General features: G+C 40.2%; 2 protein-coding genes across 3 annotated transcripts; one reads left to right on the top strand and one right to left on the bottom strand.

Moving 5' to 3' along the window:
- The first annotated feature begins 20,176 nt into the window (after positions 1-20,176).
- Positions 20,177-31,310, top strand: PRSS35 (serine protease 35). Of its 2 annotated transcripts, none has more exons than XM_059469146.1 (2): positions 20,177-20,270; positions 25,437-31,310. In XM_059469146.1, the coding sequence occupies exon 2, from the start codon at positions 25,453-25,455 to the stop codon at positions 26,692-26,694; it is 1,242 nt and encodes a 413-aa protein (XP_059325129.1). In that variant the 5' UTR covers positions 20,177-20,270; positions 25,437-25,452; the 3' UTR covers positions 26,695-31,310. The 2 variants fall into 2 exon arrangements, with proteins under 2 accessions (XP_059325129.1, XP_059325128.1); XM_059469145.1 differs by lacking the exon at positions 20,177-20,270 and adding an exon at positions 20,638-20,870.
- A 13,034-nt stretch (positions 31,311-44,344) lies between these two features.
- SNAP91 (synaptosome associated protein 91) lies at positions 44,345-107,514 on the bottom strand. Its single transcript, XM_059467564.1, has 30 exons — positions 107,405-107,514; positions 106,661-106,820; positions 88,353-88,495; positions 87,221-87,296; positions 85,342-85,444; positions 83,640-83,733; positions 82,366-82,477; positions 80,939-81,045; positions 79,716-79,757; positions 76,493-76,563; positions 75,095-75,122; positions 73,201-73,310; positions 72,401-72,528; positions 68,542-68,556; positions 68,230-68,400; positions 62,093-62,200; positions 61,306-61,566; positions 61,021-61,098; positions 60,844-60,915; positions 60,288-60,371; positions 59,390-59,473; positions 55,837-55,974; positions 54,400-54,549; positions 53,038-53,068; positions 51,738-51,849; positions 50,840-50,863; positions 48,702-48,785; positions 48,528-48,632; positions 46,995-47,095; positions 44,345-45,773 (listed from the first exon to the last, which is right to left on the bottom strand). Exons 2-29 carry the CDS (start codon positions 106,788-106,790, stop codon positions 47,003-47,005), a joined length of 2,754 nt encoding a protein of 917 aa, XP_059323547.1. The 5' UTR covers positions 106,791-106,820; positions 107,405-107,514; the 3' UTR covers positions 44,345-45,773; positions 46,995-47,002.
- Positions 107,515-144,179: the final 36,665 nt, after the last annotated feature.

The raw sequence follows: 144,179 nt of genomic DNA, 5'->3' as shown, positions 1-144,179 counted from the left end.
TGTTTGTGGAGGCAACACAGTAAGCAGATCAGCAGCTCGATTTAATTAAAATGAACTATTTTCCACTGGATTTTTGCTAACTGAAGTAATTATCTGCACTCTGTATGATGCACTCAGAGCTATATATCAGCATGTAGAAGTGATGCAAAAAGGCTGGAGGGGTGGAATGCCAGCAATAACTTCACTTGGTAGTGGCACCATATATTTGTCCCCGAGGTAACAGTCAAAACCTGAAAATTTGTTCTCAGTGTAAACGGAAAACAAGTGTTAAAAGACCCATTCTAGGTAGATAAAAGAGGTTTGTAGTTGGCTCTGAAAAGAACTTGACCTTCTGTCAGAGACCCTGCCAGTGGACTTGAGGAATCTTGCAATTACTACTGGCTGTTCCACTTGTCAGCAAATACATTGTTGTAGAGAAGGTTGCAAAGATATGTTTCTTCAGGCTCTGAAGTGGTTGCCTGAGAAAAGCCAGGTGGGCAAGAAGGGCTATAATGGAAAGCAAAAACACTCAAAAAACATTGTTATGTATATAATTTTGTTTCTTAGGAAGCAACTTGCAGGGATTTGCAAAAACTATCTACTAAATATGCTGCAGTAGTTACCCTTGTCCTCCAGCTAACTAATTTCACTGTTCAGTTTCAGTTTGCATGTGATTTCACATTTCCCAGGTGCTGGAGCAGAGAATCCCCTGCAGCCTGTGGTGCAGATCATGGTGAGGCAGCTGCCCCTCAGTGGAGGTCCATGGTGGAGCAAATATCCACACTGGAAACCGGGATCCCATGGAGCAGAGGGATGCCTGAAGGAGGCTGTGAGCCCGTGGGAAGCCTGTGCTGGAGCAGGCTCCTGGCAGGACCTGTGGCCTCATGGAACAAGGAACCCACCCTGAAAGAGGTTTTCTGGCCCCATAAGTGGACCCACTCTGGGACAGTGTGTCCCTTAAGGGCTGAACCCTGTGGAAGGGACCCACACTGAGCACTTAATGAAGAACTGCAGCCTGTGGGGAGGATCTACATTGGAGAAGTTCATGCAGGACTGTCTCCTGTGGGAGGGACCCTGTGCTGGAGCAGGGACCCTGTGCAGGAGTCGTCCCCTGAGGAGGAAGGACTGGCAGAAAAATGTGGGGAAACTGTCTGAACCCCCATTCCCTGTCCCCTTGTTCTGCTGGAGGTGAGCAGGTGGGGAATTCACAAATGAAGATGAGCCTGGGATGACGTAGACGTGGAGGCAAGGTGGATTTTAGATTTGTTCTTTTTTCTCATTATACTACACTGATTTGATTGACAGTAAACTAAATTAATGTCCCTAGGTTGAACCTGTTTTGCTCATGAGAGTAATTGCTGAGTGATCTCCCTTGTCCTCATCTTTACCCAGAAGCCTTTAGTTGTATTTTCTGTCCAATGTCAGGTGAGGAGGGGAAAGATAGAAAGACTTTTGTGGACGCGTGGTGTCCAGCTAGGCTCAACCCACCTCTGTCAGTAAAAAGACATTTTGTAAGTCCAGTCTTTGGACATGTGACAAGACGGCCTTTGTAATGTTATCCAGATAATCTGTAGTGATTTAAAATCCTATCGCTAGTTTTATTATTTGATTAAAATCCAGCAGAGCATTAAGGATTAAATTTGTCTGAGGATGAATGATTTACAATTAGTTAGAAAAAATGAAGGTATTAAAGAATATGCCAGGTTAATTTATTTGACAAATGAGTGTAAAGCTACTTACACAAACATTTCAGAACACAGCAGCACCTGGTAGGTAATAAATTTTGTAGAAGAAATGAAAAATATAATTAGTTGAGGACTGTAAAAACAATGCCAGGTGGTATAACTAAGCTCTATCTCACTAAGAATGCAGGGATTGACTTCCTCTGCCCCCCACAGCTGTGCTGGGTCCCTCCAGTAGGTGACAGCCTGTGGGCCAAGGGATCCACGGGTAGGGAAGGTATGCTATACTTGGCAGTTAGGACACGGTCTGGTGGTATCCAGCCTGGGATTTTTACAATTAATTTGTACCACAATATCTGCTAATGCCAAGCTTTTAGTATTTTCCATTTTAATGTCAATAATACTACAGTAATGTTGACATCTAGCTTTCTTAAACACTACATGTTCTCAATTTGTTTATGTTGGCGACATTTGTTGTTTTACAGTAGTGTAGGACACACCTAGTGGTGACTGATTTAAGCCACTTGTTGTCTGTTTGAATTCGGCCATGATTTTGCTGTAACAACAGGATCAACAGCCTCATTTGCAGCACTACAAATGTAAAGAAACAAACTGTTCCAAAAAGTCTATGTGCACATTTATATCTGTGGGTATTATTACCTTAGGTTGTTGCATTCAATTATTGTGAAGCGTTCATATGTTCCATATCCATTACTTCACACAGATATTAATTGTGTTCCATATATTTTGACAACTGTTTAGCCATGAGGTGGTATTTTCATAGAAGCATCTCTTTATATGGCATGATTTCAGGCCATAATAGTAATTATCTACTCTAGGTATACCACTGTATATGTTAAGCTGAAATTGTTTCTTCTCACACATATAACTTTATGGTAATCTCTACTCAATTTTATCTGCCATTTTATTACCTGGACACTCAGTGAGTATCAATCACATACTACTCGCCTTGTATTTTTGCAGCTCTTCACATTGGCCACCATTTTTAATTTACCTCAGTCGTAAGTATACCTGCAAATTTTGTCTGTGGTACCTACTTTGTCCTGGAAGGCCTTTCTTGGACTTAGCTTATTTAGTATGAGTTTGAGAGGTGAAAGTGTACTGAGACAAGAAATATTCAAGAAATTCGTGCTCATGGGAGGAAAATGTTTCCCTTCCTTCTCCTTCCATGCTGGGCCGTAGCTACTTTTAGGAACAGAAGATCTCACAAGGCTCAAAGGAGGATGTCCAGGTACTAATGGTACCTTTCTCATGTCTTGCCTACATAATTGGATGTTTTCTGCAGTTAGAGAGACCTAATACATCAGCTTCCACATGTCATCTCCATGAGCTCAATTGCCAGGAAAGTTTATTATCTATCTTCAGAAAAATTCCCTAAGAAAAATCCCTAGGAAATAAGGGAATTTGCCATTCTGCTTGAGAATGCAGATGCTATATTGACAGTAGGTAGCAAAAGCTAAAGGCTAAGGTTATATGTTAATACCTGCTGTCAGTAAATTAAAAGTGAATTTGACTGTTTCCTTGAATGAATGAAGAAAGGCAGTGGTTAGAGTTGGGAATGATGCCCTCTCCCAAGCAGGAACAAGGATGTGGAGTGCTCTCTTCCTCATGCAGCATGCAGGTTCTCTGATTCCTTACTTATTCTTTGCACCAGCCTTCTCAGTCCTCTTCCCTTCTCACAAAGAATTAATGCTGACCTTGTACAGAAAAGCTGATTTCTCATTCATCTTCTTCCCTTATCCATCAACAACTAACCCTAAACACTTTGCCAAAGATTTCTAGTACTACAGGTCCTCTTTCCTTTGGGGGCAGGAGTCCAGGGGGATTTTCCTGGCTCTTCATCTCAAGCAGGCATGGGTTCTTGTTTACTAAACCTGTCCATGTCCTCAGGCACATATTCCCAGACTCATGAGTTTTCTCTGACTCTGACTCCCTTCTGCCAAGCCTGCTGCATTCAATGATTGATCTTGTATCTAATTTCACTAGTCACAATTTTCCTTGGCAGAACTCTAAAGGGTCTTAATTTGCTGATGTCGTTTGTCTAGTTAATTATTGAGTTTGGGTTTTCTTTCATGTGATTGATATCTCTGCCAGAATTGCAGTAGCTATTAACAGAATTGTGGTTATTTCATTAAAATACAGAATGCTGAAATACATTATGATATTCTGCTTTTGCCCCTAATTACTAAAATATTTTATATTTTAGTGTAATTTATTTATACTTTCATATAATTTATTATTATGAAAAAGAGTTTGACAGCCAGATACAGTAAATATAGGAAGGTATTCCAAAGTCATATCAAAACCTAATGCTGTTTTAATTAGAAACCTGAAATTACATGTCTAAGTTTGACAAGAAATACTTACTCACACACCCAGCTGTAGGAACAGTGTAAAGCACTTATAGGATTATACCAGCTCATGAAATTCCCTGTACTTATTAATTTTGTGTCTTGTTTTCAGCTATATGTGTTATAGCACAAAGACTTGACAAGATGTGAGCAAGTCTTAGTGTTGATGACTGTTAAAAGAAAAAGACTTTTGCATGGCTAGAATCTGAAATAGGATGTATTGGAGATTTCTTTATCACACTGTTCATTTATGTAAGAGTAGGTCAAACATGAATGACATTTATGTGGATTTTTTGCATTCTCCAAAATCATGAAGTGACAGGATAGGCCTATAAACTAAAGATTGCTGCTTAATTGTCTTTCTTTTAGCAGCTGGAGATTATTACAATTCTGAAGTTTATGTAGACCTGTCACAATTTTTGTGCATAGGATTGTCTTGTACTGGAATTCCAGTTCAATGGAAAACAAGGAAGCAAAAGAAATATAAACCTATCCTGAGAAATACTGGATAAATAGAGGGAAAGAAAAGAAAAGAAAAGAAAAGAAAAGAAAAGAAAAGAAAAGAAAAGAAAAGAAAAGAAAAGAAAAGAAAAGAAAAGAAAAGAAAAGAAAAGAAAAGAAAAGAAAAGAAAAGAAAAGAAAGATCTGCGATTTCTGCTAACCTAGCAAATATATCAGCTCAAAAGTCAATGTTCTTGCAACTAATTTGGATGTATGGTTTGCTAAGGAGTATGACAGTATAGAACACAATCTTCTTTGTAATTGATATTGTAGAGAAAGGAATTTGTGTAAACAGCCACCCCACAAGTACCAGAATTTTTCTCCTCTTAATCTGTTTTTTCTTGCAGAGAAGTGTAAAGCAGTGGCATGGGAAAACAGAATGATAAAATTTTAAGTGTATTTATTGTGAGATATTTAGTTTCAAGACACAATCTCTGATACATATTTTGAAAATGATAAAACAGTGTGGATCCATCTTCTCATAAAAGATAAACTCTGGAAACAGATTCCACTTTAAATAAAGATTTGGATTACCATCCCCATTTACAAAAATTTTCATTATTATAGTATCCTAAAAAAATTACAAAGGAAGCATTAGGACCACAAAACACAAGCTTTCAGACTTTATTCTAAAAATCTTTGGACTTAAATCCTTTAATTCAAGACTCATAGTTATTTCCCCATAAGAACACAAGTATTACTTGGAGGATATATAGTCTAAAAAATTCTTGTTACCTTGCTGTTTGGGTTGATTTTTTTCTTTCAATTGATCAAAATAATTTATTCTTTATTGTATCTTCTAGTCCTAAAATGTTGATAGGTTTTTTTTTAAGAAATTACACTTCAAAATTATCTTTAATTATACTTACAACCCAAATCCAGAAAAAAAAATTATTCTTCTCTAATTTTCATCATAGGAGTCAGTTGCAATAAAGTAGCTCATGATTAATTGCACCACAGTCAGAGTGGGATTTACCTCCTCTAAATTTAGCCCCCTGAGAGTTTGGCAAGTGTGAAGTATTCCAAAAAGGTAACTTTAGCCATTCAAGCTAATCTTTCAGGGCTCCCTCTATAGCTTTCAATAGATTCAGAGCCAAAAATCCTAACTGCTCTGCACTGAGCCTTGAAAGCCTAAGTAAATGCTCCTCCTTTGTCTGACATGCCTTACTAGCTCTCCTTGTCTTCACTCTAGTCATAAAATTTCCTTTGATAGCTCCTAGAAACAAAAAGCATCTCATCTTAAAACAGATGGAGTAGACAAAGCTACAGAATATTGTGAGCTTGTAGACTAAGTTGCTTTTTTTTTTTCCTCCATTGCCAAATACAGTTCCTGGAGAAAAAACAGAAATAAAATTAACTTAGTAAAAGATACAGACATTTTGAGTCAAAGGTAGTGAAAGCTTTGAAGTAACTTACATCTAAGTCTCTCAGAAAGAAATCCAAATTGGATACCTGGAACACACAGAAGAAAATAATTTGCAATTACTTTTCCCCTGGTCCTGTCTCAGCTGAAATCAATAAACAAATGGACATGTATCAGGTTAAAGGTTGGTCTGAAGGTTTAGTTTAACTGAAATAGTTGACTTAGAACAATGACTAGAATGAATAACCACAGTGAAGCATCTCATTCTTAGCACTTATTCTATTACACTGATATTGATACACTGAATGCATTAAAGTGTTATGAAAACAGCCAACAAAATGAGGCAAGATAGGTCATTAATTTTTAAATAAATGCTGCTTCACTTAATTATTTATTTTATTCTTTTTTAAGAACTCCATACGGTAGTATTGGATCAGTTATTTTAATATTTTTATGCAGACTGCAATTTATGACATACTAGCTTTATAAATTTGTGGGCTCATACTCTACATTGCTAATACTATCATGATGCCAATCTGTGAGAATTTAATTTTTAAATAATCTACTGGAAAAAACTGACAGCTATGATAACAATGGGCTGTGAGACAAATAGCTCAAATGGCAATTTTTCCTTGGCATATGTTTTAATGAGTTTATATTGTGTGGAGCTTAGGTCAATTAAATGTAAAAGCAGATTCTTGCTATTAGTTCTTTCTTATTGATTTGGTATAAACAATACCATGTAAAAATTAACAATGCTTCATATATTCTCCCTTAGCAACTGTGCCTGGTGCTATGATAGGGCTACCGGTTGTGGGTTTGTTCAGCTGATTTCCAGCATGTTCAGGGAACACAAGATACTTTGGGCTGAATGGAAGTCTTAACAATGAGGCTTGCAGCTGTTTCTGTGAGCTTGTGAATGCCCAAATCGGGAAATAATACCCAGAATAGAGCATATGTCTATCACCTATTTATTTAAAATAGACATCCTTTTTTTTCTGTAAAGACAGCCCTAGACTCTGTTTTTCACCTTTTCTACCATATGACAGCAGTTGCGACATTTGCACAAAAATCATCCTCTACAAGACTTTCCCTAACTACTTTCCTAACTTCAGGAGAAATTAAAATCTCTGTTTTATCTTTATGAAATTATTCTGCCCATAGATAAGGACCTGATCACTCTCTTTATCAATCAGCAATTCCTGAAACCTGCTGACTTTTCATCAAACACAGTAAGAGATTCATCAATTAAAATACTTTAAAGAGGAGCCAGTGATGAGGGATTTTGAAAGCCCAGTGGGCTCTGTTGTGGGGTCTCCTTCCTGTGAGATGGATTGCATTGACTGCACAATTACAAAGCACAAAGATTAATTTTGCAATTGTGTAATAGCACTGCATATGAAATCCAGGAAGCTATTTAAGAATAGCTAAATTGATTTTAGGGCTTTAGCTAATAACTTTAACTAGGGACTAAAATCAACATGGGTAGAAAGGTCTCTGCCAACTGCTTCACTGTTGTGTGCTAGGAATGAAAGAAAAATAAGACGGTTTGGACTAAACCAAATTAATTTTCTATTAACAGGGTTAATAAATACATCTTTGTTGTTTTAACTGCTGTGATTTGATTACCATATTTTTGAATTATGACTAAACCATGTAGTATTTTTAGGCCACTGAAGTTTTGAATCAAAATTAGTTAAAACCTTGATTTTTAAAATTATCTTAATTTCCACATAGACAACTGACATTTTTAGAACTTCAAGTCTAAGCAATAATTTCAGTTTTGTAATGTTTGCTTCTTGCAAAACAATGGAATTTGGCTTCTGCAAATATTAGCAGAACTGATTTGTTCTTTGGATAGGAGAATTGAAAAATAAAAACTACATAAATTAACAGAGGTACATAAGCTTGGCCCACTCTACAAATTAAAACCCTTTCCAGTAGTATTTCACACTTCTAGTAATTTACAATCCTAATTAATAATTATATCTTTTAATATTTATGTCTTAGAAATATTAGAAGTGAAAAAAATCTTTTGTTGAAGGAAAATATGAATATTTCATATAAGGAGAAATTTTCCTGTAGTCATCTCAAAAAAGACTCATTTTAGAATTAATAAATGAAACCCATCAGTTGTGATTCTGTATGTTTTACAGAAAAGAGCTGATTCAGTGGAACTGAGTGCAGTGTTTCCAATTCTTTCTGGCAAGTGGAAGAATAAAGAAGAATGAAGTCAGGATCACACCATGGGAATACCATCATATTTTTCTAATTAACTCCATTCAAGAAAACCTTAATTGAATATTTTAGAGTTAAGATAATAATGCTGCTAAGCAGCAATGCAATTTGCTGAAGTCAACAAAGCATGACCATGATAATGTAAAGAAAAATTCAAAGAGAGTGAATTTTCCCATTATTCATATCTTATTCCCTTAGGATTTATTTTCTGTGCTCTAGTTTTTAACCTCAGACTCATATTCATGTGTTATTAAATCACTAACAACTGTTGTTTAAAAATCTTGGCTTCCTGAGCCCAGTTAATAATGCAGATGAGCAGTCTACCTCCCTAGGGGAATTTTCCTCTGTGGAAGCTGGTATGACTTCCACTCAATAAGTTTGCACACGGAATTATATTTTTGATGGGCTCTGCTTGTACACATAATTTGAAAATAATTTGTAGTGAATTTTGTCTGGAAATTTGACCCATTACTTTTGCTTCTTTACTTTTACATTACCCATTTTAGTAAGTAAATAATACATTTTTTTGCCATGGGTACTCAAATAAATCAAATAGCTAGTAAGTTATGCACTTGGCATCCTTGCAGACAGTATATGCTTGCATTATTTGGCAAAAGGCAAAAGTACACATGTGTGTTGTGAGCAGCACTTCATATCTATGAACAGTTAAGCTGGGAGAACAGTGGTTATGCTGTTCTAGGCCTGTGTAACCACACATTTTGGAATCTCTGAATAAATTGCTGAATGAACTTCAGTGGCTATTACATTTATGAGGTTTACAGAGGGCAGATGCCCCCTTTCTAATTATTGGTAGCTGCCACATCCCCATTTGGACCTTCAGCAGCTTCCAGAAAGCAATGCGAGTTAGTCCTTAAGTAAACAGTATTGATTCGCTGAAAATTTTGACGTCTTGAAATCTTTGGTCATGAGCAAAATCCCAAGCCAGCCCAACTGGGCCTTTCCTTTTTAATTCCTCCCCTGCAGTTTGACAGATCTTGTAGGAAAAGTGCAGAAGAATTGATGAAGTCACTGACAATTCTGTAACTTTGCTCAGCCATTCTGAGGTTCAAACAGTCCACCACGGGCTGGAGTAAATGTCTTCACATTGTAAAATCTTCCTGGGTTTGAGAAAAAGGGGCAAATAACTGGAACAAGGAATTACAAATGAGAATGAAGAGGTTCTAAGCAACTTGGGACCTTCATTCTCTGGAAGAGTTTTACATTATTCTAGAGAACTCCCTTTTATTGTGCTGTTAGCAACTGGGAAGCCTTTCTGCTGGCTGGATGCTTATTTAACTTGGAAGGCAAAGCCATTTGTTCTGTAGTAAGTGTTTAAATTAGGCATATATTCTTCAGCATCTATTTCCAGAAGAAATCAAGGGACCAGCTATTTCCATATATTTCTGGCATGCTACAGTTAATTTTCTAATCCAGGTGACTACAAATAGTGGTTTCCTACTTTTACTCAGCACTGACTGTCAAAGTATAAGGAAGTACAAAGCTGATACACTGTAAATGAACTATCTTTTTTTAAAGCTCAGAGATAATTGAAATACAGAACAATATCATCACAGTTCTGAACATGGAAAAATAGAATGCTTTCTGGATCAAAGGTATCTTTTGTGCTCTGAGATAAAGCTGCTGAACTACCTAAATATGCTTAAACAGAAACTGAAGACTGTAGCTTGAATGCTAGTTTTCAAATGAGGATTTATTTTTAGATGCAGCTCATGAATTGCTAAACCCAGAATTTTCAAGTGGAAGTGCAGAGCTGTTGCTGCAACCGTGTGCTAACAGAAATTGTGATTAAACCAGAACAGGTAATGGCACAAGCAGAGCAACTACATATATTTAGATTTCTTCCATAACCTGTATTGTGACAACAGAAGTAATACATGTACACATGTATTTCATCCTATGCTGCAAAAATTAATTTACTATTTGTCTTATAATTGCTTATGTAGTCTCCATCTTAAACCAGGACTCTGCAGTCATCTGCTGATGTATATTGTAAATGGCATATAGACAGAATAGAGATTACAAAGAGATAATAAAACAATGATGGTCTGCATGCTTGGTTTTGCTTGGTTTCTGCTCATCAACAGCCTAAATGTGATAAGTATTCTTTGTGTGTCACAGAAAGGAAGGGCTTTAAGGAAGCATTTGAAGGGGCCTTATGAAATAAAAGAGAAACTCCTTTTGAAGTGAAATGGAGAGAGCCAACAGCAGAAGCAGGTGAACCCTGATGGTCTTCACTCCAACACAATGTGTGGAAAGCACTGGATGCTGTTACAGGCAGTGAGGAGAGTTGGCATCATAATATCAAGCAGCACCTTAATGAATAGAAAATGGGGAACCATAAGCCACAGGTGAAGACACTTAGCTTGTGGTGGGGAAGGATTGTACACTGAGCAGTGCCATGATTTCTGGTAATAATCTGAATGTATACGTATGTCTGCCTCTGCTGCAAGCAAGGTGAGGTTTGTAGAAATACAAGATGCAGGCAAACCCCTTCTTAGGAAGTTTTGACAAAACATACAGCTAAGGAGGATTTGGTAACTGAGTCACATGTAGTTTTTACTTTAAAAATCTTGGCTGAGCAAAAGTATGTGGATGGGTGATAATTCTAAAGAGTATCAGTTTTCCATTACAAGTTGGAGCTATAACTTTCCATTTATTTTAACTTGCATGAAATTCATTCTAAAGTCAATCTTCTCACATCTGTTTTGTTTTAGTGTTGTTACACTCTGCAAGGAGACTGTGGTTTAGAGAGTTAATCAGAAGAAAAAATTGTAATGGGTAGAGGAGGAGAATCTATGTCGTTATTGAATCTCCACCATTGTTTTTCTCTCTTGAGACCTGATACAAAGTGAAGTGAAAAAGAACCCCTTTCACTATCTTACTTTGAGCTTTGGGTTTGTCTCCCTTACCTTATTAGTTGTACCAGCAAGAAGACCAAATAAATTAACAAGGATGAATATGATATTGGTATCAAACCATCTGTAGAATTGTTGATGACACTGAAGATGCACTCTCCAGTACATTTAATTCAGAGATATTCAAAATAAGAAGTGCAGGTATTCTGGGATAATAAATAAACCAATATGCTACTTTTGATTTGCTGACCCCTCTGAAAGTATTGGTCTGATTCAATCTACTTCCAGGTGCTAGAGGTGTCCTGCTCTGCACTGCTTGCATTGCATGCTCTACTGTGTTATAGCTGAAGCAATCTACTAGAGAATTGTGAGGCAGGAATGAACAGAAGCAGAACTTTTTCCCAAAAAGCTTCAGCTTGTATCATGGTTAATTCGGCTCTTTTTGTTCCAATTACCCTCCAGACTTATGCCCAGATTTACAGTTTTCCCAAGCAATATCAGAAAAATAAAATGATAATGTATTTCCTAATTTCTGTCATCTTTTTTTTTTTTTAATTTTTCAAAGACGTTAACATTTTTTTTTAATTTGCCTACCACAGGGGAAAAATATGTATGCTGTATCTTTCTTCTTCTGCCTTTCCTTTGTCAAAGCACTGCTCTTCTGGGAGAGACCCCTGTCTTTTTGTGACTGCAGGCAGATGCATCTTTCCTGAACCTGGATGTGTCATGAATGACATTGAAAGGTTGCTAGATAGTCTTAGGACATGTCTTTGCTAAGATAAAATTCAAATTTAGGTCAGACTTTATAAAGAAAAAAAAAGGCAATGTTCTTCCCTCAATAGATATTCCTGTTTATCTATAGGTTGCCTTTGAAGGTACTTCTGCCTGTAACCTCTTGATCTCCAGAAGTCCTTAGGGCACTGGCACAGTTGGAATAACAGTCATGAGATGTGATTCTCTACAAATGGTACTGCAGAAATCCATACTGAGAAAGTGTGAAGGGGTGTCTGATGAGGGTGAGGCATTTCTGCTTTCCCTCTCCCTGTTGAACTATTTCCTGGGTTGTTAGCATGTGGAAATGATTGCAGCAGCAAACTGAAAACCTACAGACAGCTTTAAAACTATCTGAAATATGCAGAGGCTTTGTGATCCAAGAGGGATGGTTATGAGTGATCACTTCCATCTCCTGTATCACCCACAAGAAAGATCCCCCATTTCTTTAGCTGCAGCTGTTCTTCCCCAGTGCTACCAACGTGACCCACTCCTGCCTAACACAGGGGTGGTCACAGGTGAGAATTCATGAATGACAGCTACATGAGGTGCAAAACAGAAGATGGGAGACTGCATTAAAAACATGTCCTGGGTGCTGTTTGGTTTTAGTTTTCCATGCCAGCTTCAGAGGCACAAAGGTAATGTGCACTTATCTGGGTGGCAACAAGGAATACCTAGCAACCCTGATGCCATATTCACCATGGGTTTTGGCAATCAATATGATGTTGTTTTCCTACCAGTAATTATGGCTCTGAGAAGTATAAAATGCCTGTGTTCATTCCAGTGGAAGATTAAGTTTGAAGTCCAAAGTGAAACCTTAAAATTTCCACCATTATTAGTTATTACGCTGTTAATAATTTTAGCAGAAATATGCAGGTATTTCAAGCTTGTTAATGGAATTTTTAAACAGTGTCACCAGGTTTTCTTCTGATTTGACTTGATACCTACATTTTACTAAGAATTTAAAATTAAAAAGTTTACCTTGTGATGGAATAACGTTCTGGAATATAGTTTAGTAAATGGTCCTTTTAAAATGTGTTTTTTCCTCTCAGGTTTGTAATAATTTAAAATTAATGCATCTACAGCTGAAAAATAAGTGTTGTACTATCCTGGGCATGTTTATAATGGTAGCAAATGGTTTATGGTCAACTTCAGTTAAGACTGACAATAAAGACTCTATTCCATAATACCCATGAATTAAAGCCAATATCCCCTTTTAAATTTTTTTAATGCAATTTCTGTTACTCCATGTTTCCCTACTTTGTCCATACTTCTAGAGGAATACTGCTTCCATATTCTGTTTGGAAGTAGAATACTCTGTTTGGAACTCAGTTTTATGCTGAATGTCACGTTTTTTCCAGTAACATATTGCTGTTAATTCCTCTGATTTCTCAGACTTTTAAAGATGTGCATTTCACTGCCACTCACCCTCTGCTGCTTTAAATGGTGAGATTAGGTGCAATGTCCCTTGCCAGTTCATCTTTCCCTGGATTCTCTTTCCCCTCTCTTGGGTCAATCATGCTGAAGGTAGCTAAAATCTACTTTTATCTAACATGTCAATGTCACTCTATTAACTTTCCTCTGTGGTATGCTGTTTCCATTATAGGAGTTTAGAGGCTTGGGAAAAGGATGAATTTCCAGCGTTAGCCAGGCAAAATTGGGGTTTCTTCCAAAGCTTCTCCGAGTCTTTGTTCATGCATTTCTTTTCTCCTCACACCAATATGTCATTTATCCATATCATGTATGCTGCATTAGCATCTGTAATTCACTGATTTTCCAGCAAAGCTGCTGATGGGCTGTGCAATGGAAATGCCAGTCAGAGGAAACTATTTCCTTCAAAGTAGTATGCTCACAAAAATGGCGTGGGTTGGATTTTTTTTCCTTAACAGTACCTGCTTGCAACCTGCCAACACATCGCATGCATAAAAATATTTGCCAACTGACACATCTCCAGAAGTACCTCTTCTTGTGGAAATTTTCCTTGAGGAAAATGTTCACTTTACATATGTGTGTGTGTGTGTGTGTGTGTGTGTGTATTTGTATGCAAAGTGAACATTACATATATATAGATGTAAAGTGAGCATTGTATATACATGTAAATAATTTCCAGGATGATACACATCAGGTAAGATGTGTGTAAGATTGTTTGTTTAGTGATGATGAGTGGGTAATCGACTCTGCTTTCCTACTAAATGCACAAATGTTAGAACAGTGAGCCCGTCCAGCTTCATTTTCAACTGCTGCTCTAGAGGGACATAAAAATGTGCTAAAAGTCAGGAGCTGGGTGGTGACTGGGCTATTAACTACCTTACTTTCTGCACTGTTAGAAGAGCTTCTCTCCTGTGGGTCATATACTGAGGCAGAACCACATTTATTTTTCCTTGCTGTCTCACTGAAGAAAAAAAATATAAAATCATAAAACAGCCTATGTTGGAAGGGACCTTAAAAATGATCTTGTTCCACCCTCACTGCTGTGGACAGGGACACCTTTCACTGGAGCAGGTTGCTCAGAGCTCCATGCATCTGCTTGATTTGATCACAAACTTGACACTGTTTTAACTCAGAAATGAGATTTAGATTTCATCTGTTTGCGCTACTACAAAGTGAGGCTTTTTTCATGTCTATTACTTACCCAATATATCTAGCTCCTAAACCCATATTGTGAAAATCAGGTCACAATTAGACCCCTCCACTTTCACATCCCTCCTTTTTGTCATCTGTAAGTTCCTGTGTTGATGACAGTGCACTCATTGCTAACCTCCATGTGTCTGGCACCACAGTACTTTGTACACCCAATCCTCAGTGGATACCTCGCTGTGCTGCAATAGTCCATTGGTCTGTGCAGCATTCTCCTGAATTCTAGCATTTCAGGAGAGCCAGCAATGCTGTTTGTCATCCTCTGTCCCCATTGTGTGCACCGCTAAACAATTACGCCATGTATTGCGGTTTTTGCGTCTTTTTCAAGTTCTCAAAGGCAGGGTCGTTAACAGAGGCCTGTTTCATTCAGGGTTTCAGTCTAACCGGTCAGCACTGTGTCACAGGCACCTCTGAACAGCACAATAACCAACCCCACTGGTCCACAAAACAAAAGGGCCTCTGTGGCAACAGGCTGCCACAGCAGAGACACTACCATGGAGACTATTCGTGATCCTGTAAGAAATATCCATTGTATTTCACATCCCTTTGTTCTGAAAGCAGTAGGAAATATCTCACGTCCATTCATCACGAGCCAATGGGTTATCCCAAGTTTAGAGTTTGGGAATTGGAAAAGTGTTAAAACTCACCAAAAATAGTCTGGGACCAAAAATCTGCCTGGGATGAGAAAAGTGGAAAGGAAGGGAAACATCTTTCAGCTGAGCTGGAAGAGTACCCACAAGTACTCAAGCTTCAACTTGAGAATTAAAGTATGAAGAAAAGGGAGTTACCTGCACTATCCAAGTAATTATTAGTTTTGGAATAAAGCACGTGGGTGCATGTATACACAAGTACAAGAAGAACTGAAGAGAAAAAGGGAAGAGATTAAAGCCGACTTCTTGTGGGTAATACCACAACTTTTAATTTGATTATAGGCATTTGCATTCTTTTTTTACATCCGTGAACCTTGTTTCAGTTTTCCTGAGTTGCACTGCCTGTCTTCCCTGAATTCACATGTGAAGTAATATTTTGTGGGTAGGTGCAGTACAAGGAGGTTGCAGACAAGACATGTTGTTGCTGTGATCAAACATTTTTTGGATGTGTGCAAGGCCCACGTGTTCATCCAGCACCGCAGGGCCAAATGACATTCCAGGAGCAGCTGCCCAGCCACGACATCCACGCTCAGTGCACCTTCCCCGCAGGGAAAGCTGAAGCTCTTATCTCAGATTTCTACCTGAACAAAAAAAAAAATCTGAGACAATCTTACTTGAAAACATTTTGTAACCCATTCTGTACATTATTTACTCCAAGATAAGAATACAGAAGTTCTGTGAATTCACTCAAACCCAGGCTACAAATCTGATGGTAAAAACTTGGGGGTTTTACTTTATATTCTTTGTAGATATAGAAAGCTAGTGCATTCTTGATGTTAATGAAGATTTGGTTTTATTTTTTTCTCCGACTTTTTTTTTTTTTTTAATTTAGGTATCATTCTTTCAAAGTTGCAAGTGAACATCTCAGTCAGTATATGATCTCAAACTTATTTTTGGAACACGTAAAAATACCAAAAGGGTTCTCTAATCTTTTGATGAGATAAAATTACTTCTGAAGGATAAAATTAGCATGCTGTAAATTTTCCAACAATTATATTTTTACAGCCCTAGCATGTATATTATACAGTGTATTTTTAAAGTATCAGTACTCTGAAATATACATTAGGTACATCTTCTGCAAACTGTGTTTTGAATAAAATTTTAATGTGATAATTATTTTTTAGATCTCATTATTTATGAAGAATGATTCATATTGTATAATCTTGTTATTACAAGAAATAAAATATTAATGAAACAGGCATCCTGGTTTTGGCTAGGATAGAGATAATTTTCTTCCTAGTAGCTGGTTCAGTGCTGTGTTTTGGATTTAGTATGAGAACAATGTTGGTAACACACTGATGTTTTATTTGTGGCTCAGCAGTGCTTACCCTGAGTCAAGGACTTTTCAGTGTCTCCTGCTCTGCCAGTGAGGAGGGGCACAAGAAGTCAGGAGGGAGCACGGCCAGGACAGCTGAGCTGAACTGGCCAGAGGGATATGCCATACCATGGAATGTCATGCCCTGTGTGCAAACTGGGGGGAGTTGGCCTGGAGGCACAGATCACAGCTCAGGGCTGGCTGGGCTTCAGCCAGTGGGTGGTGAACAATTGTATTGTGCATCACTTGTCTTTCTGGAGGTTTAGTCCTCTTTTATTTTTGTTTTATTTTGTTTTTTTTTGCTACTTCCAGTTTGGTTTTTTTACTATGAATATTTTTATGGTTATTGTTCCCATAGTGTCCTGCTTTATTTCAATTATTAAAATGTTGTTATTTCAATCTATGGGTTTTAACTTTTTCTGATTCTCTTCCCTATCCCACTGTGGTGGGGAGAGTGAGTGAGTGAGAATCTGTGAGGAGGTTAGGTACTGGCTGGGGCTAAACCATGACACAGAATTAAAGAAAAAATGGTTTAAAGTAATTTAAATTTGAAATTTAGATTCCAAAATCAGGAGGGAGGGGACTGATGGATCGAAAGCACACTGATCTCACCACCCAGAGTTCAACAAACAGAAATGAACATGTGCCATCTGTGTTTTCTGAAAAACAGGAAAGAAAATACAGGATAAGGGGAACCAGCTTTTCAAGGGATCATAGGTTACCAATAAAAATCTGCTTTGTGCTACACTAATCAGCATATTCATAAATGGTCTAGAAAAGAGATGAGCAGTCAGTGACAAAGCCTGATGAGGCTATTATTTTGGTTAATAAAGATGAGACAACCTTGATTATGTGCAGGAAAGTTTAAGGGAGTGACTGACTGATAAAATTGCAGCGGAGGTCAGTGTAGATGCAATGTCCTGCACAAGAGGAAAAGGGCCCTTACTTCAGGTATGAAATGGCAGGATCTGATCTGGTCATTTCTTCTCAGGAAAGATCCTGGAGTTATGAAAACGGCCCTATGGGAACATCTGCCTGGTCATCACCAGATGAAAAATTAAAATAAATTAAAAAATACTAGTAAGTAGTAAGAAATCAGCCAAGAACAAAACAAATAATATCTTTTTGCTGCCACAAAAATCCATATTTTGCTTGCATCTTCTGTATAGGTAAAGAACCATAGAAATATTGGTTGAGAGGGACCTCTGCAGGTCACCCAGCTCAACCTTTCCCCTGCAACAGGACTACTGCCAACACCAGATCAGATCAGCTGTGGCTTTGTTTATCTGAGTGTTGGAAACCACCAAGGATGGTGATTCCACAACCTGCCTGGGTCATTTGTTCCAGTGTTGCATATTCCTTTTGCTGAGGAAATTTTTCCCCATGACCAGTTTGAACCTCCCTAGCTGCAGTTGTAGCTCACAACACAGCTGCCCAATCCAAGTAAACTCCTTGTTTTCTACTTGCCACTGCCAAGAAGTGTTTGGCTGCATCTTCCTTCAGATGCTTTTCTGGTCCCTGAACATCAGCAATAGGATGGAAAACAGGAATATTTTTGATGTAAAGCTTGGCTAACTTAAATAGAATTCTTCAGAGTGGGAGAGGAGTTACAGAGTATGTGATAGAGAACTGGTGAGCATCAAATGAAGATAGCAGTTGCCAGGTTGGAAAGACACTAAAAGAGGCAAGATTTTGCACAAAGATATGTTTGACCTGGAGAACTTGTTACCAGAGCAAGTCGTAGATACTACAGATCAATGCAGGTTAAAGGGAAGATGGGCAGGAACCCAACAGAGAAATCTAGTGAAGGTTGCTAAGATCATAGAAACTGCACCTGCCTCATAAAATCTCTGAGTCTGAAATGTTGGTGGCAGTGAAATGCTGGAGGGAACTACTGCCTTCAGTAATGCAACCTGATATTGGTCTAGCAAACCCCTTGGTCTCACCCACTGTGGAAGCTTTATGTTCAATATATTGTTTGTAAAACTTCACCACTTTGCCTGCATTTCTCTCTTGCCTTGTTACTTACATCAGTAATTCTTTAGGTCACTTTCTCTGGCATATGAAATGTTATTATATTATTACTATTTTGCTTTGTTTTTGAGTTGTGTGCACAAACAACAGCAAACTCAGAAGTGCAAATGAAATCTAAATTTTGAAGAAATAAGCCTCAGTCTTCAAAATGAAACTGCAACCTGCAGTTTGCTGGTTAAAGCCTTATTTCCAACCTGTTTACAAATTTGGTTCCACTAAGTTTTTGAAGTTAAGACTTTTAGAGGAAGGATATGCCTATGATTAAAAACACAATGCAGCACTCTGGAGATCTCATTCTGATCTCCAGCAATGCCACAAATTTCCTGCTGGTTTTGGCAAATCAATGGGCCTTCATTTAGCATGAAATGAGTTTTCAGCAGATGAATTCAATGGAAGTGCTTGTGTTAAGCACTAGCAGAACTGCTCAGTGAGGGGACTTTTCACCTTGTCTGTCTGTGTGGCAGTGGGCAGCTTTGGGGAGGGCCCTGTTGTAGTGCCAGGGGGTGATCCAAGGAGGAGAGACCTCCACACGAAACTTTCTGCCCTGGGAGGAGAAACCATAGGAACACCGAGGGAAAGGAGGACGGCAAAGAAGAACAAAGAGTGATGAGGAAAGGAGGAAGGTGCTTCTCACCTGGCCTCAGAGGCCCAGAGGAGCGGGAATGGTGCAGAGGAGAGGGCAGGGAGGGTCCCTGAGGAGCAAGGCGCTCCAGAGGAGCGGGGCTGAGGGCACGGGGAGCGGACAGGCCACGGTCTGTGGGATCGCCATGCCCGTTCCTCGCCTTGCTCAAGAGTGCCCCGGCGGGACAGGGGGAGCGGGCAGGCCACGGTCTGTGGGAGCGCCATTCCCGCTCCTCGCCCTGCCCAGGACCGCTCCGGGGGGACAGGGGGAGCGGGCAGGCCACGGTCTGTGGGAGCGCCATTCCCGCTCCTCGCCCTGCCCAGGACCGCTCCGGGGGGACAGGGGGAGCGGGCAGGCCACGGTCTGTGGGAGCGCCATTCCCGCTCCTCGCCTTGCCCAGGAGCGCCCCGGCGGGACAGGGGGAGCGGGCAGGCCACGGTCCATGGGAACGCCATTCCCGCTCCTCGCCTTGCCCAGGAGCGCCCCGGCGGGACAGGGGGAGCGGGCAGGCCACGGTCCATAGGAGGGAGCGCCATTCCCGCTCCTCGCCTTGCCCAGGAGCGCCCCGGCGGGACAGGGGGAGCGGGCAGGCCACGGTCCATGGGAACGCCATTCCCGCTCCTCGCCTTGCCCAGGACGAGCGGCCCTCCCCGCTGCGGCCGCCCGCACAGGTGGAGCGGTGCGAACGGTGCGAGCCCCGCTGCCTTCTCTTGGGACGGAGTCCCTCCACCTCCCCGCTTGTCCCCGCCTCGCCCCCCGGCCTGCAGCCTCTCCCAGCCTGTCCCCGGGCGGGTCACCCCGGCACAGAGAAGCCGCCGCCGGGGCGATGCGCCTTCCCGCTCCGCAGGCAGAGCCCCTTCTTCTCTTCACTTCCCATCCCATCCCATCCCATCCCATCCCATCCCATCCCATCCCATCCCATCCCATCCCATCCCATCCCATCCCATCCCATCCCAGGAGACACCGGGATCTGCCTCCGCTCCCCTCGGCCCTCCCCCTCGGCTTCCTCCCTCTCGCCTTCTTTTTCTTTTTTTCTTTCTTTCTTTTTTTTTTTTTTTTTTCCCTTTTTCCATCCCCTCCCCCGCCTGGGAAGACCTGGCCGCTCCCCCCGCCCCGCGCTCAGTAGCCGCGGGCGCTGGGCGGCGGACGAGCGGCGCGGAGCGGAGAGCCGGGAGCCGGAGCCCCGGGGCTGCGGCCGCCCTCGCCTCCGTCCGTCCTGCGGGCTGCCAGGTACGACCAGCACCCTTCCCGGCGCCGGCCTCTGGGCAAGAGGCAGCCCCCCAGAGACCCGGGTGGGCAGGAGCGGAGCTGGGGACGGGGGCTGAGGGGCGCCGGGCACTGCGAGCTAGCCAGCGTCTCTAATGTGATAGTTTTCTTGCGATGTCATTCTTCCTACGTGGGTCGTTTTTAAAAAATTATGGGGCTGAGCGATGTCAGTACCTTGAGCTTGGCAGCTGAGATGTTTTGTATTAAGTCCCTGCCTCTTTAGCCTGATGCATATATTTTTGATAGGACTAAAACGCCACGCGTTTATCTGGTCCTTGTTTTTTCATATTTGAAGCCAGTTTCACAAGACGGTTTAACAGGACTGAGGCAAGGGGAATATTTATTGGGTTTTCGGGGATTTGTCTCTGTGCTGTGCCTTCTGCGGGGAGCAGACCGGGAGCCTCTTCACCCTTCAAAACAAACTCCTTTAATTCTGATTCATCCCCTCAGTATTAGCGCTACCATCTCCGCGCTCCTCTGGAATTGACACTAATTTCATCCAGATTCGTCACTGCTGGAAACAGATTTATCTTGGAATAGCAAAAATAAAAGGGCCGTGCCAAGGTATTTAATTTTCAGGCTTTGTAGAGGGGGGAAACTCCTTCGGATCGGCGCGGAGAGGCAGAGCCTCCTGCGGAAAGCAGAACCAGGGAATGCCTAAGGAGAGATAAAGGCTTACTCCCAAATCCTCCTCTTCTTCCAGGACAGCCCTGTGCTTTCACACACAGGAGCGGCCGGCAACAGCGGAGAGGGCAGGGGGAAGGCGGCCATCCCGGCAAAGCCCTCCTGTCCCCGCCGTTCCTCCGCCCGGCTCCCAGTCCGTGCCCACCCGCTGCCGTCCCGGGGACGCCGCCCGGCTGGCAGGGCTGGATCCCGGAGCCGCTCAGCAGCCGAGCAGTGGCCGGGGCGCGACCTCCTCGCTCTCCGCCCGCTCCCGGCGCGGCGGAGCCGGAGAGGATCCCGGCCGGGGAGCGTCGGGAGCGGCCGGAGGGAGCGGGGCCGGAGAGGATCCCGGCCGGGGAGCGTCGGGAGGGACGGCGGGAGCGGGGCCGGAGAGGATCCCGGCCGGGGAGCGTCGGGAGCGGCCGGAGGGAGCGGGGTCGGAGAGGATCCCGGCCGGGGAGCGTCGGGAGCGGCCGGAGGGAGCGGGGCCGGAGAGGATCCCGGCCGGGGAGCGTCGGGAGCGGCCGGAGGGAGCGGGGCCGGGGCCGGGCGCGGAGCCGCTACCGGCGCTGCGGGAGCGCCGCCCCGCGGCCGCGGCGGGCACTGCGCCGCTCACTGGCGGTCCTTCATTTCCCCGCCCGTGGGATTTCAGAAATGAGCTGTCACGCCCGCCGTGTAAAATTAGTTCTTCCGATGAGTACTGAAGCTGCCTAAATTTTTGCAAGAGACAGGAGCCGCAGTGGTTTGGGTTTTTTGGTTTTTTTGGTTTTTTTTCCGCAAATCAGAGAGGAGGACAACATCCATACACCACTGTACAGAGTGAGTGCATCTGGAGGAGATCAGGGGGAGCAGTGGTGGATAAGATTAGGGCAATGATTTCTTCCCAGGAGTGTGAGATAGCAAAAATTTGTTCTCTACTTTGCTTTGTCAGAGTAGAACTTTGAATTCCAACTTCCAGGTCATTTCAAGAATAAAACCAAAATCAGCTAAAGGAGATGGCTACTATTGCAGCCTCTGTTATTTTAGGGCCTAGAAATTGGATTTTAAATTGTGTAAGCCGAGTTTGAAATGTGCTGACTTTCCTATAAGAATAAGGAAATCTTACGGTAGAGGATGCACTGAACAGACCAAGATAAAACACTGTCAGGAAGCTGGACTGAATTTTTCTTCTGTCTGAGCTACCCTGGCATGTAAATTTCTTCCGTGATAGCCTGAAGAGAAACCTATTCTAGTTTGGCTTGACTATAAGCCTTTTCCTGAGCATCTGACATGTATTCAGCTGGAGTAAGGTAGGACAAAATATTTGAAGGATATCCTCAAAAATTAGGTAGTTTTTGTTCTGTGGCTGCAGAAACATTTAATGTTGGAAGCAAGAAATGAGAAGAGCTAAAAATAGTTTTACTTGTATGGATATGCCTGGCAGCTGGAATGCCACCAAAGTTATCAGCTGAGTTTAAAACTGGAGGAAGAATTTCAACATTTTCATATAGCTGGAGATCTCTCTCTTTCTGGTTTCCATCTTGTCTTCTCTCAAGTAATTCATCATACCTTAAAGAGCTGACTCAAGAATTCCAATTACTGTAAGCCAACCCAAAATCTGTATGGGAAAGGAGTGAAGGAAAGGAGAGGGCAGAGCACCTTGGGGTGTGGAGGAAGAGTGGAGAATGGGTAATTGAGGGTTTTTTCCTTGCAATCAACTTGAAGCCTTCTCAGGACAATCCTCCTTTCCCTGGAGGCTGTATTCTCTCTCCCTTTCTCCCCCCCTGCAAAGTTATCTTTGCACCCATCTACACATTTCCATCTCATCATCTGGCAAGAGGAGCCCTATGTTTCCCTTTTGCCTGCAGCCTGTGCTGTGCCATGGCAACTGCTGACATTGCCCTTGCTTGGAGCTGGCCTCCTCTAAACAGCAGGGATGGGGTTAGTAAAGAGGTCTTAAATGCATGGCTGGAAATGACAAAGCTGCCTAGCAGAACCACTGCTCTAGTCTGTAATGAGAATTACTGTGTTTATCGAGTTCCTTGAACTTCTTCCAGTTATCCTGAAGTGTAGTTAGTTCATTCTCAGTGACAAGTGGTTCATTATAAATGAAGAAAATCTTGGCTTCCAAGACTGCCTTTGTAAGTAGTGAGCACTTGAGTGTCGTGTTTCAAATGGAGGGCTCCAAGGCATCGATGGAAGGTTCTGTGCTTTGACTCTTTTTTTCTTTCTAAAGAGTGGCAGAAGGGAGCCATAGTACTCCACCCATTTGCTTGCAGAAAGTCTCTCTATAAAGCAGAGAGAAAAAAATGGACTTCTTTGTAAACCTAATTATGAGATCAGCTGGGAAGACATCAGCCATCACAGTGGAATGACATCAACCCAGACTTTCTATGTGAATAAGCAGTTAGTGACTGAACTTTCCTTAGGGCTCACAAAGTTCAGCTACAGAGGAATACCAAATATCCAGACCCTTATGAAAAGCTGAAAAGGGGAGGAGTATTCTCAGGAAAAATAGAAAAAAATAATTCTCAAGCCTGGTATTAGAACTGTCTTGTTCAGCAATAACTGAACCAACACTTTGAAGGTAACTTACTATATCAAAGTTTATGTTTAAATGTGTACATTTCTGCTATACCAATAAGCTAGACTGGTGTGAACAACTGGTGTCCCTCTACAAAACCTTTTGTCTGGGATGGTTCCCCAGCTCTGCTTTCAAAACTTTCAGATATCTTTTCATATGACCACATACACCCCAGATCTCAGACCTGTGAGTAACTGTAATCTCCAGATGTCTTAGGAAAGTCCTTACATCTTCTCCAATACCTGAGTTAGCCACTTTAAAGCCAGGGAGGGTTTCCTTGTATTGTGAAATGTGGTGTATATATATATATATATATGTCCTAGTAAGTAGACTCCAGCTCAAAGTCGGTGTTCCATTCTGGCAAAGGTGAAAAGTGTAAAGCTATGCTAAAACAAATCCAGCCTCTTCTTGGCATCAGAAGCCACAAGCTGTGGTTGAACTGTAGTGCTTACTTAACAATAAAAAAAATTATTATAGACAACAAATATGACTATAGGGTAAAGGTGCCTCAAAAATCATAGGAGTCACCAGTCCATTACACAGCTTTGAAAGCGATGTTCCCCACTTCTTTTTCCATATAGTGGCTGTTTCAGTGGAGAGCACCACTTCTACTATTCTAAACTAAAATTAAGGAAAGTGGTTGTGTTTGCCCTGGCCTACACTGCCATTGCAATATAAACCAGAGAGCTTAACCACATACAAATCCTTGAATTACTTGGCTTTTAAAGTTTAATCATAGACCCTTTCTTTCTTCACTGCTGAGATTTCCATGTAATTGGAATGAAGGATGTTGGAACTGAGCACAGGTTTCCCAGTGGCAGCTGCCAATAGTTGGATAATACCACTAACATCAATGCTGCCAAAAAAGAAAAATGGTCTTTTCAGTAATGTTTTGAGTTCAGAATCAAGAATTCTGGGTTCAGTTTCTGGCTCTGCCTCAGACTTCTAACAATGTGACATTTCTCCTGCATGTTCTCAACTAGAGATGGGAATAATACTGCTTTTTGTCTTTCCCATTTGAAGCATTCACTGCTGGTATGGTGGATCACCCCATCTAGGTGGGGCATTCCACGTGACCATAAGGCACACACAGCACAGTTCCTACAGCCTTTGTGGGATCCTGAAAATGTTACTCATGCGATGAGTAACTAGAATTAACCCTCCTACTCAGCTGAGCTTTGCTGCATGTAATAAAACCAGGAGGCTCCTCTCCACCAGCAAAATTCTGCTTTCCTCATTTGTCTGTCTGTCCTAAAAGACCTTGGTTCCTTGGGATAGCAGTTAGCAAAGTGGCATTTTTCATACAGGCAGATTCATAGCTCTCCTCTGTGCGGTGAGTGGAGAACCATTGGTGACTTTTTAAGTAAGCTAAAGCCACGTTTTGGCCACTGCATGAAAGAGCACAATTGGTCTGGTTTCCCAAGGGTTCCTAAGTCTCATGAGTGTAGTCTGTATATCCATCTCTGCTTGGATCCCAACTTTTGAATGCACTGAGTGTTTCCAAGCATGTTCTACCTTCTACTGTATAGCTATAGGAAAGAGAAGCAGAAACCTAATATGTAACTGCATACCTTAGGCATGAATAAAACCAGGATGTTCTACCAAGTGGAATGACTCAGGCTGCTGTTCACAGAGGGAAAAACAGGTAAAACTCAGCTGATTTCATCTTCCAGTAGGTAGCTCTGCATGGATGCTGGCTGAATTATCTGCATCCATCTTGCTAGAAACGACTGGAAGAGTTAGAGGCAAAACAGGGAATATCTGAGGCATTTCTATTTTGAGCAGATTGTAGAATTCTATTCCACTGATGTCAGTTCTAAAACTGCTTGATTATACTTAGAAGATATTAAGATAACTGTATGTATTTCCAAAGTGTATTTTCAAATCTCTCTTTCTTGTTTTAGAAAAAAATAAAATAAAATGGAGCACATGTTACTGCTACTCATAATTTTCATACCTATATTGGGTCTCAGTAATGGAACAGAAACTGAACAAGATTTTACTTGGCACTTAAAGAAGATTCCCCAGATTGTGAGAGAAAGAACTTTCTCCCTTGACAGCCCTAAATTTGAAGCAAAAACCAAATTAGAGCTGAACAGTGTATGTGGAATTGAATGTCAAAGGAAACTGCCAGTGCCAAGCTTGTCTGACTTGAAGAGCCTCTTATCCTATGAGACTGTTTTTGAAAACGGCACACGGACCCTGACTGAAGTGAGTGTCCTCGGAGCAGTGCCTGACCCAGCTGCAAACACAACCACACGAAGGCCTTTGAGGAGGAAGAGGCAGATATATGGGACAGACAGTAGGTTCAGCATCTATGACAAGAGGTTTATGACCAACTTTCCGTTCAACACAGCTGTGAAGATCTCCACGGGCTGCAGTGGCATTCTCGTTTCCCCCAAGCACGTGCTCACAGCAGCCCACTGCCTGCACAATGGCAAGGATTATGTCAAGGGCAGCAAAAGACTGAGGGTGGGCCTGATGAAGACAAAATCCAGAGGCAACGGCAGGAAACGCAAAGGCGCTAAAAGAAGTAGGAGAGAAATTTCGGCGGCCAAAGAGGATCCCAAAGCCACCACAGAATTAAGGCGACCATCCAAAGGCGATGAGAGAAAGCAGAGGGGATCTGGGAGGAAGCAAGGGACCTCAGATGGCATGCCCTCCTTCCAGTGGACCCGGGTGAAGAGCACACATATCCCAAAAGGCTGGTTTAAGGGTGTCTCTGGGGATATTGCCCTGGATTATGATTATGCTGTTCTTGAGCTCAAGCGTCCCCACAAAAGGAAATACATGGAGCTGGGAATCAGCCCAACAATCAAAATGATGCCTGGGAGTATGATCCACTTCTCAGGTTTTGACAATGACCGGTCTGGGCAGCTGGTCTATAGATTTTGTAGCATTTCTGATGAGTCCAATGATCTGTTTTATCAGTACTGTGATGCTGAGCCTGGCTCCACAGGATCTGGCATCTATCTCCGTCTGAAGGAGCCAAACAAAAAGAAGTGGAAACGCAAGATCATCGCTGTTTACTCAGGCCACCAGTGGGTGGACATCAATGGTGAACAGCAGGATTACAATGTAGCAGTACGAATTACTCCTCTCAAATATGCCCAGATTTGCTTCTGGATACATGGGAATGATGAGAATTGCACACAAGGCTGAAGAGAGCCGAGCCTCAGTTCTGCTTAGCACCCTCACTGCCATAGAGTGAAAGGCGACAGTGACTGGGAGAGCATCACTCCACGCCAGAACGTTCTTGAACTCAAAGCTCGCAAGAAGTGCTATGGTGTGACTTAAGGGATGCTGAATTTCTAGGGGAGGGGTAGAATTGTCAGACAAAGTATTTCTAACTGTAGTCAACCTAGATACACACTTAAAATCCCAAACTATATTTATGTTTGCAATTGTGATAAATTCAAGTCATTTGTGAGGAAAAAAATGGCTGCACCTGTTTGTCATTTTTTTCCCCAGAGGAAGGGTTGAAACATCTCAAACTGGTGTTATTAAGCAATATCTATTTTTTTCCAATGGATTTACTTTTCTCAGGGTTCTGTTCCAATTCTTCAAATGCAAGTTGTGCATATAGCATGTTCCTGTATGTGCAGAATGAACTGCATGAGAGCAAGACATTATTCTGGCATTCTCTAAAGACAACAGGTCCATGTTGAGAAGCAGCACTATAGTTGATGATGGTTAGTTTGGAAAGCTTCCTCTTCTGGTTGCTGCAGGAACACTCCCATGGAAATTCCAAATTTATGTAGCTGAGGGTTACACCTTAAAGAAAAATTCACTCCATTGCTCAGTAAAAACAGCAAAAGAGAAACTAACAAAAAAAAGTTTCTGTGTTTGGAAGAAGACACATTTAGACATATTTAATGCCTTTAAATGTTCTTAGAGAAGCTATAGAAATCTTAAACACATACATTTGCCTTCCAATTAATATTTGGAGAGGTGTAGGTTTAGTTTCTAGTCAAATGTTTAGCTTTACCATTGGGAGAGGTCACTGACTCCCGAAGTGGCTACTTGACAATCACTTGGAGCTTCACAGATTATGTATTTTCTGGGTGCTAAACATTTCTTCAGTTTTTATAAATTACTTTTATACAAGTTCAGCTTCATAGATAGGATAGTATGTGTTAGACTGGGAGTTGGAAATCAATATTTTAGTTTGGCTTTATACAGTTTTGCAAAGTGTGTGGTTTTAATCATGTTATATTCAGATTCCACCTCAACATGATTCAAACGGTTAACTAAAAATTTCATCCAACTAAATTATAGCACCTTCTGAATGGTAGAACTATCCTGTGCTTTATAAAAGGTATCTTGTTAGATAGCAGCAGTAGTTAGAAATAATTTGGTTAAATATGCTTGCAGAACCATGTATTTAATGAAGACACCAACTGAGCTTGACTTTTATACACCTTTAAACACAAACCACCTTCTTAAAAACTGTTGTTGATTGCTATATAAGTCTATATCTTTTATTTTATGTCAAGATTTTGAAGTACACAGAATTCTTATGGTGCTACATTAATCTAATAACATAAAAAGATACTGTGCCTTTCTGATCATATCCTTTGGGTTTCAATACTTTTCATAGTATTCACCACTGTATTATTTAATTTTTTTACCATAAATTTATGCTGACCAAAATACATTTTCTTCCTGTGCAGGAGAAAAAATACAAGATTTTAAAATTTTTTTTGAATCTTTAAAACATGCTTTTGATGACATAACATGGTTTTAAATAACCCTTTTTTTTGGTATATGGTTGAAAGTGTATGACCTGACACACTGAATGTGCAGGCAACTTTGACCTATTATTGCCAAAGCACAAAAATGTAAGACTTGCTTCCATATAATAACCTAACAATATTTCATTCATTGGAAGAGATCTCACTTTAAAGGAAACTATTTCTTTTAATGCCAACCTTTCCAGCAAACACTCAGCTTTCCTTCCTTTATTATGTTTTAATTTTATTTTGTGTGATTGTTTGCAGAAAACCAATAATAATTTTTAAAGTTTAGAAATAAATCTCTAAGATTTTAGGGTTAATTATTTTTTATTGTTGTTAACATCTCTATTAACATATGTGGCTTTGCTGACAGTAATTTTAAATCACCTCAGTCCAGTATTTAATACTGGACTCTATGCAACAGATTTATACTATCCTTTAGTCAGTCTGCAACGTTTTTCTTAAGTGCCTTTTTCCATAGTTACTGTGACAAATAAGGTACCACATCATTAATCTAATACAAGACAACCCAGATCCATGGATTTTTTTTACTATTATTGTCATTGTTGATTTGGGTCCAAAACTGATCAAGATAAAGGGGTCTTAGTAAATTCCTTGTTTTGTTGAGTCTCATTTAGGTGTACTTCTTCTCAGAAGAAATAAAATCTGTATCTTTATCACTTTGGGAATTGGGAGCAAGGTAAGAATGAAAAATGTGTGATGTCAGCTTCCAAATAGTCTTGTTATAATAATCATCTGTTGTAAATATCTCAGCTGCAACCTGAGGTTTCCATACCAGGTTGACAAAAACTTTCTTTTCAGAGAATAAGTACTAGATGCTCATTCTGTAGTACTAAAAGATTAAAGAGGTTGGCCTGAGCAACATAAAAATTAATTTCAATCAAACAAACAAACCTCTGTGTCCCAGTGCCCATGCACAAACACATGCAAATACACAGGCTTGGAGACCATGGATGTTTTGACTGAGTTTTGTGTTGTCAGCACCTTCAGGCCAGGAATGCAGGTAGAAGAAGACACAGACAAAATGCTTTTCCTGTTGCCTCAGCATGCTAGGCAACATTTTTGTCTCCCACTTGGCCTAATAGAGAAATAAATGCTTTATATAGACATTGTGACTCCCTATACAGGGAGTTCACTTCGTAAATCAAGTACTTACACACAATCACAGGAATTCAACATCCTGCATAGAGCTCTTGGTACCTACCACTGCAAATGGGACAAAAATTGTTGAGCCATCTCAGATTTTCTTTAAAACATGCAGTTACTATCTAGTTACCAATGAGAAAATATGAGGAGGAAAATATGATCCCAGTAGATTAGATCCTGCTGTTGTCTAGGACATCAGCAGGAAGGCTGGGTTTCCAGCCTGTCTGATGTTTCCCTAAATGATATTTCCTCTCTCAGGTACCAGGCTGTACACCACTTTTTTAATCAGTACCAATTCTTTTCCATAAGTGTTTGTATAGTAGATCTTTTTATTTAACTGTATTCCTGGCTTTAGGAAAAAACAACTTCAGTCAAATCTCTTTTCTCCTAGAGGGCTACTGGAATTTATAAAGTCAACAAGTAAGTTTTTTTCAGGGCCAAAGATAAACCTCATATGCAAGCCATTAACACACCCAGACCAGCTTCTACAAGGTATTTGTGCATGTGTTTAATCTGAGGCTCTGAGACACAGAGGGGTTATCTGCAGTGTGAAAAATTAAGTCAAAGTTTGTATTAACAAAAGAAAAGCACAACATTATGTAGGGAAATAATTTCTGTTATATGAGGTATAGAGTACCCAATGTTTAAATAATTGCTTAAAGAAACTCCTTGACTCCTGAAGATTTACTATCTTAATTTTGCAGATTTATGTGTCTATATGGAGTATGAATCAGCATGAATATGTCTTAAATAAAAAAAAAAAAAAAAACCTTCATCCACACGTGGAGGAGAGAAGCAGCTGGGGAATTCTTTCTATTCTGCTGATAAGGGATGACCTGGCAGCAAATAGCAAAAAAAAAGAGAAAGAAAGAATGAGTAGATGGTATGAAAGGGCAGGAAGATGGAGATGGTATGCAAGGGATAAAGAAAGTGTGCAAAGTAGCAGATGAAATGGCTGCAAGGTAGCAGAGGCACCTATTGTGAGAAAGAGTAGGCAGATGGTGGACACTTAATAGTATTAATTAAGATGTGAAATTCACAAGTTTCGTGACAATTTTTCACTGTTGAAGATAAGGCATTTCTTCCCAGCCAACAGCAACAAGGAAAGGGCTTTGAGAGGACTCAGGCTATGGCAGGGCCTGCTAGTAGGCAGGGGTTTTAATCCTGACCTATAATCCATGCCTGAATTTGCAGGGATTATGCTTCTGTTCATTCAGGGTCCTTGGAAAGCAGCAATCTGTGTTCTGACCAAAAGGCTTGGCAGTATGAGCCTCCCAGTACACTGGATCACCAAAAATGTAGTGAGTAAAGGGAGTTTCTCAAACCTGACCTTTTTTTTGAGATTCCTGTAAAGGCTGTTCTCCATTGGGAAAAAAAATGAAGCAAAAAAATCTCAGACTTAAGGCATTAAAATGTTGGGTCAATTTTTTTGCATGCATCTAGAAATTCTAGGCAATAGATTTTTTTTTTTCAAGTGTCTTCTCTTTGTGTTTGGCATCCATAGAAATTTAATCAACTGCTTCCAATTTTAAAGCACAGATTATTGCAGATAGTTCCATCTACAAATTCCTGGATTAAAGAATGACTGGAGGAAAAAAAAAAAGAATGTTATTAAATTGAAAGCTTAAAATTTCACTCTAATCTCAAAGGATTTGGAGGTATATTTTGGTCCCCTTTGCACCAGTCTTTTGCTCCAAGTGTCAGAGCATTTAGATTAAAAACATCCAGAAGTAGCTTTGAGGACTCTTTCAGGTTCTTTGCTTTTTTAAGACTGACAGAAAACTTTAGAATATTTTTAACTGTGCAAAATGTCAAGCCATTTGAGATAATAAATGCACACCTTTGCTCTGCTAAGATATTATATGATGCACTTATTCTGTCAATAAATATTTTCTGATGTTTTTCTTTTCCTCTGTCATGATGTAGTTTGTTAGCCATGGTTGTGTTACACAAACTTCATTCTCTAAGTGCCTGTAATGATTTTTTAGTGAATCATCTGGGACTTGGTCTTACAAGATATTAATGTCTCTTTAAACTTGTTCTGGGAACAAGAAAAAAAAACCTCCCTGTCTTCAAGATAATTACTCCATGAGCAAATTTGATGAGTAAAAAAATTTAGTTCAGCAAGGAAATGACTCATAGTCTACGCCGCAAGTTATTAATTCTAAAATAAGTAATTAGTTCTGTTTCTGCTATTTGCTATAGTTGCACTTTCTGCCTTGGAGAGCTGTTGAACAAAGCCAAATAAGAAGTATGTAAAATATTATCATCTTGGTTCTTAGGATTATCTTAACTCTGTGCCCTCAAAACTGGTGCTGATTTTATCTCTGAGGGTAAAAAGAGAGATTTTTGGCAAGCTGCTGGAAATATTTAATGGAAAGTTAAGAAATTATTGCACCTGTAATTACCAGTGTGTCTAATACAAGCAATATTTACCAGGGGTCTGGCAAGGGCTTACCCACTAGCTCTTATATGGGGAGAAGTAAGTGCCACAGGGAAATAAATAGGATTGAAAGCTTTTTGACCTGAAAAAAAAAGTCCTTTTGGGGCTGCTAACAGGATCTAAATCTTTTCATTGCTGAAATCTACTTTTTGCCATGATCTGGGCAAATGCCTTGGTGCCTGAGAAATGTCTCTCAGCCTCCATTTAGGGAACACAAGCAGAGACCCAGGGGTGACAGCTGTGTCCCCTGCAGGCCATTCCCAAGCCACTGGCACGGATGTGGTTTCTTTGGTGGAAGATCCATTCCAACATATGTTGTGGATCACACAATCTCTTGGGCTTTGGGGAGCTTGAACTGGAATCTTATCCAAATCTCTGTTCAGCCCTAAAATGTTCCCATACAAGCCAGGTCCTTGTGCAGGTATTTTCCAGTCATACTCCCATTTCCCATAGTGTTTAACAAATGTTCAAAACGCCTTCCCCAAATAACAGACATGCAAATCATCCAAAGAAGTAGCGCCTTATGCTGTTTATTATGCAGGTATTCCTGATGAATCATTCATTCCCTCTGTTTCAAATATGTCTTTAGATCTTGATAATGGCTAATCCTTCACTTATTATTGCTTAGAAAAGAAATCAGATATACTGGAAAAGCCACATAAATATTTACTTGTGCCTCTTGGTAATTATGTACACACCATACTTTTTGCAGTTGCTATGGCTCTACTTCTTTTTCATGTGAAAGAGATTGAAAACTTTGGATGAAACCATATTGGGCTGGTTTTCAGATAAATTACTCAGCCGCCCTTTGGCTGCAGTTGCAGCATTCTCCCACCCCTCTGCTCCAGTTTAATTTCCAAATTTATGGATAAAATGCTGTTTAAAGCTTTGCTTTATCAAGGATGAAAGCAGCCAGGAGACAGCACACAGCAGTGGAGCCTTTGTGGCTGTATCTCACTGTGGACGTTTTGAAGCAGAGAGAAGAAGTGGACAAGAGAAGGCAAAGGTGAAGCCCATGAACAGCAGTGAAAAACTCAGTGCCTTGCTGAATGGGAGAAAATGTGATTTCTGTTTTTTCTTTTCCAAAGGTAACACTAGTTTTTGTATTCACAATTATTTCGTGTTTTCTTGAATGATTCATCAGTTAAATATTTTTGGCTCTGTACAGGAATGAACCAACGGTAGTGGGGATACAACATAGCCTTGAACGCCAGCAGGGGCTTCCCCTCCCCAAAACACACACACTAAAAAGAATGCTAAATTACCCCTAAGGGAATTACTAGTAATACAAAGAGGGAGCAAAAGCCACCTCTAAGAAAAGTACCAATTAAATATTTGGGAAAAAAAGTTTATGCATAAAGGCAATGGAGGCTTTATAGCTATGTGTGGTATATGGGTTTTTCTGCACATGTCTGTGCAGGACATTGATGCATTCCAGAGCTGTGCTGAGTCACATGGGGAAAGAAAATCCACCTGCTGGTTGTCTATTCCACCACCAACCCTCAGCAACTGGGACCTACTGTGCTACCAAACTCTCTCTGCTTATTGTGAGTTTGGGCCCAGACCTGGCCTTCATAAAGAGTGGATGTGAACAGAGCCCTCCAAGGGTGTGGCCACTGGCATTTTAGGTTTTATACATTTTGCTTTACATCTACATGGAGGATGTATGAACCCATTTTTAATAACAGTGAGTTGAAACAGTAAGCTCTTGCAAAACAAATGCTGCATCACATTCTCCTCTCATTTACAATGCGTAGTCTTGAAGGAAAATTTGACCCATCACATAGTGTATATATTTACTTGTAGAACATACACTAGCCATTTGTGACCCATACATTTATTTTTCTGAAAGAAATAAAAAGGAAACCAATACTCAAAAGGGAAAGTAGCTTTGTCAGTGTTCAATTTACTGCTCAATTTTCTTCCTTGCTTGCCAATTAACCTGGTACAACAGTGATCTGTGATCCAATAATGCTGCTCATTCAATTGATATGCTTCAGTCCTTCACTTCTTGAAACTGATTTTTCCTTACCAGTTCAGACTAGACAAAATCAGGCATCTGTGAGAAAACAGTGTTCAAAAACTTTAAAAAACCCACAAAACCAGCTGCTACTAATTGTATTTCATTATTTCAAATCAGTTTCCAACTTCATTTCATTCTTTCCTGTGTAATTTGGATTCTTTCTAAGTGAAAGAATTCTACTTTTAAATTTTTTTAACTGTGCCCATTTTGGATTTTTCACCTAATTTTCTACTCTAGCACCAAACACCTGGAATTAAATTAAATAATGCCCCAGCATTGCTGTATAACAAGGAGATTGGGTTGCTGTTTAAGAGAAGCCACTTCAAGTTGCTATTAAGGTAACAGCTGCAAACAGAGAATGAAAGACAAAATCACTGAAGGAAAATCAGTGTTCACAGCTCTAAGACAACACATCAAATCTGGAGCTGGCCTTGGGAAATGCTTTTGTAAGCTTTGAGTCGACATAAACACAGGCTGCCAGCTGAAGGAACAATCTTGTGACATCCTTACAAAACAACTCTGGGAAGCCCTGACAGCTCCTTCTGCCACAGATGCTGATGGAGGGAGAAGCCACTGGCTCTGGACCCCAGCAGCAAGGAAAGGGTTTTATCTCCTAGGCACATCCTGCTCTCCAGAGGAAACTGATTTAATTTCACTGGTTTAAATGACTGCAAAAATAGCAATGATTTGATGCTATTAATCAAGTTATACTAACTGGGCTGCAAATGGCTCCTATCACAAGATCCACTGTAATGACAGTTTCAGATAAAAAGCAAACAAGTCCTGACATGGAGATCTGCCTGTGTGGGATCCACATGTGCTCAGAAATTTGGCAGAAACTTGGTTGGTAGCTGGCTGTGGGTGAGGTTTATTACACCAGTTATTTGAGCCTATTGCTAAGGTAATGCCTTGTTGCGGCAGCACAGGCTCCTAGGGCTAGTCCAAGGGCAAAGCCTGGAAAAGGGCAGTTACAGATGTTTCAGAAAGGTCTTGCAGCATTTCTTTATGTACCATTTGTGAAAGAGAACATCACAGCTCTACAGAAAGTGCAGAATCTCCATACTCTGGTACGTACAAGCCACGCTGGCCCTCATGTGCTCCTCTCTTGCCACAGCTGTCAGAGCCCACATCCACAGCCAAAATTACACACTCCTGGGACAGAGGCAGGCAGCCACCTACTTTTCAAGGCCACAATGTAATTTCCTTTTTTTAAGAAAAGGCTAGGCTTCCAGGTAAGTATTTTTAAGCACATAAGAAGTCACATTTCTAGATACAGAAGCCAAGTCCCTCTTCCTAATTTGAAAGCAAAATTTTTGTGTATTTTTAGGCTTGTCTGGCAACATTACTGTGGAACCAGCTCCTGGTAGAAACACGATTGTGACGGTGTTCACAAGGGTCTCAGATTGAGGGAAGAGATGACGATTTGACTCCATGTTTCAGAAGGCTTGATTTATTATTTTATTATATACATTACATTAAAACTATACTAAAAGAATAGAAGAAAGGATTTCCTCAGAAGGCTAGCTAAGAATAGAATAAGAAGGAATGATAACAAAGGTTTATGGCTCGGACTCTCTGTCCGAGCCAGCTGGGCTGTGATTTGCCATTAATTACAAACAACCAACAAAGGCCAATCACAGATCCACCTGTTGCATTCCACAGCAGCAGATAATCAATGTTTACATTTTGTTCCTGAGGTTTCTCAGCTTCTCAGGAGGAAAAATCCTAAGGAAAGGATTTTTCATAAAAGATGTCTGAGACACATGATAAAGACAGAACTCAGAGGTACAAGACTGGTGGGAAAAAAAGTTACCTATGCAGCAGATAATTGCTAAAATAATGGTAAAAAAAAAACGCAAAAAAAACCCCAATGCAACAAAATAAAATAACAGCCATTCTTAAAAAGATTTTACAAGACTTTTTCCTACTACCTATTGGCTATGTGCATAAAAAATGTTTTTCTTTGTTTTGTATTGTTTTTATTTTAGTGAGATTCTAATGTCATCTCTTAGCAGAGGGCTTTTTAGGCAGCTCCATCAATTACAGTATTAGGATTTCAGCAGACAGTGTTACATGCCCTGGGGCAACTCAAAGGCAGTAGAGATGATGATGATAATTAACCTACTGATGAGATTGGTTTTTTGAAAAACAAACAAACAAACAAAACCCAATCCAGATATTATGGCCATTAATACCCACAAAACTTGCCATGAGAGCAGAGCAGTTCGGACCTATGTCCTGCCTCTCACTATTGTCCCTTCCATATTCACAGCTGTGGTGGTCTGAAATAGCTTGGGTTTGGTGAGGATGGTTCTTTTCCTTGCACAGGTTTCTTTCCCCGGCTACCTGTGTCACATACACGTGTGTCATGAATGAGTGCAACTAGCAAGGAAAAGAAACCTGTGCTCTCAACCTGTTAATGCTACCACCATCCTTATCCGAGAGACATCTGAACATGCTGTGTCCTGTCTCTTCCCTCACCTCTCCCATCACCCTCCAGAGACCTGCAGCTGCTTCTTATTTCTGTCTCTCCTGCCAGGGGCATGAGCAAGCCACATGCAGGAGAAACAGAGTTTGAGATCCTGCAGTTGAGGGTCTGAGGAGGATGCACAGTCCCATCTCCTCCAGAGCCCCTCTGATCTGCCATCCTTGCAGTGTGCTGAATTCTCCCAGGACAGTTCCTGATGCACAAGGAATACAAACACATGAAAAGCAGGATGTGGAGAGACATTCAGACAGCTTCCCTCTTCCTTCCAAATTTATTCTTATTTTATAAAGATTTAGCAGTGCGCCGAGTCTCATTAATGTCACAAAGAGTCCAACAGGAATGCTCTATACTGATATTATTTAAACAGACAAATTTCTCCCTTTTAAAGCTTTTTAAAATGACTGACTTTTAGAATTTTTTATTTCTGTACTTCTTTTCTCTTTTTCTTTTCATTTTTTTTTCCAAAATGGTTACACTCTATGAACCTAGGTATCCTGAAGGGCAATTGCTTAAACTACAGTTCTTCAGGAAGCTCTCTAAGAGCACAGAGGAGCATAGGCTGCCCAACAGTGCAATCCTGCCAGGGAAGGCACAGGAAGGCACAGTGCAGTCCTGCCAAGGTGCCACAGTTCAACAGAGTGCAGAGAATAACAAGACTGATATCTAGAAAACTTGATTGGCAAGGGAATTTTGAAGACAAAGGGCATAAGCCAGAAGTGTGACCATGATAACTGTCCAAATACCATCGCTGCTACTGCAAAGAGCAAAGAGGGTATCCCGGTGCACAGAGGAAATAACAGTTCAAGGTGCAGCAAGGAATGGTCAGGTAGTACAGCAAAAAACCTCAGCAACTCTTTCAGGGTGAAGGAGTGACGTTCTTCAGTAGTGTTTGGAAAGGCTTTGGAATGATGGAGGTCTTCTAGGAAAAATCTGCTTTGCATTATCCAGTTTTGGTTTTAGAGCAGGGAACTAGAGTAGATAAATGAGATTTCTATCTTATCACCCTGCCTAGCAGTCTTAAAGTAGAACTTTCATGTGCTCTGACTGCATTGCCTTTGCAGTGGAATGCAGAAAGACAATTTCTGTGTTGGTCTTGTTTATCTGTAGCAGAAAGCCAAATTTTAAATGAAACAGTATGCATAGTTATGGTGATCTTTTATATTTGCAATAAAATGCTTTGGCTAAGAGAAAAATATTGTATTTCACATGAGAGACTGTCCCAGGAAAGCATAGATTGGATCAGCTTAGCTCTTTAGTTTGGCTAGGGAAAAATTATTTCATTTCAGTTGCATCTCTCCTCCATCTCTGACAGATCTATCAAAACACTGGATTTACCAGTTCAAGTTTCCAGCCACTGTAGATTCAGTTTCAAATGGAAAAGTGTGGCTGGCATGCAGAACTCTGCTACTAGAAAAAAAAATATTCTCAAAGCCTGCCAGCTATTTTAAAGGTCATTACACGACAGAAGCACATCCATGGCAGGCTCTTCATGCAAACTGCTGAACTGGGTTATAATCCATACATGAGACCAGTTACTTCATTTTAAGATTTCCAGAGCAACCACTTGCAATACTGGAGTGGTTACTAAAGTTAAACTGGTTAAAATGTGAGTTAGGACAATTCCTATGTTAGCCTCAAAGGGGTAACGGTACAGCAAAGACAGCACTGCTGGTTTGAGATGATTTTCCTTGCTAATGACAGAAGCAGCTCATGGGATACAGCCTGGCTTAGGTGTTACTGCTTCCAGGGCTTGCAATTCTTTTGCAGTTCTCTGTTTCTCCAAAATACGCAGTTGAATGGAATGTAGCTGGTTTGCCCATTTCTCAGTACACACTCCTCATCTAAAGAGACATGGAGGTTGTTAGTGATATGTTTGCAAATTCTTGGAGGTATTTCTAAAAGCTGTTAAAAGAAGCAACCCATCCAGATCCAGACTTCAACATCTGTTTGGGGAGGAAAAAAAAGGAGCTGTCTGAAAAATCCACAAGCCAGGCTAAATGACACAGTAGGATTAGAGTCAATCTTGATCAGTCATGAAGGCAAATGTCTAAAGAAAATATTTTAACAGATACATAAGCCACTTTATTGCAATAAATAATTTCCAGGATTCTAAAATTGCAGGGAAATCAATCCTAGACACAAAGTACTATAATTTGGGTGGACAGAACAGTGTAACCCTTCTAAAAATTACATTTTTCTTCACTGAATGTATATGTGCAAGACATATCTATCAAGACATAATACTGCCTCTTAGTAATCATCAAGAATGTAATCTGTCAAGTTGTTTTAGAACAGAAAACAACTCCCTTGGGAGCCACAAGATGCACTTTTTTGAGATAACTGAAAATCCTGGAGAAACCAGGTAGGCTTAAGTGTACATGGACACAAGTATTACCTGTCCTCCAGCAACATGGTTAAAGAGTTGCTCATGAGAAATAGGTTTTCTTGGTATGTCAGACTAAAGAGTGTGCAGAGTATTAGAGAATTATACACACACACATATTAGTTTTGCAATTGTTACTTACAATCCTAAAAAATAGCTGAGCATTTAAATAGAAAAATCTGTTTACTGTCACTATGTAATCTTCGTATGTTATTTTGAAAAAAAACCAGTATTTTTTTGTATGGTCTCTGTTAATCAATGGGAATCAACTCTCTTGTCTGTACAAGGACTATGGTAACAAGGTGTTTTCATCTGCATGTTTTAGATTTTAAAATATAAAGTTCAAAAGAGAAAAAAAATTATCCAAATAAGTAGCCTCACATAATTTCACATAAGTTTAGGAATATGCTTAAAAACTGTCCATGCACGAGCCCAGATGCACTGCTGGGTGATGTGTATACAAGTGGAATTGATGGACCTTTTGTGTCAATTCAAAAATAGGTTGAGTGTGTTGAATGCTGCCTTGCCTCTCTCCCTGCCTGGGCCTCGATCACGCCTTAGAGAATAAAACATTTCAGCCATCCTGCAGGGATCACAGGCAGTCAAACGTTTTGAGAGAGAAGCACATTTCAGTACAATTTGCCTTGGAGCCAGAGGTTCTTTAGGCAAATTCTACCACTCAAATCTTGAAGTAAACTAAAAGAGGCAAGCAGCTGGATTGCTATCAAGACCATTTCTGAAATGAGAGTGATGGTAAAATAATTCAGGCACAACAGTGCAAACTTTCACAAAGAGATCTGCAATACCTGGGACCCAGGCAGCAAGGAAGAGTCACCAGCTACCTGCAATCTGAAATGTATTTAAGTATCTATACTTATTTGTATATTTAAATAAATAAATAAATAAATAAATAAATTTTTATATTCAAAATCAGGAGGGCTCACATGCCACAAAACACAGAGCTGGGAAAGCTCAGTGTGTCTGCTCACCCCTGAGCAGCAGGGATGATAGATAGGTGCTGTCATGATGGGATGGAGGAGAGCTGGGAAGTGGGGATTTCCATGCACTGCTGGAAACCTCTCTTTTCAAGCACAAAGAGGAAGATGTGCTCCATCTCCCAAAGGCATGTCCACAGAAACAGATCCTAAACCAAAATCTCAAAGTGGCTGTGAACTTTTGTGCAAAGGCAGATTCAAAGATGCTCTATTACCTAAGCCAGAATTTGTAAAGTAAAACAATCTTATTTATGCAGTATGCTGATCTCAGTGTTACTATTGCCCCCCTTCCCCTTCTTCCTTTGTTAAAAACTTAGGTTTTCCATGTTTCAAAGAGAATGTATCTATTTTCTGTCTTGATGCTTTTCAAAACAAATTCAATCCTTCTCTTTTAGTTGGCTGGAGAAAGCATGGGATTACTATAGAAAGGAAGAATCACTAAAAACCCCCTTGACTGATCAACTCAGACTGACAGGGTGTAATTACAGACACATTGTAGACACATAAGGCATAATCTTAAAATTAACTTCAGAATTTAACCTGTCCTACGCTTGCATCTCAGTAACATTTTAAAAAATCCTTTTTATTTATATGCTGACACACTCAGAGTATGAAAGTTGCCTTTTAAAGCTTGGAGCCATATATTGTTCTTGCATACAAAATCTTTTTGCTGACATTTAACACCCACACTGCAGGCCTGCAGCAGCTTACAAGGCTGAGGGCACAGAGCTGCCCCCTCCCTGGGGATCACTCTATACCCACAATATTTCAGTGCCCACCCCCTTCCTTAGAGACAGCCTGCAGCCCCAAGAGCAAGAACACACCATTTATCCCCCACACCATTCCCTGATGCATCCGTCTTCTCCTTCCCCTCCTTAATGCAATACTACCCCTCTCCCACACAGCCTCTCTCCAGACTTGGAAAGGCAAAAGTACAGACAAGGACTATGGCAAGGTGATGTTCTTGGGAGGGCAGGGGAGGATCCTACCCTATGTCACCAGATCCTACCAGTCCCTGTACTTTCCTGGAAAACAACTTACCTGTCTCCAGCTACCACTTAAACTCTGAAAGATCGGCTCAAATTGCGCAGGATGTGCCCTCATTGGTGCACTTAGTGGCAGGAAATCTCTGCTTCCAACAGAGTGGGATAGTGCTTTGGCAGGACCTGCAGGACCTCTTAAAAGGATGATTACTTTATAATTTTATTATATTGAGGTAAATGGAGAAATCTCTTCTGTCATTGCAATGGGCCACAACTGGGTAATAACTGACATAGACTCTCAAGGCATTTACAGAAGGCTGATCATTTTCATTAAGAAACCCATACTTTTATACCCTAGTTTGCTACAGGTGGACCTAACTGGTCCTCCAATCAAAACACCATCACCATTGGCTAATTAAGAAACCAAACCACCCTTTGGTAAACAAATCTCCATAACACATTCCACATGTTCCCTATACCAGGTGCAGCAAGTTAAGAATTGTTTCTCATTCTTTTCTCTGATCTTCTCACAGCCTTTCCCAGAATGATGCCTGGGAAAGCTGTCTGTTTCTCTCTGTGGCCAGAGAGCTGCTGCCACACTCTTCCATCATAATAAACTATATTATGAAAATATGGCTCAAACTTGGCCACGTTTCCACCATGAGCATTTTAATGCAGGTGCTTTACAGTGCTGTGCAGAGCGGGCACTCACCAACCCTTCCAGGTTCTCCAACACCATCAGACTACAGGTTTGCTCTCTTTAGTCCTTGCAGTGGATGGCACTTTTCCTCACTTGTTTCTGTTTCTGGTCTACTGCCTTTGCTAACTCTCAAAGGCTATTCTTACAGCTCTAATTGCATGTCTTGGCCAATGAAGCAAGCATTGGAATTCTGCTGCCCATATCACTTGCAGAGTTTAATTAAGGGAAGGGAAGAGGTGGTGAAGCTTTAGAATCCAAGATCTGGAGCAGAAAAAACAGCAGTGCTGTCTGCTTTTAAGTATGTATAGCCTCTCTCCTTCTGTAGTCCCATCTCTGAAATTCTTATTTCAACCCTTCATTACCACTCTAGTGTCTGCCACTTCCCACACTGCTCACAGCACTAGCAGTATATAACACATGGAAAAAAGATTTTCTATTTTAATAAAATTTCTGATATATTTCAGGTCCTGGAAGGTCTGAATCACTAACTCAGTGTATTATCTTTATGTCACTGACACTACTCCTACCACAACAAGTTTCAAGGCATTAAGAATTATTGGGATGTTTTTCCTTCCCCATGCAGAGGAGGTTATCTGAGCGTGCAGCTCTTATTCTGGGATGAGAGATGGGGAAGGAGGGGCAGGAGCAAATGTTCATGTCACAAAGACAAAATAATGTCAGCCACGGCCACCAGACATTTCATGAACTAGGTACTGTCTGCCCCCAGTAAGTAGTACCCCATAATATCAAAGCAAATCGGAAGCAAATCTTCCTTTCCCTCTCTTTTACCCCCACCCCAGAACAGCTTTTGCTCTTGACTTCCCTGCTTGTTTTTAGGGCAAGTCACTAGCCTTTGCAGCTGCCTTACTAAATCTTAAGAATGGAAGTTCAGGTAGCAGCCTGACTGTGCAACCAGCATGAAAGGCTAAGGTGGCCCCCAGGATCTTAGAAGACAACTTAGAGGTTTAGTTCTCACCATCCAAGCTTTCATCCATGGAAACACCAGCATCAATCCAGAAGCCATCAACTCAAGCTAGAGTATATTTACAGCTAAAATTTTCAAATAAAGACAATTAAAATTAATGAAAAAATGAACAAAGGAGTGGAGTAGGAGGCAATGCTAACTCCAAACATTAAAAAAAAAAAAAAAAAAAAGTCCATTCTCCAGAATGAGTTGGATTTTTTTCAAACCTCTGCAATAAGCTGAATTCAGGTTCTCCAGGTGTTTACCACTCCTTAAGGCACTCACAGCTTAAGGAGGAGCTACAAAAGCCACATGTGGCCAGAGGTGCCAGCTTTTCAAGAAGTCAGCACACAGGTCAATAAGAACTTGGATAAGGGACATATCAGCTGTCTGAAATCTGTCCTCCTCTCATGAAAAATGCAGGGGAAGGAGACAGTTTCTTCTTTCTGCAGATGGGAGCACTCCTTTCCACCCACTCTTCCCTACAGCTTGTATTGAAAAGTGGTTAGTCATAGCAGGACACAGACACGTTCGTGCCTGGATGAGGAAACTCAGATGATAACAAGAACATATTCTTGTCTGCAGGCCAGAGGACAACCACGTGGTTGCCTTGCAAGCCAGATTTTATAATTCCTTTGTGCTAGGGAGAGCAAGTCACTTGTTTAGCCTTAGTCAGCATCTGGGGAAATACACTGGTTTTACTTCCCAGAGTGAACAAACTTGTGCATGCTTTTCCCCCAAGCTTCCTTTTTGTCCAGACTTCTATTTACTCACACGATAACAAATCACACACACATACAGAGCTGTTGGCCATGACATCTACAGAAAACTAATCAAAATCAGGACAAGGGGTGTGGGCATGGATGAAGCTAATGCAGAAAGCCAATTATTCTCTGGTAGGAGCATGTACCTGGCAAGGAGAAAACCCTCACCCTGAGGTCTGGCTCCTTGAAACATGGGATGTTGTAAACTTTCATTTGCAATTCAGTGAGTAGCAGCTCATCATCTCAATTTCAGTAAGACACTAATGAGCTGGTCTAAATATATTTACTTGTTTGGTTATGATTCTCCTCTGAAAATGCTGTCCTTGAGAAGACATGCAAAACACAGTGGTAAGAAGTCAAGCACTCTCTGCATTTGGCAAGACACAGCACACAGGCAGGGTAGGAAAAACCATGGTGAGCCTTTCTGGGGGTGCAGTTACTGACCCTGTCCAGGTCCTCATGCTCAAATAGAGAGGAAACACAGCAATTTGCTGAGCCTTACCCATTTTTAATCCAGAAATTTGGGATGCAACTGAGAGCTCATCATAAGGGTGAGATATAAAATTGATGCCCCCTTTATCCTGCCCTGGGGCATTGCAAATCCTGCAGTGCCAGGTGATGGCACTGTGACAAGAGGGTTCTGGGCTCCCCCAAGTGCAACCCTGTCCCCCACCCACCCTTCCACCCAAAACCCTTCCAAGGAAGGCCTTTATGGTCCTGGGGCAGTCTCTGAGCCCAGGAGACTCAGGGGGCTGCTCCCACCCATGGCTGCCATACACTGGGCACAGCTGAAAACAGCTGGGAATGGTAAAGAGATGAAATTACTGATGGGGTCTGTTCAGATACATAAAAGAAACTATTAAAAAAATCCTCTAGCACACCCTTGGTATTTAATTGGTTACAAAACTGGCACAATGAGGGCAGAAAGCTGTGAATGTGGCACTTAGGGACATGGATGGGCAGTGGGGGTGGCAGTGTTAGGTCAAAAGTTGGACTCTATGATCTTAGATGTCTTTTCCAATCTAAATCATTCTATGATTCTATAAAAATCATTCCCATAAGCAGCAGACTCATCAGTCAGTGTCAGGACCCGAACACATTTTTCCCCTCTCAGACAATATTATTGTGCTCAACGTCTTAATGAGTATGAAACTGGCAACAAGATATTTACTTTGATCAAGGTGTTTATTGCATCTCAGAGGGCACACATGCACTGGGGTTTTTTGTTTTTGGGGTTTTTTTTTGTTTGGGATTTTTTTTAAACTGAAATACAAAGAAAAGCCATTTTGAAATTAACTTTTTATAGAACTTTCCCATTACAGTGTATGTTACCCCCACAGCAAATTCAGATACAACCACTTTTAATGGTACCATACATTGATTAAATAGTTCATTTGAAAGACTTTAGGTGAATATCTTTCCAACCCAATATGCTTTTACAGAGAACTGCCAAGCCACTTGTAACACTGATCAACAGTGACCTCATTGAAGAGTCAAGATCTTACACCAAGCCATCAGCAGAAACAGTATGAGAACAAATAAAAATCAAAGGAACACAGTATGTACAGTAAAGGGCATGGATCTCCGGATCAGAATTAAATCTAATCACCAATAGTACAAAAGCTACTCACAGCGCATTCGGGGCAATGAGAAAACACTATCCTAAGGCATACACAGGTAAGCACTAAATTAAGAGATGTACAGAAGAACTGAACAGAGATGAGTAACATCACTTGTAATGTTTTGACTACAGATATACCAAAAAAGTGCTCTCGTATTTGAAATCCCTTACTGCCAGCACAACTAGGGTTTTTCCCAACTACATGGAGAGAAACTGACCCTTTACTTATTTTCAGTAGGTTTAGCAAGAACTGATAAATATGCCAATTATAAATGCAAAAACTTAAAGAATTAAAATAGATTTAAAATTAAAAACAGCAATAAATATGGTATTCTTTCAGATATGGTTTTTTAATTCTTGGTAAATCATTGAAAAAGTATTTGTTATGGAAGTTTTCCTTTATATTACTTTAAATTATTTTAACATATACAGTGCCACAAAAATAAAACATTTTTTTCACGACAATTGAGATTCCTGTGACTGGAAAAAAAAAGGTATTTTGCACAATTTTGTAAGTATTTTCTTTAATATCTGATATTATCACACTATGTTTTTTAACAGATATAGGAGAAATTGAGTCCTAGGGAAACTTTGGGTGTCCTCAAAAAGTTATATACATTGAAACCTTCAAAAACCACAGACATTGCTCCAAATGGCTCACCAAACAACAGCTGCATAATCTGCCCCTGTGGGATAGGTTCAGAAAAGCACTAGAAGGCATCAGAAACATACATCCATTGTTTAAATTGTAAAACACAAATAACCCAAGTACACAAATTTCGAGAGAGTAGGGATAACAGCTAAGGTAGTACACATTCCTAATGTTCACTTTCACAGCTGTGCTACACGTTTCAGGAGGAAGAGAAAGTCTGAGTAAGCACTGGGTTTGGTACTGGTGGCTCACTGAGAAACTCTGAGCATCCATTTGTAGTCTCCAAACTCACGTTTTTAGCATCCAGTCAGAAAAAACGCAGCTGTGAATATAGAAAAGCATTAGATGAAAACTGATATAATGAGTTAGTAAAGCATGTTCTACAAAGAGCATGAAATCTGCTCATCTCTCCACATCTCAAAGGATTTACCATCAGAAGCAGCAGTCTTCCCACAGCCAGTTATGAATCTCCCTATTATAAATACAAGCTGAAAGCAGTGAGTCCCAGCAGTGGTGTATCTCCACCCCTGGCTGTCTCTGCCAAGTGCCAGGTACACCTCTCTGGGGCTGGAATTTGGAGAAGGGTGAAGTGGAACTGGGAGATGCCTGCTAAGAGCAGCCTGAATCACTGCTGCCAGCTCCAGTACAGAGTGGGCTCAGAACAAATTTTAGAATTAAGCTCTAGGAAGGAAGAGAAGTGACTCATGAAGAAGGCTTTAAAGTTATGTAATGATTGTCCTCTCCTCACCTTATTCTAGACACATTATTCTAGACTTAATTAGAAAATGCATACCTTATTTCTACATTATTATTTTTTAATTGGCTTAAGCCTTAATTCAATTTTATATTCCTACTTGGCCCTCCAGAACCATCAGAATAATGTTTTGGCCTTTATTTCATTCCATTATGCAGTACTGTTTTTTGCTTCTCCTTCATTTTTCTTTGCATTTACTCTGTTCCTCCCCATTACTGCTCCACACAGCACTGCTCAGGACCTCACAGCCTTACCATTCAGAAAAGCCTTGAAAAATTGTATGGCAGGATAGGACATTAGCTGGCAGCAGTGAAGAGCTGCAAACAACTTCCCCTTGATGACAAGAATATGTAAGTTTTTCCCCTTTTGACACCTTCACACCTATGATACCAAATCTGTTTCAACACCCACAAGAGTGGAAAAAGCCTCTTCCACACCATCTGCCCCTCAGTATTTGTACACTGCTATCATTCTATGTGTTTCAGTAATAACTTCAAGAAAATACCCAAACATGAATGCTCAGACTGAATGGAAACAAGGAAAAAATGGAAGTTATGCATTGAAGATACTTTTTTTTTTTTTTGCCAAAAGCAACTGTAAGAAAAAGTTTATCTGTGAGTCAAGATTTCAGGCTAAAGTAAGAGTGTGGACAGAGAATTTGGTTTTCCATACAGTGCATGTTTCTAGCTCTGCAGCTGCAATTTTATCTGTCACATTCAACCTAAACATCATCTGTGTGCCAGACATGTACCAGAGAGTGACATGCTGGAGCAGGCAGCCACAGAATACCTTATCGTTTACAAGAAATCCTTGATGTTAAGATCCGCTAATGGGTCCTTTGTTGGAGGTTTCTTGGGGCTCTGAGTAGCAGGAGTTGGGCTTGGAGAAAGCTGACAGACGCCAGCCAGGAAGGCAGGAGAAAAACAAAGCAGACAAGAATACACAAGCGTTAGATAGACACAGGCAGTTCTCACACCTGCACACTGCAAGCATAAAAAGTTCTCATTTGTCTGCAAGTCCAGCCGTTTTGCTCAAGCATTGCTTGGATTCCATCCTCACTACAGGGTTAACAATGTTTGGCAGGTTTAGTGGCTAGGGCTATAAATACTGCAGATTCTAATTAGCATAGCTTGAGATCTCTCCCTCCCTGTAAAACACGGAGGCGTTAGAACCTTCCACCCAGACAGAAGAGACAATTGTTAGATGTTAAAAACCAAGGTTCAGAGCAAGCAGAGTGCATCCTCCAGGGTACTGAAATTCCCTGTTACTGGCAGTTAAGTACAAATTATTTGACATTGGTAATGTAAATAAGAGTCCAAATCAAACTGGAAATATGACTAGATCATACTGGGTTCCTCATTTGGCAGGTATAAAAATGGTCATGCAATAGAAAACATCAGTTTTGAAGTTCCATGCAAAACTTCTGATTATGGTGGTCAAATGATTCTCCCACTCTGTCCTTACTCCTCCCCACTCCTACCTCAACTCAGGGCACAAGAGGTATTTTGTATGTAGCCCTGGCACCTTGATGATCCCTTTTTCAGAAAAAAAATTCTGTTTCCCATCATGGTATTCTTGATAAGCACAGAGATAGTTTAAAGTGGGAGGAAAAGCAAGACTAACTATATTCTTACTTACAGCAGTTTCAAGTTCTTTCTGTTTTTTCTATTTTTACATAGAAAACCTTGACAAGCTTCATTGGGAATGTAGTTCCCTACATAAAAATGGTGGTTTGCTATATGTTGATTGCTTAGTATTTGCTAAACAAGGGCAGCCTGGTTTCCAGGGTTACCAATGAGATTTTACAGCTGCAGCATCAACTTCCATCTCCCTCCTTACTTGAAAGGCAAGATGGACTTCTGACTCACAAAAAGAAAAATACTACAGCTAAATAATTTCCTGCATCGACTCTGGAAAGGTTTTTTTCTCTTCAGTATTATTACAAACCAAACTCTATTTGAAGTAATAGTCTGGGACAGGGTTACAGCTTATGCTGCATCACCTGCTGAGTGTAGCTCTAGTAAATTTTGGTAGGCTGTGAACAGAATAGCAGTGCCTGAGAGTTCCACTTGCAGCTTTATTCAAATATCCTCCAAAACCAGATCTTGGATGCAGTTATCTGTAGGAGACTTTTCAAACCTGTTCCATTGGTCTCACACAAGGCAACTGCAAATAAATTCCAGGTGGTTCATGTGATTTGCTGCAAGGCAGGCAGCTGATCCTTGGCCCAGAGCTAGGGCTGAGCTGAGCTAATGCACACACACACGAGCTGCTTTCTAGAGGCATGGAGAGCATGAAGCATTGGTGTAGAGCGATGCTCACCTGTACACCAGGGCCAGCGGCGGCTCCAAACGGGGGCCTCATCATGGGCTGCCCGTACATCACCGGCTGCTGGGGCATCATGGGCACCCCTGCACCTGCTGGGGGCTGCAAACCAACACCGAGTCAGCAGGGGCTGGGCGAGGGAGGGACAGCGGGGTAGCAAAAGAGACTCACCATCCCAAATGCTGCTCCTGGCTGTGGGACAGGTGGAGTACCTCCTGCTGCAGGAACAGCACTTGCTGGAGGCACAGCTCCCGCCTAAAAAATAATAAAAAAAAAAGGGCAAAAAAGCACAAAAATCTAACAGCAACCATCTGGAAATCACACAGAGTCTCCAGCATTCTCAAAGCTGCTCTGGAAAGTAGGACTGTTATGCAGCACATATGCAGCCTCAAAACCACAATGCTTCAAGGAATGAGAGAGCTGAATGAGTCCTTATGCTCAGCTTCTTCCTTCATGAGAAAGCAATGGTGACAGACTCCATTCTCTTCATGAACAGAGCTCATTGACTGACTACAACTCAAAATAGGCCCAAGAAAACACAGTTTCCTTCTCCTTATAGTGTAAGAAAGCACCCCAATTTCATAACAGGTAACACACTATGACATTTACTGTAGCAGTATATTTTAGTAAAAGCTTAAGCAGACTGTAAAGCTAAAGGAAATAGCTGCTATAATTAGTTTACAGTGAAGAAAAAATAATTATGCACCAAGATTCATTGAAGTTAAAGCATATGTTCACACACTTAAACCACAATCAGAACCATTACTAAGGACAGTTTAGTTTGTCTTGCTATGATTTTCATTCAAATAATAAAAGACAAAAACAAAGGTTATCTTCCACTACAATTCAGGGAGAACTGTTAGTTTAGTAGTCTGACTGGATATACAGCACAAGAGCACCTTTAAAGAGGCCACCCCACCTCACTTATTTAGCACAGCCTACACATCATCCCTTTTGGCTGCCTTCTGTGTAACTCCCATGCAGTGTCTCCTTATAGCCTTGAAGGCATCTAAACCTTTCCTTTTCACAGATATATACAATCCAAATTATTAACAGCTCTGAGGAGAGGCAGAAAGTATTCAAGGAAGGGACGAAAAAAGGGCAGTAGGATTTCATTACTGCTCTTGTATGGCCTAAGCACACTGACACCATTTCTGAGGCTGTTACAGGAGCTGTATGGTCGTGTCTGTGCCTCCACATCCTTACCACACACCTCGAGTCAGTAACATCCCACAGCACTTGGAGAGCAGCTAGCACACTTACAGTTCAAAGGAGAGTGTGTCTCTGGAGATATGCTGGAACTGTCCAGTCCACTTCTGAGAATGCTGCATTTTAGTCCCCTTGGTTGATCCTTGCCTCCAGACTAAAACATGCCAGTTTCTTAAGAAGCTGGAGACAAGTCAAGATAATCTGTCCCAGACTTATTTATCCAAACTACTACATTTTCTAAGAATTTATGAACTCTATTCTAGTCTGAAAGTTTCAGGGGAGCATTTCAGTTAAAAATTGTACTGTGCTAGCAGAGTCTCCAAACTAAAACCAATATCTGGACAGTCAGGTATGTAAAGCAAGACACTAAACCACACAGGTTAATGATATCAGATGCAGTTGGATCACTTTTACAGGAACACACTGTAGCTCAAGATCCAGTCAGGCAGATGCCAAGAAAATGGCTATACAAACTGAATCGGCTCCTGCCTCTAAGCACAAGGTCACTTGAGGGGATGGGGTTTGATGTAATTCTGCTGATTTTAATCCTGGAATTGAAAGTTCACAAGAAAGGGAAGAAGTGACCAAAACTTAAGTGGTTCAATAGTGACACGAATAAAAGCTTCATTTTTTCATTCATATTTATTTTGCCTGCAGACCCGGGTTTCTTTGCTTTCAAAAAGTACCTAAGTGCATGATTCTGAAGAAATATATACAACACAAATGTTTCATGAAATGCTACCAAAACTACCCAGCTTCCCAGAAAGACCAATTACTTCTCAGATGGTAAAATCACTACAAGATCAGACTAATGCTGCAGAAGCTCGAAATTTCAGGCAGTACAAGTCATCAGGTAGTTCACATCAAAGTAAAGCAGTAAAGAGATCATTTTCAAGCTTACAGCACAGAAATGGTTAATCACTACTGCCATATTCATCCCACTGGCTGAGAATTGTCTCTGGGACAGACAGCCCAAGAGGAGCCGTGTTAGAAGCTTCTAGCTAGTTTTAAGCCAGCAGTAGTAACTGCAGTGCAGGTGAGTGCTGTTAGTATCTTCATGTTTAGTAAGTGCAGTAAGAGGTCAAAAAAAATTCACTTACACTGTACAGTATTGCCCAGCCTTTCTATCAAGAAAAAAAGTTGGTGTTACAACTAACACATTAAGTGAAGTACAGAGAATTCTTGTGTCTTCCATAACATTATGGAATGTACTCAGAGTCATGTCAACACCTGGCTTTGGCAGCAAGGAACTGAACTGGTCATGGTCGCCATTCAGAGTTCTTCTTTCCTTTGCCAACCCAACCTTGTTCAAATGGAGGCTGTTTTAAGCCTTGTGAGACATTTGATGAGGTTGATGAGATGAGATATTACTCCTCTTCAGAATACTTTTGTAGCTCACTCATTATCAAGCTGCTCTTGTTCCAAGTTTATATTTTTAGCTCAATTTGACCCTCTTCTCTCAAAATTAGTGCCTTCTGATACTTTTTACAGGGTAACCTTACCTTTTCCAACTGTTTTACTCTGCTAAATAAGCTACCCACTCCTGATCTAACATCAGGCACTTGATCAGTATGAATACTGTATAGTCTTTTGATCTACTTCATCCAGTAAAACTCGAGGAAAACTTAGGTACTTTCTCTCCTTATAGTACATCAGCTTTGGATCAATAGTGTTTTATTTTGGGCACTTGACCCGGGCCTGATCCTGGCCAGATCTACATGGCTAATCACACACTTGGAAATGCCCACAGGTATTAAATGTACAGGTAGAGCAATACCTTGATCCACAAGCTAGTGTATTTTTCATTTACTACTCAATGGTTTATTTATACCCACTGTAAATGGGTTCTTAAAAATGTGACTTGAAATACTCATATAATTTACACAGAGGCAAACTCTTTAGCCTCAGTAAGTGGAGCAGTCCCTACAGGTATGCTTGCACAGCCTCATCAAATATTGGAAGCCCAAAACCAGTGCTGTCTATGAATTAACCACCTACCAAAGGACCACCTGGGACACCACCAGTTGACCATGTTGCAGGTGCTACTTTTGGCTGCCAGTTGGCTCCTCCTGTTAACTTTTTCTCTCCAGCATTCCACTGCAGGTCTCCCCTAACAGAGAGGGAGAGAGGCAGGCTATTATTTGCACACTTCCACAGTGAAAATGAAAAGCAGTTACAGCATACATTAGCATTAGACGTGCAGCTACATTAGCTTATGGTGTATGCAGTTATTAACAGAAAGATTTACTTTTAGTGACACTCGGTTTCAAGGGTTGTTAGCAGTAGACACCAGAACACTCTAAGCTGAAGTCAGTTACATGGTTATGGCCTTCGTGGTGAGAATTAAAGAGAAGTTTTACTTAGTATTGACTGAAGGTAACATATCACATATACCCTTGCAAAGTAGGAAGAGGGACTGCTACTGCCTATTCTACTGGGGCCAGGCAGGAGAGCTGCCTGCTAGATGTCTTTGAAAGGTCATTTCAGTGCTGGAAATCTTGTTCAGACAGCTGAAGAAGGAAAGCATTCAGTTCTGCAAAAAGTTGATAGATACAAGAGAAACAAATCATTCATAGAATAAAAGGGGTCGAAAAAACAGGTTTTGTTACAGGCTGCCCTAACAGAATAAAATACACCATTTGAACAAAGTAGATTGAAGGAAGCTGCATTTTGAGGCTAAACCTCATGATAAGTTTGTGCACATTGCTCCTGTCATCTCCACAGAGACACAAAACATTTTAAAGTCTTGCATACAGAGGAAGGCTCAGGGCACAAGCAAGCAGTTAGATTAGGAAGATAAAAACATAAACACAATGCTGTAAGTATTTCTTTTTGCAAAAAGAAAGTTATCACTGCATGGAATGAACCTCTTTTCTATTTTGGAAGTATTTCAATGCCTACACAATAAGTACATCCAGCATCTGTAAAAATATAACACAACTATTTCATATTAGCATAGATTACTGAGGGGAGCTATAAAAATATATATTATCTAGACTATTTGTTCATTATAAGCTGTTTGGAAATCAGCTATCCAACATGAAAACAGTAATTTACAGGAAAAAATATTTCTAACACTCAGATTCAAGACAGCAGTTTTATAAACTATATCAGGAACACTGAACCTTAATTATTCAGTGAACCTGTACAGAATAGAATACTTTCTTCAGAATTTCTCTGGAGTGGGAGGTCAGAGCATATAACCAATTCATTGCTACTTAATAAACACTGAAATAGATGTAGTGCTTTACACCAGAGTAGAAATCTTCCTTTTATCTTTAAGCAAAGTTGAACTTACTTTTTAGAAGTAGAACCAGAAATTCCAAGATCTGAAAATTGTAAGGAAAAAAGGAAATAAAAAAGAAACCACACATTTAGAAAACTGGAGCCTGTCAAAGCAACAGCTTACATTTCATTGCATTGGGGCCTACCAAGAGCAAAAAAGTTTTGGCTGTCTTCATTTAGACAGCATCAGAGGACTGGCCACATCTATCTATTCTTCAGGACAAACATCTGAGAAACCCTGCAGATGTCTTGCACTTGAGAAAGTAATTTTTGCTTCAACAGCAAATAAAAGTAACTATATTTAGGCCCACAAAATGCCAAGTTATTTGAGAGCACCGAACTATTTACCATGAATGGTAACACTAGTTTCTGTTCCTCATTACACATTCAGAAATAAAAAGCTGTATTCTACATACACTAAATGTGGACATTGCCTATAAGTTTTCCCCTGCTTTATCTGCTTGGTCACACATGGGAACTCCAAATAGTTTCTTTAATTACCCTTTGGAAGAAGTCTTAAGTTAAATTTTAAAGAGTTCTCTTCTAGCCGGACCATTATAACTCCTGTAATTCATAAACTGCTGTTTGATTTTCTCCTCCAAATTTGGATATAGCAGGTGATTTGCAGAAGACATTTCAAGGGATTACGAGTCTTGCTGACTTCCACGCACAGTATTTTCCTCCACACCTAACAGCCATGTCTGCATCATAAGATCAGTTATACCTTTGCTGTGGTGTGTTTACATATACTAAGGGAGTATTAATTTTATACAACTTCAGCAGGATTACACCTCAGCCTGGTGGGCTTCTGATAGGTTTTTTGGAGGGGTTGCAGCTACTGATCTCTAATTACAAAGGGTCTAGCCCTTTTTCCTACTACAGGAAAGTACATATTTAAGTTCAGCATTTTAAGAACATATTTGTAAGTTCTCTGCCCCTGCCTTCTCGAGGGCACTCATCACCCCACTGCTACTCTTTGTCTCATTTAACATGAAGTCAGCTATTTGTTTCCACCAGCTTTGCTGCTTAAACTGCCATCAGACACTTTGGACAATTTTCACCTTTCCATCTATTACAGAGGGGCACATCCATTAAGAGTCTGAGTGGCCTCTGAAATGTAGCTGGGATGATCAGACATTATAAATCACACCCACCAAACAAATGCCAGTATTTGACTCGGATCCTGGGCTCCAAGAAGGATAAACCCAGACTAAGTGAATCAGCTATCTGAACCAAGCCTTATTCCTGCTGATAGCTTCCCCAGTTTCCACAGCAGAACAGGAGGATACTGAAGTAAGCTAAAATAGACAGGTATTTACTCCATGGAAAAGCAACATGCATGCCACACCACTCAAAACTAAAATTTGTCACTTACTGCCGACTAAGTTTGCGAGAGACGAATCAAGATCGCTCCCGAGGCCTTTGCTTGCTGCTGCAGCAGGGACTGTTGCTGTGGCTGCAGGTGCTACAGGCTGACCAGAAGGAACCATAGTTGGCATAAGAAGATCACCTAAGCCATCAAACACTGGAAGTGAAAGGAAAGTGAGTTAGAACAGCAGCTGTGATCAAAAATGCACTGCCTGCCACTCTGCTGTTGCTCAACGAACACAGCACAGACGACCACACCACAGATCTTACCCAAACACCATTTGACATTGAAAGTAATGCCAACAAGGGCATGCATGTCATTTTACCAGACACTGAATGTACAGTAATCCTCAAAAAACTATACCAATGAAAACTAACATGAGAAGACATGCCTAAAAAAGGGATTTAATTGGAGCATTGAATCTACATAGATACAGCACTTCCACATGACACTATTTTTCTTACAACCATCCTTACAGAGATGTCAGATGCACACACATTTGTCAGGAGATATTCATTTAAAGGTTTTTAAAATGAACATCTTGCTGCAAACACCAGTCAGAATTACTGTGGCAAAGGCAGTCTTATACCTTGACATCTCACAGCAACAGGATTGGCAGTCTCAAAATGTTACTATTCACTTGCAAGCAGCAGGGAATCGGGAAAACCCACTAACATCTTATGAGATCAGAAGGAACCAGAACCATCCACACAGACAGTGCTATTCTCCTTAGTCCAGTCGTCTAACTCAGAAGTTCATTTTTTACATCCCTTGAAGTCAAACTGCTTGGTACATCTCATGCCTGAGTTCTATCTTCTGATCTGTATTTGAGGTACATGCTAATGTTAAGTCAACAGGGAGGGGTAGCATGTGCACTGGCAAGCAACCAAATAACCAAGCAGCAGTATTATTTCCATCTTTTTTTCTTGTATGGTTGTAGAACTCACCAATTTTAAGTTTGTAGCAAGGACCCAGCATGAAAAATATAGAATGGAAGAGATGCAAACAAAATGATAGCAGTGATAAAAGTTTAAGCTTATAGTCAGGCAAAGAACTCTAGGGCAGTTTCTGTTGTGTGTACCCTTGTGTGTGCCATGCAGGCTCCTGAGCACCATCAGAAGCTGTGGCAACAGGACTTGCCTCTACACTTGATTTACAGAGTAGAGTTTTCCTTGTTTGTGTAATTCCTGATTCATGCTATCAAGCACATGCAAGGATGACGTATACACTAGTTTGTCTTTTACTGACATGGTAGAATAAAAAATGAGTTCAGAGAGCTCTTGGGCACACACCAGCCTTATCACCACCCTGAGTTTCTTCCAGTAAGAAAGAAAAAGGAGGTCACTGATATTGCTTGTACTCAGAGCCTAAATATGGTGTCATTAACTCATCTACTACACAAAATGTATTAGAAAATTCACAGGAAGAAACCCTGTAGCTCACCTGATGCATCAAATGAACTGCCAGCTGTTGGAGCTGTTGTCCCAAAAGCTGCATCAAAGTTGGGCTGTAGTAATCCAGTTTGAGCTGGAGTGACTGGGGATGGTGATGGAGAGGGAGCAATAAAGGAACCTCCAAAGCCTTTAAAAAACACATAAGAGAGGTGAGGACGTTAGAGCCAGCCTTGTCAGACTGTTTACCAACTCCTCAGTCTATAAAGGGTGGAAAGACAAAGACAATTCTTACTAGGCCATTTTAAAATAAAGAACATTTCAGCAGCCTATGTGAGCTTCCCTATGTTTATTAGGCTTACTTCAGTATAATGGAACCAAGAGGCCCTCATAATCCAAATCCTAGCCCACAGCAAGTGTCATGCTCACAGTAGCTAACCCTGAATATGGAAGAACGCACGGGCATCAGAGATCTGCCCTCATCTCTTCACAGTCTGTTCTTGACATGAGTTTGTCATGGAATAATGTAGGTTGGAAGGGATCTCTGGAAGTCAGCCAGCCACACATCTTGTTTAAAGAGTCTAACCAAATCAAGTTGCCCACACATTTGCCTTAGCACCTTCAAGAGGAGCTCTTACTGACTCTCTGGGTGGCCTGTTGTCATAGCAGACCATTACAGTATTTAATGAGTTTCCCACACACATTTCCTTTTTTTACTATCTTTGTGCACCTCCAAGAAGAACCTCCTCTGCATGCTCCTGTGAGTTTTGACACCTATAAGCATCTTCTTAAGGCTGAATGAGCCTAGGTCAGTCTCTCTGCATATGTCATAAGCACAAGTCATCATCTCTGTGGCTCTCCCCTGAACTCACTCTGGTATGCTCCACATTAAGAGATTCTCCAATGCATTCCACACTACCCATGCCCAGCTGCATTCCCTATCTCCCTTCCAGCACGTGCTATGGTGGTTCCAGCTGCCCTAGTGCCAAAGCTTGTATTAGTGATGCTTTCTCAGGCTGCCTGAAAGAGGCTTCCTCTATGTGCCTCTTCTTGAGGAGAGGGTCTGCAGCAGATACCAGCTAAAACACTAGATCATCACCTGCCCAAGGCAAAGCTCAGGGCATTAAAGTATCTGCACAAAAGCACAGATCTCCACAGAACCAGACCAGAAGCAGGTTGACCAAATCCAGGGATGACAAAGGCAGTTCACTGCAGCAATTCCTAAAGCACAGGAGCCACCTAAAGAGCCTGTCTTTCCACTTCCTGAGGGAGAACAAGGAACCTGGCAGAAAGTTATGAGCCAATATCCATTAATAAGGTTCTGTTTAGAAAGTTCTGTGAGCTTCTGCAAAGTCCATAAAGTGTCTATTTTTCCAGCTACAGAACAGAGGACTCCCCAGCTTCTGGTGATGACTTGTATGATGACTGGTCTTAATTTGATGGCTTTTCACCTTACACAATTTAAGAGGAATACCAGGCCCAGAAGCAATAAAATTCTTTAATGAATCAATTTCCTAGCTGTCAAGAAATTGCACAAGACCCCAGGAAAGACTGCAGAAACAGCAGCAACCAAGTTAGATGTGTTGTGTGGACATCCCCAACTGCCTGATTTTGAGGTTGCTTTTACACAGTCAAGTAAGATTTCATATAGGAACATGTTATTTGTATACATACTAGGACATACAATCACACAGTTTAATTGAATAGAAAGATCTAGAAGGGAAAATGGCTAGACTGTTTTATTTATCAGCAAAGTTCTGGTTTTGTCTGCTGAAAGGCTTAGAGTAGGAAAACATTTCTTTCAAAATTCCTAAGCAAGCCAAGAAGGGGCAGGAACTCATTTGACAGCAGAACACATAAAGCAATTATGAATAGTAAGTATACTCATAACATTATGCATATAAACACTAAGTGCAACCAAACACTCATAAACCATGAAGGACATGCCTTCAGCCACGATATGAACTCACAGACACTCTTAAATTTAAAACTGGATTACACTGCAGGCTATACATCTGCCATTATCTAGAGTGAACAAATGCTTAGCAATATGCTGCAATGTTTATAGACTCCCTCTGTCTGCCAAAAAAATAAAATCAAATCTACTTGGAGCCCTTTGGAATGTATATTCAAAACATAAATAAAATAAATTTTAAAATATCATCAATTCATCACAACTGTTTCAGGTCTGCTTGAGCATTTAGACTTAGAACATCCCTTTTATAATTTAGGTTTTGATTTATTGCAACTCATCAGATTCAGAGTGCACATTGTTGAAGTTTTAAGCCATCTGGAGCACAATTCCTACTTGCATTTAAGGTTAGCTATAGATAATGACATAAAATATTTTGTACTGTAATGTTTGCATAAGCGGAATTAGAATTCTGTCCAACAACCAGTCTCTTGATAGCACATGTAACTGCAAAAGATTTTTCATGTTCCAGAATCTATTAGTTAAAATTTGATCTATGGCCTTAAGCCATCTATAAACTACTACAAAAATCTATCAAAGAAATATGAAAAAAAGAGTAGTCTTCCACCCTAAAATCTGAAGCTGTCTGTCCTAAAGATTTAGCATTCATTTACACATTATGTCCCAATTTAAGAATTTGGCTTGCTGATTGAGAATGGATGCCTTATTATTATCTAGACAACTTCCTTCATTCCTGTAGCACAACTAGACAATGTCCACATTTTGAGAAGATACTTGAAAATGTAGTGATAACCAACACATCAATTCTACAAATTGTGCTGGTTTTGGCTGGGGTAGCAATTATTTAAATCATGACACAAATTCCCCTTTCAGAAACATGGGAGAATTTAAGACAAGTCTTCAAACCAGAAGTGCATGTGTTGGGATTTTGCTCTTTACAAACTTCAAATTGGGATGGGGAGGAGTCACAGCTGTTCAGCTCAGCCACTACAATACATGGTACAGCACGAGTTTTGGAGAGTAGTACACAAAGAATTCAGCTGAAGCTGCTTATCTGTAGGTTGCAGACTAAAATAATACAGTTATCCAAACTTTGATATAGGGTGTGACAGTGGTGAGAGACCTCATCTCACCCAGTGTAAGGAGAGGGTCTCTATCACTTCTCTGTCCTTGTGCTCAGAAAACCATCCTCACATCAACCCACTCTCCTTGGCTAAATGCAAGACTGCTACCAAGTCAGTCATTCAAGCTACTAACATTTAAGTGCTCAACCAAATTAAAGAAAACCAAATTGAATGAACTCAAAGTTTAATTAGCAGTAAGGAACAAGAAGCATAGCCTGAAATCTTGCTTAACTTTAGTACTGCTACAGACTGCCAAATAAACTTCATGGAGACACTCATACTCAGTGAACAGAACAGAAAAATAAGGCTGTGTGGGAGGTAGGAAAACAAAGAACATGGAAAGAAGATTATCTAGGAAGTTAGCTTGTACTTCAGTATATTGCCTCCATTATAAGTCACTCTAGTTTTAATTAAAATATCTGAAGTACTAAGAAATCTTGTGCATAAGTATTTTATTTCACTATCTACACCCAAAGAACATAAAAGATTTCAAACACCATTTCTTAGTATTGCTCTAAAGTAACAAGTTTTTAGAAGTTCTTTATTACCAGCAAGTAGGTCTGCAGAAGCTGAGGAACTAGAAGCAGCCTGGGTAGTGGGCTGGGGCTCAGAAGCACTACTTCCAAAAGCATCTAAAGGGAATTCCAGAAAGCATCAAGAAAAAGTGAGACATTCAATATTAAATACATCAATTCATCACTTATCAAAAGATGACAAAAGAAAGTCACTTCATACATCAGAAGAAGAAAATTAAACTGCTTGGCCATCCTTATTGCAGAGCAGTACCATGGATGCAAAGTTCAGGTGGAAAAAGGGATGTACAACAAACCAGCATCTGAAAGAAATCTCTTCTTTATTTGGACCTCTTCTCAGATACAAATCACAGCATTCAGGACAACAGGACTTTGGAGATTAATGTACTGGCTGAAAGTTTGGAGTCATTGCAGCCAGAGGCCACTAGCTCACATGAAATCTTCTTAGAGGAATGTTTGGAATTCACTGCTTCTAAGCACCACTTCTGGTCTTCAACATGCCTAGAGTTGGTTGTGTCCATCCTAATTTCCACCTTGTCAAAATCCATGATTCAGATATACCCAGTTTGAGACAAAAGTTCAGCTGCTTTGAGAAACGGAACTGAGAGGAAACAGCATGACCATGGAGATTAACAAAGAAGAAAAAAGACAGAGCAGAATTTCACTGGACATCTGAGGAAGAGCCACACATGCACTGACTGGGGACAGAATGGCAAGTGTCATGACAACAGGACAACCAGACAGCTTATTTGCAGTTCGTTATGGTGCAAGTTTAAGAACCAGACGTGCCAGACTCAGCCCTAAGGCCACACAGAAAAGTTGAGAAGGGGAAACTCGCAGCTTTAGCAAAGCGCAAAGGTAATCAAAATGAAGTGATTCAACTCTGAAGTGGTGAGGAAACAAAAATACCCACCACCAAATAGGTCAATCACACCTGAAGAATCCACCTTTGCTGGAGAGGCAGCGGGTAGAGGAGAGGGGGCTGCAAATGCATCCACTGCAGTAAGCATAGGATAAATCATATTTAGTATCAGCAAGGCAACAGTGATAGCTAAATATTTCAAAGCCACATGGGCTCCAACAGTTAGTACCAGAGGTTTGGTAAATTCGGGTAATAGTCTCCAGAACTGCAAACAGAAAGTGTTACATTTCTCACACAGCAACTGAAAAACCACAGTACTTTAAAGAAAACATTGTTTATTAAGCATTTCCTTATGCTTAGAGGAGGATTTGCTCTCCCAACAACCATATCACTTACTTACTGAACTTCAGTGTCAGCCACTTCATGATTTGCATCTTCAGCAAGTGCACATCTTGAGACCAAAGCAGCAAACCCAAAACTTAATGTGTCTTGATACTTCAGTTTAAAGATGTAAATTGGCAGTAAGTTGATTTTTTTTTAAAAACTTTTGGAAAAAAAATCCAAACCCAGGAAGTCTGTGGAATGGCCTGTGAAAACAAGCACTCACCAGATAAGAGATCACCAGTGAGAGAACTCTCAGGCACAGGAGAAGCTCCAGGTTGTGGAGATGAAAATGTATCTTCCAGGAAGGAAAGAAAGAACAAGAAGTAAGTATCACTCAAATCAAGTTTACACCATTACACAGGCTCAAAGCAGCAGAGTATCAGAAGAATTCTCTCTTTACCTGTACCAAAGAGATCTATGCTAGGAGTAGCATCAGGTTTAGGTGCTGCAGGCGCATCAGGAGCAGACTCAAATAAATCTAAGGCCAAGAACACAACACATCTTTAACTCATTTTTGAAAGGCAGGACTGAAAACAGAAGTTTCCAATTTTGCACATCATATTTGAAATTAACAGGCTCTCTGCTTTGAAAGCCTAGCACACAACACGCATGCAACAACGAATTGTTCATTTGGTACTCCTGACAGATCAATCCACCAGAATCAAAGAGTTAAAAACAAAATTACCACCAAATATATCTAGAGCAGGAGGAGCGGAGGTGGTGGCGGTAGCAGAAGTGGTGGCAGTAGTGGTGGTAGTGGCAGTAGCTGTAGTAGCAGTAGCAGCAGCAGCAACAGCAGCAGCTGGAGAAGGAGTTGTTGCAGGAACTGGAGTGGCTGCACTAGTTGTAGGGGTAACTACAGGAACAGCAGTCTCTGTTGGCTTCATAGCAAAGAGGTCCAGCTCAGGAGCAGCCTCTGCACTACCTTCGGATGGGGCAAAGGGGTCTTGTAAAAAGGAGAGGGGAAATATATGTGTATGCATACTTAGGATCAGTGAGGGAGGAAGTCAAGAACAAAGCAACTATAGGCAATGCACATACTGCAAATACACGCACGCACACAGAGGAGGCTGCTCTAACATCTAGCTTACTTATCCAGACATGTTACTTAAGTTTTTCTAAAATAAAGACTGTCTAAAAGGCTGAGCAGCCTAGTTACTAGAGGAGAGAAGTTTCAAAGGTTCTTTGATGAGGCCAAAAAACCAAATATGACAAAAGACTATCCAGGCTACTGTTAAAATTCAGCACTGACAGAACTGTTCAGTAGCACTACCAAATAAATACAAAGTCACTGGGACTTGGAAATAGGCAAATTTGTTAAGCATGCTCTTCAGTCTAAGGTTTGTTTTTACCAATTGCAAACAGTATGAAATTTTCAGAAAAACACACTGCCATGTAGTTTAAACAAAAAAAAAAAAAAAACAAACCAAAAATCAGCAAAACAAGAGACTATCTAATGACATAAAACCCACCATTTCCTGAACATGCATCAAGAGCTGCTGCTACAGGGGTTGGGGTAGCTGGTGCTGCTGCCCCTTCAGCTGCTGCAGGGGCTTCCCCAGGAGAAGCTGCAAAGGCATCTTGGGTGCAGTTTAAAAACAGAAATTAAAAAAACAAAAAGGAATAAAGAGAAGAAAAATATAGTAAAAGAACCAAGTTAAATTGCACAGGTAGATCCCCTTATACAACATGAATGTAATTACTCCAACAGCAAGACAACTCATGCAGCGCAAAATGCTTTGTCTCTCCCCCAACCCCACACAAGCAGGTTCTAGACAGGGTTTGCAGAGGGAGCTTCTTGGGTTGCCCACAATAAGCACAGTGAGTGCAAAAGAAGGCATTATTCTCATTGTATAAGGGTTCAGAGCAGCATGCTCATGTACTACCCAAAATCAGCTAATTAACAAAATTAACTAAAGAGGCTATTAACAACTTGCATGCTCAAAGCCTGTATTACATGTGATTAATCTGCAACTGTGAGTTTACTAGCATAGTGCCTTGCACTGTTACAAATAACAATCCAATTACTCTGGTAGATATCTGCAACTACCATTTCTAGTCTTTGAGCCAAGTCAGTCATGCAACATCTAAAAGATTGAACTTACTTGTTTCTTAACAGTATTCCAACTGGATCTTTCTGAAGCCATAACGTGATGCATAGGTTATATTTACTCAGCTTGCTTCAAACAGATCAAGATTGTTCATCTTAACCAATGGCTGGCCAGCCATAACCTGTCTGTCCTTTTAGGATCACTTCTAGGCCAACCAGCCAAGTTAGAGAAAGCGACTAGTTTGGGGTTTTGGAATGACTTGCTCATTAGGATTTTGAAGGTTTTTTTGGTTTGCCACTTGCTCTTCGACTCTTTTTTTTTTCTTTTTGTTTGCCAGTTCCTAAATGGCATGCTTAAATTTCAAGCTATGAACAGCATTATTTCTAGGCTTAAACCAGCATTTGTGCTCTTAATTCTATGAAATAGTCCTAATGGACAGTGCCATTTGGACTATCCTCATAGGCAAGCATTTTCTCCACAAAAAAGGACTGCACAATGAGGATTAAAGACTTCAAGATGTTTGTAAAGGATATTTTTCTACTGCTACAAAAATTAGCAAGTTAAAATAATCTTTTGGGGAATACTACAAGTGCACTGTCAAATTAGCACAGGAAAAAGCTTAACATGCTTTAACTTGAATGTCAATTTTAAAATGAAAACAACCATTTTAAAAACAAATTCGTGCCAGGTAATCTAAAAAGCTCAAAAGAACATGCATCGAAACTTCAACAGAAGAGAAGAAAGCCCACTAGTCTTGTACAATAGAATTAAAATGAATTAGTAGCAAAAAATGCCTGCTAATAAGCCATTTCAAATATAATTCTATTTTTCAAGTAACAGGGTTGTTCAACAACAAAACTGGATGGCAGTTGTCCAAGTAAAAACATCAGAATGAGTCAAGCATCCCAGTGCTGTGTGTGTACCAGACACTGGCATGCTCTGTGTGGAAGGAATTCAGCACAGAGCTGAACTGAAGGGTTTTGCATCATCCTGCTTGAGAAGGTGTTTTGCGTAACATCATGTGTGATCAGTTTTGCACACAGGGCCAGCTTTCAGATGAAGGGGCACCCTGGGCTCTTGCAAAGAAATGTTATTTGTGCCCACACAAGCTTGTAGGCCAACAGCACAGACATTGGTCAACCCTACTTACAATTACCTCCCAGAATGAAAGGATAGACTCCAGATAACATTTAAGGCAGAAATTCAGAATGTAGAGAGCTAGCCACTAGTTCTGTGTTGGGATCACTTCAGCCTCAGAGAGATACCTATTCCTGTCCAGATTTAGGCTATTGAAGTTCCACATATAACAGATAATAATATAATAGATATTAAGGTGGGCACAAGTTCCTTCCAGCCCACAGATGCAAGGAAACAGTTTGGCACCAGCTTTATTTCTTTATTTTTTATTGACACTTCTGTTTAAGGTTCTTGTCAAGCGCTGTAGTTTTTTTAGCATCAGACTTGGGTTAAATGGCAGGTGGGATAAAAACTTCAGTTCGTACTGGAATCTAAATGAAAAATATCATTGTAAAATCTCCTAATATTAGTTACTCTGATTAGTTCAAGAAACCTATACAAATATAGAGACACACCAACCTTAACAGGTGACCCTACAACTCACAGCCTAAACCAAGGGTTTGCCATTGGGTTTAAGGTAGTGCTTAAGTTCTTTTCAAAAGGCTCTGCTGCTCCTGCACAATTTCCCTCTGCTAAAATATAGCCTAACATGCAAAAATGGATACAATTACATCTGCATATTTTATTACTAATAAAGACAGTTTATTTTCTTTTTTGTTCCTTCATATTGTTGTAGTAACGCTACATTTGCACATTCAGCAGCTCAAGAGATTTTATCCCTTTAAAGCAGTCACTGTATTCTTTATATTTTTGCAACTCCTGTCTAAAAAATGAATTTAGCTTTTGACTTCTAGAATCAAGTAACATATGGTCCTCACTTGATTTTCTTGACATCCTGAAAACTTAACAAGATGTTGCTGAAACCTCTGCAAGTTCACACTGCATGGAACACCTGCCAGGAGTGACAGGTATGTATTATGTACTGCATTACACTTTAATTCATAAATATAGTTCTTACTGAAATAACGTGCAACAAGGGGCTTTCAAAGTTGTTAAACACTGAAGTAGTGCTTCAATACATCTTGTCTGCAGAAAAATGTGTTCCTGCTGAGTGATCTCTTTCGTCTCATAAATTCAGGCTTTCTTTGATGCCATAGCATCAATACATGACAAATTTACTCACACAAATGATACAACTGACTTATAATCATTAATGTATTATGAAACGTGAAACAATCCTGTGGAAGTCACAAGTAGAGGAAAGATTATAGAACTGAAGCGTACACAGGAAGCTGTTTCCAGAGTTTTTTCCCTCTTCAGTCACCCTTCATTACTATCTGACATAGAACACCTGACCTGAGTTATAAAGAAATATTTCAATATGCTCAGAGATAGGAAATAATAATAATTATGCAAAGTATTTGTTGTCTGTTTGGTATTTATTAACTAAGTGCTAACTTGCTATACCAGCATGTACCAGCATAAGGGACATTCCTTAGCCCTTAACTGCCAAAAGTCTTCAGCACTTTGCCTGCAGTTTCTTTGCAGGAAGACCATAGTTGTGCCTATTTACAATTCAATTACCTTAATGCCTAATAACTGACATTTGCACAGTGTTTGCCATGACTTGTTACTTGCACTGATTACAGAGTAATCCCACAACAAATTGTAACTCAAGTGCACAATACACATATCCAAAAATACTGTTCTCAAATTTTATTACTGAATGGCATATCAAGGTATTTTGCCTTTCTTCTACCTTTGCATTTCCCTTTCACAGGAAGGATTCCAGCTGCTCTTTGAAAACAGCCTCCCATCTTGTTTGTCTGTGAAACACGATTAGGACTTTCTCAAGTTGGCCCAGGTCACTGGAAGTTGGCCTCTTAATGAGGTGGAGTTCTTTAAAAAAGCTATGCTGGATCAATCCTGCATTTCTCATCTGCTTTCCAGCGCCACACTGGCAATGAACACATAACGCAGATCTTATCTCTCAAAGACAAAGCCCGGCCCTAGGCAGCATGCAGACTCCTATCAGCTGAAGAATCAGCCATACAGTGCAGTCAACAGTTATTCCAAAGCCTCCTCTACTGCTCCTTCCTTCAGCCTGGCTACCTTCCCCCAGCAGCTTTCAGCTTCTTTCCCTACACAGACACTCCCTGAAGACTCTTTACATTCTTTCTCCTGAGATCACTGCTCCTGTACCTTCTGCTACCACACCTGGCCACAAGAAATTGTGTGAAGCAACAAAGCCCTGGCAAGCTGCAAGAAGTTAAGGTGACCTTGAGGACCCTATCTCCAGTAGACCTCAAAGGTGAAATACCTACTTAATAGGATTAAGTGTAAGCATGTCTAGCAACACAAACACTAGAGAGTAGCAGTGTCTGCCCAAAAACGACCACTTATAGCACTGGACACAGTCTTAAATTAACAAGGAATGTTAGCATATGATGCTAGAATATATTTAGAGCACAGCCTTCAGGAAAAAATAAAAAAACAAAAAAATTCAAACCACGAACAGAGAGATGGAAGTTCAACGCAGACTCACAGATCTTAAAAGGGTCTGTCCACTGGATGTCTTGAAGGCACTGCAAAAGTATCTTTACTGCTGAGTGTGTTTAGAGATTTTTCTTATTGCAAACAAGAGGTTTTCCACTATCATAAATAATAGAATCTCGCTTCATTCTGAAGCATTCCAGGGGAAAAAAAATCAGTATGCATCTAATATATAATCCACTGGAGATTTATTGCATTTGAGTGACAAAATACATTCTCTTTAAAGAAAGAGATCAAGTCACAGAAGTCTGCATACCGCAAGAGTGAAATTCTTTCCGCACTGAAGGGTGAAGCTCCACTTCTTAACACGTGTCACTAAGTTATCTAATGATCAGTTAAATCTCTAGAAACTAAACACATCCTGGTCTTTGCCTGACAAGCCTGGAAGCAGGCACATGATTTGGCAGTAGCTGTTTTTCCAGGCACTGAGTAGTGAAAAAGGTAGGAAAAAAAACTGCATCTTGTTGCTGTAGTACTGGAAGAACAAGCACAGGTAGTTGTTTTTCTAATCCTGTTTCAAGTTTTCCGTGATTTCTATCAATTTAACTATCCTTTCATTTTTTTCAAAAAGTCATATACCTATTACTAAATTAATTAATTACTAAATAAATTACTAAATTACCAAGTTAATAAATTAATAATGTAATTTGAAGTTGTAGTATCCAAGACTGGCTCAACCCCAGTGCTTACATACCATAAATTTCACACTATGCATTGCAAGGTTATTAATGAGCACAGGCCCTGGCTTCTGCAACAGGCTCCTGAGAGCAACCAACATCAGACTCTCTCTCACTTCTAGTGGCATCCAGAACTTTGCCCATGACAATTTTGAAGATGCTTCTCAACTGGCTGATCTTGTGGCATTTGGATTATTATCAATCTTTGTAAAAGGAGGGGTAAGCAGCAAGTAGCAGTTGTATTCCTTTCTTAGGGCTTTTTAGCATTTTACCAGGGCATATTTTGGTGCTGTCTGTTGAAGCCACTCGTAAAAAGCCCTTCTAACTGGGAATTTTCAGGCTTAAGGAAACACCTTTGTAGTCAAACTGCTTATGTATGAGACCTCTCTGGCAATCCTGTCAGTAGAAGTGATAAATAAACATAGCCCACAGAGAAGATACTGGAATTCAGTTTTGACAGCAAATAAGCTATTACTTATTCCTGACATCCCCTGTCATGCTGGAAGTATACATGAGAGAAGAGAAAACTAGAAAAATGCATTGGTCAGGTGATCTTAAACATACTTTGTAAATGAGAAGGTTTCTCCATTACTGGGCTGGTATATTGTTAAAAAAATTAATTTCTGACATGCTCTTGGGAAGCCTCCTGCTCCACAGAAGTACCAAGAGAAATGACAACATACAGTGGGAAATGCATTCTTACTCAAGTGGATAGCAGATAACATTAGAAACTGAATGAGCACAAGTAAACTCTAAGATTATTTTTCCTTTTTTTCCTTTACATATTATCGTTTGCATAGTTGACACTTAGTTCAAGTTCATAACCCCTTCAGTTTTCTGCAAATACTTGTGAAATAAAACCCAAATTCCAGATTGCTGAAATGCAGTAATTTCAGCTGGCTCCATACTCTATTTGCAGGAAATACCCAAAACAAACACAACACAGCACAAGCATGACACGTAACAAAGGGGAGGACACTGCCACATCCATCCCTTCAACTACAAAAGCACAGCTGGTTTTCTCAGAAATTGTAGTAGAGTGCATAGTTATTGAATAACGTGGAAACAATTCCTGCTTACCCCCATGTGGACCTGAGACATAAGGTTACCCAGTCTTAAGGTTTACAGTTTTCCATATATTTTTCCATATATCTGCAGCTGGTTAAACCAGAGGCCTTATTATGCAGCTGAGCTCAGTATTGCTTGCCTGCATCACGAACTGGTGTGGAGCACTACAGCAACCAAACTAACCTCCAAAGAGATCCACCTCAGCAGTGGCAGCAGGGACAGTGGTGGCTGTCGTGGCAGCAGTTGTAGTGGTTGCAGTGTCAGTAGTTGGAGCAGCAGCTGCAGTAGGCTCTGGGGCAAACGGATCTGAAATCTGTGGCTCCGAGGTCACACCAGAAAGTGCAGCCAGATTATCTATATGCAACCATGTAATGAAGAGTAAACAGGAAAGGTAAGGGGAAAGGCAAAGACCACATTGCTCAGCTCCAGAAAGCTGGAGCTTTTAGTGAGGAGTCTTAACATACAGAGGTCTTAGAAATCGAAAATACTACTCACCCTCTCCCAAGAGGTCTAGTGATTGTCCATTAAAATGACAGCAGAATAAAAAAACAGAGTAATGAGTAGAACTGCCAAATTGAAGATGTTCATTAGCCAAATGTTCATGCTAAATCACATGTCTAGGTTATGCCTAGAAACATAATTTCTACACTTGCTTTTCTAATATTCAGGAAGTTATTCTGACAGGACAAAGCTCATTCTGTTTAATTACTCTTCAAAGCAGGACCAGTACATCCCCAGAACTCTTCACAGATTAGGCACTAAAGCAAGGATACTTTAGCAGTGAGCAGCTTGCAAATAGTGTTGTTACTTCAGGATGTGATACATGGCATCCCTAGTCCCCAAATACATTCTGAGAGACAAACAGGTGGTGGTTCTTGGACTTCGGACAACTGCCAAGTGCTAAATAAATAAATAAATCAATAGAGCAGCTCCTCTTCAAAAGCCTTTTCTGCATCTATGATAGAGCAAACATGCTCTGCAGGAACAACTAACTCTGTTAACACTTGCTATGAGGAGTATGAATGTTGACAGCACAAGCATAAGCAGACTGGCTCTGCTCCAAGTTTGGCTCCTTAGTCAACTGCTTCTGAAAGCCAATGAAGCATCTTTAATGACAGACTTTCCTACAATTTTATGTCCTCTAAGATCACTCAGATTGAGCTCAAACACAGAGTTCTGTTTTGCCTACATAAAAATCAGCTACGAGATATAAAAACATGCAATAACTAATGAGTCTGTCCTATTAAATTTTTATTCTGTAGTTAGGATAGCCTGAGCTCAGCAGCTCCCTGTTTACTAACCAGTATCTCAGCGTTGCTCCTAGATTCTTTGTACCCATAACAGGGTTATGGGTTCATCTTACCCACACTGAGCAGCAAGCAGAGTCCTGATGCTCTACTGTGGATCAGCATTTGGAAGCAAAATTATTTGAGCAGGAGCAGCCCTGCCTTCACAAATTTGTCTTTATTTTTAAAACACTTATAAAAAAGGCAGCAAAACCCTACATTTTAGTTTGTTTACAATTTTCATAATTGGTTCCTTGGGCGAGCTCTACTTGAGACTGACAGCACAAGCTGAACTAAACCAAAATACCATTCTAAAAGAGCAGAACAGTACATTAAAAATGCAGCACTCTGGTATCCCATTACTGCACTCCAGGTGAATGTCAACAGCTAGACTTGAAATAAACAACTGTTGGCAAACTTTTAAGCTCTATTAGCTCAGTCTTCAATGCCTTTTTATTATTATGTTATAAAACTCAATATAGTGAAGTGACAATTATCCAGCACAGCAATCTATGCTTAGTCTTAATATGGGAATTATTAAAAACAATGGGGTTTTGTACAGTAATATTAAAGTAATAATACTGCTAGCAAATCCATGTTCTAAGGCACACTGTAAGGTAGTTCAGAGCAGAAATTCAAGTCAGTTTGCTTTTATATCCAAGAGTAAAAGCTCACAAAGAGGCAGACTTTGACCTACTGTATGTTTTGTAATACTATAGTCTACTCTACCTGCTAAATGGCTATCTGTTCTCCTTGCAGTATGCTGCAAGGCACCAAATTATCCTATCTTGATGGTCTCCTGATACCATAGAAGTGTATATTTTCAGAAGTTATAGTTCACTTGGTAGATGACATATTATGTATTCAGAAATACAGTAGTATACAACAAAATATACAGAGTACTGTACATAACCCCAAATATAATCCAAATATACTGAATATGCCATAATACATAGAATCTACACTGCCAGCAAGACTGAGAAAAGCAGGACTGTTTATTGTTGATATGTCTTAATGCTGCAACGTGAAGTATTTGATATTCACCTTTTCCTAGCTATTCTGAACCTGTAATAACTTCAGTGCTTCTTCCAGCTTCCTCCCTCTAGTACTATTTTCTCATGAGTTCCCACATTCACTTGCTGTAGCCCAGAAGAGTAAGCAGCTCAAGTGGCAGGGATGCATGGTTACACAGCCTCCCAAAATTCCTGGGTGGAATGAAGGTCATTTTGTCCACCCTTCTGCTCAGAACAACAGTGCTCCCAACACCAGAACAGGTCACTCTTGGCTCAGACTACTCAGGTCTTGAAAAATCTCCAGGAATGGAGAGCTCACTAGCTCACATCAGGGATCTGCCTCAGTACTGCCCTATCTTCCAGGTGAAACATTTTTATTCTGTCAGAGAGTTCAAACAAAACCAAATGAAACAAAACAAAAGCCCAACAAAACCAAAACAAAACAAAACCAACAATAACAAAAAGCAAGATTCCAGTGCAGTAACAGGTCATCATACCTGGACTGCAGCCAGCAGTAAAGCAGACAAAGCTAAGCTTACTAAGTTACCAAAATGCTATTCTGAAAGATAAGACTGAAGTGTACTTAATGAGAGTTGCAACAACTCCAGCTATAGGAAAATAATTAGCTGTCCTTTTCTGTCATGGAGTAAGACTAAGGACATTACCAGACAATTTAAAAGTTTTTAAACTTTAATTCAGAAAAATAGAAACACCTAAGTTTCAAACTATGGATGTTTTGTCCAAAAAGAAAAAATTAAACCAAATCAGCTTTCAATTTCTATGCAAATCAATACTTTACAATATTACTGGCTATTTATTTGTATTTCTATTATTGCAGGAATGAGCAACTGCTTAAAAAAGTTAGCTCTTTCAAACATCTCAAAGCTTGTATTTCAGTGCTTGGCAATGACAAAGTAAGACAAATAGGACACAATCAAAATACTGCAGAATAATTAGTCCCAGGCATCCTAGAATAGATGACTCTCTGGTCTTGCTGTCTGGATAAGATTATCTTACTGTTAATAAAACTGACATTTGCAAGGATAAAAAAAGAAATTAATTCAACAGATTAAACTGGAATATGCAATACAGTGTCTACATGACAGCCCTAGCTATCCTCTCTTAATGAAGTGGCTGAAATACAATGTCATCTTTAATGAACTACAACTAAGAACAGAAACAGGGACTGCAGAAGGCACCAGTGGCAGTATGAGCCCTGACAGCAGAGTCAGCATGACTCAGTGTTGCATTCCTGCTGGGAGCAGGCTGGTGAGTTCATTAAGCTGCCACACGGGATCCCTTAAGATTACACCACAACTGGTTTACAACGTATAAATTAAATCACATTTACTGGCCTAATTCCTTGTTTTAACAGAACAAGAGTGAACACTGCCTACATTTACTGTGGTCCTCCAGATCACCAGCTGTTACTGCTGCCTGGAACAACAGGGTCAGATTTCAGAGAGCTGGTTAGTTATTCCTTTTTGAAAGCAGCTAGCCCTCTACTTCTATTTCCATATTAGTATTCTAAGCACACACAGCAGACACTTTAATAAAATATGTCAAGCTTTGTCAGAGGTAATCACACTTGCAGCAGAACTAAGTTGCCACCATTTGCTTTACACGCATTTTTGTTTTAAAAGCTATTTTTGTTTCTCCTCCTATTGATCTGTGGCCTTTGCCCCATGAACAGAAGAGCTGGTTTCTGCCCCCACCATGCCAATAAACACACAAGCAGTTCTGGTTCTTCTGTTTTGAAGTGCCTACCCTACCTGCTCACCTTCATCCATCCCCCTCCTGCTCACTTTTAGTCACATAATCCTGGCTCCCTCAGCTTTGCAGTCAGGCCCTTATAAGCAGCTTATACTATTATGCATATCCCTGGAAAGAAGCAGCAGCCTTGAGCTGCAGAGGGATGCCTGACTGTCAGGTCAGCAGAAGCCTGGGAGTGGGTTGGGAACATCCTGTGCTAGCAGAGAAAGAGGCAGATTCCAGTTCAGCCAGGCAAGGAGATGGAGACTGCAAGGAGGGATGCTGACAGTGAGGTTTCTCTACCTCCCCACGAGGTGCCTCCAGCAGCAGCAGCAGCAGCAGCGCCCGCAGGAGCAGGTGCTGGAGCTGCCTGCCCAGCACCGGCAAAATCTGGCTGAAGATCCAAAAGATCACTGGATGGCTTGGAAGAGCTGCCAAGAGAAGGAAGAGACACATTAAATACTGGAGGAATTTGTCCATTTCAATCTTTTTTTTTTTTTTAATGTCATGACTGGATTAAGGAATCAACCGTAGTTTGGATGAAACAGAGACTTTTTTTCCAGGCTTTAGGATTAGAGCAGTGGCCATAAGCACCTCTAGTGTAGTGAGTCCCAAGAATATGCTACAACCCAGGATGGGAACCTTAACTTACTTCCATTTCCTGATAATGGCATTGCAACAGATCTACAAGACTTAAAAAAAAAACCCAAATAACCAACCAACCAAACAAAAAAACCCAAAAAAACCCAAACCCCAACCCAAATCCAACTAACCAAACCAAAAGAAATCCCACCACAACACCCAAAACAGAAAATGAAAAATTCCAGGCAGTGCCTGAAAACAGAGAAAATAACTGTTGTGACTGAAACCAGCACCATTCTACTTCCATATTTCATCATGCCATGTATGAAAGCAAGAACCCTGCAATTCCAGGCAATGAACTGGCTTTAGGTGGAAGAAGATTGGCAGAACTTCTATGGGTTAAGCCAGTCAGTTATTTATTTAGGAAACCAGATCTTGTTCATCTAGAACATTTAAATACCAAACAATTGACTTTGGTACCTACATCAAGCTCAGTAACTCAAATACACTTTTTAACATACCTGACCGGAGCAGCTGTAGATGAAGTTGCAAAAAGATCAACTGGAGGAGATGTGTCAACAGTTTTTGCTGGAGTAGAACTAGGAGATGTAACAGTTGTGGCTGGAGAAGACTGGAGAAACATTTTAAATATACATTCAATATACCAGCATTTCTCCCCAACCAACTCATGCACAGCCCTAGTTTTAGTTTAAGAACTAAATTTTGACATAATGTCTTTTTATCGTGAGGTATTTTCTCCTCTCAAATAATTTAAGGAAGACTGGACTAAAATTTCAGATGGTAGCAGAGCTGAGAAACCCCAAGGTGACTTCAAAGAAGCAAAAAGTTTCTACAAGGTTTATTTTAAAGGAGTCGTTTCTATAACTGTCAAACTCTTCATTTTGTCTATGGAATTAAATAGTTGTTTGTCCACAACAGCACCTCAGTACTCTAACCACAGAAATGGTGAGAGAAGAGAAATAGTTAAAAGTTTAACTAAAAGTGTGTCTGTAAACCTTCAGAAGAGAGTTTAAAGAGCCATCAACAGCGTTCAGGGTTAAGTCCTTGGGAGGATACAAAAGACAGCTCATCCTATGACTTTCCTCCATTAGCTGCTCAAATTCTGGATAAAGATACTTCAAGTATGGCAAGGACAGACACCCAGGAGAGTATACTGCAACTCCTCTGTGAACTTGAAGACTCAAGTTACCTTGTAGAGTGTCAATTTAATTCCAAAAGACACTCTAAGCTTTGGTACAGCATCTCACATGCTAGAGATCCTTTACCTAACAACTGAAAACAAGTCCTAATTTTAGTATTGTTTGCCATTCTGACCACTTGCAAGAAGGAAAAAGAATGGCAATTTTGAAGAGATTTTCTCCTGAATTCTTCTACTGTCATCCCATCATCATAACTCTAGCAGATGGGTGTAAGCTTTCTGGACTCTCTTCAAAGCTTTAGGAAGGTTTGAGACTACAGTGGTCCCAATCCCTCATGTGCATCAAGGAAGAGGTGGTTAAAGCCGTAAGAACACTGTCTGAGCCATCATTCTCACCAAACTGCTCTCATAAACAGCAGTTGTGGGGGTTACTTTTTTGTTTTGTTTTCTTTTGGTTTTGTTGTGGCTTTTTTTTAGTAAAGGGTTTTTCAGAAAAAAATTTAAGAGCTTTCTCTAGAATCAAGCATTGAACCCCCTGCATTATCTTCAGAAGATTTAATTGAGTTTTTCCCCCACAGCATCCATTATGAGACACAGCTATGGCACCTGGCAATGTTCCAGGGATACCAGGAGCTACTATTACTAACACCATAAAGCTCATTAGTTTATCTGACACTCAAACCAAGGCATTTTCACTGGCTACTCTTGCTTTAAAATAAGGTCAGCAATCTCACTACTGAAGGTCATTTCTGAAACTAAGTATATTGGATGAAAATTTTCTTCCTTTCTTCCTATCTTTTCACATGAACGTGGGCTTAGAAGAGCCAGAACTCCTTCCTAGAAAGCTATGGAAGGAGTGAAGGACTTGGAGGAGAAATACACTGCACTGGAGCAAGTTTCTTGGTGACATGAGAATTAAGGTGGAATGAAAGCAAAAAAAAAAAAAAAAAAAAAAAAAAAGAAGTTGAGATAAAAATATATGTATCTTTTATGCTTTCACAAGGAGAAGTCACCACATCCGGGTGTAATTCCTTAGCATCCTGACTGTCACAAGCACTGCAGCCCTTCAGAACAGTGATATGATCTTATGGGGCCACTGTTTATAAAGACATTAAAAGATCTAATTTTGTCAATTAGGTGGCAAAGTCTAAAAAGCAGAATAAGAGATGGACATTTAACTCCTTACAATGTTCTAAACCATATCTAAACCATCACCTGAACAAGAATTATCTAGTATAGCAACTGGCAGTATTTACCTTGCTCAGAGGAGAAGGAGCCCCAGATCTAGAAAAAAAAGGGGGTTTTCAGATAAGTACAGCTTTAAAACTACGCTTCTGATCATCAAAACTCTTGCAAAAAGACCAAAACCTAAGCATGAAAGCTTTCTGAAGATCTCTTCAGTTGCATGCCCTCTACATTTCTCAAACTTCCATGTGCCACTTTAGACAAGAAATACAAATTTTACTTCAAATCTTAAATAAATCTTTTAAGCTAACTGGCATCAAAGGATTATTCTGCCTTTTAAATAAGCTCTACTAAATGGAGGAAATGCAGAGATGCATGCAAATACCTTGCTTTGAGGCCTACAGGAGCCAGCAGGAAAGAGTTACTGGGGCAAGATGTCACCATATTAGAAAACCATGCAACACCAGCAGAACACCACCAATACTGAAGCAATTCTCTAACATAAATCTTCTGAGGATGTGTCAGAAAATTTTCAAAGTCTACTTTCTTTTAAAGAAAGTCAGAATTACTTGAAAATAACTACATTAAAAAGTATGAAAACTGTGAGTTGGAAAGTTCAAGCTGAAAGTTCTCCCACACGCACAAAAATCACACTAACAGTAACTGACAGAGCCTTAATCATAACTTAAAATGCACGTCAGTGCATTTGTTTGCTTTCATTATGAGTTATGAAAATACTGCTACATATTTTTAGAGCTGCTTTGATCTAAGAGATGAAAGGAGGAGCTGAAGATAAGGCTGCACCAGTATTGAACTAGCATCCATCCCATAAGTTACTTGAATTGGGTAAGTCCTAGGAGCTGCAGAATAGATTAGAAGATTTCCGGATCTTCTAATCACAGAAATGACAAAAAAATAACTTAATGACTACATACAAAAGCAAAGAGCAGTTTAGCTCAACTCAAAGAAAATATCTATTTCTAAATGTTCAAGAAAATCTTTTAAAAATACATATAATCATGCCTGCAAGTAAGTGATGTGTAAAAGTATGTACTTACCCTTCACTAAATTGCAAGGATAGCAACAGTAAAAGAGAAAACAGAGGTTTAGCTTAATCCTTCCTAGACTTAGCCATAGCAAGTATCTAGTATGAAGAGGCAAAATCATTAGAAAAGAAATAGATTTTGACGATAAAAGCCTTGGCAGCACACAAATCCCCAGTTTCTTCTAGTTTTCCTCAAGTAATTTCAGTTCATTTTGGAAAGTGTCTAGTTGTTCTGTGTGTTTCCCCCACCCCCATTAATCAAAGAAAAGGTTGCCATTAAGATGACTTTGTAAAGGAAAGCAAAAGCCTTGTCTTATTTTCTAGGTAAGTGACAAAAGGAGGTTGGGGGAGGCAAACCTAAACATCAAGTAATCTCACACTGTCTCCATTATGCCTAGGTACATGGTACAACATATATACCTACTTGTTGCCAGGTTTTTTTCCTTCCAGTGAGTTCAGATGTTGCTCAAGGGTCTCCATGAGACTGCTGGGAGCCTTGAAAGTGAAAACAAAGATACACATCTCAATGTATTGCAGCAATCTAACCACAGCTTGAAATCCAGCAGCAACTTCCCTGAAGTCCATGATGTGCATGCTCATGCAGTTACTTTATTTACATCAGTGTGGAAACAGTGGATTTCCATGCTAGAAGTATTCAGGCAAAACCAGTTTTAAAAAATGTATTACCGCATCCAAATTTGCAGAGAGAAAATATTTACCTCCACTATACAGCACCTGAAGCCTAAATCCAGGATGTGCTGCTCATCATGTTTAAACCAGTGTTAAACATGCACAGCATCCACAGGGTTGATTTTAAGATTCATGGGTTCAAGGACACACTTGGTTTTGCTGGTAGTGAGATCCCTCAACATCCCCTTTCATGATCAGAGGGTTAGAAAGCACTCGCAGCCTAAACAAAAATTCCTTTCCAATGCCCCCAGAAGGAGCTACCTTTGGCTCAAGACTCCCAACATCACAAACCTTACAGCTGTTCTCAAAATGGTACCCTGGCAGAGGTTACTGTGCAGCTAGCTTGAAGTGCAGAAAGATTTCTATTTTAGACTTCTATAAAAAACTAGGCTTTTTCAGGCATCCCTGATCTTGCATTTTATTTTAAGCAACCTTTTTGTGGTCAGCAGCCAATACCCACAGGCACTTGCTGTTACAATGGCAGATAGAAAAAGTAGCTGTAAATGCACACTGGGCTTAGCTATTCCAGTCTAAAAATAGAGCCTGAATAAGAAGACTGGAAGATCAACAAGGAGGGAAGAAACCCCTGAGAGACACAGTAGCATATAATAATTGAATATTTCATCAGGGTTAAAAGTTCATCAGTTCATCAGTCTCCAAACAGGGAATTCTCTTTACCAGTCTCTTTCAGATCAACCACAATTCCTGACAGCAATATCTATGATGCTTTTCATAAATAACATCTTTAATTTCAGGGCAGACATAATTATCAAACAAGTCAGTTTGTGATGCTTGGAAACGGGCAATCCTCTGCTCCTACACTGAAAAACCAGCTGGCTGGCTGAATCAGATCTCTCAGGATGCATAGCACCTGCTAGTACCAATGCACAGCTGTACAATGCACACTGCCTGCATATTGATTTCAGCATTAAATCCAGTAACTTAACATATCCAGAAATTTAAAACGCTCAAAATAATCTTAAATGACAGACTGAATTTAAATACATCCTACATATATAAGCAATGAAGAGACATCTTGACCTTGCTGCTTTTACAGGCATATTTATTAACTTTTAATTCATTTGGGCATAATAAGAATTGGTTAAACACAAGTGACCTAGCTGTAAGAATTCTCCAGCAAAAAGTAAAAAGTAAAAGGTAAAACAAAAAATTGCAGAGAGATTCAGACTTCTACATATTCAAAAAGGCTCTATTGTAAGATACAGTTGTGAACACATAAGTAAAAGCTATGTTTAAAAAGAAATGTTAAAAAAAAAAGATTGCATACTGTTACCAGTTATGTCTAGACATTTTAGACAGCTTTCCAGTATATTCAAAAGCTATATTTAATATATACATTAAATAAAGCTATATTCCAGTATCTTCAAAGCTATATTTATATAGCTTTCCAGTATATTAGCCAAATGTTTCTTAAAAGCCAGCAAGGTAATATAAAACTTATCTATCAAACAGAACTCAGAGAAGAAGCTTCAGAAAATTTCTACTCAGATGCAACAACTTGGACAGGAAATTCTATCTGGTACCCAATTTTCAACAGTAAACATCACTTAATTTCTTCTAGATACTGCTTTAACACTAGACAATCTATCAGCATTGTGCTGGAACCTTAGATATGGGTTCCCCACTAGCTACTAGGGACAAAACTGTCATACTTTAGGAAATGCCAGTAAATAAAAATGAGCCAGGATTTTTAGCTGCTAAGATGCTTTCTCAGCCTCCAAAATTTTGCAGGCAAACTATAAAGTCCAAAGATGAAAACTATCAACTCAAAATACCCTATTGGCATCACTTGTCTAGCTTTATAGAGTATGTACACATGGAGTGCCAACACAACCAACTTCTTGCAGAACACTACCAATTATTGCCATGGCTTGCTATAGGAGTATAGGTGTACCATTGATACTACATAGAATTATGTACCAATTGTCAGCTGAAATTCAGTTTTACTATTCACCTTTTATTTATTTCTCTCTGAAATACTCTGTCAAGGTCTCATCCATAGGCTGTACAGCATGCTAGCCTTAGCAAGTGAGTCCCCAGCCGCCTTTGGGAGAGTACAGCTGTGAGGGACCACCTGAGCAGAGACTGAAGTGGTCAGAAGTTGGATGAGATGATCATTGGAGACCCCCTTCCTTCCAAAAGAGCAGTTCTATTCCAAAGTGCTGGCTCATGGGGTGGAAGGTAGCAGTAACCAAGGTGCTGCTGAGCAAGTGCAGCACTGACTGATGACACAGAACAGGCTGAAGCAGATAGAAGTGCCACAGAAATTTATAAAGTATATTTCATTAACTGGTTTCCAAGTGATTTCTCCTGGTTTAAGGACTGAGTTCATCACAGACTGCACTGTCTGTGAGAAAGAAGAGCCCCTGAGGTACAGAGTCAGGGGAAAACACTGCATCAGCTATTTCAAGATTAGGTCTGATACTGCACACACTGCTTTTGTCTGCTGAAAGGTTGGCCAGACTTTATAGCCCCATTGTATCTGAAATCCACAAAGATTAACAATCCCCATCTTCTCATGATGCCTCACTTTCAGAATTTTTAAGTGGTGTTTAACTGAGAGAGACACTATTCTGATATTGATTTAAACCAGGCTTTCAAGATCCTATCAAAAACTGCATCAACAATAACTATGAGAACAGTTGGGGTGTGCAGCTGCTAAGTTGTCTGGGTTGCTCTTATGTTCCAGCTTTGCTGGCATCAAATCTGCCACAGGTGAACTCTTCATCATGGATCTCCTGTAAGTAAATATCCTCTTCACATTAAACACAAAGCCAGGCACCCAGGCCAATTTGTAAATGATCCTTAAAATGGATCAGCAGCTACAGCATGTTAGGTGGCAGGACTTCACCAACATTTGCATTCCTGCTGTGCTTTCCTAATTACAGAACTTTTATTTATTTCACAAATGCAAAAAGACTACAAGAGAAGCTTACCTGTGTAAGATCAGGGATATCACCTTTGTCAATTCCAACTTGCTGTGGAGATAAAAGAGTAAAGGTAAAATCTAAGTGCATTATTCCACTGCAGCAGGCATTAATTTTGAGTAGAACTGCTCTTCAACTATAAGGCACCCTGTCTTTGTAAAAATACTACAAAGTTAGAAAGGACATGTCCATCTTTCCAGTAGCTACCTTCAAGAACCTGCAGCACTTTTCTTCCCCCCACAAATTAAATATCCATTTAAAATAAAAGGATAAGAAAATGGAGCTTGATTTCACACACATGGACCTCATACTCTATACTGAAATACACTGGTTATATACTGTTGTCTCAGAGGAGAGCAAATTAAGGTCTCAGTCTGCCATCTTCTATTAATGGCCCTGTTGCTTCATGCTGTGTTTCTTCAGAGGGACTGCTAGTTCAGCTTTTGGAGAAGAAGAGCAAGCCCCACTTCACCTCTTAATCCTGAAGGAGAGTCACTGTAAACCCCTGTCCAAAAAGCTGACATGTGTCCCTAAAGTACTTTACTCCCTCAAGTTCAATATTCATATCTGAAATTACAAGCCATTAAGGAGTCTATCAGGCTTCTCTGTAGATAAGTCAATTAGCAAAGAAACAAACTTCTTTTCAGCTCATTACTACTGTCCATTATAATGAAGTATGAAACATGGAAAATGTGCACCCTGTGCCAAAGAGCCAACTACCACAAATGAGACTCCAGCAAAGGAGTTAATTAACCATGTAATATCCCTATTATCCACATAAGAGGATGATAACAAGGAGCAAAACGAGGACCATCTCACATTACAGTTAACTTAATGCTGGCTGCAAAGACTAAAAAAACAGACTTAAAAATCTGCATGCTTCTATTTCCAATTGCTGTATTTTCCTCTAATGTTCAACCCTGTCCTAGAAGTATGCATTTACCACAGCATTTCTCAAAAATATTGGAACATTTGAAGTTATGTCATCTGTTAATTTAACCAGGAAAGCTGAGTTTGGCTGCACCATAGAGACATGTAGAAGTCCTAAGCAGGCCTAACTATGAGACCTGAAGAAGCAGATCCAAGATCCAGATCCAATGGATCCAAGATCCTTTGAGACAGATGCTTAACAAGTGCAATTAATATTTTACATTGGTGCTAACAAACAAACAAACAAAAAATAATCACAAAATACTTAAGTGCTGGCCTCCAGAAGACTCAAAGCCACTTACCTCTGCAACTTTAAGAAACTCTGATACTCTGGTCATTCGAGTTAGAAATCGTTTGTAGATTTCAAGAGCATCTTTACATTGTCCCTTTTTCATTTCAAAAAATTTCTCTAAAGAAATAATGTGGTAAATTTCAGTTAAGATGTCTTACATTAGGTCCTATATCAGCAAGTCTTGTTTTCACAAAAATCATGTGTCAAGAATATGCCATTGCATTAATATTTACATTTACTACTTGGACATTAATCTAGTGGCATCTCTTGCCTAGTATAAGTTTAGAAGTTGGGCTTGCTGAGCTGCTGAAGAATTACATAGGCCATAAAATTGAACCTCAGCTAGCCACAGCACTGCCTGGGATGTCACTTTTTTAAAGACTGAAAAGTAAGCAGGCAAAGCATCTACTAACTTAAAATTCAAAATAATTAAGGATACATAAACACATACTAATATTTGTCCTTTTCAAATTGTCTTCACTCCAAAGAACTGTATTTTTTTTACTTAAGTAGTCCATTTATGTCCATTATTAAACACAGCTGCCACATATTTCAACCCAAACTTACACTTCAAGTAGCAGTAGACAGTGAAATTCCAACTGAATTTTTATGCCTAACCCATTGTGTCATGCTGGTGATCACACCAGGCTGCCTGAGCTTCAGAAAATGCTCACAGCCTCCTTTAGACTATGTAGGCTGATGGTAAGTAGGATTGTGGAGGGGATCCAGCTTTGGCAGTCATGCTTTCAGGCAGATCAGAAATGTTATTCAGCAGTATATAACTTCATACAAGGCTATCACATAATGTTATCACTCTCTACAACTACCTAAAGGGAGGTTATAGCCAGGTGAGGGTTGGTCCCTTCTCCCAGGCAACCAGCAAGAAGACACAGCCAGGAAGGCTTAGGTTGGACATTAGGAGGAATTTCTTCACAGAAGGGGTGAGCAGACATTGGAATGGGCTGCCCAGGGAGGTGGTGGAGTCACCAACCCTGGAGGTGTTTAAGGAGAAACTGGATGTGGCACTCAGTGCCACGGTCTAGGTGATAATGTGGTGTACAGTCACAGGCTGGACTTAATGATCCCAGGGGTCTTTTCAACCTAATTGATTCTGTGATATATAACAAAAGAATGTGGGCATCTTAAAAATGCAAAAGCTTCTAACTTTGCAGGGCATATTACACATGCTGACACAGCACTGTACATTTCTTTAAGCACAGATATGGTCACTATCTTGAAAGTGTCTTTTTTAAGGACATGTGATGATCCAGCCTCAGATAAATACTAATGTAAGAGGGTACAGCTTAAATTTTTCTCTCATTTCAGACTAGAAGAGTCAAGAAAAATGTAGCTTTAATGAAAGTAAAAAACTGAAGCAGATCTGAAACTCATTCTTTACTCACGTATGGTATGTGAGATAAAAGCCGGGTTACTTACCTAGTAAGTTAATAACCCCATCATTGTAGCAAGCAAAAAGCTTGATGAGATCTTTAAACAGAAGCATGAATGCAGCATTTATGACACCATTTGTCAGTTCATTTGGATGAACCTGCAAATAAAATATCAGTTATTTACAAAACAGGTGTCAAATGCAAACATTTTGGCTTACATCAGGTACTTGGTGCTGTTATAGACAGAATCCAGCACTGAAGTTTTCATGCTAAGACACTGAAGAGAATTTTGATTAGCAGATCAAGGATTGCTTCCCCCACCACTCCAAAACAATCCACTATAGCAGAGGAGTACCCACATAAACAGTAAGCATCTTAGCTCTGTCTCCTTCACTTATCATAGAGAATAGGAAGGCAGAGATGCTGTTTACAGTTTTAATTAAATGGACAAAAGATGTCAGTTTATAGCAGAGCTCAACAAAAGCTTAATAGTCTATGAGATAATGTATTTGGATTAATGATGTCAAGATCCTTTCTCACATTAACTTGGGAAGAAAATATGTGCTTATTTATTAAAAGGTCTTTCTTTTCTTAAAAATATCTCCTCTTCTGAGAGCACTATCACAATTCCTAAGCCATTTAAGGAACAGAAAGCACAATGAGACATGTACTTCAAAGCCTTTCCTCTGAGAGCTGTAGTGGGCTCTTCCACCTCAAAAATGTATCTTGCTGCCCACCAACAAGAGAAGAACTAATTCCTTCAAAAACCTCTTTGAAATGTTACACTGTGGCTTCTACAACAACTGATTCCTGGTTTTATCCTTAGGTCAGATAAACAATCCCACCAGCATTCATAGCATGATAAATGTATTGTACACACTTATTTCTATGAACAGTCTACATTACAGCAATTAGCCAATTTAGTCCACAGCTGAAAACCAGATGATGATTTTGAGGAAGCCAAACAATGTACATATGGTATTTTAATGGGGTTTTTCCTCCCCTCAAAAGAAGTTGGTTGCCAAGAGACAGAAAATAGTGTTCAGTCCTGCTTTGTCCATTTCTTCCCCCTGACTGATGCAGAAGATGAAAATCCAAGTTCTCTCTACAAAACCAAAAGTGCAAGCTTTACATTTCATGCATATGGGCAAGGGTCATCCTTGGCCATGATACCTCAGTGGGACACTGAAAACGGGATTTTTTGGCCCTCACTAAGGGATGAGGAGTAAAGCATTACCTACAAGGTGAAAGGTGTTCATTATAATGCATCATTTATAAGTCACTGCCCAGTGTTAATACTGCTTCAGCTTCAATACATACATCAAATTCAAGTAGTGCATCAATTTGTTCCTGTAATATTGGCATACTCTTCAGCAGCTTTTCAGGAGCCATTGTTCTCATTACACCTTCAGCTCTGCAAGAGGGAATACAGATTAGAATCCATGCTGTTTCCTCTCTCCCATCCCCCAAACTGATCTGTTGTCTAAAATTTATGCTTGAAACACCTATACCTCATTTCAAACCATTTCAAAACCACAGTCTGATTCTCCTGCTTCTCATGTCATCGTGAGAGCTGGCATGAAAAATCCTTTGCCCAGCCACCCTTCCTGACAGCAAACGAGGAAAGGTTTTGTGTTAGAGTGATGAATGCAAGAGATTGATCTCATTATGGAAAGATGACACTGGGAGCTTAAATGACTAACTAGAAATACTGTCACAGAAGTACCTAGAGAACTGATATACTTTGTGCACCAAGTTTATTATGAATAACTAATGACAGCTCATTGCTGACATGTCCATGGATGAGCAGCATTCCTTAAGTGTCATCCATAGTCTTATAGCAGTCATCAAGCATTGTCATTTTTATCTCTGATTATGACAAATCTGCACAAACGTCATTATGTATTGCCCTGTTCTGGCTGCAGACAGGTGTATATATATGCAGACTGGAAATGCATACCACTATTCTTACTTATTTTATGCTATATTCTGAAGCAGCACCTTGTTCTAAGCACCAGAAATAACAGGCATAGAAAGCCTTTCCAGGAATTTAGATCAAGGCAGGAACAGTATGATCCCCAGCAGCCCAAACTTAACTTCATTTAACACAAATGTTCAAGAGTGAACTTGTATGGTCCCCACTAAGGGAATGGTTTCCAGCTAACAGCAAAGCTGCTGTGGTGGACCCCAGACTTCCTGGCTGTTTGAGAAGCAGGAGAGAACAGCCTGGTGGTGATGCCTGCATTAACAGGTCAGAATCCCAAGCTGCAGAACACACCAGAACTGTCAGAAGGATCCTGTATGCAATTCATGATTAGCAGGAGCATCTTTAGTATGCCCTCCATCAAGCTGCACCTTCAGGGGGTGTTAAGCCACTTGCTGTGCCAACAGTGCTTCAAGAGAGCATCTAGAGCTCTTAATGTCCCAGTTAGAGCAGTCAGAGACCAGAAAAATGTCCTCATAAATACCAACACACAACTCTGTGCTGGATCAATTTAATTTTTTTTAACACAGTTCTTGTGGGAAATAAAGCCAGCAGTTTACAGGCTTATTCTGTTCAGTTTATAACTGCTTGCTCTCTTGCCTGCTAATAACTTCAGGTGTTCACTTCAGGCTTTGTTTGCAATCAGCCATCTCTCTTAGGGAAAGTGTCTGGAGAGTAATGAAACATCCTAAATGTAGTTTCAGAGTGTCTCCTTCTCCAAATCCTAAACTCAGTCTCACTGCAGCAAAGTTTAATTAGGGTAAGATTTAAACCTAGCATTAAATGCTCCCAGTTTTACAAGGCATCTTATTTTGGTCTTCAATATTTGTCTTACTACCCAGAGTAAGACAAATACCCTCTCCTCTTTGGGCAATTTTTAACCAATTCCAAGTACTTTAAAAATAAGGTTTTTCATTGTAGCTACACAAACCATATAACAACAAAGTCACCGAGAAACTAAAACTAAGTGTAATGCCACAATAAGGAATTTCATGGGTCAGACAACTTTATTTATTTACATATCTAAACTTTGCTTACCCCTTCTTCACTCTTGCAAAGTCAAATGCCATTTGTCTGTAGGAAAATGCTTTTTCATTCAAGTATCTACTATAACGCCTTATAAAGGTGGACATGTCATAACCTGCAAAAAAAAAGTTTCACATTTTATTATTAATTTTCATGCTTGTCAGAAATTCTTTAGTGAATTATAAGATACAGCCAACAGATCCCAAGATTCTATGATTTCTGTTACACTGTGCAATTTCACATACAGAACAGTCATTACAAGACATCTTTCAGCTTCTGAAGAAAAATCAGCAGTAGCACAGCAAAACAATCTATCACTGTCCTCTATTTCCAACAGATTCATACAATCCACCAGTAGCATGGTTCCAGGGGAAACCTGCTACAAGCCCCCACACAGTTATGGGGTAACATTACTTGGTGGCCAAAAAGTTACCCTTCTATTAACAGGGGGAAAATATCAATTTAACAAAAAGGTTTTACTGAACTGGTACATGACTTCCAGGACAAAGTTCAAGTTCAACTTAAACACTCTTGATGTTTCATGTATGTTAGCCACTTTGACTCTTATATGGACCTTCAAAATCCTCCTGACTTGGTTTACCAGAACAAAGAAATCATGATGACATCCCCAGAGATTCCTGCCTTCCTTGAACTGTTACACCAGAAACACTCAAGGCACGTATACTGTACAAGGCATCTCAAACTTCAGTGACTTTCAAGCCTATGACACCTGAGCAGTTAGTATTACAGCCTCAGTTTCTTTCTCTGAGGCACAGAAATGTGTGCAGAAGGCAACTCATCTTCCTCTTCAATTCAGGCCCCTTTTTGCTACCTTCTAACAATCCACACCCCTCAATTTAGTCACTGACTATATTTCCCCTTAATATCTTTCATCATTAAGTATCCCTGCCAATTCAAGCATAACACTACAAAATGTGATGCCTCATTATCTATGATACACTGTGCATTATCTATGAAATGGCAATCTAAGTTTAAAGAAAGTAGTGAAGAACACAAATGCATTTAACAAAACAATTGTTGGCAAACACCAGTGTCCTTCAGCATATATATAGACACATATATCGTGTTTAGCTTAGAGGAACACACTCAGTATTTGTTTAGCTTTGTTCCTTCTGTTACCACATCTAAAAGATGCTAAAGTTTTTTTGTGCCCCATGTCTACATCAAGAGATGAAATAATGTGGCATTGCTTTGAATTTGCCCATTATTGTAGCATGTCTGTAGTCTGCATACAATTTACAAGTATTCTCTGACAGCTGAAGAATTCTATTTTTCCTCTTTTCTTTTCTACCATGAAACAAGCTTTTCTTCTGTTAATTGGGGGCACAGGAAAATTCTCTAATAATTCCAGAGAGAAAAGCAGGCTTTGTAATATTCAGAGGGGAAAAGTCTTTAATTTCTGCCTAGACTTTCTAAATTTATTACTCAAATCAAATCAAAACCAACCAGTTCTTTTGGTGCCAACAGCCCTACCACTAAGAAGTTATAGTTCATGCCTGAAAAGCAGTGTCCCCAGACAACCAAATTACTCTTTAAGACTGAGTAAAATCCAAAAAACTAAATGAAAAGTTATCAGTTTCAACTTTTAACACCCATAAGAGTTAAGAAGACAGCTGACCCAGCCCAGATTTCAACCAGCACTTAAAGGATTTGTACAGTTTCACCTTTTGAGTAAAAATATTGCAGGAAATGAGAAAAATTGTTCTGAAGTTGTTCAGCAGTTCATTTGTGCTCCTGTATTTATTAAGTACTTACAAAAAGGCTTCAGTAGTGCATTTTTATCTTATTTATATCTTATGAATTTAGGAGCAAATTAACAATAGTATCTTATTTAAAATCTTGTTAAGATTATATGCATAAGTTGGCTTACCATGAGATCCACTTTTGTCCAGAAAATTGCTGAGGTTGAACAATGTGTTTCTAGATGCCAGGTACTGAATAAATCTCTGAAACACAAAGTAATTTTTCTTATCAAAGGCTAGAAGGCTTTGTACCTTCTAGCACAAGATTACCAAGTCGACTTTCAGCATACAATATGAAACCACTGATTTTTGTCTTAGCCTGCAACACCTTCCCCAAAACGTTTTGTCCATTCAGACTAATAACTTTTACTCAGAATCTCTAGTAAATATTCTACAGTATATATAAAAAATAGCTTATGTGCAAAACATAAAATATATTGTGAAAGGAGCAATAAAAAATGTTAAATTCTCAGGGATTTGAGGGAGCTCAAGATTTATCTGCTAACAAAGCACATATCCAGGCTAGTCCCAGACTTTTCAATCCAGAAGCCCGCAGTTTCAGCCAAGCTGAGGGCCTGTTTTAATAACAAGCAAAGCCCCTCATCAAACACAGGGACTAACAGCCTGAAACAGTTAGAGAAATCAGACGAGAACATTGACCAAAACTTGGAATGGAAAAATAGAGGTAAGAATTTACACTGTGAGAAGTTCATTGCATGAAAACTCTGTATATACAGCCAGGGAGGAATTGTTTCACAGTCATATTGAAGTTCTTTAAATGTGCTGTCTCTTTTTATGCAGACATACCTGTCTATACAGGTCAATAAAAAGCAAGGATAAGGATAACTTCATCTAAAAGGCTATCAAGCTAAATTTACAGCTCTAGTAAGATTTTAACGCTCATGCAAAGAAGGCTACTTGGATGTCAGTTTACACATGCCAAAACATCAAATTTGACCTTAGTCAAAAAATCTCAGGTAGTATTTAATCCTGTGTAGCTGTTTTCAGATTCAATGCATAAATTGTCAGCATCCTGGCACAGGCTGTATCTTGGTCTTTTGTTATGGTTTTGTAAGTGGAAAGACAGATACACAGTCCAACTCTGCTGCTAGCAGTAAGTTTTCTCTTCATCAAGAATCATTCCTGCCCTTTATTCTCAGGTCCTTTCTGGTTCAGACAAGATGCCTCTGCACTACTAACACTTTTGGCTTGGAGTGTGTTCAGTGCCAACATGGCCTTGAGAGAGCTGTTCACACTTACCTCATTGCCATGGACCATGAGATGATGTGTGGTGACTAAGGCTTTGAACACGACCACCCAGCTGCTATTCGTCGCTCGCTCAAAAAGCGTATCAGCCATCTGAGGGATATTCACGTTTGTTTCATTAGTTGCTTGGATCAAGTCTGTAGGAGAGACAAAAGGAAGGTGTTAGGTGCTACAAGTATGATAAAAAGTTTACAGCAGGGCAAAGTTCTCAGACCACCAGGCTGCAGGCCGTGGCTGTGGCAAACAGGAAGTTCAGGGCTTACATTCCACATTCAAAAAAAAGAAACCAAAACAATAACAACAACAAAAACTCCAAACTGAGATTATACTAGTACATGCTGATAGCAGCAGTGGTTTAACCCTTTCATCCAAAAACAACAGTCTTCCAACAATTCTGTCCTGAGCTATGACCAAACATTGCTCCATCTTTACCCCAGATGAAGTTAGGGTGCACAACATCATGTGACTTTACTGCCTGCAGGTTTTTAAGTTAATTGTCATTGTTCATTACCTCTGAGTTAGAGAAGTAAGTACTACTGAATTCTTCAACTACAGGTAACATGTCCAGCACACTGAACCCAGTCAGCAAAAAGAGGCATCACCAGAAACAGATACTCTGTCATCCCAGAGGTTGTTTTAATCAGCAAGTTCCAGCACACCTCCTAGAGCTTCTACAGACCCAGGAAGCAGAAGAGTGTATTCAGGCACTCATTAAGACCTCCTCAACAGCAAGAAAGAACACAAGGAATGACATTAGTTTCTACTGAAGCAACTGCACCTCACATTAAGAATAAGTAAACTTGCACAGAAGAGTGCAAGAAATTATGTTGAGCAGTTAAATCAAACAATGGGGCAGCAAGCTTTCCACTATCCTCTATATCCCTCAGGATCTGTGGTTCACTACATCCCCTGTTACCTACTGACTCCAGTTTGGCAGCCAGCAATTACCTTCTACAAGCTATCACCTATTTTTGAGACACAGCTGGAAAGTGCACACTGCAACTGCATGCCCAAAACCTCCGTGATGCCAGACACAGCCCTAGCAAAACTCATGGATACAACTTCATGCAAGACAAAGAGTACAAAACACAGATCTAACTGTAGGGCTGAGGCTTAAAATTGGAAGACCTAAGCAAAAAAAATTTACAAGTTTAACTACCAGACTAAGCATTATCTGAAATTAAAATACTCATCTTTTAGTTTCCCTCAGAGGAATCACTGTTAATGATTTCTTCCTTATCTCCAGAGTAGAAATTTTCCTCCAGTTGTTGAAGTCATTCAGTCATGACAGATATTCTACCTCAAAAGCAGACAGGATATTTTGTGACTGCTCCTTGCACACCTAAACTATGTGAGTCTACAGGATTCCAATTCACTTGGGCAGTAGGGTCACCACTTGGCAAACTTCCTTTCTCTCCCCTACATAATCCCAAGCAATGGAGAGCATAAATGCTGCTAAGAGTGGGAAGTCAAAACTCAGAATTCAACTAGTGATTCTGCCTTTGCAGGACAGGAAAATTCCAGAGGACAAATCTGTCTAAATAGATCAATGAGTCACATCAGGGACTGAGACCCACCTGATGTGTACAGAAATCCACACTGCTGTACCAGAAGCATTCAAAAGTTCAGGTTTTGGTTGGTTGGTTGGTTTGTGTATTTTTAAAATTCCTGGCGTGTAATCTTTATGGGTTTTTTACCTTCTATTACAAAGACTTCATTTATTTAAGATCCAAGATATCTCTAGCCCAGAGTCACAAGCTTGGGAAAACCATAGTGCTTGCCTGCATACAAAATTGTCTATTGTATGGGCATAAAAGCTGCAAGTTGTCCTCAGCTTCAGGCCAGGGGAATGATTTTCTGGGATGATACAGGAGACAAAAATTATGTGATCCATTTGCCAAGTTTGAATTGAAAATGTATGTTGTCATGGCATTTTGTTGTCTTGGTAATAGAAGATGGAAGTTTCTCGCAGAACACCTTCTGAAATGTGTTTACTTCTAATACCTCAGTAATACTACCCTTGAAGAAGGCAGTTCTGCAGACAAGGTATTATAATGGCAAAGCCACGCTATTGAATGACAGCAGTTCAGGATCACAGAGCTCCAAGAATTCTCCTTGATCTTGTGGTACAAACAGACCAATGATATTTTATTCTGTACTGCTGATTATTGCATTATAGAAGAGAGTGGTTTGTAAAAGCCTAGAAGCAAGTCACAAGTGGCTTACTCACTGTTTACCCCACTCCAAGATTTTACTGCAGGTGACCGCATTTGTCTTATTCATACAAGGAAATGCATCAAATTTGTCAGCTTTCAGTCTTGGGCTTCAGGATGCAGATTTCTGTGAAAGAGCAATGCTATAAATTGTGTACTGGTGCACTTTGGATAATGAAACCCCAGAGCAGTCCATCCACAGAGATGCTGGCAATGGAGACAACAAGGCACTGCTACATGATGCCACAGCACTGCTTCTGAAGTCACTCAGTCATTTCTGTCTCCTCTCCAAACTGCTGGAGGGTACAGCATCTCAGTCTGAAGCTCTGAATGTTTTAGGACATGAGTAATTATAGTGTGCAAAATAGAGAGGCATGATTAAAATTAAGTCTACTACTTTCAGTGCACAGAAAAGAATTAAACCATGCATGAAGATGTCGCTTGTCATCTGAGGCCAGAAAAAGGAGATTGGGGGTGGGGGAATAATTCTTGCAGAGCTGTTTCCTATTTAGTCACACCACAAAGATAAGGTATTCAAATTTCCTGGGTTTCTTTTCCCAGTATCACAGAGTCTCAGCTTAACCAGCAACCATCAGCATCTGGAATGAAGCACCAGCACAGCTAACTTTACAAAACTGAGCAGCGGGGTTTAGTGGCTAAGCTAAATTTTAAAATAAGAGTTGGAAAAAATAATTTTACTTTAATGTGGTAAGGAAGAACAGATACAAGGAAAAATAAATCATATGAAGGAAAAAAATCTAGAAACCACATTTTCAAAATATACAAATTCAGACATTTGCTGGGTGGACAAGAGACAATAAAGATTAGTCTTCCAAGGAAATCACAGGTACATTTGCTAATACAAAATAGCTAATTTTAAGAAGAAACAGATGAAGAACAACCCAACAGAAACCATATAAGCAATCTTGCAAAATTGATTCCATTTGGGGCACACACAAGTAGGGCAAACAAGAATTAAAGGTACTTTCCTGAAGAAGTTTCTGCTACTGCAGGCATCCAGTACACTGACAGCTAATCCCCAAACCCACTGAGCTCAAATACAAATTACAAGCACAGTCAGAGATCAGAACTGTACTGCAGCAGCAAGTACTTCTACCACAGATTTCACAGAAGTGAAGTAACTGGAGAATGAAGTTCTATATATGCTTTATTTGAATCCATTTGTTTACTGTGGGACTAAATCACAATTGTCAAATCACAATGTGCTTTCTCCTACTTCCTCTCTCCCCATTTTCATAGCTGTTATTTTAAAGACTTCTCCAATTAAAGATACTTTTAAAAATTATAATTTTACTTCAATATATTTTTTAGTTAAGCTTTGAGATGGAAAATTGATGGAAAATCAATGCAGTAGAAGAAATAAATGGTTATCAATTCTCTGACACCCTAACTTAAATCTAAACTGCAGTCTTTAAGCTCTTGGACAGGCCAATTTTTTCACCCTGATTAAAGACAACTGCAACTTAATAATACTCTAGGTTTGCTTCTCTTCCCTAATTCACACCTCCATTAACAAAAAGAAAAACCTGCCAAAGAGAGGAAGAATGGTGGAGGGTTCAGAGCCCACTAAAGGATGGGACTAGCTTTAGTGTTTGTTAAGGTCATAAGGCAAAAAAAGGGAACAGTAAGAACGTTTCAAAGGTTTCAGAATTTCAGATTCTTTCAATTTCATTAAAAACTAGTTTCTAGCTCTTTTTCTTAATGAGAGAGATTATACCATACTTTAAAGAAACTCCTAGTCCTTTATCTTTCCAGATGATATTCTGGATCTGGGCAGGGCTTTTTTCCTGTTTTGTTTTGGCCCCCCTGCCCTGTCCCCTCCCCCCCAAATTCTCTAATAAGCAGACCTGGGATTTCCCAGTTCATGATTAATTATTCACAATTTACATTTCAGTATGCAGAGAAACAGCAGCAGAGCACAAGACCTCTCTGTTCAGAGAAATATCAGTGCCAACTTAAGAGCAGCTGTCATTCCAGACTGAATTAACACACAAGCTGCCTCAGCATCTGAGCTGTGTCATACATCCAGTTCCTAAACTTTGCCAAATCTCTCCAGCAGTAACCCCTCTACAGACCTTCCTCATTATTACTCAAATGCTACAACAGACTTCAGGAGTTTTTTTCTCACTTATAAGTATTTAAATAATGCCTTGAACCTACTGAAAAGGAAATGCAGGATTGCTCCAAATCCAAGCTAGTCAAGAACAGAAAGAAGCAGCTCAGAATAAGAGTTTACAAGCATCAACTAAGAAAGTTAAGTAGGCAAGTAGGAGTAGAGTCCCTCCCCTGCAAGACAGAACTGTATTAGGAAGCTACTGGAGCACAGTGCTAAGCAAAGCAAGAGCTGAACTTCCCCGTCTGCAGAAACCTGACCACAAAATCATATCAGAAAGCAGAACAAAGTTACCAGTTTCTGCTTCTACAACAATTGCTCATAAGAACATCAGCTAATTTGAATGTTGTTGTCTTTGACTATCAGGCAATTCCATGGAAAAGAGTTTGAATTTGTTTCTGAGGTTATCATTTAATATTTATTCTTTTCACTTCCAGCGTGCCCTGTCTATACAAATGCACATCTTGGTCTGGCTTGTAACAATGACCCCAACAGCAGTGCATGCTGTCTCCTCCTTCCTCCCCAGAAGTCTGCCTCAAGTTTTGCTGTATCTCACATTGATGCCAGCAAGTCAACCTTTTACCAAAGTCCAGCATCTTGCAGATATTGCCTTGGAACTTCCATGCCTGTGCCAACTCAACACACCTAAACACAATCTCCCACTGACCATGTGCTCTCCAGGTATTTTACACTCCCAACAATGCAGCTGTAGCTCTCAGGGGTGCTACCTTCCTCTCTCCAGCTAGACTTCCAATATATCCTACTTCCAAAATAAACCTCAGACTCTCGTGAGGACAAATACTTGCAGCAGATCCTGAAGTTTGAGAGGTCACAACAATCAATCTTCGAACCACACAACAGCACCCCACACCAAGACAAGCTTTTATATACTCTTTCTTCCTCTCTGCCTACTCACAGGCATATTGCACTACCCAAAATATTAAGTGTTTTGCAGAACCTATCAATCACATGAAGGGTCTGCAGAGAGACAGGGTGAATGACTGAGTACTAGCAAATTTCTCTTGAAGTATCCTCCAATTTCATAACCTGAGATTTTAATTAACCTTAGAATCATCTTATTACCTCACTGCTCCTTTTAAAATACAACAGTGCATCACCTCCTATGTTATCAAATACCTCTTTTGAAACAAAGTGGAAAATCTACTGCCCATACACACTGCTGGATTTTATTCCAACATACTTCCATATGGTTTGCACCCCTCTTTCACCAACATATCATTCAAGATATTTGGCTTTAAGTCATCTGCAAAAATCACCCTAGCTCATAAGCAGCGTTACATCAGTTATGCTGCACTTAATTATTTACATGTATGGATTTTCCTCCTGAGAGGTTCAGGTTCAGCTCTCTTGGAAACAGGAAATAAAAGCCAACCATCAGATGGTCTTCTACTGGATCTAAAAGGGTGCAACTACAGCAGCTCTCTCTCTAATAAAGGGGGAATAAGCTGTCTCTCTAATAATGGGGGAAAGTGTGATTACACTGTGTTAAAAACAAAACAATCTTGCTTTAAGCAATTCCTTCAAGTTTCATGAACTATGAATATTTTTTACATAAAAGTTCCCAGAACTTAGAGCTCCACTGCTTCTGTGTACTGGGCAGAACAGTGTGCACTCCCTTTAATGTTTACATTGGAGTTCTCTCAAGGAGAGTAGCAGAACTGACATTCAGGTCAGCTGAGCTGCAGAAGCTCAGACTCTTGTGAGGACAAATACTTAGAACACAACTTCAACACAAAAGGACAAATACTTCAACACAAAGAAGTGTTAAGGAGCACTCATTGAGGTTTTAAGTATAGTCTTTAGGACTGCAAATTAATTAGTGATTAATATAGGTTATAGATATTAATATATTTGTTAATGTAAAATAGATATTTGTTTTATGAACAAAGTCTGAGACCTTGCTGACACCTGTGATGCAACCTGTCAGAAGAATAAAAGTTTCATCTTTACTCAGGAATCGCATACCTGGAATAACAGAAGATAGGCTACACAAACATTCTAGTAGAAACATACTATGGAAAGCACATTTTTAGCCCCCCCCCCCCCCCCCCAAAAGCCAGAACACCAAGCAAAGGGGGAAAGGCCCCTTGGTCCAAGAATTCTGCCTGCTTTCTTCCCCAGTACAGCTACCACAGCTTTTTAAAGCATCTTCACTACAGGAAAAGTATTAGTTATCAAGCATGGCATCTTCTCCCTGTCCAAAGTCATAAGAAGCTCAGTCTTGAACCTCATTTGTACAGAATTCACTCACTTTGAATATCAAAGAATCTGTCTCAGGCAATAACACAAGTTCAGCAAAGTAGAGGAAAGATGAGGAATCACAGCTTTAATGATCTTTTCCTCTCACCCACAGAACCCACTTCCAACCCTCTTTCCACACAAATTCTGCTCCAAAACTAGCTCAACAGAAACATGCATTTTTCTGCTCAAATACAAGAATTAAGCATTTCTGCTTAAGTTGATATGAAACACCAAGTAATTCTGGAGCTAAATGTGCCACTTCTCTCTTTTATTGATTTACTGGAAGGAAGAGCTGAGTCACAGATCATTATTGCAGTGCCTTTTTTCCATAGTTCTTAACAGTTTAAGATATGAAAAAATTCATTTGCATTTGGTGGACACCAACCAATGGTTCTAAGATTAAAATATAACAGCAGCTGTCTTGAAGAAATGCTATTTCCCATCCTATTGTAACATGGCCAGGGGAATAACAGAGATGGAAAAAACCCTGACAACATTATAAATAGGTTTTGACCAATAACTTTGCATGAAAAGGAACTTTTATCCTGCATGGTAAATCTCAGACCTCATTCTACAAGACATTTCCTTCAGCACTTCCAACCTGGAAGCCTTAATCAAAATACACAATAATTTAGAGACAAAACTGGAACCACCAGCCAATCTTCTGCCTAGCCTTCAAAGCATTTATTCTATTTCCTCTAAGGGAATTGTGCTCTCCATCCATACAAGCATTAAAGTGACAGTTCTCTTGCATCTTGGCTCTTGCTGCAAACAACAAAGCAATTTTAAAGGGATTATAGACTTGCAAGATTATTGCTTAGAAGGGTAACAGTCAATAAAGTCTACTTAAATTACTATTGTCAATTGCCTATTGACATTAGGCCCATTCACAGCCTGATGCCAGGATTCCAGCTGTGGCCTGTGATTATCTCTTCAATGAAAGTGACCAACCCCTAACATTACCTGTTGGCTGTATCAATTCATAACTCTTATCGCTTGGGAGCTCACTGGAATATCAGCAACAGGATCAACTGCAGCTTTTAGGTAGAGACTACAACTACACTGGAAACACAAGGATTTCACATTTGCCACAACAGGACTGGGCCATTTACTGTAATCTCTGCACTACAGCAATTTCTAATCCTAATCAGCCTTTACATGCTGGGCTGATCTTACACTCCAAACACATCTGGCAGAAAATGGTAATCAGCCGAGGCATGGTACCTGAGCTCTTTCAGTTGCCATGCTGCGTCTGAGAAGAATTCTATCCCCAAATTATCTGCTTTCCGCAGAAAACCATCTGTTTTTAATAAACTGCTAGAAGTGAAACTATCACTACACTATCAACTCTGCCCAGAACAGCAATTTGTAATCCACTAAAAAGCCGAACGAGACTGAAAACATATTGCAAGAAGCCTGATGTTCCAGCTCCAGTACTTAGCTCTGACATTTTGGGAATACATTAACAAAACAAAACAAAAAAATATTGGGTGGGGATGAGACAATGTGCAAACAACTTCAGTGACATGGTAATTAGCTACAGCCTTTGTGCTGGAAAGGGATCAGTTGACTAGACAGCCTCAGAAGCTGACACATCTGACTCAATATCCAGACCATGGGTCCATGCTTTCACTACTCTCTCAGCAAGATTATTTTTTCATCAGTGGATGCCTGAAAATGACACAACCAGAAATTTTTAACTAGGAATTATATGCCCGCAACCATGCAGGCAGCCCTGTTGAAAACATGAACATACCTGTAGGAAAAAGAAATCAAACGTAATACAAACCTCTGCATGAGCCAGTGCAACAGTATGACCTCCTGGAAGCACATTGAAGCAGCTCCAACCAAGCAGCAAGTGCTTTCTGACATGGCTGCTATAATTTCAATCCACTGTCTTGTATCTCTGTCTCTACCATAAAGCAGAAGAGTTCATAAAACCAGATGGCATTCTCGTATGGGAATGCCATGCCTTGTCTTTTTAACAAAATGACACAGTTAGACACAGCTTTACCCTCTCCTTGCTAAGAAAAACAAAAAATAAAAGTAAAATATGAGCCTGCTCAATTCCTTTACGTCCATTCCCTCATACTACATCAGTTAAACAATATTCCTTTTCTTCTGCCACACTGTCAGGTGAGTTAAAATCTCAAAAATCTTGAAAACACTGAGGTCTACTTCCAATAGACTCGACTCTTCAACATGATCTGGTAGCCTTTAACATACTGCAGATTTATTGATGTTGCAAAAAACCCCAAAATGTTAAATTCAATGGAGCATCCACCTGAGAGATAGAACATGCAGTAAGGACTATTAACATTAAAAAAAAAACCTGACAGTACTTAATTGCTATCAACAGTTTGAATTCACTAATGCCTCTGGATGATGCCTTTGCCACTGGCAGTAGAAGTCTCCTATCAAGCTACTGATGAGTGAGGAGCTTGGAATCCATCACACAGGCTCACATCCAGGCAGAGAAGCTTTGTGCAGAGTCAGGTCTCTAGACTGGAACACCCAGAAGTGTCAATTTAACTCTTTAGCATGATATGGGGCATGATATTTGAAAGTTAGTTTCTCATAATACTGTCTAAGCAATTTCCAGCTTTCTGATGAACAAGAAGCAGCTCTTTAAACTCACCTATTACAAACATAGCAAACCCTGCCTGTTAACACTCTTGCCATTCACCACCAACAAAGCAATTTGAAGTTCAAATCAACTTTGCAAAACCAGAAAAACTCTAATGTAGAGACTTTCACAGTCGTTTCATAGAATGAAAGATCAGCTCAGAAAGTTGCAGGTAAAGCTCACATATGAAAATACCATTGTTGCACTTGCCAGCAAGAGAACATCACTCCTAATAAAATGTACATGTTTTCAAAACACCGGCACACTCACACAATATGGTCAGTTGCTTCTGGCTTGCTGTCCCTTAGCAGAATGTACATTCTCCTATAAATACATTTAGATTAAGCTATAAAACTTAAGATTAGGAGCTACAAGCACAAAAACATACTCTGGACTCCAGTCATGCAACAGGATCCAAACCCAAGTCTCCATTTGAAAAGGTTGGATTTGAAAACTCCAGGGCTGCTAAAGGACTGATGGAATGATAAGATGAAGTTTTAATCTATATTTGACCTTTATATATATCATGAGAAACAGCACCTTCAGAGACAGGAAACAGGCCAGCTGGCTTGCCCCCTTCATACAAGCCCTACATTCCCTGAAGCAAGAAGTGAAAGGAAGAGTCCTGTGAAAAGCAGTTTGAACTCCCCCTGAAGTGCATCTAGGTCATCTCTTGAATCATGTGAGATGTGCCCCTCACAGTGCTGTCCTGCACTGTGGCAGGATCACCCACCATCACCCTACTCTGAGCACGTTCCCCATCACTGGTATACATTTAAACAGTGGGGGCAACAAGTCAGCGTCTTTTATTCATGCTTCCAGCAGTCCTGTCTTTCTCTGACTTCTTAGAAGACCATTTTAGAACATTCTGTAAAGTACCAGAGTGATTTAAGATACATAACAAAACTATGCCAGGGGCACCAGGAGCCTGCCAGGCTCTGCAGGCGAACCCCTGACCATCTGCTATGGAAGCACCTGCTGCCATCATGTCACCTGCTCTCGTGCAAAGCCAAGAGTCACTGTGAAGTGATGCACTGTACTGTCAGCAGTCAAGCCACAGCCTTGTTTCACTTCTTAGGACAAAAGAAAGTTTAAGACACTTTCTTGAAAAGACTAGTCCCTTAAGTGCATGGTAGAACAATCTTAGCTCAAGTGGACACCAAACTCTCCAATCTATCTTTACCAGTGTTTTTCATCTCAGTCTCCTAAACACTTAAAAACAATGAGCAAAGAACACTGTTTTCTTTTTTATTCCTTCTTTGAGTCAGTAAAGAAACATTGTCAAAGCATATGGCTCAACTCTTTTGTCAGAACTCTGAGGCCCAATTGCAACACAGGAGTTCGTGCCAATTTGCTTTTTACCTGTCGTAATTCTGTATATTGGCTTACAACCAAAAGGAATTGATTGCCACAAGTCAGACCCAAGCTGCAGACACGTCCTGTCAGCAACCTGCAGTTCTCAGTACCTGGGAGAGGAAGGGTTTGGTGGTCTTCAAGCATGATCATGTCTATCTACTCACAAAATCCCCTCTACAAAAAACATTGTAACACATTTGAGTTTTATCAATAGCTAGAAAAAAAACAGACTCTGGGAAAGGCAACTGACTGACATGCTGCCTCTGCTCAGACGGCCAGAGTAAAAATTACATAAACACACAACATTAGCATAACATCAGGGCCTTTTGGCATCCAATCACTTTCATTAAACTAAGTTAAGATACAGATATAATCTACAACAAAGCACGAGATCACATTATCCTGGGCAGAAAAGAGACACAGAAAGGTATTTAGACTTGGCTGGTCCAGAAGTCAGTTGTAATATTGTGCACTGTCATTTCCTGTGCCTACAACCAAGCCCTGATGCCCAGTGAATGCCCCATTTGCCAGAAAATACTGTTCTAGTATTCCACCTACATTCATTTTGAGGTTGATGTCCAACATCACTTGTGATGCTAGTGCAGATGGATAGTATACTATATTCCCTCCCTCAGTGAACTTCAACTCTCAACTGCTTTAGTAAATGTGTTTCACAACCTAAAGAGAAGACTTTATGAGCACAAACAAAACATGTTTTGTATTGATTTTCAGTATTTTCAGCCAGCTCTGAAGAAAACAGGAACAAAATAGCAAGATAAAAAGCATTAAAAACAGTTTAAGGGTCGAGCATATGGTTTGCAAGATTCCAGAAAAAGCAGACCTTACCATACTCTGCAAGGTGACAAGCTAGCCTCTGCCAAGTATTCCAATTGCCTTCCAGCAATTGCCAACATCTGGTTTATTCAGCTTAATTTACACCACCACCTCTCATCCAAGCAAAATTTTGGACAGAAGGAAAATCAAGCAGCCTTGCTGAATCTGTGGGGTGGGATACTCTAATATCAGCTCACCAGTGAGGCTGCACACTGCAATCCTGCTGATACTGCTGACTCAGAGGAACCGAAGCACTGCTGCAAACCCTGCGCCACAGATCACTGCCTGCAAGGCTACTGGGAAGATTTCTTCTATCCTCTCATTCAGTCTGAGTTCAGGGTTCAGTCCTGTGCCAGATGACCCATCCTTTTCTTTATCTCTCCTGCAATAACATCCAGACCCTGATTTCCTGCTTGCTTTACTCCTTGCTTTTTCGTTTTCATGGTTTTTGAAAGCCCTCTCTCCAAACCAGCCAGATTATTTCTAATATGCATGCCATGTGTTGAAGCTTGGAGGTGCAAGGTTTGTCACTCATTGGTGAGGCTCTTGTGATTACCCAAGGCACACAACAGAACTTCTGCTTTTTCCACTCTTACTATCATCCTGATCTGTGCTCCAAAAAAGGAACAGGGCATGGTAACTTAAGGCCATTGTTTGATACTGTTTGGACTCACCTTTAGGCTAAGGTAAGGCAAAGGGAAGGGATATAACGTTATCACTCCAACCCCAATTTTTCCCCATCCTCAGAAATACTGGAGCCAGCTCCTTCAGCAATACTGTATATCCACAGCTGACTGAGGAAGGTCTATCCCTTTGTTTTCTTCAGTGCCAGGGAGCGAACTCTGTGCACATGGCAATGTTTTAGTAGCACTGGGAAATGCTGCAGCTGTGACTTCTGAGAACAGGGGGCTCTTCGAGATGTTGCAGAGCATATCTGCTCCAGCACCATGGAGTGCATCCTGTATCTCCTGCTCCACCTCTAACCTTGGTGTTCTCTCTGCCATTTCTTTTTCCCACTTCCTCTGTCTGTTCAGTATTTTCTGCTTTTTCTTTGGTTTGTTTTCCTTGAGGTGCCACAGACGTTGTGGATGGGCTCAGCTGTGTGTTGCAGCAGATGCACCGTGGAGCTGGCTGTGTCTGGCACAGAGCACATCCTGGTCTCCTATGGAAGCCAGCCCTGCAGCCAACAACTTGTCATGGACACCCAGCACTAGGGCAAGGTAAGCAGGGCAGGAAGAGCAAAGTAGTCTCAAGAACCCCGAGCAGCAGTAGGAAAATGCTAAAAGCAGTGTGCCTCTACTGCACTACTATTTCTTCAAAAATGGGAGCTGTGAGAGCTGGAAATTTTCTTTGGCTACCAATTTCTCAGTCCAGCAAGAAGAAGGGAAAATAAATAGTCTTTGAAATGCTTCAGGCCCTTCAAAGTTATGCCGTCATCTACTTTTAAGCACTTCAGAGGATCCTTCACATGGCAGAGACACAGAAGCATGGACTGACCATACCTACAGAGCATTTTCTTGGAGACTTCAGAGAATTCCTCACTAGTGCAAAAGGCCTGCATAAAGCATGCACAGAAGATAAAGGGTTTAAGAGTGAGGCTGGGAAATCAGACATAGATGAAATCAAAACATAGAAAATCAATCAAACCTGCAGATTTTTGTTGTTGTCATTTAGAAGACGTTCAATTGCTGCCAAAATCTAAGGCAGCAACACTGTGAGACTATTATGAAATATACTCAACTACTAAATAGAAGTGATTAAAACCATTCTCTGGTCACTGCCATTCTGACCATCTCATAAAAAGCTATTCCATTATCAAGGTCTACAATGGAAGTCAGTACAACAGAAAGCCCTGACTTGTCCCAGAATTTGTCATCCATGACCTTGAAAAAACATGTTTAACAGAAGAATCTTGCTTCCTCTTGAAAAAGACTAAGAATACCTGCTCTCAGGACTAGTCAATCTTTATCAAGTTACACTGCTTACATGATAAAAAGTTTAATATTACAGTGCCTATTCATTTTCCTGTTCTCTCATCTTCCCTCTTCTTTTCCTTAGGCATTGCACCATAAGACAACTTAGACACAGAACAGCTGAAACGCACAGAATCAAGTGATCCTGCCCTTATTTCAACATTTGGATCTTATCATGATTTCAAACTTCTACCCTGATTCAAACATATTTTGAAGAATTGGCCAAGTGTCTTAGCTTGATTAGGGCAGCCTTCTCTTGGTATTACACATGCCTTAAAAACAGTATGGGGCTGGGGGGGAATAAAAAGTTAATGCCACTTAAATAGTCAAGAACAACTAATCTAAAAAGTGTTCTTATTATCTCACCTTATCCATGACAGACATTTATTTCTACTCCTCTTCAAAGATCTGCATGCCTACAAATAAAGTGTGTCCTCAACACCCTTTTGGGAAAGGACATGGTAGAAGCCCACAGAAACAGCCATTCAACACAAAAACTGATGATGAGTCCTTACACACAATAAAAGTGCTAATCCAACATGCAATAAAGAATTAAAGAAAATAACTGCTTGCTTGGATGTTTTTCTTTTCAGGTGTGAGAGCAATTCATTGGGATAACAGAGGAGTTCACACTGTAAAATCCACACCAGCTACGACAACAAAAACTGAGACACAGTATTCCAGCTGATCTTCAGCAGTCACATTTAAACAAAGTCAGTTCTCTGACACACAGAATTACTGCAATACAAGATACAGTGAGACATAAAAGCAGTTTCATTAGTAAAATGTGAAGGATTCAGCCCAGTGTGTACAGGGACTTGGCAGTTCTCTTGAAGATACTCCCACAGCTGTAGAGCCCAAGTGTCACCTGGACTGCAGAGCAATGCAGTACATCTGCACTACTCCCACTAGGAGAGGGCCACAAGTGCCAACAGTCTTGGAACACTCCCCAGATCACTTCAACAACAAACACTTTCTGAAAGATGCACATCCTAGTTAACCTTGTCCTTTAACCACTGAGTCAACACACACTGAACTCTAGGGACTCAAGGTAGCTCCACTGACCCCCAACTTTTCCCAAAAAGCAGAGACAGACATATTCCCCAGGAGTAAGACAGAGGTTTCTAAAGGTAACCTTTGGGACCCAGGAACATCATCTTTACTGAGCCTAGGCAAAAAAGTTTAACACATTGCTTTTGGTCAACGCACACTTCTATTTCAACACTAAAGACCAAAGTGAATCAAACTTATTAGGTCAACACCAGAGACTGCAGAAGAAAGGTAAACACAGCAGGAAATAAGTGTCTGGTCAAGCAAAATTCTGACACCAGCCCTGCAGTTCAGTTACCACCATGAATTAAACTATAAACTTCTTTCTTAGAGCCTCTGCTTGCCAGGTGCATGCAAATATGCAAAATTAGGCTTGGGATGAAAATAAGTTCCAGCAGATAAACAAGTCATCTTTGCAGCCACAGAAAATCAAATCCTGCTATTCATCTGCTTTGTTTTGACTTTTCACAAACATCTCCCAGCTCTTGATCAGGCTTCTGAGAAGGTCCTCTACCTTATGAGAATTGTTTTGAAGGAGACACATGTGGTCTTTTCAGAATACACACTGAAGAACTTCCTCCTGCTGCAAAGCAATTCACTCAGCAAAATAAGTCAACGAAAATCCCAGACATTTCTCTCATTTTGACAAACAGGAACTTGTTACAACCACCTGCAGATGCAACAACTTCACTAGTTTCCAATCCACTTCCCTAAATGAAAGCTTGAAGGTCTGTTTCTGAGTGAGATCCTATAAAAAGAGCTGAATTGAGATCTACCCACTTTTCCCTCGTATATCATGTGGTTTCACATTTGGAAGTCATATATTTCCCTTCTCCCAAAGCATCTCCCTGTTGATACCGTCAGAGTCATTCCCATTTGAGGCTTGAAGCAGCCTTTTACTTGGCCCACACAATTAAATCCTCAGTGAAGCCTTAACACATCTTTCAGAACAGTTCTAAGAATCAAGCTCCTATGCTGTGCACGAGTATTGCCTTCCCACTTGAATGATCAGCTTATATATCCTTAATGTAGCCCATAATATATCCTTAATGTAGCCCATATGCCTCATTCACCCACAGCAATGGTCCTTCCCACTGCATCAAAATAAAGTTGCTAACTCCCCACTTCTTCACAGGAATAATAATCTAGCTAACAAACACTGGTTAGCTGAAGGATAGGAATCCTTATAATTGTGGTGATTTTTAGACAACTTTTGGATGACAACAGTTTTGTAATACGAAAATGATCAGAGCTCAACTGTCCCACACCATCAGAGCATCCCAGATTTACATTCCTTTTCCCACCACAGGGAAAGCTCATTTAATGCCATCTGGCACTACTTCCAGCAGTTGTTGAAAATTCACTAGTAGGAGATCTAGAGTTCAAGAAAATGGTAAATCCTGTTAACAAGCATAAGATAGCAACCAAATGATACTTTAGTGCTCCTTCTCATGACCAGCCTGTCCAGCACTGAGAGCCCATGCCAAATATATAGCAGCACCTATATTACAATCTGGATTTGAAAGCTATAGCAAATACAGACAACCACACAAAAGTAAACATTTAGCAGCTCAGCTTTTCTACATTGAAGACATTAATTCTGTTCTTTTCTCCCTTACTTACACACCACCTGTTACCTTGCCACCTATGATCTCCCTATAACCCTCTGTAATTATTATCTTCTGCAGCAAACATATGAGAACAGGCATTATTGTATCCTATCCTTACAGGACTACTTAACCCATGTTAAATAGTTGATCTCTCAATTTAATTTACAAAACCCAGTTGCTAAGTAGGGCAGTGGAAGAGAGGTTGTGTGACCTGACACCTGGCCTCTAAGACACTAAATAAAATTATGGAGTTCCCTAAGGACACAGAAGCCCAATGCCAATATCAGAATTACAGCTCTTCCTAAGGCATCATTCCAACCATCACTCTGGAATCTCAATTTTTAATTGTCTAAACCCCTCATACATAAAACTTATTGTAAGGCACTGGGAAGTTTTACCTTTCATTCTTCACATCTTCAAATGCTACTTATCCGACCTGAAATGCACCCAGACAATTAAACTCTGAACTGTTATTTACAGCTTGTAAAGTAGAAAAAAAAAAAAAAAAAAAAAAAGAGCAGACCTATGTCTTCCCAGGAAATGATAACTTGTTTTCCTCTTTTATGTGTGACATGCAGGTAGGTAAGAAATTCTGTGGAATTCTACTTGCTTCTGTCTTCTGTACACCCACTTTCTTCAATAGTACTATTAGCACCAATATCCAAACACAAATCCTTTACAGTCCTTACTATAACACTGGTAGATTACTTCTACCTCACTTTAATCCTGCCTATTCCAGATAGTATTTTTATTTATATATGTATATATACACAGAAACACAGAGACATATAGACACAGCATGCTTTCAAATGCATGAACTATGCTTTTTCTAAGCTAAAGCTTCTAGTAAGAGATATCGTCTGTATAGGACAGTCCAGACACAGCCTAAAGTGTTTAAAAAGATTAAAAAGTGTTGACAGCTACCAAAAACCAACATAGAAGAAACATCAATAACCAAGATGTTTTTTTAAAATATACAGTAAAACATGACAGAATATATGATATCAAGACCAATTATCTACTTAAACAGTTTAGACTCCAGTGAGTCTTCAATCAATGCTGCTTACATCAGCATTTCTTGGACACACTGCAAGAGCATCTAGATATACTGAAAGACCAGTCTACTGTTTGCTACTTGGAGGGTAAGCTACAAAGTCATTAGAAGGGAAATCTGGAATTATTTTCCAGAAGTAATGCTACCCCCTTTTAACAAATACTGCATCATCAGAACTCTACTTACAAACACCTGCACCAGCTTACTCAGTAATGGCCAGCAGCCAAGAGACTGCCTGGTATAAAACCTGCTGATCTTTACTTGAATGTACTTCTTACCATGTCCAAAAAGACCACGGGAAGCCCACTTAGTTTTAGATATTAACACCTGCTGTTGATCTGCCAAGTTCAATGCTGGACAGAGATACTACTGGTAAACAAGGCCAATTAACACCCCACAACCAAATTCTTTCACCATTCTACTACTTGGTGTCTCCAAGCAGGGGCAGACAGTTGAAGTGAAATTGTCAGGATGAAACATGACTAGCTCATTGTTTTCCAATAAAGGTTTTGCCTCACCCTTGCTTCATGCCTTAAATAGCTAATGTCAGTCCAGAATACATAAAAAATCTGAGATAAAGCCAACATCCATCTTCAATAAAACATTGACGCACAGTACTGGACAGCTCACAAAGTTGCTGTCCGATATCTGGGACCTCAGCAACAGCCCTTAAACTCTCCAAAGGCTGTCCCAGTCTGCAGCACGGCGTTATCCCACTGCCTTGCCATTTAAGCATGCCATCATCTGAACCTCTTCAGAAGTGGGGGATGCAGTGCTGTGGAGATGGCCCTGCTCAAGCTGGTGCTTGGCCAGCTCTGGGAATATTATTTATGTATATCTCATCCTAGTTGAACCCTGACCAAAGCAGGCAGTGGCAAGCGTGTGTCCATTTTGCCCTGTGATTCTCTCCCCCCGACCCCCTGCTCCATAAGGTGCTCTTTCCACTGTCTTCCTGGATAAAAGGCAAGAGGTCATGAGGAGAAAAAATGGCCGAAAGAGCAGTATTATGCAATAAGAGAAGAAATGCAATAATAAGTCATCCTCTCCTGGAGATTTCCCATCACCCTCATGCTTTGCAAGCTGGATTAGAGCAAGCGTGACAGCCAGCCGGCCCAAAGGCCGCTGAAGTGCCCCGCGGGCAGGCTCCTCAGCCCCGGGCCTTGGCTGGGGAAACAAAAAGGGATGCTCACAGTCCAGGTGCTTTTTCTTGGGCCCCATCACTTCATGCGTGGTGGCTTTGCAGACGGCTCTGGCTACGGCCGATCCCGTAACGCTGTACTGAGCAGCTGCGATGCGATCTGTCAGCGTCTGACCCGACATCTTCGAACGGCGTGCTGGCTTCTGCCGGCTCTGCAGGGGCGAAAGACACGGGAGGGGAGGGGGAGATGCCGGGTCTGCGGCCGGGGGGAGGCACGGAGGGACGGGCAGGGGCAGCAGGGGTGTACGGGCACAGCCCCGCCACACGCACAATGGTCCCCGGGGCAGCCCGGCCCCTCCCGAGGCGCAGCCCCCCCGCCCCGTTGTGTAAGCCTCTGCCTCGCTGGAAGCCGCCCGGGGCAGGAAGAAGGGTATTTTAGGCATTGCGAGGAACAGATGAAGGGGAAATAATGACGGCAGCTGAAGGAGGCTGCACACACACACGGTGCGAGCCCCGGGATGGGGGATGCAGCCCTCCCGCACCTGCCTCCACCGCGCCCCGGCCCCGCTGCAGCGCCCGCGCCGCCGCCTCCCCGGTGCGAGATTATGGCACCGTTGCGCCATGTTCTGCCCTCCCGGCGCCTCCCCCACCGCCACCCCCGGCCCCGACAGGGACTCCCCCCCCCTCCCCGCGCCGGGAAGCGGGGCGCCGCTGGATGCGGCGGCGGCGGCGCCCCACGCCATGCAGCATCCCGGCGCGGGGCGACAGCGGGACGGACCGAGCGCCAGCGGCCGACCTGTCAGCGCGTCCTTCCCTGCCGTCCTCCTGCCGCCGCTCCGGGGAGGGCACTGCCGGCCCCCGCCGCGACCGCTGCCCGGCCCGGCCCGCTGGCGAGGCGCCCCGCGGCGCAGCAGCCCCCCCCGGCCCCCCGGCCCCGGTAGCCCCAGGTGCCGGGCGGGCTGCCCCTCCCGCCGCCGCCGCCGGGGATGCGCTGGGCGTCCACGCCCGGGAGCCGACGCTGCTATTTCCAGCCGGCGGCTTAATCCTCCCGCAGCCTAATCCCCGCGCTACTGCCGCAGCAGCGCCGCCCCCTAGCCCGGTGCAGAGGGCGGGACGGAGCGGAGCCGAGCGGCGCTGCCGCCGCCGCCGCCGCCGCAGCTCGGTGCCCGGCGCAGTCAGGTGACCGCGGTCCCCCACCCGCACCCCGCTTCCCGGAGCGGCGGCGGGCACGGAGCTGCTCCCACGCCGGGGCTGTCCCGGGGGGTGCCGCGGCCGGGGGAGCCGAAGCCGCTGATGCTTCCCCGGTCTGCATCATGGTCCTGTCGTGAGCGCTTAAAATAGTGCCTTGAGAGATCCCAAAAGCGCGCACAGACTAGATTTGTCCAGGCTGTTGTTGTGGTGTTATTGTTATCAAAAAAATCTGAAATATGTGCCCAGAAGGGTTTTTTCTCTGTTATCTAAGGTACCCTACGGGTTTTGGTTACAACCCAGCCATACTCGGGAGGATACATTGCTACAATTTTATTGTGTAATTGAAGCCTACCGGAGTGATCCGTGGAGTATTGGGAAGTGTAGCGTACATATATTACCATAAATTGGCTGAACTTAGTTTTGGAGTAAAGTGATTTAAGTGGGTGGGGTCTAAAGGAAATGGCACTGGTAGCAATTATTCGAGCTGCCGGTAGAACAAATTTCAGAAGGCGATGTCAGCACATGTTATTAATTAGCTGGAGAAAACACTACGTACAGTCAGTATTGAAGAGTTGTGCACACCAAGTGATAATTGGGTTGTGTTGCATGCAAAGACACACAGCACCATTTTCGTTTGTTATATCAGGAACTGACAAGGGATTGTGGTCTGTGACAGTATGAAACAGCAGATTTCTTACTACTTCATTCTTTCTTTTTCTTTTTTTTTTTCTTTTTTTTTTTTTACCTAACAACAGAGATTTTAAATTTCAAGGTATTCTGAAAGCTTGAGAATGCTGTTAAAATAATTATTAAAAGTTCAAGGTATCTTTTCTGTGGGAAATCTCGTCCAAAACAGCTGTAAAATGGTGCCTTGGACCACTGAAAACAGGTGTTCAGATTTGGACATTTTCAGTGTTGGTTAAATCCCCTTCGTTTTTGCAGAGCAGATAGAGATTTCTGGATTTCAAGATTTAAAGGTTTTCTCAAATACAGTGTTTGACTATGGAGAGGAATTTAATTTCAAAAAAAGATGTAAAGTGTATATCACTGTTAGCAATCAGCATTAGGAGCCTGCAAGCTTAGAATATTTCTGTAGAGAGACTCTCATATTCCAGTAGTGAGAATGTATCCATGCTTCTCAGCTCTGTTCCATATTGAGTAGCAAATAAATAAACCATGGAGTTGCACAGAAAGATAATACTGTGCTCTTTAGCATTACTATAGTCCACTGTTCAAGTATGGACAAATTTTAGTAATACTTAGAAATTGTTTGTTACCACAGAAATGTTAACTTCAATGTCTAGGAATTTGTCATTAATTACATGGTTTATGGCAGCTAGAAGCATGTCTTAGCAGAGGCACACAAACAATTTTTCCTCTGTACTTCACCATCAGTTATTGGGGTCATACTCCCAATTGATTTCAGAGGAAAGACACAATTGGGATCTAACAATACTTCATGTTCCATTACTGGTGTTAAGAGTGACTCTGAACTTTTCTTGGTAACATTGACAGGAGTTTAGAACAGCTTGACTTTAAAAGAGAAACTTCCTTTTAAACTGGTACATTACAGAAGAGAAAAAAGCTACGCAAATTATTTTATTGTTTTGGAATTTATTGACTCCACACAGCAGAAATTTAGAATGGTTTTATTTCCTGCAAGCAGGATTGTTTTCAACTTTATGTTAGCTGAAGTATTTAATTAGTGATACTGCTTTTATTAACATCTAGTGTACATCTTCAGTGTGCAGTTCTGGATACTTTCTGAACTAGTCCATATTGTTATCAACAGTCACTGTCACTGAGATTCTCATCTGTGTCACCAAAAATTATGATTGCTAATACTCAGCTAATTTTTTATCTTCATATTGTCAAAATATTGAAGCAAAAGATGTCAGATAATCTGTACTATTGACTTAAAATTTATGCAATTTCTTAATGAAAACCTAAGGTGCTTTAAGAAGGTAAGACAAGAAGACATTAATACTCTTTAAATTCAGAGTGAAGGGATGTGATCTACTGAAGCTGTATTACTTTTGGATTTAAAACCAACCACCACTCCCCCAAAATAACCCAATCCCCCAAAACAGGAGTTCGTGTTTGTAGTGAAACCCACAGAGGAGACAGGAACCACCTTGAATAAGGATACACCACAGAGGGAGCTGTCCAGGACTAAATAGATGGGGAGTTGGGGTTGCCATTTCACTGGGTAGTTTTAGATGACGTCCCAAGAAGTTGCCTGGTGTGCTGGCTCTGTGAAACCCAGGCTCACAGCTTGGCTGGCGGGGGTCTAGATGAGGGCCACATAAGCGGCTGGAAAGGGTTCTTGCTGTTAAAAATAACACAGAATTGATGATGCCTTTCTTGACTCTTTGTAAATGTGCTTTCAACTTAATAATGAAAGCCTTAAAGAAGAGGAGATATATTAATGACAAACTGAATAGTAGCCATTTTGAAGGAGAAAGATAATTCTTAACTGAATTTGAAGTGAGAAAAACAGAGTTGGTGTGTGTTAACCTCACATTCAAGCACACGTGGAGGGAAGGAGGCATGTGTAAGGGCTGATTCATCACACCTCACCCCTGAATTCTGCCCCAGAGATGCCCATCTCTTGGCTGATGTAAGGCATGTAGACTCTATTTTCATGCACTAAGGTGCACTGAAAATCTGAGGGTTTCTCACCATAATTATGCTTTTTTCCATTTTTTTTCCCAGTTTCTCTTGTCAAGTCTTCCAGTTCTTCAGCCAGCTTCGATGCCCTTTCCTCCTGCCTTCACAGGCCAGGCAGAGACTGAGAGCCCAGCCTGTCTGTGCCTGAGCCTGCATCTGACCCAGTGCTGTTGTTCTGCTTCTCCCTCTTGCTCTTAGGGCCAGTGGTACAAACAGAGCTCCTGGAGAGGCTGGCTGTGACCATAGTGATAGCAGCAGTCCTGAACAGATCTGTTTAGCTCTGGGGAGGGGGGGGGGGAAAGACTTTTCAAAGGACAAGCATCCTCCAGACTTTGTATCAGGTTGATGGAACCAGGTAGTTCACATTATGCTTTCTCTACAATGCAACAGAAGTTGCAAAACAGCAGTAGGTACTCAAATCATGCAATACTCAGGAGTTTCTGCACTTCTGCTGTCAAATATAACCTCATTGCTTGGTCTTGTGTAGGTTCTGTCCACAGCTGTTTGTTCAGCCTCTGTTCTCACCCTCCTTAATGGCATTTGTTTCAGTATTTCCTTTGGTTGCTGTGATATAAAGCAGCAATGACAAATTAAAGATGTTTGTCAATTTTCCAGTCAGAATGATGATCTGAGAAGGATGCAGCCTGGATGTGTTTGTACATCCCAGGCAGAAGATTCATCTCATTTTGGAGAACTACCTGAGCTACTGAATCTAGGAGAACAGCCATACACAGTGGTAAGGGTACAGGCTTAGTGGCATGAGTATATACTCTACATCCCATAGGAAATGCCTTTTTTGTGTCTTTGAAGAACTATGAAAATTAAAAAGTTAATTTAGATAAGAGAGAGAATTAATAGAAGAGACAAGTTACACAAAGCATAGCTAATGAGCTCTTTTACTGCTGGTTAAGCCATGTCAGAGTGAGGTCACGTTCTGCAGAATATGGAGTGTCTGCACATTACAGAGCTGATGGTTACAGAGAGATGGTAATTGGCATGTTCTGTACAGATGATAAAGGTGTGTTCCTTCCCCTTACCCGGCACCCTGGTTCCCACAAGAACCACCTTAAAATCTGTATTTCCTTCGAGACCTCTGTTGACTGATGCATTAATGGACACCATCATCCACATCACAAGGACAGCTTTTGATGCTGGAGTAGTTTTTTGGGTTATGTCTGGCAATAACACTGAGGTTAATAGACCAGAAAGGGGACAGATGGACATATGTACCAGAAATAGAGCAAAAGTCCTGTACTTGTGAAAGTCAGTACCTGTGAAATTCCACACTATTTAGTATTTTGTGGTCTTGATAGAGCTTCTAAGGCAAAAGTCTGGAGGTATGAAGTGTATTGCACTTCCACACAACAGATTCAGACTAGGCCTAAATTTGTCTTTTTCTTTTTTTTTTTAACCTTTTCTTTTACACAGAGCACTAATCTTTTCCAGATTTATTTTAAAAAGTCTGTGTAACAAAAGCTACCTAACTTCCTGCTTCTATAGGTAATATGTATTCTAATATAGTCAAAGTGGAAATAGCAGCTTTCTTTTGATATTAGACAGAGGGGAGAATTAATTTAAGAAAGTTGCAAGTCAGCTTCAATACAAGTGTTTTGTATTCCATTGAAGCTGTTGATATTGGAAAGGAGAACATTTATCAAAAAAATTAGATGAGGACATACTGAGCTTCACAGACATCATAAAACAGATTTGCAGGAGTATAGAGAAACAGATAATTGAGTACTAATTGACGTTTAAAATTTGTTACTCATTGACTAATTGACAGTCATGTCTTTGAATACAAAGTAACTCTGAAGGCATTGATCACAACTGCATAACTTCCACAAAGAGAGCAGGATGCTGCCAGAAACAAAATCCAAATTTCATGTACTATAGAAATTTTGATCTATGGAAAGACTATAGGCTTTTAAGCTACCTTGGCTTTGTGGATATTCAATTTTCCTTTTCAAGAAGAAACAACTTTTTTGGCAAAGATGTATTATTTTGGTATTCATATTTTGGTATTCATTCATGGCAGCATTTTGCTATAAATGGTGAATGGTTGTATTAATAATAGTAATTATTGTACAATTGTATTTTATATATATATATAACAATTGTATTTTAATAATTGTATTTTAATATATAACAATTATATTTTAACAATTGTATTTTAATATATAACAATTGCATTTTAATATATAACAATTGTATTTTAATATATAACAAATGTATTTCAATGCAATAGTGGCTGTATCCTGGCTATGACCATCATGTATAGAACCAGGGATGCTTCACTGACTTCTGTCTGCTCTGCCAGTGGAAGCATTAAATTCTGTATCTTACATTGAGCACAACTGGTACAAACTGGGCCTGAGAAGCAGCTAGCAATGATTTTCAAGGGAAAAAGCCTCTCTAAATTCTTCCAAAAAAGATAAGGTTTTCAAGAGAAGGAAATTCTATTTCTTTGCTCTGCTAAATCAGTGAAGGCTGCCATCCTGAAGCCTCAGCCTGGTCTCCCAACTGCTTCTCTGGCTCTTGGCAAATCCCCAATTTCTGCAAAAGCAGGGCTGCTTTCTTGATGTGTATTTACAGCATTTTTTTATTTTACATGTTGTCCAGTATCTGCAGGAGCTCCTGGACAGAGAGTGTGAGGCAAAAGCTATGAAGACAGTGGGCCTTCAGCCAGGTCCAGGAAGGGTGACCCACCTTCCCTTTAAGAGCTCTGCCAGGTGATGTAAACTGATTACTTGACCTTTTTGACATCCCAGAAGCAGGTTTGAACCAGAGAAGAACTTGGTGTGTCTTAGAATGAAGCTGACCCACAAGAAGGAGGCTGCAGGGATTTAATAATAATTTTCCTGATGGTCCATGAAAGTGTGGTACCATCTGAACTTCAGGACTGAGCTTTCAAGCACGTACTGCCTGCCCTGTCTGCTGCTGCTCTAGGCTCAGAAACCCTCAGCTGTATAATCAAGTGACAGTCAAAGTCTTCTAGGAAATTTCTGAAGTTATAATTTCAGTGACAGATTTGTTCAGCAGAAGTTCAATAGATGCCAGATATATGTCAAATAGGAGTACAACTTTCAACCCTGAGGGTAAAATAAATTTTAAGCAAAAAAAGATAAGGATGTATTTATAGGAAAGGGAGATTATGAATTGTGATACCTTATGACCAAATATGACCTCTGCTCACTTGAAAAAAAAAAGCTGATTTATGCAATTAGATATATGAACGTGTGCTAAGATTTACATATGCAAATAGGTATATTATCATTATCATATATTTAGCAATACTTACTACCTAATCTTTTAATAGTTTTGGTATTTTCAGTGCACATCATAATTTTGCTAAGGGCTGTGAGCCTAAAGCTCAGTCTGCTAATGTAAGATCAAATTCTTCAGCTATTATGCTTTTGAAGTGGTAGTGTGACTGGTAGAGCTTAGTGAGTTCTCACTTCCTACTCTTCCAGGCTTGAAGTTGCTCTTTAACTGAATCTGTACACCCACAGGAGGACATTTTTGATTGTACTGGCCTCCAGTGGCAACCTAAGAACCATTTTGGTTATGAGATGTAGTCAATCAACTCCTTCACGCCTTCTTCTTGACTTTATGACTCTCACATTTAATTGGTCTTCCTTGCACAATACCGACTGTGCCACAACTAGGTAAAAGACTAAACCCTTCTGAATTTGGATTGCTTGATAAACTAGGATCATTAACAACACTTTAATGCAGTCAAGTGCATATATCTAGAAGCAAATCCTATAAGATTACTTGCTGGAAAGCTTTTACTCTGAAAAAGGATTAGGGGTCATTGCAGGCAAACAACATATTTGAACTTTCAGTGTGATGCTGTGGAAAGACTTTGTGAGGCTTAAGACTTTGTAATCAGATACTCCCAACAGGATTAGGATGTCATTTCCATTTCTGTATATGACTGGAATGACACTGGCACTGCAAAACTGCTTAAATTCCTGTTTTCTTGTCCTCTTTATGGAATTTTCAGAAAATGCATTAGAGTTTTAGAAGTCTCTATCTATCCTCCTTATAGAGAGGTCCATGCATACTCTCTCAGATAGCTGTATACCATGGCTGAGGGCTGCTTTCCCTAAAGGGGAAGAATTCTTCTCTAAATTGGCTAAACCATTTGATAAAGTGGAAGCAGAATAGGACAAATAATCTTTGTCAGGAGCACCTGTAAGAGTTGCTTTATTTTTGACATTTTTTTCTGTCCAGATGTAGATTTCCTGTGGAGAGAGAGAGATTCATCCTTTCCAGAGAATGGTTGGTCAAACTAGACCCAAGCCAAAAGATTTTCCACTGGCTCTCACAGGGTCGGGACTGTACTCAGGGCTTTTACAATTTCCAAACATAGACTGTAGTGAACAGTGTTAAATGTTAAGTTCCCCTGCCCATTCTTTAGCTCACTGTGCAGTCTGATAATGACCACCTATTTGGAAAAAAACATATTCCAGCGCAGGAAGAAAGTTGGCTACTCCTATGTGTGCACACACTCCATGCAAGTAGGTATTTGGCATTGGTTATACCAGTGATACAACCCTGATGCTCATAGCTGCTCTTCCTTCTGCACTTCTATCTAGAGCACAAAATGAGACCCTTCTTTCTTGCCCATGGGGTATTCCTCATTTCTTTCCATGTGTCTTCTTGTTGTGAGATGATTTTCTAGTTTCATCAAAACTGGTTATACTTGAAGAGAGATCCAGAAAAGCCATCCTCAATCCTTCTTGAAAATTTGGGCTATAAAGGAACAGTGCCGTAGATGAGGAGATGAGCTCATTTTATTCCTAAGACTGTGGTAGGACTGTTTCCTCACACATTACCTCACAGTTACGTTATCACAAAAATGCATAATTTCTACAAGAGGTGCAGCACCTGACATTAGTGAATTAAATTACTACTTAAAGAATATGCATCAAGGTTGATTTCTTCTCAAGTTTAGTGTAATTGGGTAAGCACATTGTGGAAAAACACTAATTACCATAAGAAGTGCTTAAGCATTGTCCTTAACAAAGCCAAACTTCGTTTATCCTGCTGCTGTGGAATACTCAGTGTAGGAGGAAAACAAATTACCTGTTAATTGCTTTGAGTACAGAAAAAGGGACAAGTATTTCCCGATGCCACATTTAGTTAATCCTGTGCAAAGAATAAGTACAACATTATTGATATTTTCCAATCTTTATTTCGCTATCTAATGAGACAGTTTTATAGAAGTGCTGAGTGCTAGCACTCTCCTTGAAAGTGATGGTACTGAGAGTATCTTGCACCTCTAGAAAGTGTTGTTTTTTTAAGATGCAAAGATTGACAGGAGCAATTTATTGACCCTACCTCAGATTAGAAATTACATGTGTGAGAGCTAATACTGTGCTAAATTTGGGGTGACTTAGAGAATTCAAGGCTATTATTACAAAAATGCAATGCTCATTTAGCATGCACACTTGTATATGTAGCCTGCATGGTTTGATCAAGAAACTCTGCTTCCAGGGTGCAGAATGGTGAAAATGATCTCCAGGAAGTGTGATAAAGGAAGTGATAATCCAGTACTCCCAGAGAGGAGCCACATAAAAGGAAGAATAGCAGAGCTTGCAAGAGCAGAAGGTTAAAGATAGCTACAAATTTTTATGCTTGAAAGAGAGGAGCAGCCTCTAGAAGCAAACAGGGATTGAGATCAATATGTAGACAGACATTGCCTAACAGATTATGTCTACTGGGCTCCTTATTTATATCCCTGTGTATGCAATCAAGTACCTATCTGAAAATTGCAATCTAAAATAATAACAGATCCACGTCTACCGGGAGCCTCATTTCTATGTGTTGTTAATAGAAAAATTGTAGCCATTACTGAATAATATTGATTGTTGACACTTTTCCTCCACTTGCTTTTGCCTTCATTTCTATGGTGTCTTGAATTCAAGGAGCTCCAAGTACTTCACAAATGCTAATTTAACCTCCCAGCTTCTCTGTGTGGAACGTAAGTATTATTACGCCCAGGGACTGCCTTCTCTTTGTGCCAAGGAAGTGCTCACCACATTGCTGGTGTTGCTGGAGACCTTCCATAATAATCTCTTTGCAGCACAGGACACCTAAGGAGCAGAACCAGTAAAAGACTATCTTTGTTCAACATGAAACAATTCTGATAATAAATCTCTAGGCACTAAGTCTAAAAATGGTCAGGAAAACACAGCTGAATGAAAAACAATTTTAGAAGATGCAGCAAGGGTGGTATGTAGAAAATATGTATATTGTGTTATGCTCCATTTGTATTTTGGTATCCAAACAGCATTGATAAGCACATCAGTGGCTTTCAGGTGTAAATTAAAGTCAGTAAGTCTTACTGCTGTACTTAGCAATTGAGAGTATGGAAGTTCATCCTTTGCATCTTTTTTGTTTTTGCATTTACAGTGTCAGACTTGGCAGATCAGGGCAGAACACTCAGTATTTGTGGGTGTTTCATCTTGATGAGTTTGAGTGGGACTGCTGTAGAGGGAGGCTAGCTCACTGCCTAATGCTAACATATTTACATGTCTTTTCAAATAATTGATCATTTATGTCCCTTTAGTAAGCATTCATAGAATAAACAGATTTTTCTCTATGACATGAAGACATTGATTTTTACTTACACAGAATTTCACCTGGATTATAAAGCTATTTGATAACTACTCGTGAAAAGACAGAATGTGCATACCTTTCATTTAGACCAGTAAGGTGTGCATTTTATGTACATTAATAGTAGAGTCATCATTAAATAAATTAATTTCTCACTAGTGGTGGTCTTTTTCTCTCAAGACTGACATTGGAGAGTTCAGCAAATCCATTATGAATGTTTAATAACCAGAATGCTTGACAATCATTCTAATTACTAAAATTGACCTTGGAATAGATGTTATGAAGTGGAATAACTCATTTACATTGCATCTTGTCTACATTATTATTAATTTAAACCACCCATTTTTGAAGATTGAAGGTAGTTTTTGAGGATCTGGATTGGCAAACAAATAATTGAGCAGAATAATTGAGCTGCCAGTGCCCCACTCCTGCCCTACAAATGAACTGGAAACCTACCAGGTTCATCCCACAAGTATTTTTAGTGGAATAAAAACACCATATGGATAGCATGCTGTCTCTTTCCAGCCCCTCAGCAGAAAAGACGGCTGATCTTAACCAGAAATAACAGTAATGGGGATGCTACATCACTTTATAATGGGTTTTTCCAGCCAGAGAGAATCTCAATGGTGACTGAAATGCATCAAATAGACCCCAGCTCAACTGCACTGTTGAGGTTAAGCCTAAATTAAGTGTTGAGCCTTTATTTAAAATGCTAGAGCAGTTTGTAGAGTTAATTCAAACTTTAGAGATCATCTCGGTGTTTAGATGGTTTGGATGATATGAGGCAGTGCAGGAATGTCCCTGCATATTCTGATTTTTAGTGTGTTGATTCTTCACTACACTCAGAAATCCTTGAAATGTTATTGAACTTCCTCAAAAAAGAATCTGAAGGGGAAAAAAAAGAAGGGTTTATTCTGTATATCACTGCTCACAAACTGGGAAAAACAAAATCAGAACTCTTTAAACTTTCTTTTTCCATTGTGCAGTGGCAGAAAAGGATAATGAGGTAACACCTTTTTGCCCAAATAAACCAGATACAGGCAGCCTTGCCCATGCATCCCTCACACACTTACATTCTCTGCACTAGTTACCTTGGAGGTTTAATAGCTGATTATATTGTTTTACAAATCAGCCATGTTCTAGTCCACTATTCAGGTAGAAAGTTTTCATATAGTTGCTTTGTGAGAGCATTGAATATAAGAGAAGAGTTTATAAAAGTACAGAATATAAATTGTTAACTTTTGACAGGTTTTCCTTATGTGTTTGATGCAGACGTGAAAGAAGTACCTGGGTCTTACAGGCTTCATTACAGTAAGTGTAAAACCTTGCACAAAGGCTCTGTAAGAATGATGGGATTCTTCTGAGACAGAGTGAGGTTAAGAGAGACAGAAATTTCCAGGAAAATCAAGCATAAGTGCAGGAATCCAAATAAACCAGATACAGTCATTTTGGGAGCGGGGAGGGTTTTACCATTTTGTCATTTGCATTGCTTAGGGGTTTATGGAAATTTTCAGAAATATCTCCCTTCACAGGTCTGGAAGTCAGGTTTAATATAACTTTGGTTGTCAATCCTGACACACAAATCTGTAAATAAATAAGAATTCCCTCTGAAAATCACCAAGCCATCCTGAAGCTTGCACTGGATTTGCTGATTCTAAACAGTTGGATGAGTGGATTCTTCATGATCTCTCAGCACCGTGAGTCTGTAACGTTGCATCTGGCTCATGTCCAATTCAAGGCAACAATAAATTGTTTTAGTCTTTTACAGGAAAATTGTACAGCCAATGTGTCTGTTCAAGTACATATGCATCTTCAGATTGTGGTTTTTTGGGGGGTTTTGAGCAAGGATAATTAAACTTTTTTTCTCCATGTAACATACCTAGTAAATAAAGAATCAGATAATATTTCTGAGTGGATTTAGATACGTTTCAGCTTGGGTCATTATATTTCTGTTTTCCCAAAAGGACAAGACTAAATAACATAAGGTTCATAGCAAAAAAGATAAAATAGGATTTTCTTAAAACAATAACAAAAACTGCAGTCAATCTGCTTCAAGCACCCACTTAAAACAATAATGAAAACTGCAGTGAACCTGCTTTAAGCACCCACTCAAGAAACGAGTGAAAAACAAATCACTTAACATTTGATGGTCTAAAAATGATGTGTTGGCATATACTCAGCTTGAAATCAGCTGAAGATGCTTTGGGGATAGTATTTTAAGAGGAGGTTTCCTAAATAGATAATATTGTGATGCTTTTTACAGTACCTAACATGTAAGTATTGTCTTAAAATAGTAAAAAATGTGACATTTTCCTAGAAAAATAATCACTGGAGGAAAAAAAAAAAGGTAAAAAAATGTTTCACTGCAAGTGGTGAAACACAAGATCATTGCAGAAGAATTACTCTCCAGTTCTTACTGAGAAGGGTGAAGTCCTTGTCTCTGGCTGCATTTCCTGTACTCTATAATCTTCTTCAAAGCTACATGTGGTTTTAGCTCTCATTCACACACTGGTCACTTTTATGACAGAGTGCATTGTGATTGCAATGCCAAAAGTGGGAAGAGATGGAGATTTACCTCTAGGAATGCAATTCCTTTGTTGAAATTTGGACAGTGAGCTACGCTATTTATCTGCTTTCCAGCCAAGAAGTAGCAATTCTGAGCTACACTCCATCTTACCATAAAATAGATGTTTTCATGAAGATCAGATGAATTCTGCAGGTGTTTCTCCCTTGACAATGAAGGAAATACAGGTAATGAGTTCACAAACAAATATCCATGATATGGGCACCTAAAATGACCTAAGATGAGTGCTAGTCCTAGCTTCACCAATTTTATTTAAATTCTGTGGCCTTTACTTCCCCATTAATACTGTTACTTTTCTTGAATGAGTTCTGCAGAGCAAAGACAATGGGATAGGACCCTTGAAAAATATTAGCTCTACAAAACACATAACATACAGGAATCTGTCCAGTGTCTTTGCACAGTGTTTTTGTATACAACCAGGGATTTCAAGAGAGTCACTAGTTCCTTACAGCTGAAAGTTTCAAAGGCTTCTCAAGTGCTGAGTGAACACCTGGTCTTCAGCAATAATAAAAGCTCCAGGCTATATCAATGGTCAATATATCTGAGATGGTGAGCTGCTGAAAATACTCCAGAACATCCTCCTTTGCAGCCCTCTTTTATGGGGAAAAAAAGATTTTAGAAGGGTGAATTTAGAGCTCCCCACAAATCCTGAGTAAATAGGCTTTAATATTCTTCCTTGAAACTGAGTGGGAGAGATGGGGAAAGATAAGGGAAAGGAAATTCCTTCTGTTTTGCAGGCACAGATGGAGAAGGAACAGGACATCTGCACCTCCAGTGGGCTGCAGTAGTAGCTGCTTCCATGGAAGAGACCATCAGGAGGGTTTCTGACCTATTTGTGCCAAGTGCTTTTATCTCATTACTTACATGACCCAGTAATACTAGAGCAGAGAAAGTTCTGATGTGCTGTCTGCACACCTGCTTCAGGGACTTCCCACTCACACAGCTCTGTGGCACACAGGTAATGCCTTCCCTGTAAGCACAGCTCTTTAGGATGGCTAGAAGACATTTAGCTTAACATCACCATCCCATTCTCTCAAGTGGACTTTAACATGGTCTTGCTAGAAATACAACACTAAGGTCTTCATCCAACATAAATCAGGGTTGTTCTACTGCAAAATTTAGGGAAGACTCTCTGTACTGTTGTACCCAGTTTGGTGACATTTAGACCCACTGGCAGCTCTGTCCCTGTCAGCTGGCAAGGCTGGCAGAAGAGACACAGTGGGAGACTCTGTGTGTGCATGTGCATCAATGCACAGACAAGCACATGTAACGTGGTGGAAATTTGAGAGGTCACAATTGCACAAACCATGAAGGCACCACAAAACCTGGAAGTATATGAAGATGTACTCACACAAAGCCCTCAGTGCTTTTTCTTAGCTTAGATGAATGGGGGGGGGTGGGGGGAAATCTTCCCTTGATGTAAAATAGAATCGATTTTCTTATATGTAGGCACCAGGAAAGCAACTGGTAGGAAAGATGCCGGTCATTGTTTGTGTCTACTGACAAGTCCCTCCTTGTGGAATGTGAGCACTGACTACAGGGCTAAAAAGGTAATAAGCTATTATTTGATGTGAAAAAACGTTTTAGAACTTGAATCTAAGAGAGCATCCTGAATATGTTTAGATTTCCCATCCCCAGTTTTTTAACTTGTCTAGAAGTGCCAGACATAGATCATCACCATATAGATTGTTCCAACCCTCTCAAGAGCCAATACAAAATCCTTCAGAACTGAAAACAGTTGTCATTTCATTTAATGTTTCTCTCTGTGGTTCAGTACCTTCTGTGGCTTCAAGATGCATTTGATTGGCAGAAAATAGACTTATATTTCTTGCATTTAGTTCTTTAATTTAAAAAAACACAACGTTTTCACTGTCAGGGCATAAACTTTAATAAGTATTTTACCTTCTGGATTTTTTTTTAAAGTTTGAATCATTGACTAGTAAGGCACATATTTCAGTCCATGTTTCTATAATAAAACTGACTCGTATTTGATCACCAGCTAGCCAACATTCTTGCCACAGATTTTGAAGCCACGTCTAGACATAATACTAACTCTACTATCAAAACCAATTATGGAACAATTTACCACTCTAAACCTTTAACTCCGTCCCATCTGTGCACGAGTGGGAGAGGCTAATTTTTTTCCTTTTTTTTTTTTTTTTAATTAAAAATTTGTAAGGTCAAGGAACACAGTTAAATATGACATTTATTTTTTGTTCTTGTTCTCTTGCTCACTTGGGATGGCAGTGTTCAGAGCATGCCAGGCAATACTTGTTTAACGTGATTCACATGTTGCTATTTTTTTCTGTAAAATCCAACTCATTCTGTCATTGGTAGGACTGAATATCAAAAATATAAATCAGTGCAGTAGTTAAGGGTATAATATATTTAAAGAGTTTTAAAATAAGCTATAATTTAATTCAGCAATCTAACAATCAGTAAAGGCTAAGTCTTATTTTCCTACTTATGCGAGTTACTACATTGCAATGAGATTAGTCACCTAACATGAGTAGGAGTTGGTTCTGTAATAAATCTGCAAACACACAAAAAATTTGAGTTAATCCTGAAATACCATTTTTAGATTGCTCTCATTGTGTCTCTTTAATATTGTAGAGGTCTCCTAGTAGTGACAGTTTTAACCTTGGCTCTCCTGCTTTTTGAGAGATGAAGCCAGCCCTTCATCTGAAAGGTTTTTTCATAGTTTAATATCCTCATCTGTTTAACTTGAAAGCTAGGCTAAAAAATGAATAATAAATTTGATGAGAGCTGGTTAAAGAAAACATTGCATTGAATCTGGATTGCTCCCAGCCATCTTAATTGAACAAAGGGAAATTTTCCAAATACACCTTCTATATTGGCTGACAGCCTTAGAAATTCTCTGAAGCTAGAAGAAAAAGTCCTTCCTCTCAAAATTAAAACACATATTATAAAAAAAATCCCAATCTATTAAAATCTGCAGTATGAAGTTACACCAGAAGTAATATAAACCAGACTCTTTCATTACAAGCTGACACTAGAATTAAGCTGTCTGGTTTGGTGCTGGAACAGATAACAGTTTTCTAGTTTTTAAGATTGTGTAATTTTGTATATTGATAAAAAAACTGGGTTTTGAAAGAAAAATTTCTCATTATATTTGTATAGGTGAAAATTCTTAAAAGTACCATCACTATTCCCTAGCAATGTGGAAGTTGCTCTGCAAGGTCTGACCCCAAACTGAAGCTGGGGAGCCAATACCTGAAAGCAGTTAAAGAGAGACAGCTGGTGGCATCAGAAGACTCAACTGGAGCATGGGTTATTTGAAGATAAACCCAAAATGCAGTGTTTCCTCAAGGCACATCATCCCTTTGGTATATTAGCCCATGGTCTGCTGTGGCCGGAGGTCTGCACAGCCTGATTTTCCAGCAGCAGTTGGAGGGCAGTGCAATGGGTGAGCTGATGACTGTCAGTGAAAATGTTCCAGCTTTGTTATACTGGTGCTTTCTGGCAGCAGGATGGGGTTTCTTCAATGTGAAGCTGCCAAGAAATTCCTTCTAGTGGTGGGAAGGGACTCTAGGAGAGGCAAAGCCAGGCTGGTGGTGGCAAAGCCTCTCAAGGGCTTTTCCTGGGGTGGAGGAACAGCAGCACAGGGGTTGTGAGCTTTGGCAGCATCCCTCGGCCGTGAGCACTTTGAAATACAACATCCATGCATCCTTTTGCAAAAATCCCTTTTAAATTAGCAGGTTCTGGTTTTTGCCTGTTATGGCACTCCCAGGATGGGGTCTACCAAACCCCATGTTGGTGGCATGTCCAGGACCTTACGCCTTGCTCTGTAATGCAGTGTTACAAGGCAGCACATGTGGAATTGAAGGCAGTGGTTTGTATGTCGTGTCTAACAACAGCCTGTGCTCCCACCATGACACCAAAGGCTTTTTACACATGGAAAGTGTACCTGCTTCTCCTGCTTCTCAGGAGCAGCGGCAATATGTGATTTTCATAGCCTGAGCAGAGAAGGAGAGCAAAAATATATATATTTAAAATGAAGGGGAGTTATTGATTATTAGCTGTACATGGTATTTCTGTCTGCTCACAACAGCAATCTGCCTTGTCTTCTCTAGACATAATTCCCTGTACTTGTCACATAAATTGCAAGTTCATGGAAGCTGCAATTTACCATCGGGTGTATGGCAATCACAGCCACATTATACTGGAAAATTAGTATACATAGAATTTAGCTTGCAGAGGCATGTAATAAAAGAATGCTTTAAAGAGCTATTCAGGGTCTTAAGAGTTAGGGAGTGCCAAATTTCAAAGACAAACTGGAATTCAGCTCAATTTTTGGTAATATCATACCAAATGGCACAGTCACATCCATTTCCCTCAGTGTTCCTGCCTTGTTTGTCTGAAGGATGGACAGACTTCACTGAGGGACAAGCAATCAAATGTTCCACTTTCAGTAAGCTCAAGCATTACTTACACATTTTTTAACACAATTATTCACATCCTCTATTGAATTATTAATCTCCTCATGAGATTTACTATGATGATCTCTTTGCAATATTATCACAGTTTACCAACATTATTTAATGCATTCTTACAGCTCTGCTTTGAGGTTACTCTTCCCATAATTTTATGTCCAGGGACCTGAGACAGAGAGACCAGAAGAACAGATGTGAAACCCAGAATTATCAAGTATTATCTAAATTTGAGAATGCCCAATTTTAGAAACTCAGAAGCTGACTTTTTTTTTTTTTAAATCTGTTCAAGTTGCAGCTAGCAATTTTAAGTGCAGCTGTGAATGTTGAGCCTTTTTCTAATTTAGACCCAGATGTCTCCAATTGGGCCACAAGAAAATGAAAAATGACAGAAGTGGGGATAGCATCAATCTCTCCAGGGCAGCATTAAATTGCCTGCAGTCCCCTGCCTCATTTTCTGCACATTTTAAAACTTCTGGAGCTTGTGAAGCAGGAGTCATGCTGAAAACAATGAGACCGGATATATGACCCTGAAACCCTCTTTAATTATTTGATTGCAGGTAATTTTTTCCCAGCTTATTCAGTGCAGAGAAAGAATGAACTCCAGAAAAACACTTTAATGAAAACAGAGCAGGTTGCATATGAGCCTCACATTTCAAACTCTGCCTTCTCTAATAAATCAATGGGGGTATATTCATGCAAAATATTGAAATAGTTTCTTAATAAAATGACCTTTTATCTTTTTTTTTTCTTATCACTGCTCTGTTCTGGAGAGAAATGGCCGTGTGGTGAAAGCCTAAGGCAAGAAAATAGGAAATTTATTTCCAGAATAAGTTCTGCCATAGACTTTCTTAGTGACCTTGGGCACTCCTTATCCTTGCTGTCATTCCCTTTCATCATCTTGAGGCTTGGACTAGCACAAGGGCTGCTTCAGGGTAGTTTTGTGGTGCTTGACTCATTATTCTTGGTAGAGGATCAGATTCTTAGGTGCTATGAAAGTGTGAAGTATTGTGCAACAGCATGCTGCAACAGAAGTGTCCAACACAAACTGTTGTTATGAAATACTAATAATGGCATAATTGCATTAGGAAATAAGCCCTTAAAATTGTTTGTACAAGATATCTTTATTAATATCACTATTTTGTCTTGGCTTGAGCATGATGGTTAGGTACCAAGGTCCATATGACAAATATAAAATGTGCAGCATCACTGCCTGGCTTCAGAGCTGTCCTACACAGAAATACAAGTAAATACACACTGTAGAATGTACTGGGCTGTCCTACTCATTGATCTGAACTACTTGGTTACCTGCACCAAAATATATTTTGATATAGTCCAAAACAATCTTATACAAGGAGCAAAAGTACTCAAGCTTGAGTAACTCACTCAAGCTGTGTCTTTATGAGGGCCATGTGTTTGGGACAAGCAGCTCTCCAGGAGAGCCCAGCACCACAGGATGTGCTTGAATGGGGTTGCAGGCAGCAGAACTGTGGGAAAATAATGCTGTAGGTGGAACTGATGAGATGGATATTGAAATACCACAGAGCTCTTTGATCATTTTAGAACATAGGGGAAAATGCAGGCAAAAAGCACAGAGGCAAAATTTCTGGCAAAGGGTCAGAAACCACAATTGTTAATTTGGGTGGATGTTAAGATTTTACAAAGAGATTAAATTCCTCTAAAGTGGTATCTTTCTGGGGAAAATATGATAGGTGGGATAAGTCTCTTCAATTTGAGAAGGAAAGCTATAAGAAAAGTCAGTGCCTGGAATTTTAAACTGGGTAAGCTTAATAGGATAAAATTCAGGGGGTTTTTAGTGAGCTGGTAACTAATAATGGGAATACATCCCCACCAAGGAGAGTGGTGGATTTTCTGTCCTTTAGGAGTCACAGTTTGGATGCCATCTGGAGGATAAGCAGTAGTCCAAGACAAAAACATCAATATCAATGATATGCAGGACAATCTAATGATCCCTTTTGGCCTGACAGTCCAGGAACTGAAGTTCACAGTTCTGCCACTGACTTGAACGAAGGCAGGATTTCATCTTCTGTTCCCAAGGCTTTAATAATAGAAAAGGTATTCATTACCTCTGCTCAAATGAAAGGAGTCAGAGTGATGTGCAGTACCATGAAGAAAAGCTGCCAACAGAAACAGCAATGATGTAAATTGAAACCAACTTTTTTTTTTTTTTAAGTGAGTATTTTCTGCATTTCAGCTGCATAGTCTCTTGAAGCACATCTGTGTGGTCAGTTCTAATTATAGAGCTCTTCTGGGACATAACCCTGCACACAGTGGGAACCAGAGCTGCATCGGCGACTTTGAAAAGCAGCAGATGAGAGGGGAGATCCCAGTGATCCAGATTTTGCAAAAAGAATGGATGCAATTTTGGTAATTGAAGGCAAGGGAGGTTGTCAAAGATGGGTCAAATTGAAGGTCAACTACATTCTCAGTGATGAGAAGCAGGATTAACAGCACTGGATAATTCTGGACTCTGGAGATGACTGCATCTCTGTCAAAGAGCCAAGAGAAAAGATAGATTCTTCTGCTTCAGTGGGGTTGACTATTGCTTCAACTTCAGAAACTGGCTTATTTGTGTAGCTGCATTTAGGTGCCTTGCCAGAAGTGAGGCTGCTGGCTGTGTACTAGTTTCTGTTAATAAGACATATTTGAATGTTACAAATCTTCACATTTTCTATTTCTTTCTGTCTCTGTTGAGGGTGTGGGGGTGATGCACCATGGCAGCAGCATACTCTGCTCATTAATGACTGATGAGTTATTTACCTTCTCCCATGGAAAGAAGAGCTAGAAAACTTTCTATAATAAAAAAATATGTCTGGTCTAAAAAAAGATTTGTTAATGGTCAAATACAGGAAATACTCTGATGATACTGAAGATATTGAAGGAACACTTGTGATTTTCCTGTTTTCATTTAGATTTGTGTTTTGATGCACTGGTTAATGAAATGCAAGAGATCCCTCTAAGGTAACAGAATCCAGTAAAGCATGGATGTATATCCAGAGTGAGTGCACACCTACAAACAAAACCACAAACATGTAATTGATCAAAATGTCTGTGAAGTGTCCTGTAAAAGAATTTCAACATCAACTGTTTTTGATAGTGAGTATATTCAGTGAAGCCATCAGCACAGTCAAAGAGTAATGGTTAATGCTACGCTTTAGATCTTTGAAAATGGAGAGAAAAGAAAAGCATAAATAAATGGGTTCCAGTTTATCAGCTCTGCCTGGTACATGCCTTTCTCAGAAAACCCTGAAATTCCAAGCTGAGTTTGTAACAACCTCCTTCTGGAACAAAGATTATGTGCCTGCTCCACTGAATCAGTGCTTCACTGAATCAGTGATTCACTATCACATTTTATTTGCATGAAGTTGCACTGTTTTTTTCATGATAGCTAGAACTAGGACATACAAATTTTGCCTTGCTGTTTTCTGACATGACCTATGATCTAAATAATTCACATAGTCTCAGTGCTTCTTGATCTCCTTATCCAAAAATACAATGCCAAGAATCACTTCAGTGGAAATATTTGTATTTTTAAAGTTCCTTGCACCTTGCTGTTCCCTCTTCTGCTTTTTTCCTTTCTCTCAGGTGGTAGGAAAATGACAGCATGTCAAAGAAATCTGACTGGTCCAGCTGTACTTCTGCCTCTGGGCTAGACTGGAAAATAAGAAGATAATTGAGTAAAAGTCTTCTTAGGAAATGTCTATGATTACTAGATTATTACGGGATAGTTTTACCATCACTGACCAAATTCAGACATGACAGTGCCATATCCAATCCAATTTTCTGTACTTTTGATATTACAAAAACCATCAAAGTCTTCATAGGTACTGCTGAAATGTTATATCAATTCACCATGAGAAGAAAAGGTCCCAGTACTGCAATGGTTTTTGTCATTTGACAGCTTCATCACATTAAACTTTCTCTTTCAGTGTCCCTGCACCCATTTTTGCTATATTCTCAGTTGGCTTTTGTTTCTCTTTAACAGTCTATATATTTTTCTTTTATGGTATGTTTTGGATACACATCCCTTTTCTTTTCCTCTTTTGTTTTTTTAATTCTTACTCCCCAGCTACACTTATTGCTTTCTATTACAGGTATATCTCTTACACAGTTTAGGCAACTAGCATTATTTCATTGCATTTGGTTCCTTCTGATCCTGGAATACTTGGAAGCCATAATTTTTGCTAAATATCATCATTTTCTAAAATCCAGAAAAGCAATTTAGGGCTTATTTGCAAAGCAAATGTCACAAATAGTGAGGAGCTTTCAAATTCTGAACTTTGAATCCCCTAGCTAGTGTTATTCTGGCTCTTATGCAGTCTAAAGCAGTGTAACTATCAATGTGACACAGCTGATCCTACTCAAAACACAGGAATGCATCTTCCATGCCCCTTCTCTGGTTCACACACAATATATGCAGATGTACAGCACCTTCACTTGAGTATTACCTCAGAAACCTCATTGATGTTGTCAGGAGATGTGCTGCATGGGTAAACATCGGATGACTGAAGCTATAGATTCAGATCTGTAGACAATTTTTGAATAATTAGGCCATTTAAATAACCAGTTAAAATATCCCTCTTTTAAATTCAGTAGCAGTTCCCACAACCTAAACCGACTAACCATCATTGCAGCCATTAGTCATATCAGTAGAAATTATTGGTGCAATATTATGAGTAACTGGAGGAAATTCTGAAATCCGTTTAGTGTAGACTGCACCGGCTGTTTGTGGTAGCTCAGAGTAGATGGCAACGCAGCCAGTGGGGTCCAGCTCAGGACAATACATCTGAATTCAAGCACCTGTTGTTGCCCACACACAGGCATCTAGAGCCTTTTGAACATCCCTTGGGCATCCTGCTGGGCCCTCAGCTCCAGCTGCAGAAGGGTTTGGATCTCCTGCAGGTCTCACTGTTGCACGTGGCAGCTCTGCGTGGATGAGTGAGATGCACAGGGGCACCTTGAGCAGCAAAAGCAGCTGGTGGGTGTGTGGGTGCTATCCCACTCCTGCCCTCTCCCAGGGGCTGTGGGAGTTTGGACAATTGTCTCACATGTGGACTTTGATATGCAGACATCTATGTGCAGGTGTTTGCCTCCTTCCCTGTATGCCATTGAGGGAGAGAGATTCATTTCAAGAGGTTGTTTAGGCATACCTAGGGCTAGTCCTAGCTCTGATGTGCTCTGCAGAGCACATTTCTCCACAGATACTTTAGGAGGTCTCACAAATTCATAAGCTGTTCACAAATTCAGAGTCAGACCCTGGGACTGGACTAAGAGGGAGAAGAGAGAAGACACAGACTGTGGTGGTGTTTGCAGGGGTCCCAGGATGAGGGAAGAGATGAGAATCTTGACTCCATGTTTCCGAAGGCTGATTTATTATTTTATGATATAATATAGTTAAAGAAAATTATATATTAAAACTATACTAAAAGAATAGAGAAAGGATTCATCAGAAGGCTAGCAAGGAATAGAAAGGAATGGAATGATAATAAAATCTTGTGACTGACCAGAGAGTCCGAGACAGCTGGGCTGTGATTGGCCATTAATTAAAAGCAACCACACCAGACCAATCAAAGATGCATCTGTTACATTCCACAGCAGCAGATAATCATTGTTTACATTTTGTTTCTGAGGCCCCTCAGCTTCTCAGGAGAAAAGATCCTAGCAAAAGGATTTTTCATAAAATATGTCTGTGACAACAGGCCTGTGCCTTGGGCTGGGCAAGCTCTCCAGGCAGCGCTGGGTGTGTGCACATGCCCTGCCAGCAGCACTGAGTGCTCCCCTCAGAGGAGCTGCTGCTGGGGCAGGGGTGCGTGGGGAGCAGCGCTTGCCATGGATGGATGTGCAAAGCACAGACACACTGCAGCACAGCTGGGGATGGGCTTGTCACCCCGTGGTTTCTACATCTGGGAGCTGTCTTTGCAAAGCCAAGGGCATGGCCAGACAGCACCCCTAAAACTGCACAGGGGTCTCTGGCTGTGGCACTGAAGGCTGGCTGTCCTTGAGGATGCAGGGGAGGAAAAGGGGGATGACACAGCAGCTGCCATCTATAATGAATGCATCATTTGTGTCAGAGAACAAATGCTGTACCTTCTCTAGCACTCTGCTTCCTTTTTTCAGTAAAGAAGAAACTAACTTCCCAACTTCTATGAAGTTTCCTAACTCCATACCCCAAATTCATGTTCTGTGCTTTGTATACAAAGGCCCATCTGAAATAATTTAGCCACTCCAGAAGGTACTGACAGCCTTTAGGAGCTCACATGTGGCATCAAACAGCTGGCAGAAAAGTGACACGTTAATATCCATGGGCAGATATAAAGGTGCATTGTATATCAGTGTCATTGCTGGTCTCATTAAACTCATCCATATGCATGCTTCTCTTCCTAAAATGATCCTGGGGTGTGGGAGCCAGTCTCCGGCCATAGATGGCACCAAACAACCACGAGCGAAGCAATCCCCTCTTACAGAGGGCGCAGCGGCTGAGGCTGCGGCCGGGACAGCCCCAGCAAACGCACTGCCTGCCACGGGGGGCCAGGAACGTCTCAGCTTCCTCCAAGACACGGCTCTGTACATCACCCCAAATCAAATAACCTTTCTGAGTGTCACAATTACTTTTACCTGTTCAATTCTCCTCCCTACCCCCGGGTTATTTATTTTTAAATACAGCAGCACATAGTAAGTCCTACTACAGTCACAGATAGAGAATATTGACACTTGGAAAAAGTGTGGAACAGGACCAGTGCTACCTTGAAGATCTAGCAGTCTGAATAGGTTTTTGCAAAGGGTTGAATGCCATGAAGCCTAATTTTTATATTTTTGTGCAATCTGGTAAAGTAATCCTATTAATGAAATGATGAAGCTGTATTTTAAAACCTAATCACTGGTTTTTATTCCAACAGTAATTACTTGGATGTGTTACCTGTGTTTCTCCTGTGCCTCTCTGAAAATTAGAGAGTTTATAAATTCCAGCTCAAATTAATTTGTAATTATGCTCTTCTTTTTCATTTCTGCACCAATTTAGTCTTTTGGTTTAAAATGTTCTTCTCCCTACTCAGTATTTCCTCCTCAACAGAGCTTCCCACCATTAGACAGTGTAACTTGCAGCCACGTAGCCACAGGCTTAGGAGGAAGACCTTTGCTCTTCTAGCCTTCTCTTCCATACCCTGAAGATATTTCCAAAGCTTTTCCCTCCTTGTCTCCCAACAAAATATCCGTCTGCCATTGGGGCTAGAGCATCACGGGCAAAGGGCTTATAAAGACACCAGCTCGATGAGGCCATCTGGAGGGCAGGAGTCAGCTAAGGTCAGGGGAGGGATGAGTGAGGAATAATCAGGAAAGGGAAGAAGTGAGGGCATGGGATCTCTAAAGAAGAGGTGATGGGGTTGAACAGTGCTGCAGATAGCTTGGGCCAGACTCTCTTGACTAGCTTTGGAGGCTTCTGTCATTTCCTGCTGCAGGCATACCAGGGAGACTAGAAAACAGACATTTTGGGCCACATGTGAGGCCTTTCTCAGCTCACTATTATCTGTTGTCTGGAGTCTTGCCTTAGGGTCATCAGCCTCCTGCAGCTCACTGGCCTGCTGGTCCCCTGACCTGCTGGTGTCTCACAGCTCTGTGCACCTTGGAGCCCACCCGTTCCCCAAACCTGGCCAGCAAATGGATCCCAGCCTGATTCTCCATTATTTCTCAGAATACACTCCCTAATCATTTGCTTGCCTTCAAGCACGGTGTGCCATTATTCTCCATCCCTTCTCCTTCCCTCAGTTATGGCCACTTCCCTCACAGTGCCCTCCTTGCACAGCTGTGCTGACAGCTTTTTCCATTTGGGAGGCTTATTACAAACATTGCAAGGGTAGAGTCAGGCTTCTCTCCTCTCTGAAATAGGTCATTTATTTTGAAATTAGAGAAGTTGGATGAAAATTAAACAACAATCTGATGAGCAGGCAAAACTGGGGACTCATTTACAATACTTACCCAGAGCTGGGCAATTTGTGCAGAGCTGCTGTATTTTGGTTAGCTCTCTTGGCAAACTTAATTGCATATATTGAGTGAAGCTTTGTGTATCCTTAGTTAAGAATGGAGGCTAGAAAGACTGCATATTGCTAAGTCTGAATGTCTGCTTTCATAATCCTCAACTTCGATGCCCAATATTATATTTGGGAAGACTCCTTTCCTTTCATTTTAGTCCATTTCATTTTAGTCAATTAGTATTGACTGATACTGAATTATTGCTACTGGGACTAAAAAGGGGAAAGTACTACATGAATATGGAAACAGGATAAGCAAATTTTTTTTGCAAACACAAATTTGGATTTTTAAGACTTTGTTCAGGTATATCATTAAACAATAATAACAATAAGTTACAGAGGTCAGGGGGTTTGTGTGTATTCTGTAGAACCCCTTAGCTATGGAATCAATTATAGTGTCATTGTGAGTTTTGCCTTGGTACATGTGCAACACAAAGTGCAGAAGTAGAATATTAAAAAGGTCCAATTGGCTTAGCCCAAACATTTTATATTAACAGTGACTCCCTCTGAATTAAGACAATATTTTCAGCTTCAGCTTGGAATTTATTTTCCATAAATTCCTTCACAGAAATTAAGTCCATATCAGAGTACAAGATAAATTCCCCTGCAGATCCCAGGAAACCTAGGATCAAACTTCTGTATGTTAGATAGGCTGAATATTACCTTGTTTCCAACACCTAGGAGCAGGTTTTGTATGACCTCAGGCAGCAAAACCATCCCCACATGCACAGGCAGGTAGAGTGCTCCCAATGTCCTCAACATGCCCGAGCTCATAGAAGATGAAAAGACTCCCCTGTCAGGCCCCAGAGGTATTTGGAGCATGTACTGATGGTGGCATGGAGGGTGTTATTTTTTCCTGACCCTGAAGCCTTCAAGCATGAGATTTGATTATAATCATTGTCCCATTGCAGAGCTGCAGAGAATTTATGAGTATGAAGAACATGGCAGGAAGTTTCCTTTTCTCTGTAGAAGACCACCGGTGGGTATATAGGGTGACCCTCACATTTCAAGTGCACACACACAGACACACACAGAGCTTTCCCTACCACACCCACAGGCAGGAGGGGGGACAGCTAATTCACCTGAAAGCATGTAAGCAGCATCTCTTTCTCTCCTGGGTGAAGCATTCAGGCATTCACTCCCCTCTCTGTTCAGCTAAACCCAGAGGGAAATTCCTAAATAATATTTCTATTTCCAAGAGTGGAACCACTGTGTCTTCTGCATATGAGACATGGCTTTCCAAACACCTCCCACCTTTCTTTTGTGAAAGGTTTTTCCTAATCCCTGGATTACTTGTGGATCTCTTCCCAAGGCTGGTGCAGTGTGGGGCACTCTCCCAGCTGGGCTGAGTGGGGGACAGGTTTGCCCCCTCCCTTGCAGGCCACCTTCATCCTGACATGGCCTCTCCTTCCTTACAGCACCATGTCTTTCTCATTTTCTCATTTCTGCTAATTTCCAGCATATTCTCTTACACTGAAAATGTGTAGAAATATGCTTTTCCCCCCAATAACTGGATCTTTCTTTTGTAGATGTTAGAGCAAACCCTGCTGCATTGGCACCGTGTACACAGCAGATCCAGAGTGCTAAGCAGCTGATTCCTGGTATTACATTGCATTACCAATGCAATCTTCTGAGATCCAAAATCTTGCCAGCAAAGTCTTTGTGACTCATCCTGTGAACCATCAACATAAATGCTGAATAGCTTTGGACCAGAAACTGAGTATTGAGAGACCTGTCAAAACCTGCCCAATTCATTAGATTTCCATTCTCATCTACCTTGGGACCTGTCTGTAAATTTCTGGATTTCTTGTCTTCTTTCACCAGATAAAAGCTTTTAGATCTAAACATATAAATAAATAATATAAATTAAATATGTTAATATATATTAGATACATATCAATATACAAAATATATATAAATACTTTGCCAAAACCCAAGCAGATGCTATTGACATATTGTCACTATTGTCCAAATTGCAATTAAGTCAAAGACGGTGAAATTTGATTTAAGATCTATCTTCCATGAAAGTGCGACATTGATTACCTGCATTTTTCATGAAATCATAGAATCATTGAGATTGGAAGACACTTTCAAGATCATCCAGTCCAACTGTTCACCCAGCAATGCCAGTGTAACCCCTAAACCACTAAATCACATCACCCAGCACATACAGACACATCTTGAACACATTTCTAGCCTCACCTCTTTGATATTACATCCTTAGAGAAACCATTACATTTGTCTATCAGGTTCCGAATATTTTTCCATCTTTTTGATGTTGCAAATGAATATAATTAAATAGTTCAATATACTGAAATATTAGTGCTAGTAATGAAAAATCTCTTTGTTTATTTCCTTTAAAATCCTAGGTGTGACATTTCTAGGATGGCATATTTGAAAGGGTGTAAATTTGATAGGCACTGCTTTGAATTTTCCCATGTTAATTTTATAAAAATGGAAAACTTCTGAGGCAGTTGAAAATTTGTTGCTGTGGTTTATATTTTTCTTTTTGCGAAAAGAGGACTGAGTAGAGAACTGGTCCTTTTATACCACCAAAGTATGCAAAGGAAATCTTTGCTTCATGTGAGAGCTTCACTCACAGGCTTTTAGGAAGTAGATTTGGGGACCCTCACTGCCACTGTGGTGATGAGTGTTTGGGGCTGCCCTCAGTTCCTCAGTGCCTGCCACACCCACCAATGCCCAGAGCATCCCCCTGGCTATTTCATCTTCATCTTCCTCTTGAGAAGCCAACACAAACTAAATACATTTCAGCTACATGGCTGGCAGGGTTTGTGTTTGCATCCTGATCGCATGTGGTTCAACAGATGATTTTTCTAAGCATTTAAAGAGCTGCAAAGAAAGCAACATTTCTGGGTTTAGTACTTTAATCACAGTTTAATGATGTACTGTGCTTTTACTGCTCCCTTGCTCTACAGTTTTTCTTCCCCAACACTTATTTCTGATCTTCAGGGTGTATTTAAGCGCCACAAAATGTAGCAGATTGCAAAGCACTTACTGTGTATCTTGGCACTAATTGCATTAGCAGTTCTGTTTTCCTCTCCACAGCTATTACTTATGATACTTATATGAGGCCTTCCCTCAGATATCTTAATTGATATTGATGTTATTGAAGACTGTGGTTTGAGAACTCTTGCCTCTGTTGCTGTAGGGCATTTTGCTCTCAGATTGCACCAAATACTAGTTATCTTTTTTACCGTATAGTGTTTTAAACCACATAGATGTTAGTGGATTATTTAAATAACTTTTCCTTCAGTGTGGAAATATGCTTCCTACAGCTAGTTTAAACTCATCACTCCAGAGAAGTCTGAGAAGATATCATAGTATGGCCACAGGAGCCCTGGGAAGGCGACTGGTGGGGAGGTTCAGGATTGCTCTGTGCACTCCAACATTTACCACAGGAGCCACAACCATCTTTGTTGTTTCTTGTCACATTGCACAATGACAATCAGCAGCTTTTTTCCTCTAAACTGTCACAACTAATGAAAAAATCCCAACAAAAATCTTGCTGCTTCATAGAATCACGTAACAATTTGCATTGAAAGGGACTTTTAAGGGTAGTCTAGTCCAACCCTCCTTCAATGAGCAGGAAAAGCTTCTACTAGATCAGGTTTCTCAGAACCCAGTCCAACTCAACCTTGAATGTTTCCAGGGATGGAGTACACACAACTCCCTGGGTAACCTGTTCCAGAAGTTTGAGACAGCCTCACTTAACCTGATTAACAAAATTCATGGCATGATATAAAAGTTCCCAGAATTGCTTTGGTTTTGTTCTAGCCTAAGCACCAGCTGCTTCTACTGAAGTATTAAAATAAATTGTAGAGGATTTCTACAGTCAGTTGATTTTGTAAAACTTCTGATGCTTTACCAAAATTGTCCACAAGAGCTGAATATGTTGGAAAATTCATCTCCAGCTGAGATAAATTCAGATATGCTTAAATATTACATTATATTATTTTGGACTTTAGTTGCTTGACAATATGTTTCTAAGATAACAGAGCTTTGGAAGCATTTGTGTGTGAGTTTAACTCATTGTTGCTATGTTTGAACTTTTTGTGTATAATCTCTTACTGCTGTTAATTGAGACAATCAGTTCTCAGGGAACTTACATAATACTAAGTAGAAAAACTAAAATAAATTGTGTCCCTGGTACACATCAGAAATGCTAAAATATGTTGATTAAATGCTGGCATGTGTGAGCCAAGCATGTGAATCAGGTGAAGAACAATGTAAGTGTAAAGATGTAATTAAAGGTGAATTCTTTTTCCTAAAGGAGCCAAGTCAGCCCTTCAAGAAACAGCAAAACCTGAGAAGTCTCCCCAACACTGGAGCCATGCACAAGTTGAGAGCAGTTACAAATCCTCCATGAGAGACCAGACTTGGGAATTACTCCTCAGTGGCAGTTGAGGAATTAACCTGAATTAATGATTTGGTTTTAGTAATTAAAAAAAAAAAGATGTTCACTTCTAACTTGTCTAAGCTAGTTGAGCAGAAAAATAGAATAAACATTAAAATACAGGACATGCTCAAATGAAATATTATCACTAAAAAGCTTTGTAAATCAAGTGCCCAATGTAACTAAATCTGCAGTAGAACAAGCTGAATGGGCATTTCTGAGACTTTCTGTATGGCTGAGAAGGTAAAAATATGGTTATTTGTGCCATTACAGAGTTTCAGCCTCAGTTTTTGTTGCCTTAGATGCTCCAATATCCCTGTGAGTACTGGTTTCCACTGAAGTTAAGCAGAGGAGATTTATAAAGGAGATTTAGTTACACATCTAAGACTTGTATTTTTTTACTTCTATCTTAGATTCAGTTACTACGTTTCTGTTTTTCAGATTTCTTATTTCTACTTATTGATATAATAAAAACATTAAAATGTAAAAAGAAATTATAAAAATATAACACATATAGTTGCGTTTGCACAGCCTGCGAACCACAACTTTGATGCTTTAGTGATTGCAACAAATGTGAAATAAAAAAAATCTAGGATAAAATGTCTGTCAGGTACGCCTCAAATTGAAATTCTCAAGACTTTGCTTTATTTTTTGGCTGTTAAAAGTAGCTGGAAAAAAACAGGACCTTTGTTTCCTAAGACTTTGTTTCCTTCCACTATTTCTTTCCTATCCTAAGCCACAGATTGTAATCCTGTTGTCACCACAGTCTGTCGTGGGAATATGATATGATGCTGTTCTCACTGCTGGCAAAATGTGTCTCAACTCAGAAACACAGGGAACCACATTGTATAATCCCTTTCCTCAGTTTATATGACATAGAGTCTAGTCAGCCCTAACGTATCAAATGGGTAATGAGTAAAGTGTTGAGATAAGAACAAGAATTAGAAAGAAGAATGTTCTGGGTGTATGAGAAATAATCTCAAATTAATTTCTTCAAAAGTGTCGGTACCTCTTAGTTACTGAAAACTAGCTTGTGCACCAGGCTCAATGGGTTCAAATATCTTACATAAGTCTCCTCAGGCTTGAGACATAAGGTCAGATATTATGAACAAAAATTTCATCCTGAGCTCTACGCTTTCTGCATAAAACTGTGCAAGTTGTCTTGCAGAAGCACATGATGAGCAGTGGCAGGATCCCCCAGTCAGAAGGGCAAAAGCACTGCTCAGCATAGCATGGTTCATGCCAATGCAAAGGGATGCTCTGCAAAAGGAACGAATCCTCAGGACCTGCCTTATGTCATTTGTTCTCTTGCCAGAGTGTGGCTCCAGGTTTTGTATTATTTGATCACAAAGAAGTCGTGACCTCTTTCAATCCCAGCTGCTGTTTTCCTCCACTTCCCTCTTGTTAAATCAATACTAGCACAGGAAGTGAAATTTGACTCGTGAATGCTCACATGTAATCTTAATCTGTTAAAATTTGAAAAGAAGAAAAAAAACATCAATAACTGTACAGATAATTTTTTTATTAGACACAAGGATCTTTATCAGAAAAGGAAGGTTATATGAGAAGCAACATATAAGATATTGGATGCACCACAATGATCTGCAGATTTCCCACTCAGCTTTTTGTGCACCTGGAACAAGGAATGTACTTAGAATCTATTTTTATTTTTCATTATGGAAATGTGAAAATTATGAAGAATGTTACACAAAATCTCCATGGGTTAGGACAGAAGATAAAGATCATCCTCTAAAGAACTGCTCACCTTGAATCTCTCCATAGGTTCTGGCCAACAGGAAGACAAGAAGTCTCAATACTTACAAGTAATCATAGCTGCAAACTCTGTATTTTACTTGCCTCATTTTGTGCACTGAGTTGATTGAAGGTAGAGCAAGATCTGCTCAGAGGATTGTCAAGGTTTTCAAAATACACTCCCAAGGTTTACAGCAAGGAAGGAAAATAATGAAAAATTTCATACTACCAGCACAGTTAATGAGGGAAGAGATGCAGACAGCACACATCAGTTTCTTTTCTCTGCTGATCTCTGAAGAAAAGCCAGGCCATTCTCATCTTGATGAAATGCCAACAGGTGGAGTTAAAATTGGAACTCCAGGAAGAAGCAAGACATTGTTGGAAATAGATCTGCACAAGGAAGTCTTGAAAGCAAAGGAAAAATAGGTATACATATTTGAGTTACAAATTGCATTTTAACTACCTAATCTGTGAATGAGGATCTTGAGCATAGTGTGACTTTCCTACTCCTAGGATAACCCTTCCCCATCTGCATGGCCTGGTGTTTCTTGAGAGGCCATTTTCTAGGGAAGCTGAAAACCTGAGCTTTAGTCCTTTCAGTCTGAGATAAGTCAAACACAGACACATTCAGGTGCAAAACACAGCTGAGACCTCCCATATGGTTTATAAGGATCAATAATCCCTTTTCAACTGATAACTGTGGCAGATGAAATGGACATATCCCAGAGCAGATCACAGTCCACCCTGCCTTGTCCCTGAATTTAGCACTCCAAAGGCAGTGACTTGTTTGCCTACTCAGTTCAAAATACACAACTCTGTGAATATGAATAGGAAGTTCCTGTGCACGTTATGTCTAGAGCATTTCTAATTGCAATATAATTCTGAGTTTCAGGAAGGCTGGTCAGATGTGAAAATGTAAAGGGAACTGATCCTGATGATAACGATAAGGACAAAGGGGCGTTTGGTGTTTAGCTCATGTTTTCTTAGAACAAGGCCTGATAATAAAAAGGAACAAAAGAAATGTGATGAATGAGAGTGGGGCTCCTAAGAGGAAACAAAACACAGTTGCAAACAAAGATAGTGAAATAATAGGGATCCTTTAAAACAGTTGGTGCTTTCCCGCAGAACCTAAAAGACACAAAATTCACATAGGCCAAAAAGCCTGATTGCTAAATATTTATGTGTTTGTAAAAGGTGTATTTTGGAGTCAGAAGGAGTCAGGGCTGGATGATGTGCTGACTGAATGGGACATTGATTTGGTCAATTGAAACTTCAGTGCTCCTAAAACTTCAAAGGCTTGTTTAAATAATATAGCTATCCTGTATTTCAAAAGAAAAATAACCTTAGACATGAGCATTTCCCTGTTTTCAGATTTTGCAAAATGAAATTTGGCACTTAGCAGTAGAACACAAAATGGCAAGCATAAAAACTCATCAAGTGTATCTGCATTTTTTTGGCATCCAGTTTAGATGAAATGGAAATAATAAAAAGTATTGAGGCAAGACCTGATGCCTTCCAGTGCAAACAAATGCAGGTGCTTTGGTTTCCTTTTACAGAAATACTGACAATATATAAACCCCTTCAGCTTTCTTTGTCTCCGTTGTAGTCAGACATAAGAAGCAACAATAGAAATCACATTACCATATGTGCACTGCCAAGTTTAAACATGGATTAATTCAAAAGCAAAAATTCTTGCATTTCTGATGCATCACTGGGCCAGTGTGCAATTAATTCATCCCCACAGTGCCAAAGATGCCTGGCCTAAAATCCCTCGGGAAGAACCTCAGATACTCCAGCAGGCCCCCAGGACCTCAGCTGTGCTGCCACTGGTCAGGCAACACTTCACCACATTGTAGCTCCCAAATACTCCTCTCATGGATGAGTTCATGGCTGTGATGCTTTCCTCTCTGAGTTTGGCCTAAGCAGAGCCATTCTTTCACAGGAGATCCAGGATCCATCTCCAAACATGTGAGGTCATGGGAGACTTCCACAGAATGAGGATGGATAATTCCTGTACAGCTCCTCTGCACCCCCACCTCAAACACCAGTCAGCAGATAAAAGAACAACTCAAATGAAGGGAATTCTGGAGAGTGGAGTGTTACACAGCCCCTCAGATGGAGAGGAAGGTCTGCTGGGGCACACAGAGCAAGTGGCTGGCCTGGCACAGGGATGCAGTCAATGCCCATGCGCCAATGTTGGCCCCTATTGACCAATATTCAAACTCACATCTAACCATGCACATCTGCATATTTGTGCCTTTTACTTCTCTGTGTAAGATGTAGATTGGGCTGATGCACACTTGGACAAAAGTAACTTCACTTTTCTAGACTTTGGTGGTGAAGCTGTGAAAATCTGACCTTCTTCTTGCAGTGGGGAATAACTGCAGATATAATTCTAGTAACTTGAGGTTTTGGGATTTGTTATAACTATTTTTTTTTTTAGCTATGGGAGGACTACCTAGAGCCCTCTTAGCACAGATTCCCCCCCTCCTGATCCCAAATAAATAGTTTCACTTATTGACAAGAAAGACTCTGCTCATAAGATACAGAATAACTTCTCCTAAGTGAGAAGTGTGATCAACACATGCTTGAAAGCATTTCAGGACCATTTGTAGAAATAGCTGTAGTTGTGTTGTTTGCATTAGCACTCTGAACTATTCCCAAGCTGAGACCAGATCTTGGTGTTTGCTCAGGCATAAGGGGAAGTGTTAATGTTTACTGAGACAGAATGCTGTTGCTTAAGGAGCTTAATTAAATTTATCTTTCTTGGCCTGTGGTGTCTCACACACAGAGCACCAGAGAAAGGCAGATAAGGACAACCCCATTTTCTGTGTTTTTCAAGTAACTGTGAGAAGTGGAAACATCAGTCTGAAAACAACCCTATGCTATTAACAGTTTTTCTTACCAAATCCTCATTATGGAAGAAGAATGTGGAAATGGAAATCACCAAATTATGCATTGAAATAGATATATTTCCTATGAATTAAAGATACTTATCTTCATTAAAATAACCTGACAGACAGCTGCTGTGCTTCATTCAGTTAGAAAGACTTGGTATTCATGTTTATTTTCTATTTACAAAAGAGAACCCCTGGGATATGATAACTTAGCTGGAGCTGTTCATCTTGAAATTTTTATTTGGAATCCAGCCTGGTTTGCAATAATCAAAAGTTATTATGTGATGGGTAGAAGTGGGGAAAAGAATATCTTAGAGTTTTTTTCTTGCAATTTTAAAATTACTTTGGTTAGAATGTGAGAACAGCAACCTGCAGATAGGCAGGGCACTGGTCCAGCTCAGCCTCTGACACTGGATGCTGAGAAGGATGTGATGGATCTGCCTTATCTGTCTGGTAGCTTTTAAGCTTCTCCATGCTTTTGGTCTCTGTGAAACCCTCTAGCAATAAGTCTGTAATTTTAATCACATGTTATATGAAAAAGCATCTTCTGATAATTTTAAGCCTGGGATGCCCCCCCAGCTACGTAAAAATAGCTATTTACATTCTATATCATTAATGCTTTATGGATATCCAATAAAATTCTTTTGGCCACCTATTTTTTCTGTGCTGAAGAGTAACATAAGAGAAAATAGCCTGTATTTTTTTCTCCCCTTGCCTAAGTGTGGTTCCCATCCTCTGATCCTAATAGCTACCTATCTGTACCTTCTTTTAGTTATAGTGTATCAGTGGAGCCAAAAGTCCATGTAATACTCAAGATACAGTTTCACCAGTGGCTCAAAGGGTGGTATAATCATGGTTTCTGTTTCATTTTTATGCCTGCACCTAATGAGTTTGATAAACAATGTTCAGTTCATTGATGAAGTGTGACTTCATCCTCTACTCAGGCTTACACCCTCACTTATAAAGCCATATTAACTCATCTTTAATTTTTTTTTTTGATTCTTGTCATTAATTTTTGACTAATTTCACCATTTGCAAGAAGCTCCCTTTTTGAACTTGGCATGTTGGTGCCTTTTCCATTTTTTGCAGGGATACTGTATTTGAACACCTTAGACTGCTCCAGTGCTATCCTTCCATAGTCATATGTAGAAATACTTCCTTTAAACTGCTTAGGATTAAATCTAGAATGGCTTTTCTTCTTGTGGATCATCTGACTAGTTGGGCCAAGAGCTGAAACTATCTACACCGGTTGTCTCTGAATAATAGCATGCTCTGAGCTCTTCCTAATCCCCCTGCAGACAGCTGCAGTTTCCCCTTGCACCTATGTGACCCTTGCAGCCTTTAATCTGAGGGTACTTTGCAGCTGTTGTCACTCTCTGTGTGAGTCACCAGAAGCACAGCCTTGCCTGTCAGCTGGATTTATCATGCTGAACTTTACCCACTGAACAGGTAAATATTTTGTCAGGCAGACTCCCACACTTGTCATGGACAGAGGGGGACAGGCATGCACAGAGTGTTGCTGGTTCTACCAGCTTTGGGATGGAGGGGCTGTCCTCTAGATTGTCCAGGCTGACTTCCCAGTATCTAAACAGAATAATTATTTTGTTTCTGAAGAAAAATCAGATGATTATAACTGGTTTTTAACTATTGTTCCTTTCTGGGTAGGGAATTCCAACATGAATTGATTTTACAGCACATATTCTTTCTGTTACCAATGTGAAGCTGAGCTTTCTTTTAACAAACACTACTGCTCCTCTAATGGTGTAGGCTTCTCTGTTATTCAGATGCATTTAAACTCCACTGTAGTACAGTATCACACTGATTATTTTCAATCAGATTCTTACTACTATAAACATTTAAAATGAAATGTTCCTGTTCACTAATCTCCATCCCAGCAGTCACACAGAGCACTTCCATGTGGAGTGCTGATCTAACCCATTTATATGTCTGACTCCTTTTGAGTGTTTGCACCAATCTTTGTTGTCTGCTGTTTGGATTTTGTCATCTTCTCTCAGGCATGCAGAGTGTTTTCAGATTTGCCCTTTCAATAATGAGTCACTCTAACTGGCGTGCTCTCCTGCATCTGTCACCTTGTCTTCAATCCTCCATTTTAAAGCACTTCTACATTCTCTTTTTTCTTTTAATCCTGAATGCTAGCAGACCCTTTCCCTTCTCCACTGAAAGCTGGGGTTTTCACACATTCTGCATTTGCCTTTATTATATTTACTGGAAAGATAATATAATATCTTATAATATCTTATATAATATAATATAATATGGAAAGATGGGTTATGGAAATAAAGACTGTTAAACACAATACTTGAGATGTTCAGGGAATAGAAATCTTAAATTATAAATATGAATCTGTGTAGTGTCCTCGTGGGATACTCAATCATAGCAGCCCAGTTCAACAAGAGAGCAGAGAGATGGGGTGAGTCTGTTGATCTTGCTGACAGAGTTCCTTAGTACACATCAGTTTGGTTAGAAGGAACAGCAAACACAGTTTGTGCATAATTAACCAAAAATGGAGATCTTTGTTTTTAAATAAGCAAAAAAAATTCAAGTATTTATCCACCTGCAAATAAAGAAATAAAGAAACAGACATATTTGCACACACAGAGATGAACCTTTTGAAGTAATTGATTTATTAAAAATTATATCCCTGGCTCAGGTGCTCACTGAGGCGTGCTATTCAGCTGAGCTAATTTCTTGTGTCTGCCTTGGAAAGCCATTACCCCAACTGTCACCATGGTTTGCATGTGCAGCACAGAGGAAGACACAAAACCTGTGTTCTCCCCCTTCAGGGAGAGCTCCCAGAAAGCTTTCCAGCCCTGATTTCCAGCTCCCAGAAAGCTTTCCATTACAGATTTGTCCTGCTACTTGGCCTGTAGGGAATCCCATGTCCCTGTGAAGCCCATGGAAATAACACAGCCTTGTGCTGCA

This window comes from Ammospiza nelsoni, chromosome 3, assembly GCF_027579445.1.
Source record: "Ammospiza nelsoni isolate bAmmNel1 chromosome 3, bAmmNel1.pri, whole genome shotgun sequence".
NCBI classification, from domain to species: domain Eukaryota; kingdom Metazoa; phylum Chordata; class Aves; order Passeriformes; family Passerellidae; genus Ammospiza; species Ammospiza nelsoni.
This window is presented reverse-complemented; position numbering and strand designations above follow the sequence as displayed.

Coding starts and splice junctions, on each gene's coding strand:
- PRSS35 (XM_059469146.1), top strand. CDS start 25,453: ATGGAGCACATGTTACTGCTACTCATAATTTTCATACCTATATTGGGT.
- SNAP91 (XM_059467564.1), bottom strand. CDS start 106,790: ATGTCGGGTCAGACGCTGACAGATCGCATCGCAGCTGCTCAGTACAGC. Junction 88,496..106,660: donor CAAGAAAAAGCACCTGGACT/GTGAGCATCCCT, acceptor TCTCTCCTACAG/ACTTGATCCAAGCAACTAAT. Junction 72,529..73,200: donor TCTACAGCTGCTCCGGTCAG/GTATGTTAAAAA, acceptor TTCTCTTGGCAG/CTCTTCCAAGCCATCCAGTG.